This window comes from Pectinophora gossypiella, chromosome 12, assembly GCF_024362695.1.
Source record: "Pectinophora gossypiella chromosome 12, ilPecGoss1.1, whole genome shotgun sequence".
Taxonomy (NCBI): Eukaryota; Metazoa; Arthropoda; class Insecta; order Lepidoptera; family Gelechiidae; genus Pectinophora; species Pectinophora gossypiella.
The window spans coordinates 8,952,780-9,096,958 of NC_065415.1; the positions used below are offsets into that span (position 1 = coordinate 8,952,780).

At 36.6% G+C, this 144,179-nt stretch overlaps 2 protein-coding genes and 2 non-coding genes across 4 annotated transcripts; all 4 read right to left on the reverse strand.

The window, feature by feature from the left end:
• Positions 1-14,214: 14,214 nt before the first annotated feature.
• On the reverse strand, positions 14,215-14,286 carry Trnaa-cgc (transfer RNA alanine (anticodon CGC)). Its single transcript has one exon. It is a non-coding gene; the product is annotated as a tRNA-Ala (tRNA).
• Positions 14,287-17,728: 3,442 nt separating this feature from the next.
• Positions 17,729-17,800, reverse strand: Trnaa-cgc (transfer RNA alanine (anticodon CGC)). Its single transcript has one exon. It is a non-coding gene; the product is annotated as a tRNA-Ala (tRNA).
• A 1,861-nt stretch (positions 17,801-19,661) lies between these two features.
• Positions 19,662-20,303, reverse strand: LOC126371615 (piggyBac transposable element-derived protein 4-like). Its single transcript, XM_050016931.1, has one exon. The coding sequence runs from the start codon at positions 20,301-20,303 to the stop codon at positions 19,662-19,664; it is 642 nt and encodes a 213-aa protein (XP_049872888.1).
• A 20,704-nt stretch (positions 20,304-41,007) lies between these two features.
• On the reverse strand, positions 41,008-94,852 carry LOC126371338 (uncharacterized). The gene is made up of 5 exons (XM_050016645.1): positions 94,519-94,852; positions 70,921-71,050; positions 63,579-63,724; positions 59,595-59,736; positions 41,008-41,306 (listed from the first exon to the last, which is right to left on the reverse strand). The coding sequence occupies exons 1-5, from the start codon at positions 94,553-94,555 to the stop codon at positions 41,090-41,092; spliced, it is 672 nt and encodes a 223-aa protein (XP_049872602.1). The 5' UTR covers positions 94,556-94,852; the 3' UTR covers positions 41,008-41,089.
• Positions 94,853-144,179: the final 49,327 nt, after the last annotated feature.

Sequence of the window (144,179 nt, forward strand, 5' to 3'; positions counted from 1 at the left end):
AACTTGATAATGCCATACTGTGACTTTCCACAAAATATACCTAGTAACAAGTATGATAAATCTAACAAGGTGTACGTCCAAAACCCTACAATTTTACGTGAAGAAACATTTATGTGATGCACTCTAAATTCCGCTCTCAAAATTGCGCTAAATCCCATGTTAAGTAGCCCTTTGGGAATGCATGATTTACGACGCATTCTGCTCTAACTGAACAAGTCGTCATAAGAGAGAAATGTTACATACTTATCATATGAAACTTGAATTATTTGCGTTGAAGGGATCAGCTGATATCTAGCTAAGGCAAACTGTATCACGTGATCAGCACAACTCAGAACTTGACTTAATTAACACTTTCAAGGATAGAACGTCTAATGACGTTCCGATTCCAAGTTGTCATACTCTCATACTACCTATTATGAACCATCAATGACCCATGGTCTCTGTCCGTGAAAGGGTTAAAAAGCACTGAACTAACAAATTGCATATTTTACTTAAGTACATTATTTTCACATTGAGCACTTAGCCTTGGTTCAATTTTATTGCAAATTATTAACATGTTTTGATGAATAATCACCATAAAAAAGAAATTTTTATAGGCGCCGTGAAGGCGAACCAGCGCAGCGTGGGAAATTATTGTGAGATCAAAATTCGAATCAAACGAATATTCCTAGCCCAGGCGCTGGTGCCATTTTATGTTAGGCAATAGAATAAGGAATAATAAGGAATGGCAGTGCCATTCTATATGTAATAAGTATTATTCCTTATTCTATTGCCTAACTTAAATTTTCTCTAGGTCTCGTTGGTAGTAGACATTTTCACCACTTTTGGTCAATTTCCTTCAAGACAAAAGATGTGACCGACGTTTCTCGGACACAAAGCTCGGAACATGAAAATGCTTCAGTGACAACAACGTTTTATCCCATTCCCATTACAGTCATCATCATCAGCCCATTAACGTCCCCACTGCTGGGGCACGGGCCTTCCCTATGGATGGATATGGAGATCGGGCCTTAAACCACCACGCGGGCCCAGTGCGGATTGGTGGTTATTAACGACTGCTAATGCAGCCGGGACCAACGGCTTACCGTGCCTTCCGAAGCACGGAGGAGCTCGAGATGAAAAAAATTTTTTTGTGGTCACCCATCCTATGACCGGCCTCTGCGAAAGTTGCTTTACGTCAACAATCGCAGACCGAGCGCGTTTACCGCTGCGCCACCGAGTTCCTCAGTAATTACAGTAATATTCTGTTATGTAAATAATAATCCAGTTTCCCAACGAAGCCGCTGAATTTTGTACGAAAATCGAATTTAATTTTGAATTCGTGAAAAATTTAACAGAATATTTTTGTGCGCATGATGAATGTCGGTCGAAGCTTATAGAAAATAAGAAAAAGAATAGGTATTTTTAGGAAGTCTATTTACTTTACAGCAATCCTCATCAGCTTTGAAATTCGACTTTTATTTAAAAGTAATCAAGTAATAGTTTTACCAAGAATCACCTGTAAATGAATTTGACAATAATAAATGATACCTAATCATTAGTACGTTAGCCGGCAGCCCTACTATTGTATCGACCTTTGAATACCTTCCTTCCTTTCCAAATTATCCCCAATATTAATTTTCATCAAAAGAAATAAATTCAATCTGATATAATCATTAATTACTTTCGTTATTTCGTGAAAATGATAACATCCTTTGCCTCACGCTAATATATTCCCAAATCCCCTGGTAGTTGCGGCTTCCGAATACATCCCGCTTAGGGACGGTACTGAAAAGTATCGGCGTCCGAAGGACGTAATATACGATCCCGACGACCCGATTACTCTAGCCATAGAGGCAGCCAATCAGCTCGCGACACCAAACACTTCAGGACCCCGATACCGACCCCGCCGGCGTGGTCGACGATTTCCCTCATTCAGCGCTTATCGCTATCGACCCACTAGGGTCGATTAATTCTTTCAAATATTTTTCCTCTCAGACGACGCGCCCTGAGCCGAGGTTCGCGCTCAACTGGGCACCCTCAGGCCTGTTGTCTTAAACGTTGTACCGGGTGAGAGCCTCCATCTGCGGCAAATCTACAATAAGTCACGTCAAAAAAAAAAAAAAAAAACTAATATATTAAAAATTCGACGAAAATGTATAAGTAGTTTTTATTATTTTTAACATAACCAAAGTACTTACATGTTTTGCAAAAAATCAAGCATTTATATAATATATTATAGGGTCCTGTTTTCCTTCACTTGTTGGACTTCACCATTCGCTAGAGGCGAAAATACCTGTGAAGAACTTATGCGTATAATCTGTCACCTTGCAGAGAACGAACGTACTTATGTGATTTTTCAAAAAGGCGCTTACATAGATTTCTTGGCGACGATATAGTAAAATTGGACCGGCCATTTTGGAGAAAATCAATCGGAATTTTATAATTTTTCAGAAAGGGGCATATTTTAAAAAAGGAAAAGTAAACTAGAGTACCTACTTACCTATCATGTTCCTTCTTCCTGATATTGAGGAAAGGTCTATTTCCAACAGTAGGATTTATTTCCATTGTTTATGGTTATGGTATTCACTAGAATAGAACTAACCTGACGTAACCTAAAACTTTGTTAATAGTTACGGGCTATTGAAGAGAAGTTACACAGAATTCAATAACTATTAGGTGCATAGCTTGTGGGCAGCAGTGCGATAGACTAGCCAATATCCTGTGTAACTTAGTAGGAATTAGTTCAGTCGATATGCGTCGGCGATGAACTGGAAAACCGATTATTATAGTCGTAATCCAGGGACCATTCCCGGAGTTCTTACGAAAATATCCAGCTTCAATACAATATCCATTATTTGCCATCCTCTTAAGATGACTTGCACTACATTATTATATTAGGGTGAATAAGTAACCGTACCGGCTTGTTCGTGTTAAGGGGTTTGGCAGCTCAACAATAACCCTGACACCAGGGTTGCTAAGGTTGGTAATCCACCTCTCAACCCATACGGAGAAGATCACTTCGGTATGTATGATGATCGATAGCTGTAGGTGCTTTTATAATGATTATCACTTTTAAGGATGGAACATCTATAGATGCCGGTTCCGAAGTATAATTATAAAAAAAATGTAAATACCACTATGAATGAAAGGTCAATAACCCGTGGTATACTCCTCTGAAATTATTAACCTTCTCTTCGTTATAACAAGTAAGATAACGTTATGACAGAAATGCGTAAGCTGGGCTTAGCTGATCAACCTGTCCCGAGTTGTCAGGCTACCCAAAGTTCCGACTTGACTATAAAACTGAAGATGAATGAACCTAATTGGGTCGAGTATTAGGTTTAAGACAAAAAATGAAATTCTGATTACTAAATAAATACAGATAAGTATATAACTATCCGTGGTCTAGTGGTTAGAGCGTTAGGCTCACGATCTGGAGGTCCGGGTTCGATTCCCGATGGGGACATTGTCGAAATCACTTTGTGAGACTGTCCTTTGTTTGGTAAGGACTTTTCAGGCTTGAATCACCTGATTGTCCGAAAAAGTAAGATGATTCCGTGCTTCGGAGGGCACGTTAAGCCGTTGGTCCCGGCTATTAGCCGTAAAAACACCTCCACCAATCCGCATTGGAGCAGCGTGGTGGAGTATGCTCCATACCCCCTCCGGTTGATTGAGGGGAGGCCTGTGCCCAGCAGTGGGACGTATATAGGCTGTTGATGATGATGATGAAGTATATAACTAGCGAGAAACATTTTCTTTTATCTATTTAACTTATGCGTGTGCGGTAGAGTTTGCCGCTCTAGGATTGGCTTGCACCGCCATGAAAGAAAGTGCATTTCTTCGAGGCAATGACGTCATAAATCGTCTGAAACAGACGTATAAGGCTAATGATGATGATGATGATTTAACTTATATATTTATTTTAATCATAAGAACGAAGCATGAAGCAATATTTTGTCACGTTTTTCTATGAGGTTATAGTGTGGTGTGGCATACAAATTCCATAGTCATTTCGTGTTTAGACGTTAAGTAAAAAATAACTAATTTAACTAGTTATCCATGGATGTGCTGAGTCGTGACTTGTCTGATTTTCAATTGACTAGTAATAGTAGACAAGAAACTTTTAAAATGAATGTAAGATACATTTTTCTGATAAAGAACGGCTTTTTCGACCAAGTAGTTAATGCAATATGAAGCAAACAATAAACCATGTCAAAAAGAAACCGACTTTATAGATAAGTATCAGATGAGCAAAGCGAAGCGCAAGGGCCTATGCCCTGCCCTGGCACTACCTACCTTTTCTCGAAACGTTTCGTTCTTTTTTGAACCCTCATAATTCAGGTTTGATTTACACCAGATAAACCAAATTCTCACGATATGTTGTCAGCAATGGACTTATTAATGATATAGAATTTCAAATGTAAAGCTGTTATACTTTCGATTTTATTGATATTTGTGTAAAATACTCCGATTTTGAGACTCATTGACTCATTAAGGATCTTCATAATTATAAGGTACTTCCAGATGTTTTTGAAGACTTGGGATGTATTCATATTCATATTCATATATTTATTTGTATTTATCATACATTGTCATTATTTATCTATCATACATTATTAACATTGTAAGCTAGTATTAGTGAAACTTGGAATTTTCACCCCCCAAACAGAGATATTTTTTTAATGCGCTCGAGTTGTATAGCGATTGTATTGAAGTCGGTGAAGTCGAACCCTAACTTACATTAAGTAGTAACCGGGACCAACGGCCTAACCTGCATTCCGAATCCGGGATTATTTTACTTTCGGACGATCAGGTGATTAGCCTGATAATGACCTGACCAAACTAGGAATCACAAAGTGATTTTTGTGATATGTTCCTCACTGGGATTCGAACTTGGGAGCTGAGTCGAACCTTTTTTTTGCAAATACGCGCCCAGGACGTTAAGAGCGGGTAAGCAGATGAGCAAAATTGCCTGTCGCACGCTCGCATCTGGCGCCTTAGGCATTTAGAGGGTACGCAGTTGAACATTTGCATGCTGACCGCTCGCGTTTTTCATTTAGGGTATTCGGTAAACTGTTTATTTAGCCTATTTTTTCAGTAGGTTTTTTTTTATGTAACTTTTTGACATTGCTTTTTTTGTTGGGCTGGGTCTTTCACAGAGTGTTTCAATATTAGGGAGAGGTGAGCCTAGCCTTCAATAAAGGGATGCTTCTGCTCAGTTTTGTTCAATACCTACACAATTTTTTACCCGTTAAAATATGATGTTACCCTTCTCATTGTAATTTAATAACACCTAACCTAATAAATGTTCTTTGTGAAACATCATCCTGTAATTTAGATGGATCCCAGCTCTATACACCGAACCTCTTTGTTTGATGCGAATAACAAGATGAATTCGTTTCGGGGCCCACACAGATGACCCACTACTCAATTTCCGATGACACAAAGTTTTTACCACCGAAAGAGGGTTACTAAGTTTCTATTTTTTGTGTTGCGAGGCTTGCGTGTGTCCACAATCAATCTGTTAACAGGATAAATGTGTTTTATGATATAGTTGTAAATCAAACTTCCCACTCTTCATCCTAGTAATTTATTTCTCAACAAAATGTTTGTAAATAATAATAAAACACACTTCCATTCCAAACCGTGATACTCATAGAATAATCTATTTACTTTACCTCCATTTTAAACTTTGGTCTATTTCAGGAAGAATCGTTCGTGCATTAGGTACTATTAGGTTTCCATATTCAAAATAGATAATATTTCTATTCGGTTTAGAATTATAATTACCTCACTCACATTGCGGATTTAACTCCAAATACCGGCATAATTAACTCGAGATTATACCGGATTTGCGACATCAGATGGCAACCCTCGAGGCTCAGAGGTGAGCGGGGGGCAATGTGTCACAAGCTCAGTGCAGATAGAGTGAGGTAATAATTCCCACCATCATTCATCACGACTAGCTGACAGCCCAGTGAGTATTAGACAAATGTTTTCCGTCCCACTTCGCACCCAGTTGGCACTTTGCCACTAATAGAAAAAGTCATCAACTATATCAAGTCGACCAAGATTACAAAATAACTCATAGCGTATCTTGATAGTAGATGTAAGTATGTATAGTACCTACTACAAATTTTTAAAAGCTTTCTCTTAAACCTGAAGCAATTTTTTTTAGTCGTTAAGTCAGTCTTTGAACAATACCTAAAGTATATTTTTACCTTAGTAAATGCCACCAACACGGGCTTTCCCAAATTAATTGAATTAAATTTTATCTTAATTAGGAGTTGTGAAACGAAATTTTCATTAAAACATGAAAAATTACCACCAGAATAGGCGTTTTCCTCGTGCGGAAAATCAAAGTTTGCTCAAATCGTTTATTATCAACTTTTGAAATCTTTTTGTGGTGAAAAAGAACAGACTTAGATGTAAATTGGTATTAAATGCCTTTGTTTGCAGTTTGAATTTTAATGAAAGTTGTAATCTCGGCGAAATCGTTTTTTGTACGGTTTCTACCGGGAAATCTGACTCCCGTTAATTGATTTGTGGTTTATAAAGTCTCCGAGTATTGGAGTAACAACGTGAAGGGATCATTGAGAAGTCTGCGACTGTTGGTTGGTGGTTTGCTATAGATACATTATTTTAATTTTCCCTGTTATTTTATTTACAAATGGATGTTTACATACGTTAACTCCCGTTAGTAAACAATAACGGACGCTACGAGTCGTCGGAAAAGTTTTTGGAGGTTTTATCTTACTTACAAAATATTTATATAAATGTTTTCCTATCGGGTAAACTACAAGTAATTGTGTTTCTAGAAAATATGACGTATAGTATAGAGCAAATCCTTTATTATCTTATTTGATTTGCATACCTAAAGCTTTAGAAATAAAGGTACAGCAAAGATAAAAACGCGGTTCTCTCTTAAAACAGTCTTTTCATTATTCTCTTTGTTATTCTTATACAAGTGTATAAACAGCGCATTCTGGTGTCAGCTGTTCGTATAATATTGGACCTGGCTAATAATAAACTTAAGTTAGAACAATAATGAAACTTAGGTTAACTACTTTAACTTCAAAGTAAGTATCTACTTACATGACAATGTGTTACCAAGAGCAAAACTTATATAATATCCTCCGGCGGTCCAGATTTCTAGACATGATAGTAGCAATAGAAATTTCAAAACAAGGGAGAAATAAAAAATATAGTAATGTATACGTAGGTACATTAGCGTTAAAAATGTAAGTATATTACTTTTATATTTCGAAGTTCTTTGTCTATCGAGCAACATTTAACATCTGAAATGAAGTGAGGAGGGCTTTTTATATGGAAGCTCATTAATATCATTAGTCGCTACTGGTGTCAAAATACAAATATAATATAATAATGGAGTATGTATGCCATGGAACGGACAGCGATCTAAGATTACCGGCCACATTACCAATGTTCTCCATAATTAAATGTTTTAGACCGCATATTTATAAGTCTTATGTTTATATTTCGAATGTCGTGATTGGTCGTTTGGAAGCGTTTAAAATGTGGTGTTGGCGAAGGATAGAGGGTATAAGCTGGACTGAAATGGTATCAAATGAAAAAGTGCTGGAAAGAGCTGTAGAAAAGAGAATCATATTGAAGACTATAGAGAACCGGAGAGGAAATATAATTGGCCACCTGATACGACACGATTCATTTATAACAAACATCATAGAAGGAAAAATTGAAGGGAAGAGAGGAAGGGGTAGACCTAGGAGAACATTTATGAAACAAATAAAATAGAAGGTGCAGGTCGTGTCGTATCAGAAGGTGAAGGTTTTGGCTGGAAGAAGAAAGGAATGGCGATTACTCCACCGACAAGAGCGCAGCTCTTAGATAAAGAGAGAGAGAGATTGGTCCTTGCTTGTAAGCCAGAACCCAAACGCATATACTCCTTTTCTTTGAGCTATTATGGCGTAACATAAAAAAGAAAGGCACACTTTTTAAATAAAATACGATACGTGATAAAGAGAGGGTTGTCTCAGTAAAACATTTTCTTACGTGATCGTTACGTAAATGATAAAGTAGTGTGTTGGTCGCAAATCTGTCAACAAGACAGGTCTATGAATAAATAATATTCACGAACATAGTGGGTATTACGCAAAAAACAATCTACATTCATAAGGAAACTGTTAAAATTAATGGGGTAGGTAGGGTAACAGGTCACTAGACCAAGACATCTTCTACCGGTAAGAGCTCTCATCGCTTCCCATTTGTCCGGCCAAGCAGTTAATGCCATATGCAGCAATTCTACAAGTCACGCCATAAAAAAGAGACGATCTTGTAATTACATTTGAAATTTAATTTCTAAGATGAATTTGATGAAACATAACGACGAGGAATAGGATTAAGGCTGAAAAAGCCACGATGATTTGTTCATCGTCTGTAATATGGTAAGTCATTCGCTTAGTACATAGGTACCCAATATGAACTTATTGTTGTGAAGTTGTGTTACGTATTATGTTAGTTATTGTGTTGTAATACAATAACTCTCAATTGCACAAAAAACACAAGGAAAATAACAATCACAAATAGGATAAAAGAAGTACAATAGGCGGCCTTATTGCTAAACAGCGATTTCTTCCAGGCAATCTTAAGGTGAAAGTAACTGTGTTGCCTTTACTACGAGGCCTCGATTCTCCTGGCGATGAGGCCTATTTAAAATAATTTATAGACGTCGCAACCTTCTGAGACCTCAAATTAGCTATTCACAAAGAAAACTAAAGAAGCTTAACGTAAAAGGGCTGATAGTACATTATTGACTAATTCGTTTTTTCTTCAGTATCTGTAAAGGTCTATTGTTGTCTAGGTTTTATTGTACAGTCAAGACAACCTTAGCAATGTCGTCGTCCGCTCAACTTGCTATTTATAATTTTGTGTCATTTTGCTTACGATACTTTGTTTCTCTGATATAAAGAATGCCTTACCTGTAAATTCTCTTCATACTGTAAACACTATAAGGTAGAGTATTGCTCGTAAAATTTTGCAAGAATATTCATATTTATATTCGTTTGAAGAATGTGCGCTTTGTAGTCTTTGCAAATATATATATTATTAATACGTTGAAGTTTACTAAAGTTGTATACCGGCTGAACTATCGCCGCCACCACAGCGCTGCAACTTTAATAACCTAGTTAACAAAGTACACCAATGCTCTAAAAATTATAACACTTGCCTCGTAAAGGCATTTTATCAACAAAAGAACAATATTTTAAAAGAACTACGAGTTACTTATCTCAAAAAGAGTTCTGATGCGAAAAGCAAATATCACAGAAAACCTTATCGAACGCGGAAATTACATTTTGCACGTTGAAAAGCAAATTTATAACACACTGGAGCAGACATGTGAAGACACATCGGGATCGCAAAGTCATGAGCTCATATTTTTTATCTACCCTCAACATGTTCGTGTTACTTTCAGCTGGAAAATTACGTTTTTTACGGGCAGTTGCGCGCTCGACGTCCCCTTGCGTTATTTGTTTGGTTGAAACTCTGAGCGAAATCTGCAACAGTCGTAAACAAAGTACCTCCACCTGAGACTCGATACAGTCTTAAGAAACTACGGGGTCTCGAGAGAATGCGGAAGAAGGTTAACAGGTAGTTGTTTGTTACATCCGTAATAGATACACATCGGCAAAGTTAATTGATATCCCGTCGTGAATACACACGTCATCAATTTCCTAATTTCTCTAAAGACACGACAAGGCCACCAATTCATTGTTTCAGAAGGACGAATGTATTAATTTAGGCGATGACAGCGCGACACGCTAATTCAAAATAAACGCGAAAATCGCACGATAAATCAAGTTCGTTACAAAACAAGAATCTCTCCAAAACCAATCACAATAAATTTACTGGTACAGCAACAAAACAACGCTTTGTTTTGTCTCTGACATTTTGGCTCTCTCGTGGTGCGCTATGCAAATTACAGAAACTCCTGATAATTTATACCATGCACTCCTTTTTAGAGTACCTATCTACCCAACCGACTAGAATAAACGAATTTATCTTCTGATAGCAAATTCGCTGTGATTCTTAGGTTTATTGGAACTTGATATTATAATAATAATATACATGTGACACTAAATACCATAAGGATACTTTGAACAGCGAAATAAAAACAGTTTTGTAAGTTGCGGTTCCAGCAACCTAAATCTGCTGCTATAAAAAATATCTAAATGTTTGAAACTGGAGATATTCTAACTGCAGGTAAAATGTGAAATACATAAAATTAAACCGTTGTTTCCGAAAACAGGATAGCCGGTTTCTGTTGAGACGTTAATTAAAACTGTGAAAATACAAGTACTTGCTACAAGTTAAATAAGTCATTAAGAAGTCAAGGGCAAAGTTTCACGTTCACTCGGCTTAATGGATAGGTGTACCTACTGCCTACCTACATGAAAACTTTACTTAAAGCATGTATGCGAAGAACCCTAACGCAATATCTTAATTATACGTTAAATATTAATTTTAAGTACAGGTGTATCTAGACGTGTATTAAAACAATTTTCCATCTAAGTATACTTTTTTAATTACGGTCACTGTTATTGTGTTAGTACCCAAAATCTGTTCTAAGGTGGAAATACGTTACATATGAATGAAAAACACAAGCGAATAAAGGAATTCTGTTAGAAATATATTATTGCTTTGAGATATCTGGTAAAGCATCGTTTACAGACGGGTAATATTTATGTCACGCTTTAAAAATGGCTTTGACACCACATCCAGTATATCTGAAATTGAAATCTTGACGTCTGTTACTCTACAAAAATGGGGGTACGCGTAAACGTCACTCTAGATTTTAGTTGTCATTGCTGTAGAGTAGACATATTCAACTCGAATACTTGTCATTATTTGTCTTCTACAGGACAGTTCTATACATTAGTGACATCGTAACTATTACTGAGGGTGATGATTCAGACCATGATTCTAGTTTAATATAAAGTATTTTTTTTTTTGTGTTTTAATTTAATTACTTTCTATTCTATACTTTTGCGATGAATAATTGCACTTGATATTAAGTCAGAATAGTGAGTTGAATCACCCCCTCTGTATTCGTTACGATGTCATTTACACCCCGCACAAGTACGTATTGGTAGCCTAGCCATACGTGTAATAGTGGAATTTCCTGTCGGTAAATTCATGAAAATTAAAGTGTCTTTTTTAACTATTTTTAGTTCCTTTTGCGACGATATCAACTCAGAATCATGGTCTGAATCATCCCTCAAAGTTTTCTTTACGATGTCACTAACACCCTGTATTGCCTGAACGTTTTATGTTTTACGTTGCTCCACTATCCTGCAGGGGTACTGCGTGGTGGAGTATACTCCATATTCCCCCCGGTTGATGAAGGAGAGATCATCATCAGCCCATTAACGTCCCCACTGTTGGGGCACGGGCCATTCCTATGGATGGGTAGGGAGATCGGGCCATAAACCATCACGCGGGCCCAGTGCGGATTGATGGTTATTAACGACTGCTAATGCACCCGGGCCCAACGGTTTAACATGCCTTCCGAAGCACGGAGGAGCTCGAGATGAAAACTTTTTTTTGTGGTCACCCGTCCTATGACCGGAAGTTGCTTAACTTCAACAATCGCAGATCGAGCGCGTTTACCGCTGCGCCACCGAGCTCCAGTAGTGGAAAATATATTCATGCTGGTTAGCTGTTTATGTCATGTTATGTTGTATTTACCTGACTTATTTTTTTAATACTGAATTATATTATCATTGCGCTCAGTGAGAAGACAAATCCTCTTGATAATGAATACGTTTTGGTTAATTAGGCTAATATTACTGTTAGCTATATTATACCTAATGATTAACTGACGTAATGGCATTAGGTGGTTTGTGGCGTGTTACGTTATCTATTATTGAAGGAGACGGTAGTTCGGGTGGGATTCAGGAGCTATGGGCAATTTGATTAACCGGGTATTATTATCATCGGTCATTGTTTATAATAAATGACGGCCTCTGTGGTCCAGTGGTTGAGCGATGAACTCACGATCCGCAGGTCCCAGGTCCGAATCTCGGTGGGGACATATCACAAAAATCACTTTGTGATCCCTAGTTTGGAGGACATTACAGGCTGATCACGTGATTCTCCGAAAGTAAGATGATCCGTGCTTCGGAAGGCACGTTATGCCGTTGGTCCCGGTTACTATTTACTAATGTAAGTGAGTATTCGTTATATGAGCCATGCCTTTGGCGGCTCAATCATAACCCAGACATTAGGGTTATTGAGGCTGGTATTCCACCTCACAACCCACACGATAAGAAGAAGATTGTTTATAATGCTTGGATTTCTGAAATTGCCCATTAACGTCCCCACTGTTGGGGCACGGGCCATTCCTATGGATGGGTAGGGAGATGGGGCCATAAACCATCACCATAGTGATGAGAACTCAATGGTCAAAGAAATCTTTTACAAACCACTTTTCTTGGTTACCATATGAAAAATATTTGTCTGTACAAAACAAAACGACATAATAGAACTTCTTCAATGCAAACTTAGGATGGCAACAATAGTTTATTTTATTTGATTCATCATCATTAATTTAAGAGCCATGCTCCTGTCGGTGTAGCATTCTCCATTCCTGTCTATCAAAGGCAAATTCTTTCACTTCCTTGTAAGACACTACATTCGCCTTCTCTTTTATTTGTTCGATGTAAACTCTTCTTGGTCTTCTCTGTCTTATTTAATGTTCAACTCATCTTGCCTCTTCTATCCTCAACTACTTTTATTAGCACTTCCTGAACTAGTAGCCCTTTCTAACCAACTTATTCTTTCCGTCCTCCAACACCACATTTTAAAGGATTCGAATCCCTCCCGGTCTTTCTGTGTCAGTGTCCAAGTTTCACATCCTTAGAGGGCTATACTCCATATGAAAGTTTTGATGTAAAAATACAAATACAAAATGATTTATTTGTGAAACACAAGTAGAATAGGGTGTTATGTATTGTTTTCTGACTGCTTTGCATTGTAGTATTTACCTCAATATTTTCCTATAGTAAGCGACGATGTTTGGCGATGGTACTCGATAGCCAATAAGCCAGACACATTTCTTAAAAGAAGTTGGTTAATACGAAACTTTGAAAATTACTATCCCCACAAAATGTCAAAGAGGTCAAAAAACGTGGAACCCGTTGATGTTATGAAACGGTTGGGAACATGATATAAGCCTCTCACGGAAAACTTACGTGTCGGATTTTGCCGGGACTTTCAGTAATGAATGAACGGGATAAAAAATAAAAATAACTTTACTTCGCTTCACAATTGTAGGTAATCCGGGATAGAAATTTCGAATAATAAATGGCAATACTTTTTATCCCATTGAATAAGTTCCTTCCTGTTTGGGAAGAAAATCTCCGCCGTCCGGGTTGTAGGCGTATCTAAAAAAGATATCTACTGAAAGCCCAATTTCGAATTGAAAAAAAGGATATCGGGCTATTTAAAGAATGTAAGATAAGAATCCAATTATTTTTATTACCTACAGTTATCAACAAAAATCCTAAAAAAAAGAAAATTCCACTTGATATCAGCTCAAAATCATTGTCTGAATCATCACCCTCAGTATTCGTAATGGTGTCACTAGCACTCTGTATATTTATTACTTTTTAGTAAGATGCTTTCAAGCTAGGCTATGTCACACCTCAGACGTCCAATTATTACCGTATGCCGCCTTGCCGCGTAAGTGCGAGTGAGACAGACAGTCGCGCTGTCCCTTACTCCTTAGCGGCTTACGGCCATTTAGACTACAGTAAACGCGAGAGGGGGTGAAGTAAATCTAGTTTGGCGCCCGATACAAATTGGTGCAGGGCGGACAGTTACCGGTCTAGATGCAGTATTTAGTGTATCTTTCGGCCAAGTAGTCACATCAAAACAAATGAAAAACTTTATTGCCTTCCATGTGATTACAAGTCTACAGTAAGTTTAAAAAAGTGTTCTTCTTCTTCTATCGTGTGGGTTGCGAGGTGGAATACCAACCTCATCAACCCTGTTGTCAGGGTTATTATTGAGTCGCCAAAGGCCCCTGACACGGCTCATGTAACGATTACTCACTTACATCAGTAAGAAGTAACCGGGACCATCGACTTGACGTGCCTTCCGAAGCACGGATAATCTTACTTTCAGACAATCAGGTGATCAGCCTGTAATGTCCTAACTAAACTAGGGATCACAAAGATGATTTTTGTGATATATCCCCACCGGGATTCGAACCCGGGGCCTCCGGATCGCGAGTCCAACGCTCAACCACTGGACCACAGAGGCCGTTAAAAAAGTGTTATTCTTTATTTTATGATCATGTTGTAATAACGGCAATTTTACAAAATACTAAAGCGCTTGTCGAGACAGAAGGCAACCTAACAGTTTATACGACATACCTGAGTTACGCCTAGACGAAAAAATTGCTCGTCAAAAAACCGCTTACGCCTTAACAAGATAAGAACTTGTTTCATTTCAAAGTACTTAGGGGACGTATTAACCTGAATTTATGGCATTAGCCATAATATCTCTTTCAACATAAACTATGGCTTAGTTACATCACACCCCGGACACTTCATACAAAACACCTCGTTTTACACAGACACTACACATTAACTGAGACGGTAGCGGAGAGTTGCCGTTCTAATCCTAATATTATTCCTTATTCTGTGGTCACATGCCAAATGCTAATGAATGCATCTGATCGCACACATACTAAAGCAAAACGTAAGTAGAACCAGATGGTACTGTGTTTGCAATATTAATCAATATTTAACGCTAACTATAAATTCATTACGGTAATCGTTTAACAATTTCTATAAGTCATGTGAAGTATGTTGTCGGCCGGTACACACATGTATTTTGTCGACGTATTGTAAGTTGAAATGGTGCTCAATAATTGCTGCCCTCTTAATGCCGCCTAGAGCCTATCACCAGACATTTGCTCCCAACGTAGTTTAGAAATGTATGCACATTGTTTTAAGTTTACGCGGTTATTATCATAATTAAAGCACATAGTAACGGGTTCTTACCGCGTTTAATCCAGTAGTAGGTGTTGTAAAAAGCTTGGAACGGCCTAATGTGGTGAAAAAATGTGAGGACACAGTGAGTGCGGTTTGTCGTAGTGAGTTTCGTGCGAGTTCAGATGGTTCCGAACATTCCGATATCAACAACATAAACAAGCGGCAAAGAAAGAGGGTAGACAGATATGTCTGCCCGTAGAAAATTATGGATCGACCTACTCCACTCCAATCTCATCAGTCATCCCGTGATCATGGCACTTGCAACAGTGTCGAAATATCGGGAGTCTCATATCCCCATTTAAACGCGGTAAGAACCCGTTATTATGTGCTTTAATGTATGCACATACTTATCGTATTAGATAGACTTATATTCTGAATATTAAACTTTGCAAAAAAGGTTATTATAAGGTTAGTGAGTATTTAGAAGATATGACTGCATGGGATTAACTGTCTGAGAATTGATATTAGGCAGCTAAATTAATCAATTGTACAACAATATGTTATGTTTATATTTTTTTTAAATAACGTCTAGGGCCCTGTGCCGAGGTTTTTCTTGCAGTTTCTTTTCCCCTGCTATACAGATTGTGAGAAGCTGTAGTAGTTTTAGGCGGATGAGACGTTCGTTATGTAAAAATTGACGATTCAAAGTGTATGTATGTTACCTACTGAATAAAGATATTTGCATTAAATCCTAACCTATATTATATCCAGTAATAAGAATGTACGTAAATTACAGTTTTATGCCTTTATCTCGAAAGTTACATTGATGGAGTTAATTCTCTTTGAACTGTTACTCCTGATATAAGTACTGGTTCCTACGGGTTCCTGTCTTCTGCAGACGGTCCCAATTTGAATATTATTTTTGTTCGTATGGTAGTTTACAAGAATGTTTATAGACGAACAAATAAACATTTCTATTTATTATTTTTATTTATATTAGTTTCCTTTCCCGCAAAACTCTTATGATAATAGATAATACCCGTGAAAGAGATTTGAAACGTAATAATATTCACACGATATAGGCACTATACTTAGATATACTTTATTTACATAGCATTCGTCAAAGACGGGTTTTGGCATAGAGGCACGTATACCAATCTGATATTTTTGTCACTGTTTGTTTGCAATATTTTTGCCTCACACTATGTAACACGTGTGGCAATTCGTGTTATGTATTCAATGCCGCAGCGAAAACTAGACACTCTTTACAGGTATAAAGTTTTCGTTAGAATGGGAATCAATCCCATTCACGTGGTTTCCAGCATTTGTGCCCGCTTAATAACAATGGAGGAGCTCGGTGGCGCAGCGATAAACGCGCTCGGTCTGCGATTGTTGAAGTTAAGTAACTTTCGCAAAGGCCGGTCATAGGATGGGTGACCACAAAAACAAAATCATCTCGAGCTCCTCCGTGCTTCGGAAGGCACGTTAAGCCGTTGGTCCCGGCTGCATTAGCAGTCGTTAATAACCACCAATCCGCACTGGGCCCGCGTGGTGGTTTAAGGCCCGATCTCCCTATCCATCCATAGGGAAGGCCCGTGCCCCAGCAGTGGGGACGTTAATGGGCTGGTGATGATGATGATGAATAACAATGGTACTTAAACATAGCTGGCGAGGAGCGGGCATGTATACTCTACACCTCTGCCTACCCTTTCGGGGATACAGGCGTGGTGCTATGTTATGTTTTTGATATTATTGTACAGGAAACAAATCACAAATTGTAACATTATTATACTTACATCAATGTTATGATCGCACGTAATTATGAACTCGGTTTAAAATGCGACGCTAAAATAGCAGTGACGCTTTCGTTTGCGAACTCCTTTTTACAAATACAAGCACAAAATCAGCTGCCGTACAGCAGCCAAAAACCATACCTACTGGATGGTGACACGCCGCATATCTAATTAGTAACAATGTTAGTCTGTTTTTGTGCCCCAGTAACGTCTAAACTGAACATTGCTGCGGAAACTAAACCATGCGGTAATTCGCCATTTAATGTTTGCATTCTAGTTCTTTGTGGGAGTGAGTAATGCTATGGGAATAATAATTCGCGTGCTGTGCTCTGGAGGCGCATTAGGTGCGCACGTGAGCTTGTGAATCTATCCACTATACCACTTGCATGCGTTAGTATTCCAGCCCAGCACCCGGGCTTAAACGACCTAGCCTAGCCTGCTTCAAGATTTATACTCCTCTTATTACTTTCATGAGAACATTTCAATAAATCCGTGCCAAGTTCCTTTCTATCTCTACTGGCGACTGCTATACGACTTCCAGATCAGAAAGTAGTTGAAAGTTCCCTGTTGAATAATTATGAGGCGCGCTCGAATGAGATTTAAATTGAACCGAGAAGTAAATGGCCACGATTGTCTTCCATTGGTGATAAATGACGATTTTTTACCCGACTGCGGCGAAGCAACTAGAAGGGTTATTGTTTTTGACTGCTATGTATGTATGTGTATATATGTGTGCATGTGCGTGTCGTGTCTTCTTCTTCTTATCGTGTGGGCCGCGAGGTGGATCACCAACCTCACCAACCCTGGTGTCAGGGTTACTATTGAGCCGCCAAAGGCCCCTGACATGGCTCATGTAACGACCAACGGCTTAACGTGCCTTCCGAAGCACGGATCATCTAACTTTCGGACAATCAGGTGATCAGCCTGTAACGTCCTAACCAAACTAGAGATCACAAAGTGATTTTTGTAATGTGTCCCCGCCGGGATTCGAACCCGGGACCTCCGGAACGCGAGTCCAACACTCAACCACTGGACCACAGAGGCCGTTCGTGTGCGTGTGATAACATAGCTGCACAGACATTTTCCGGATCAGAAGAACGTTACCTTAATAAAGAAGACCCCAAAATAATATAAATAAAAATATAGGCAAGTTTAAAATCCATTTCAAATAGTCTAATAATAACCCTGACACCACACGATAGAAGAAGAAGAAATAGTCTAAAAGTGGAAGTAAAAGTATATATATTTTTTAATTTAGTTTTTGTCTCTTTTCAGTAAATGTTTGCAATAATTTATTTCCATTCGTTAATTTAGTATCGATTAAAGTCTCGTTAAACTCAATTTAATTTTACGACGTCGTCGACTAGAAGACTGAATAGAATTCGAAAGTTATAGAAGTTGATAATTGCTTCTGTTATCGCCTGTAAAAAGGCTATCACGATGCATACTTGTTCATTTACTTACCTTTTCATTTCTCATCCCTGTTATTTAAAGTTGAAGAGAAACAAACAAGATTTAACGGAATAATATACATTTGAATCAATAATATTCTGATAGAGTCTATAAATATTATTAATTATATTTAATGTGTTGCTTGTAATAATACTTCAACCGCAAATAAATTGTTATGAATTTTGTCTTTTTCTTCAGTAACAGACCTCATTAGGTAAGTATCGTTTTTATTTTTGCCTAAAAGTATCTATTTACCTACTACTTCTCGTTTCCAGCTTTTGCCTCGATATAAAAGTTTTCAGAAAGACCTTTAAGTACGTGTGATTTCTGAGATTGGGACTGTTTATGGGGCGTTGAGAGTGAAAATAGCTAGCATAGTAGGTGGTGAAGTTCTTGATATAAATGTGTTTATTAATTCTCATATTACGTTCTTCATGTATGACTATTGGTTCTATAACTTACGAACACTTACCAATATCAATAGCGCTTATGAATTTAGAACAGAAAAGTGCATCTATACTTTATCAAGCTTACGATTTTATAATTAAGAATTCTATCTCCTTCATGTTAAAATTATTACCTAATAAAATTAAAAGTGTGATGCCCTGTCGCGGGGCCACCGACTCCAATTCAGTTGAAGACGATATAGTTAATGTTCGTACCTCGTACATAGTGTACGTGAAAAGATTTTATGCGTACGTGCTATAATAGTAAGAAAGAAAACAACTAATTAAAGTGGCTTCGCTGCAGAGCATACTTCCCAGCGGAGCCACTCAGTTTGCATACTTTGAGGTTGTTTTCTTCCTGTATATTGAAGTATAGATCGACGTACGTATTACTCACATGGTGTATGTACGTGAAAAGATTTTATGCGTACGTACTATAGTAAGAAAGAAAACTACGAGTTTAAGTAGCGCCGGTGCAGAGCATCATACAAAAAGGTATAAAGACCATCACAATCCCGCGCTTCGATAATACATTTTCTATTACTATGTCTACTTATCCTCCTGCCTACCAGAAGCACTTTTTTTGGAGTATGTTTCTGAAATTTTAGTATGTTGTTCGGAATAGGTTGACATGCAAGGGAAAAATAGATAAAAAAATCCTGCTTTCGGAAAAACGATTTTTCGCTATGTCCTATGTAGAGAACAAAGTGACGATATTACTATGTGATTTATGTAGTACATAGGATAATTCTGGGATGATATCTGGAATAAAAATAAGTAAAGGTACTGAAAAGCAAACAAAAAAACTTATATTTTAAGCCTCCTATCAGAAAATTGAGAAACAAAACAAAAATAAATCAGTCTTCTTCAAAAATTATCAAAATTAAACAATTCTTCCTTATAATTATAACATAACAGAACAATAATCAACATTTTGTACTTTTAAGTCATTAATGAGGAACATAATCATGAGATCAACTAGGTATAAGTAAAGCTTCAATTAAAAACTACTCAGCATCCTTGTGGAAGTCGGAAAAACAATTCCTATTTGGTGTAAAACAGAGATAAATATCACATTTTATGCAGTAAACTGTGGTCTTTTTGGAGCATCCTCTATTCCTACAGCGCGATTGTTTAGTGTTATATTCGGGTAAGTGTGCAGCAGACTTCATACGGCGTTCTCTGGAAGGTATTGGTTTGATAAGGATCTTACGTTTCTTGTGTTTGGGTTCGAGCTCTTCATACTCTTCACCTCCACTTTCACCATCACTTTGTTCTTCATTGTCTCCAATAAGTTTTGTACCCAAATCGAGTTTGTACTGACGCATTTGTATTATGTTTCTCTTTATGGCACCTTTCTCTATTTGAACAGCTCTATATTGCAGCCAAGCATTTACCACCGCCAAATCAAAGAGATGTGATATAACACGAATTGTCCACTTTTTTGTTCGGTTACGCGATGGGCAGACTGAAAGCATGCGATCTGTAAGGTCGACTCCACCTATGTTTTGGTTGTAAGTTTTAATAACTTCGGGCCTTCTAACTCTTTCATATCGCTTATCTTTTTTAGACCAACGTTCGCATTCGTCGTGGTTTTGATCACAGTAACAAGTGGACATCATTAATACTGGTTTGTTGTCGAGCCACATTGTAACAGCGATTTTTCCATCCTCTCTTACCTTCACTTCACTACTTCCTCTCGCCTTTTTTGGAATACTTTTTCTTCTGTCAAGACACAGCTTTTAGGAACTCTGTTTTTCATAATGGTACCTGTACCATGAAATCCACGTCTCAATAGTTCATCGCACAGTTTTGTAGAAGTGAAAAAACGATCGAAAAATAATAAATGACCAGGGACCAATGTGCGAGTTAAAGTTAAAACGGCTGCTTCGCCTAAACCAAAACCTTGGCCGATCAAATCCGGGAACGTAGTGTCTCCCTGATACACCACCATATCGCAAACAACGCCTTGAGGAGTTGCGAGGACAAACACTTTCAACCCAACGGGATTAGGTTTGTTGGGGCAGTATTGACGCATTGGACATTTTCCGGTGAAAGGGATAATCATTTCATCAATGCTCATTTCTTTAGGCCTGTTTTGTTCATGACAACCATTTAATATTCTTTGAAAAAGTGGTTGTATTTTCCAAGTTTTTTGTATTTTTTGTTCTGCAGATACTTCACTGTCGTAAACACACTTTAGGCGAAGTCTAATAAAAAAGAATCTGTTTCTTGTCATAGCCATTGCAATGATGGGAACCTTCCATTTTTCTGACCAGTACATATCAATTTGAGGATACTGTAACGCAGACATTATCATTGTGATACCAATATATATTTTAAGTTCTCTCAAAGTAAGCCCCATTGATTTACCTGTCTCTAAAATATGTGTTCTATTTGTACAATTAACGATCGTTGTTAGTATTTCATCATCGATATATTGATCATAGAACTGATTCCACTCCCAATTTTTAGTTTCTTTATGTATATACGCTGGTTGCATCAAATCATTCATTTCTGGTTCTATAGTAGCTTTGGTCCACGTATCTTGAATACCATCGATTGTTTGGCGATTTCTGATTGCTATCTGTCGAGTAGACAAAGATGGTGGTTCTGACTGCTGAAAATCATCTCCAACTCGTGTTCCACGTCCACGCCCACGACCGCGAGAACGTCCACGCGAAACGCTTCTCCCACGACCTCGTGATCGAGACTGTGATGTCGAAGATACATAAACTGAATCGCTAGATAACGCTGGAGAAGCAGAAGGAGTGATTAACGTAGCGTCTTCTTCGTCTGAACTGCTAGACTCACTGATTTGATGGTCATTGCCTCTTTGGCTGATCTCTGATGGAATGAACTCTGGATCGTCATCCGAATCTTCTCCGGAATAGTCAAACTCGGAGTCATTTAAAGCTTCAGATATGTCATTATCCGTTATAACTGCAAAAACACAAAATATCGGTCAATACCTTCCAATGTCCTTCTAACAGTACACTTAGAGTCGAACTATCAAAACTTTAGTTACCTACATTTGTTTTTTGCAAAGGACATAAAACAAGAAAGTAAGGTTATGTGGACTCATTTTACTGAAATGCAAAAATACCACCGGATATTACCTATTTATACATTTATTTGATTATTAACTACATCAACATAATGAATTGTAAATATTTATATAAGATTATCATTGATTAACTTACCTCTGCGCGAGCGCACTGCCACACGTCTGCTTTCAGTCGCCATTTTGCAAAAAATGGCAGATGTCAAATGTCAACTTTTTATGTCTATCTTACGCAAACAAACAATAGATGTCGTTAGTCTCAAATTCTCAGTGTTACCATTAATAAAACCGATAATAGATTTTTTTTATTGTTATGTTCTATGTACAGTACATATGTAGGCAGGAGGTTATGAAATAAATGTTCCACTTCAAATGTAATCTATTGTGTCCGTTCATCCGAAAGGGAAGCCAGTAGATATACGAACAAATAACCCGACGAATGACATTCCAATGTTTAATAACGTGTAAAATTGCTTTTTCTTCACAACAATTGCATACTCAACCTTCGGAAACCAGAGCAAGTGGAAAGTAACAAGAGTTAGGAAGAAACGTGGTAAGTCGTGGTAAGTACCTCTATAAGTTCACATTACTTAGTACCTAGTCACACTCCCAATGGACTTTTTTATACGAGTGTGAAGCTGACCTGTAACCACGAACATCTTAGGACTTGGTCTAACCGGGTTTAACCGGACGCATTAATGCATAAATGGTGTTAGTGACATCGTAACGAATACTGATAGAGATGATTCCGCTCATGATTCTAAGTTAACATCAAAAGGATTGCGATAAAAATATCGCAAAACTAAGACCCATACAAGTACGCACAGGTAGCCATACTTAGTATAGTACGTATGGGTGTTAGTAACATCGTAACTAAAACTGAGGGGGATGATTCAGACCTGACTTGATTAAAATTTCTGAGTTGATGTCAAGTGAAAATTTATGAAAATGATAATGATTTTTATTTAAAAAATTATTTTCAGTTATTTTCAGTTCCATACGCTTGCCGCTTGCTGATCGAATCCAGCATAGGCCTAAACCTAAATTCATGTTTGGATCATAAATGATTATCACGTGCTCAGTAGTGAAGGAAAACATCGTGAGGAAACCCACATTCTCGAGAAATGCATTTGCGGAGGTATGTGACCTAACATGTATTGGGCTGCTTTTCCCTTCGCGGGTTGGAAGGTCAGACAGGCAGTCGCTTTTGTAGAAAACCGGACCTGTCAAATCTTCAGGTTAGGTAAGCGGACCTTGTGAATATATATGGGATAATGCTAGGGAGATGATGATAATTTTGCGACAGAGAATCTAGATATCAACTTTGAATGATGGTCTGAATCATGCTACAAAGTTTTCGTTACGATGTCACTAACGGCCTGTGTTAATTTGAACCAATAGCATAGAGTAAATACTAAAGTACGCGCACTAACAGATCTGAAAGACCAATCAAAAGGCAAATGTAAATTTGTACTTAGAATAACAACTGACATTGTAGTTAACATGATACTAAGTTACAACAATACACTCAGACGTAAACTTGGCCAGTTGGTATTCTATTACAATTAATAGGAAATGGAATCTTCGAAGGGAATCACTATAAATACCAAGGCTACGGGTTATTTCATGGACAGGTCAACTTGATTGTTAATTACATAAGATAAACGGCTATTTCCCGTTGAGCCAGAGACTACAGAATTCCACTTACTACGATCCTGACACACCACTTTCACTTCTTCCACTCTCAACAAAGACTTCATGCATGCGCGCTTGTTAAGTGTACTCTTTACCGGGCCATTCTTTAAAACATCATGGATCAGGGTGATCAAAATGGCCACATTGAAGCAATTCATCTAATAAAGCAATATTGCTATTCGAAATTTGTTTGCATTGCGCACTTACTTTTATATGCGCAAATGTCAAATTGCAACATTGCTTTCTTAGATGAATAGCTTCGATGTGGACATTTTAACCCCCCTGATCACGGTATGTACGCCTTAGCCTTTCTTCTTGTCTACTTATATCCAAATCATCAGAGCATCCCTTTCTCAATTCTCGTCATTATATATTCTTTTACAGCATAATACTCCCTTATCACACTATTATTATATTAAGTTGTTTTAATTTCGTTTGCCGTTTCAGACTGAAGTTCCGTTTTGCTCTAAATTTTGGAGCCTGTGGCTGCTCAGCATTACAATTTGCAGTACAAAGATCTAAAAGAAAGACCCAGATACCTACACGTCTGTCTGAGCATGATTATCTCGGCAACTATGCATGAAGGATTTTACAAAAAATACAAAGATAAACTCCCGCCTAATATCCCCAACACAATAGGGATTTATGCATCACATTGCACAGTGCCGCAAAAGACGAGTTTCATATTCAAGTCTAAAATTATAATGTACTTACATAATTATTACAAGGATGTCCTTCATGTAAGTTTGTGATTTTAGTGTTGTTATCATTCAAGACCGAAGCAGTTTCGTTCGCTGAGAACAACCTTTAGTCCAGGGGGGCTAAAATGACCACATCGAAGCAATTCATCTAAGACTACTCCACTTACTTTTATATGCGCAAATGTCAAATTGCAATATTGTTTTCTTAGATGAATAGCTTCGATGTGGCCATTATAACCCCCCAGTAAGGTTTTGCGTCTCAGTATACGCCCACTCGTTTCGAAATAGAACATATGTCTCAATCATTCTCCGTTTAATCGAATACCAGAGACAATTTTGTTAGCTTCTAGTCTCAGAGAGCACAGTATTTATCTATCAAAACCATAAAAAACCCAGTTGTCTCGTCTATGTCTTGTTGTATAGTTAGTGTTTGTAAAAGTGAGTGATATAAAGACACTGTTACTATAGTAACAAAGATCAATATTCAGTCCCATCTGATGAGGATGCGATGAAATAAACTCATCATTCTTAAATATATACGATACTAAGCTAAGGAAAGTTGACCATTTATCTCAACGTTGTTCTTTTATTTTCGTATGTCTTTTCCATACTTTTTTAAAAATATTTCTGTCCTAGTAGGTACATACATGTAAAATATTTTATTTCACAATTTCAAATAATTTAAATTGATTTGAATAATTAAATTGTCAAGAATTAATTCTCAAGGCTAACTCAAATCCAGGAGACAAAAATAAAATATAATTATTTAAACACTGATGACAAAATGTTATTTCGACCAGCGCAGGCGGCAGAATATAATTCAGGCAGAGACTGGAATTCTGCCAGTAATGTCAGAAATAAATAAAAAAGGCAACGGCGGCGCCATGCGAAGATTGTATTATTCGCCCGTACCTATCAAAAGACGAATAAAATAAGCTAAGGTGGCAGATGTATTCGGGCAGAAAGACGGTGATTGCTCATATCGGATGTCGAGTCACTTCCCTCCGTTCAATTCAACGCCAATTTGCTGTTTTCATTGTGCTTTATACACCATTTTATTTGGTTGTAAACGTTTATTCTCAACGCCAACGGCGCGGCGGCGTGTCGTAACCAAGTGATATCGACGATTTAAAAACTGCGAACAATTTCAATGAATGTTTCAAGAAAACACTGTAATGGGTGACTTTATCGACTATTTATTAATTTCCATCGTAATTCTTTCCACAACCAACGTCTCCTAGAAAAGTCGGGGAAACCAATCCAACCCCGTTCTTCATTTGTTTTTCTCGCCGCGTAATTCTCACTTCCGTTCCCGCCTTTTCTGTTTACTTACTTTTTAAATTAATTAATTAGTTGTTTAACATTTACAATTATAAATAATTTATATTAATTCTATTTAATAATATTTTAAATCATTAAATACTTTTAAATTATATGCCCATTTGCTTGAACGATAACAGTGCAGGTAAATTAATAGTCCATATAAATTCCATCGTTTCGCAACTTTTAACTTTAATCTAGTTAATATTCATGTTAGATAATTCAACTTCTTTTAAAATATGAGTGATCATGACACTCGGCCATCCGACTTCGTGCTCTCTCCGGAGCACGCTAGGTATCTACCTACTCCAAATACTAACAACAAAAAGTTTATGAATTAGTCAGTATAAACATAAAATCTTAAAAACATTACTTTAATGAGTATTAAGACTCTTATACCCCAATGGGTATTAACTCAAACAATAATCATGACACTCGACACGAGTTTAGGTAATTATTACGGCAAATACACCAGTTATAATATATCCAAATAATCGGAATTCAAATCCTCAATCAATCAAATATTTTCATATTATTTATATCAAGTATTTACTTAATTATTTTTCAAATCATTATTTTCTTTCAGATAGGTACTTACTTATCCAATACGTATCTACTTATTTAACTACCTGGCTAGATATTTTATAGCACTAATTAAAAGAAACCCATAATTTTGTAGTATTTCTTTTCTTTTTCGTCATTTGCAACTTATCTTGCGATTTCATCAAATTACAATACCTACATTACAACAACCGCTTCATTGTCCACAAACATGGATTTAAGAGTCATCGATAGGCTTATTGCTAAATAGTAACTTCCTCCTGGCAGTCTTTGGCAATTCGTCTTCTTTATATTATAGCTATTCTTGAGCCCTTACTTATTCGTTTAAATGTTTTAACTATAATATGTAACTTCTCTGCGCATCATTTTCACTTTTAATCACTATATAAAATATAATATTCCTAACTATTCTTCTTTACAAATGCATTAATTCTGTCTAAATCGTTAGGGCTGACATCTGTATGCAATTTTGTCCCATTCAAAGCTAAATGTTTAGTATACAACATGTATTTTTCTTCAAACTGCTAAATACTACTCCTTGTAACTAACCAAACTTGATTATTCCGTTGCATTACGATTTACATTCAAGTGGGAGGTCTCTACCCAGCAGTGAAAACCTTTAACTATGAACAAATCTCTTTCAACAGCAAAAGCAATCTTAGCTCGTTTGTGACATATTATAAATCATAATTTGCCCATTTATGTAATAAGTAATAAACGAATAAATGGTCTGTTCCCTTAAAGCAAGTCTGTATTACTCTCGATAAAAATGATACTTCTGATCCGAAATAAGTCCGGTATATAATAATACCTCTGACATACTATGCACTTCAAAATCCCTCTTATGCCAGCTTTTATTTTTAGCTTCTTTGAGAATAAAATGATAAACTTAATTACGCTACCATTTTTGATAGAAGAATTACTCAGATGTATACCAAAGATTATCTTTGTCTTTTAAAACAGTTAATTAAAGGCATAATGGACCACATTTTCGGTCAAATTTAAACAGGAGCAATCAATAATCCTTGTAGCTGCAGTTGTCTTGGAACAACTATCGAACCATCTTGATGATTGATTAGCACAGTACATTTGGGTTTCTAACATCAATAACTGAAGCACGTAGTACCGCTTAAAGGAAGACCGCAATCACTAAAAATTTCACATATAAATATTTCAAACTTTTATAACTTCCGTCTCATATCGAATGGAATGACTCTCATCATAAGGATTCCTTTTCATCATTTTATTACGGAACCGCTAAAAAAAATTATAATGAATCTTTCTTATCAATACCAAAGCCTTTTTATTTTTATTAGATAGTTTATTTTGTAACGTTATAAACTTTCCTGTTGGTTTCAGAAACATTTTGTAGATCATTTTCTTGGCTGTATTATTTTGATTACTATTGTTTCTCTGATTTATACTTGCTATATAAGTAATGTGAGTATCTATTAGCAATTTCGGCGCTATCTTCTGTGGATTAAGCCCATCCCAAATCGTTACGTACAAAAGGAGCAATGACGTGCGCTCATCTTGGAATTTTGTCTAAGTAAATGTACAAAATTGTCAAACGTGTAAACTTCTATCTCAGCATTGCCATATGCCAATGCATGAGAAAATCACACTCCAGTTTTAGTTCTATCCACAGTAAAAGTATGTAATAAAAGGTTTGCACACACGATTTATACATATTATGTCGTTTTCTCCGCATCAAAAATACATTAATTCGGAACATTGAAGCTGGTATAGCCATTCACAAAATGAGTACCTATATGGATCATAATAATCTCTCCTTTTCATTTAACACTCAGGCTATTTGTGACAATATTTCTTTTGTCTTCTGTGAAACGATTTATGACAGCAAATCCTCTTTAGATCATAACGCCTATACTACATCTAGTTACATGTTTGAGTAAACAATACTACTTCTCTTCGATGCCTTTATAATTTCATTAGAACAACACAACGTGCCGATGTCCCCTGTAATAACTTGGTATAGTTTTCATCGATTGATCAATCCACCACATCTACCAAGTGATTGTTACTAAGTAGGTATACAGTAATGTGCCTCGTACTTCTAATATATTGTAAATCCTGACTATTTTTAGGTACAGAAACTGATCGTGGTTTCAAGCTATTATCTTTTTTTTTTTCTTCAGAGTCAAGATTATACCATCATCAGTCTTCGTCAAATAAAACTTTACGTATCGCACCAAACGAAATCAGGGCCTTTTTAGCCTAAAACTTAAAACAAAAAGAAAAATAGTTGCATTTTAAGACTAATATCGTTTCTTTGTACGTACTTCATTAACTAATTCATTATTTAGGTATGCCAAAATCTCTTAAAGAACTCATTCCATGATAATTACATATTATTATATGCAGGGGTTATTTGTATTCTTACTGGCAAAAGTTCCTTTTACGGTCCTATCTATTCATAGTATTTCCACAAAAACTCTACTTGTCGCTTGTTCCCTTTTCAAAAATTAACACTATATTAGGATCATAACAAGTATTAATTAAAATCATTACTTATATTATTCACTCAAATTCTAATGTCTCATATGCATGTACTAAACATATTATGAATACAACTATTCTAAACACAATGCAATTCATAATACAGTTTCTACAAACTGTATTTACTTAATCGCTTATATAATTGCATCAAACACAATTTGATAACAATAAGAAATACAAAACACACCACTTATTCTGAAATAAGAAACCGGTTTTGGATTAAGGTATAATTTATCACATCATCATCAATTCAAGAGCCACGCTCTTGTCGGTGCAGCATTTTCCATTCCAGTCTATCAAAGGCTAATTCCTTGACTTCCCTATAAGACACGACGTTAACCTTTTCTTTAATCTGTTCCATGTAAGCTCTTCTTGGTCTTCCCCTTCCTCTCTTTCCTTCTATGATGTTTTTAATAATAATAATTTATCACACTGGTAAATAATGTTTACACATCAGAAACCCATACAAGGTTTTATGTTTGTCCCATTTAACTTGCTATAAACTCTATTTTATATTATCATGTTGAAATACATCTGTTTAGGAAAACAAAATATGAAAACTTCACTAAATAGGTAAGTATGAGAAGTTACTATTCATACAAACAAAATATCTGGAATATCAAAATAATATGTATTAAGTCTTCTTTATTTTTGGGTCTTTCATACTTTAGGTGGGGTCAGCTCTCCTAATATTTTTGCGCCACTTCAGTTTGTCTTGGGTTGTCGGGTCGGGAAAATTTTCGCTTTCATAAAGTTACTACTGGTCTATCATGTCACAGTGCGCCTTGTGCGTCTTTTCGTTTGTGGGAAGCACAGCGTCTTTTGACTACATGGTTACCTGTTCCGAGCATCACATTACCGTACCACCATGGACGGCTTTCAGTTACCTTGTCGCTTACATTCGTTTCTGATTCTGTTTTTTTTTACCTTAGCATCTTCATTGGGTAATTTTATTTAAGTATGTATAAGAGTTCTCACAAACTCAATTTATCTTGCACGAGCTCATTGTTATTGAATAACTCCATACAAAGGTAACATGCATACTTACTTAGTTCATCTTGCGATGGATGTACCTCTGACTACCCCAGTTCGAACATAGTCCTAATCTCGTGTTGTTACAATGCAAAGTTATATTTATTTTGTACATATCACTCTATTTCAATCAAAATTTATAAATATTATATTCACTTAAGAGAATCTACAAACTTTCCTCTATTCTATTATTTCATCACGTTATTCTTTATTCAAATAAAATATTTAATAGCCCCATACAACGTTATATTTACTTACATTAGATCTCCTACAAATCTAATTCTGACATAACCTTACTATTCATTTAAATTAGAGTTACTGCAAACTCTACTCTATTCTGTCATATACGTTAAATTGTTATTCGTTTCCATTAGAGTTAATACAGACTCTATTCTGTCACTCATATGTCAGTGCTATGTATTGTCATTAGAGATCCTACAAACTCTACTCTGTTCTATCATTCATATCCTTATTTTTCAATGACATTAGAGTTCTTACGGACTCTACTCTGTCACATACATAAGAGTGCTATTTATCTACATTAGAGTTCCAACAAACTATTCTATTTTGTCACCTACATGACATTTCTAACCATTAACATATGAGTTCCTACAAACTCTATTCTCCTCTGTCACCTACATGACATTGCTATCCACTAACATTAGAGTTCCTACAAACTCTATTCTGCTCTGTCACCTACGTGACATTGCTATCTACTAACATTAAAGTTTGTGCAAAGTCTATTCTGTTCTGTCACCTATATGACATTGCTATCTATATTCTATTGGCATTAGAGTTCCTACAAACTCTATTCTGTTCTGTCACCTACATGACATTGCTATCCATTAACATTACAGTTTCTACAAAGTCTATTATCACCTGTCACCTACATGACATTGAAATACATTGATATTGGAGTTCCTTCAAACTCTATTCAATTCTGTCACATATGTCACATTAATATTCATTGACTTTAGAGTTACCACTAACTCTATTCTGTCCTGTCACCTACATGACATTGCTATCCATTGACATTAGAGTTCCTACAAACTCTATTCCATTATGTCACCTAAATGACCTTGCTATCTATTGGCATTGGAGTTCCTACAAACTCTACTCTAATCTGTCACCTACATGACACTATTATCTGTAGGCATTAGAGTTCCTACAAACTCTATTCCATTATGTCACCTACATGACATTTAATCGAAACATTATAATTTAATTGCATAAACAATCAATGCTATAATCGTATGAGAGTTCCTACAAACTCTGTCCTACTGTGTCACATACATTTCAGATACGTTCGTTCATCGTACGACTTTCGTTTGAGTGCTTACAAACTCTATTATATCATATCTAAAAACGGTGGTAAGTTTCTTAAAACCACATAATATTTCATAAAACATCACCACAACACATTGTACTTAATTGGTGTCATTGTTAAATCAAATACCCATAAGTAAGTAGGTACTATACCTACTTATTATCCGTCATTGAACATTTCAATCACTAATATGGTAATAAACAGTGTAAATCCATGTAATTCGAAATAAACAACTCATTATTATAAATGACCAACAAATTCAAAATGTCTCTCTTCATCCGACATCTACACGGCACTAAGAAAATTAAAACAAATATTCTTCATCTTTAGGTAAAAATAACTCGAAATTAATACACTTTATAAAATATTATAAAGTATCATTCACTCGCCATAGGTATGTTCTTTCCGATGAAAATTGCTTTAAAAATCGTAAAATTCCATTCCCTTGTTAAAAATAATATTAAATCAAATACTTAAAAAAATATAGACATTATAAAACATCATACATTCATTATAAATATTTAAAAGTAAATTGAGAATATTTAAGAAAGGATTGTAAGTGGCATTCACTCACATAAATATCGCTCAGCTGAAAATTATCTATATTTATTTTAAAAATAAATCGGAAATTTTGTAAAATTCCACTCACTCCTTAAAAATATTCATTTTCGAAATCACGACAAAATAGCAAAATAGTATTCACTCGCCATAAAAAATATCTTCTTTATTGTAAAATCCATACACTACCAAAAAATATTTTTGGCCAAATATTCTTCCGAAACATTCCAAAATTATGATAACGAGAATGTGAAAATCACGACACCCAAACTACTTTGAGTACTGTTAACATTTTATTGTCAATCTGATCAAAAACATAATTCGTTCAGTTATAATTCCACTTCATTAAACAAACACTTCGCAGTCGTATTTCTTTATCTTTGATTTCACTATCATCATCATCATCATAACCAGCACATTGATTTCACTATCATTAAAGTTTTAATAAGACTTTAAGACTCACGCCCACAATCCCTAACGGAGTAGGCTAAACATTCTTTTACGATAATGAATGCAAATATTTTGCTAAGTAATAATGGCGCCATGCCAACTTTCAATAATACGTCATAATAGTACACACTGGTACTTACATTTAAATCAATCCTTGTCCACTTTTGTGGGTGACATAGGCTCACTTATTAACACTTCTGAATTTTCAAGAAAACACTGTAATGGGTGACTTTATCGACTATTTATTAATTTCCATCGTAATTCTTTCCACAACCAACGTCTCCTAGAAAAGTCGGGGAAACCAATCCAACCCCGTTCTTCATTTGTTTTTCTCGCCGCGTAATTCTCACTTCCGTTCCCGCCTTTTCTGTTTACTTACTTTTTAAATTAATTAATTAGTTGTTTAACATTTACAATTATAAATAATTTATATTAATTCTATTTAATAATATTTTAAATCATTAAATACTTTTAAATTATATGCCCATTTGCTTGAACGATAACAGTGCAGGTAAATTAATAGTCCATATAAATTCCATCGTTTCGCAACTTTTAACTTTAATCTAGTTAATATTCATGTTAGATAATTCAACTTCTTTTAAAATATGAGTGATCATAACAAATGTTTCCATGTTCCGTCCAAAATTATGTCGGCGAGACGCAACTACACTTCATTTCTATCTGTCAATCGTGATGTAATCAATTACTTACCAAACATTTCACAAGTCATAAAAAGTTTTGCAGACGTAAGAAGTTATAGTAAAAATCAAAGTTTATTGACTTCATAAATTAATAAGTGAAATAAAAAATAAATTAAAAATTTAAAATAAATTTCAATCGGTACTTGTGCCGACAATAAAGTTTATTAAGTAATTTAAAGTTTTAACTCCGTCAGTTACTCAGTAGAATATATTAGAACAATATGAATGAAATTGAATGAAATTAAAAACTTATTCCTACAAAGAGAAAATATCAAAAACATCTGACTCTTTTCACTTTGTGAGTTTCCTCCATGTTAAGTACTATGGAAATAAAAAAAATGTTAGATACTTATGGACGGGGTTGGTGAAGTTTTGCATTTATTTATTGTTAACTTACAAGACATCCTTCTATCATCAGCTGCCGTATCAAGCCAACCTCATGCAACACAGAAGCGCTTTTTTTTAAAGAATATCGACTTAATGATTTTTAAGGGCATTTTCTTTTACAAAACGTAATAAATTACATACTAAGCGCCCGTTGGACGGTACACTGCACCTTAGGTTCATGTGATTTGTTTTCATTACAAATTCGTACTTAAAGATATAAAATAAACAATTTAAACACCCGGAACATAACTTGATTTTATTTTTTTGACGTGACTTAGATTTGCCGCAGATGGCATGAACTACTTGGCCTGACAAATGGGGAGCGTTGAAGGATCTCACCCGGTACAACGTTAAGACAACAGGCCTGAGGGTGTTCAGTTAGGCGCGAACCTCGGCTCAGGGCGTCGTCTGAGAGGAAAAAAATTGAAAGAATTAATCGTTCCTAGTGGGTCGATAGCGATAAGCGCTGATTGAGGGACATCGTCGACCACGCTGGCGGGGTCGGTATCGGGGTCCTTAATCTTATCCGAACATAATTTGACACACGTATATAAAACACCATCTGGACTAACGTATAGGAATATTGTGCAATTCCAACACTATTAAATATATACGGATCAACTTGATAACCTATGCTATGATATAGAATAAGGAATAATAACTACGTGCGTGCGTCGATGGTACCATAAGTATAACTCCTAACGAATGTCTTAAGTAAAGCCTCTTACAGACCCTTGATGTCAACCCTAGTAAAGTGCACGGTTAAACCCACTCTACCGTTCTCTAATTGGCTGGATTACCTTTAAAATAGTCACTTTGCGTTCTCAATGTAACAAACTTTGGAGGGGAAAGTACAAAATTGCAAACAAATTTCTAAGAAGATTCAGATTAAATGCGGAATATAAATTAGTTAGAACAATTTATATCTATTTCCTCACTTAATCCTTCCATCAGGATGGCGCCGTTCAGCTGAATAAACGTAATAAGATTAGCCGAGTTTTATTTGTTAAATTTTTAATCTGTGAAGGCAGTTCAACAAACGGGACTTGACTAATTTGTAAGTACTTATTCGGAAGTTATTTAAAGGTAATTTCGGTACGTACGATGTCACATCTGTGACTACTATAAAATCCAGCAAAGTACCTATTTTATAAAATATTGCTTCTATTCTCTCTGCTATCAAAAGTCGTCACGTTTCTTCACTATTAATTATGTAATTGAAAGCAATTACTTAAATCAATTAATAATCCGTAAGTCTCTTCGTGCCATTTCGCCGTTTTCATTTTGCAATGTCGTCTGAATTGATAAATTTTACTTAAATCTTTGTTTCGGGTAGAACAGATGTCGTTTCTTTCATGATGGATAGAGACGATATATTTTTTTTCTTTTTACTACGTACTTACTGTGAAATATTTTGACAAACTTTTCAGAACCCCGATACCAACCCCGCCGGCGGGGACGACGATTTCCCTCATTCAGCGCTCTATTCTATGGACCCGCTAGGGTCGATTATTTCTTTGAAATATTTTCATCTCAGACGACGCCTTGAGCCGAGGTGCGCGTCTAACTGGGCACCCTTAAGCCTGTTGTCTCAAATTTTGTACCGGGTGAGAGCCCTCAGCGCTCCTCATTTGTCCAGCCAAGTAGTTAATACCATTTGCAGCAAATCTACAATAAGTCACGTCAATAAAAGTGAAATATTTAATAAATAAATATTTAAATATTTTTATGTGTAAGTAGATAATTAAAATCATTGTATCCCTAATATAGGTACTGTAAATATAGCAATAGGACTATGTTTTTGTTTGGAACGTTTATCATGTTTACACACTCTTGGTTGTTATTTTAAACTCACGAATAATAATTGTTGTGTTTGTTCTTTGATCCCTGTAGCCTTATTAGTAGAAATACGACTCTATTAGTCAGTTTAAGTACTTTATGCAATTATACCGTTCTGAACAAAGGAAGTCCCATTTGTACACAATCTCAAGAGCTTTCGGGTCTTACCCACAATTACGACGTAGGTGTAGGCAAGACAAGCCTCGATTAGTCCCTTATAACTTTGCGAATAGGTACAAAATAGAAGGAGTGTATAGCTTACACTTTTGACCTCCAAACAGGTGACGAACAAAACAATGAAAGACTTAGTACGTCGTTGTGGTTTCTTTAAAAATCTCTTAACGAAGAACCAACAATTAGGTGTTTACCATGAAGGGTTAGAGTTAATTTAAAATTTGCTTAAAAATGCATTAGCACAATATTGGTGAAAATGGGTTTTAGTCGAGTACCTACTAAGGTGCTAATACGGCAATGATAAGTAATACGGAAGTCCGTATTTTAGTAAAACGGTGCATCCTATCCATTGACCTTGCAACTTCGTGTTGGCCAATACTTATCAACAACAAAACAGCTCGCATTTTTTATTCCTGAAAATGATTTTCTTTTTCTTTTTTTGACGTGACTTATTGTAGATGCAAATCTACATCTCCGGCAACGCAGATGGCATTAACTACTTGGCCTGAAAAATGGGGAGCGCTGAAGGCTGTCACCCGGTACTAAGTTTAAGACAACAGGCCTGAGAGTGCCCAGTTGTGCGCGAACCTCGGCTCAGGGCGTCGTCTGAGAGGAAAAATATTTGAAAGAATTAATCGACCCTAGTGGATTGATAGCGATAAGCGCTGAATGAGGGAAATCGTCGACCACGCCGGCGGGGTCGGTATCGGGGTCCTGAAGTGTTTGGTGTCGCGAGCTGATTGGCTGCTTCTATGGCTAGAGTAATCGGGTCAATGATTTTCTTACTTCAGTAAGTAGGTACCTTTATTATCAAAAGAACACGCCAGTGTAACTTTCACTGTTTGCATATTCAAGGAGATTGAAGATTAACCACGCTGTAGCTAAGTATACGCCATTTTCCTTAACCGATTAGCAATAAATATAGTATTTTGTAGTTTTTCTGCAGTTTATCATGATAATAGAAAACCGAAGTAATATACGTATTATAATGAATTACACCTCGTTGCTAGTAAGTAGGATTCGTAGGGATAATATTATTTAAGTAATCAAATGATTATAGTGTTTAATTAAAACAATGTGTGTTCGAAATTTATATTTTCTTGGTAAAACACTTAACGACGTACTATGTACAAAAAAAAGTATGCCATAATAATACATTAATTTACTTTAAAATACAATTTTAGTAATGCTATGTTAAAATCTATTTTACTTTAGAACGCATCACACATTTCAAATTAAAAATAATGTTATATACTAATTTCAATTTTGATGTTTGTATTATTATGCTAGCTATTTGATCAACATATTTTAAACTTTATATTTATTTCATTGTTTAGGTAATACTAATACCCATCAAAAATATAAATGTGAAATGAAAGCCAAGTTGAATATTATTGTATACCTATTCCTTGGTTGTTGACTTCAACGACAAGTCAGACCTTAGGCTACAATATCACTTCTTTTGTCGTTGAAGTCAACAACCAAGGCATAAGTATATCATAATAATTATTGAACTTGACTCTCATTTCACATTTATGTTTTTGATGGGATATCATTACTTTTTGTGCATAAATTATTAGTACCTACTAATTTATACCATATAAGTATTTCTTAAGAAACCTATGAATTTCGTAGCATAAATCGCATAAATTATAGGAAATAATTATTTATTTGATTCGGATTCATTGGATTTGGATCCACACACCACATAAAGACCGGCTGTCATGAGTTTTGATTGCTAATTCTTACATGTACTTATAGAACTTACAGGCTCTGAGTAAGTATATAAGTTAAGCGTTCCTAATATAATCAATTAAGTGAAAAATTATAAAAAAATACCAGTTTCTGATTGTTTCCTTTGTATTCACCTGATTACTTATATGCATACCAAATTTTAACTTCCTAGGTCATCTGGAACTGAGTTAGAATTTTGATCTATCTATAAGTCAGACAGTGATAAAAATGACGATTTTTGGACGTTAATATCTAAATAACCGCTTGAGATGTGTTTATGAAAATTAAAGCACATTATGTATCTCGCAAGTCTCAATATATGAGCCGAATTTGATACGTGTAGGTGAAATAGTTTTTGAATTATGAGGAGGTCGAAAGTGGCTCCAAATGGTTCGTGTAATATTACGCACGGTGCGGCTCACCAGTTCTGTTACTTGCTGAACTTGGCTTGAGACGCTCCCGCGTGTCTAGATTAGTAGATAAGAAAATGTACGCATAGTCTTCTATGTATTGATACAGAAATTGTCATTCATTCAGATTTTTAAATACGTGTAGATATAATGTTAATTAATTAGCTACCTACAGGTAATAAATTATATTTTTGGCTACATAATAATTTACTATGCAACAATGATTTCTGTGATTAAAATATTTAGTTATGACATAATTTAGGCATTCCGCAGTTATTTTTAACAGTTTGTTCATTAGTTTCATATTTTCCTCAGTTTACGACCATTCATATTACTCATGTCCAAACGGTTGCCTTCCATTAGCATCGAAATTGATATTTATAAATATAAAAGAATAACAAAGTAACTTGTGTAACATTGAACTTGTTGTTTCAGACGTATATTATTATCTAATACTTATTTATTTTATTGGTAAAACGTATATAATATGTTACAATTTATACAAAATATGATTATTCGATTCTCTACATAAAAATTCAATAAATTCTCTTTTATCGACATAACAATATCCGAGAATATTTCAAAAATGATTTATATTTCAGTTTTTTACTAAATTAAAATACACTTCAACTGTCCGTGCTTCTGGTTGTAAATAACATAAGCCAATACTCTATAGTTACCTCTCTATACGACAACATGTGTGTTCTACAGAAAGATATTTCGACCACAGAAAATATAAGAATGATTCCATTTCTACCTTTTTCTTCTTTTTTATTGTATAATTAGTTGTTAAATGGAACGAAAATGCGAATACATTTATATTCCCTTTGTCAATGTCAGGTTGATAAATCAATTCTTTCTTCGTTTCCGTTTATACAAATCATTTCTATTATTCTGTTTCATTACTTACAACGTCTTAATTCAATGAAGTCTATCTATATTTACGCCTGTATTATGAATGTACTACGTAATCAATCGTGATTATTCAGATTCTATTACGAATAATTCCGAATAATACACTACATAATATATTTGAGCTTTAAAGATATAACGGAAATATTATTACGGATTATATTGCTAGAGATTACCTCCTCATACCATTGTATTTTCTCTACATAATCAGATTACAAGGACTCTTGATTTCTATGTCCCCTATTCTAGTTTTTCAGCACTTTCATTCGCTAAGTCCATTTTTACTGCTTATAATAGGTATCCTGTGATAAAAATGACTCACTTGTTTGGAACTGCGTGAGGTGTTTACTTAATTCGCACGGGATGTGATATAACAGGCGAGTAACACACGATGTCGTTCATACGAGGCGGATTTTGTAGCGGTTAACCGCGCGGCGAGGCAGCAAGCTCATTAGTCCACGCGGATTACCGCCTCGCCGCTCGAATGGAATTCTATCAATATACACGAGTATTATACCGTACCTACAGATATGCTGTTCCCACTTTGCGAACATTACGGCAGTCAAAATGCGCAAAATTTCTGAAAAGAAGAGCTTTATTACCTAAACTTTAGTCAGATAGGATCAGAGTACAAGAAACAACAATTTGAACAATATAGTCCGGCATACTTATAGTCAGGACTATAAAGAGTTTTTACAACAGAAATATTCCACCATTTTGGCAACGTTCTCGGAAACGGAACTGATCGTATACCACGCGCAACTTGTCCATGCGGCCACGCGGTATGAATCCATGTGGTAGGAATCAAAGGATTAAATACAAGTCAATGCAACCACAAAACCGCTTCACCGCCAACCGCGTCGGTTCGTTGTGTCGTGTGAGAGTCGCCTTAAACGAACGGATATTGCAGAACACAAATTTGTAATTTGAATTTCGAATACATGGAGGGTTCATAATTCAGATATCGCGTGCCTTCTGGCGAAGAAAAGCATCGTTTGAAAAGCATTAATGATCGCGGTGTCACATAACTTCAACGGCATGTGAAATTCCCGCAATTAAATAATTAGATGTTGTTGCTCGAAGGTAGGCCTGTATTCTGTGGAAGGTATAAAGCTGTTTATTATAATTACAATCGACCTTAATCTTTTAGGTATAGAGTTATGTTTACAAAGAAGAGGTAATTAGTTTAAAATTACAAAAATACAGTCCAAAATTTCGCTCTCTTTCTGGTCAAATACATTTTTAAACGACATTAAAAATAGATTTACTTAGTGTTAATGTTATATCGATGTTGCTTCCCTGTTTTCAACCCGCAGTATCCAGTAATTGTTTCTTCGCTTTTCTTACTTATTGTATAGAAACAAGTTACTTACAAACCCAGTACCTAAGTAATTATTTAGCAATCTGTGAAGTTACATAACATAACAAATGATGCAGGTACCTAATACAGAAGTACAACACAAAAGAGAAATGGAAAGAGTACAATAGTAAGCCTTATTGCTAAGTAGCAAGATTTTCCAGGCAACTTCTTCGGGTATAGGAGATATTGATTATTATATGATAGTGCAGCATAGGAATATTACGTCATAGGACAATAGTCCATCGCTTATGGTACCTAAGTTGATATCTTTTGTCTTTAACACGATATGGCCCTATATTTGACTTAACGATATGCCCGGGATAATAATTAGAATTTTTTTCTATTGAAATATCAAAAATTCAATGAATAACTTTCACGGTAACGATCGTTAAAGGATGCCTCCATACAAAATGCATAAAATTTTACTAGAGTTTGATAGTTCGGTGAAGCGAATGATGAGTTGTGAACTGATTCCGACTAAGCTTCGAGGGTTTCAAATTCTCATCTCCATACTAAGAGTACCTTATCTTCGTTTCTCTGCAGTCAGCTTCTGGTAGTCTCGAGTAAAACTCTTTAATAGTAAGAACACTGGCTGCTTTTTTAAATTGTTATTTCTTGTACAGTCAGAAGCACATAGTGACAGGATTTTGGCGGGAATGGGAACGGGACTGTTGCTTTCTTCATTGAATAATCTAAATAATTAATACGAAGTGGTGTTTTGTGGTTAATGATCGCATTAAGTTAGTCAGAAAACATTCGCGACAGTGTTGTTATATCGGAATATTCAATAAACAAAGTGTATCTAAGTATCTACTTTCGCTTCGTGCCAACAAGCCGCTTCATAACTCGAACGAAAGTATTTGCGGACTTTTGAGTTAATTCGTTTGAGGTTCGGAGTAGGAGTCTGCTCCGAGGGTGGGGGCTTAGATTCCATCATTCATCGGCACAAGCTGCTTATTCAAAAAGTTGGCAACAACCTAATTGTCCACAAATTTTTGACATTGTAAACGTCTCGCGAATCTGGACGATTAGGTTGTTACCCACTTTTTGAACACGCAAATTGTGCCAATGTTTTTGGTCACTTAGAGTGTTACTATCTATACGGCCACCTTGAACCCTTAATTGTCGGACATTCTGGGTGTTGCCAACTATATGTATACCTTGACTGTCACTAACTATTTGATTCTGACTGTACTACAATCCCATCTGCCCAACGGCTAGGTAATAACGTTCCTTATGCGTTACTTTATGCATTTTTGCTGCAGGGAATGTTGCCAAAATGGGACCGTTCACGGGATAGGCAGAACACTGGAAGATACTTAAATTATGTGAGTATGCTTTCTATATATTCGTCCAATCCAAATCCAATACACGCGCGGATACAAAATAGTTTCCATTTACATATGATATACCAATCGAATTTATATTTTCATTTAAATATTTCCTTTGCATTTTTCGTTCCAGCTCATTTACATTTCCCTCTCTTATATCAATAAACTAAGGATAAATTAATCCTCCTCATTTCTTTCCTAGGCGATGTACACAATACGTGGTACCGTACAGTACAGATAATATCCGCAAGATCACATGATTGACACACTCACACCAATTTAGAACAGACCCTAAAATTTTAATCTACCTAAATACCTCGTCTCACTTAATATAACGCATTCATCAACCCACATTGAAATTACAGACGCGGAGGGTAGAGTATGATGCCAGAGATGGCGGTGAGCAGCGGCGCGGTGAGCGGCGGGGGCGAAGCGGCGCAGAACGCGCGCGGCTGCTGCGTACACGCAGCCACGTCCTGCGCTAACACCCACGCCATGCGCCGGAGCAGCGTGCTAGCGGCGCTCGAGCATGTTCGTCCCGCGTGCACCACACAGGACATGAACTCATCACGAGCGCTGCCAACAAAAAACCTTCTAAAGAGAGGAACTTTTAATTTGAATATTGAAGTAACACGGAAAGTCGTTTCACTTTAAAAGTCACCTTTAAATCGCTTTTGACACACACAATATGACACATAATACATTATATTACAGGCACAGATAGAGTGTACTCGTATTGATGTTAAAGAACCTTGAAACCTATTTGAAATCTATTTATAACGAGATGTTCGAGCGACACAAACAATGTGATAAATGATATAGGTACTTATTAGGGGATCCGCCAGTGCATAGTTGAGCATCGTTTTTTTAAGCTAATATCATCATAATAGGTCAATGTGCAGGTTTTCATTGCGAAGAAGCTCCTCGTGGCTTTATGAAACGATTTTGTATCACATGGAGACGATGGCTTTGAGAGGGACTCGCGAAGGACGAATGAAAACGACCCATTGCAAACACGGCGCGATCACGCACAAGTTTGATATGGACCTTGAAAGTTAGACGTCTATCTAAAACTACGCGGAGATATTTGACTTGCAGTTGAACATCGAAATTTGTGAAATAATATACGTATATATATGAGAAATACTTGATGACAATAGATTTTAGAGACCTATCGTTAAATGAAAATGAAAGCTGAGGAGAAATAGCTTTCATTAGATCTTGATAACAAGTTCCACGTCCTGTTCCGAGAGCAGTAATTCTTGAACAAAAGAGAACAATTCTTCAACACATTCCCTAGCGCTAAACATCTTCCTTTACTTGATTAACAAAGAAAATACGTAATTTAGACGTACTTCTACGCCCTCTTTATTTTTGTTCCACTATGTAATCTCAACTCTGGCAGAAGTAGTATCTATATGATTTGCGCAGATTTAAAGAGCAAGGGCGTGTACCATTAATTAAGTTTATTTTTCATTCTATTATATAATAATAATAATAATAATAATCTTTATTGAACATAGGCTTACAATTTTACATTAATAAAAATATAGACAACTATAATAAGACCAATTACTCTAGATATGCGGCGGTCCCTGCACTAAGCTCAGCTTGTATCGCAGGGGCCAGAGTACGATTTCCTGTCAGGATTTACAAAATGGACACACGGACAGAATACAGAGCACTAAGAAAAATTATAACTGCTTATATCAAAATACACAATAATGAAACATAATAAAAATATTTAAAAATTAACAAAAATAAAACTTCTAGGTATGGAGTAATGTGTGTGTGTGTGTGTGTGTGTGTGTGTGTGTGTGTGTGTGTGTGTGTGTGTGTGTGTGTGTGAGTGTGTGTGTGTGTGTGTGTGTGTGTGTGTGTGTGTGTGTGTGTGTGTGTGTGTGTGTGTGTATGTATGTATGAGTGTGTGTGTGTGTGTGTGTGTGTGTGTGTGTGTGTGTGTGTGTGTGTGTGTGTGTGTGTGTGTGTGTGTGTGTGTGTGTGTGTGCATGTGTGTGTGGGAGGTTCAAAGGGAGCAGTAGCTGTATTTCGGCATTAGAGCCTCTGTTTCGTCATAGTTTAGCTCTTGTAACCAAATTTCGATCGCTTTCTTAGCCTTGGACGTGGAAAGTGTTTTACGACCTGCAGAGCTCTGCAAACCTTATTGTAAAGATATGGATGTAAAAAGAAAGGATGGCGTTTTGAAAAGCTGGTACTAACAAAGGGAACGTAAACACTGAAAACTCTACGTTTTATCAGTTCATCATATTCCTGAGACCGGATGGTAAGCGAGGGTGTTCTAATAGTTGCTCTAAGTATAAATAGCTGTCGGACTCGCAGTACCTTAACTTCACTATACAAGTCATCCGTAGGATACCTAAAAGGTTTTCTGACCATTACTTTAAGGACGGCTCTTTGGGCTCTTTCTAGCTCCAGCATCCAAGATTTGTCCGCACCACACCAAACACGAATGCAGTACAAGAGAATGGATTGGCATATTGCTTTGTACACCAATACCAGAGTCTTTTTGTGAGCTGCGTTTCGTAGACGTTTCATTATAAATATGACTTTCCTTATTCTTCCCGATAATACCGCGATGTGTGTCTTAAAAGTAAGATTTTCATCTAACACAATGCCTAAGTACCTAATATTATTTGTGCGTTCAATCGATAGTGTAGTAAAATTAGAATTATTTTGAAGTAATTTTATGGGCTTAGAAAGCGGGGGTTTGGAAGCACGTGTTTTGTAGAACGCTACATGTTTTGTTTTGGAGACATTTAAGGAAAGTAAGTTTTTATCTAGCCAATTTAAAATCATCTTCATGCCTTCCTCCGCTGTTTTGTAAACCTTGTCCCAAGATGAACCTCTGAAGATAATGACAGTGTCGTCCGCATAGCAAAAGATGTCAGCGCTGTTAAGAGTAAGTTCAAGAATATCACTCATGTAAATAATAAAAAGTGTTGGATCTAAGATGCTTCCCTGGGGTACTCCGAAATCAAGCGGTAGCTGGTCGCTCACTGCTCCACCCACTCTAACACACTGTCTGCGATTTGAAAGGTAGCTACGGAACCAATCATGGGCTACACCTCTGATACCGACATTGTGTAATTTTTGCAAGAGAATCGGGATTGATACTGTGTCGAAAGCCTTTGCAAGATCCATGAAGACACCAAGGCAGCAAAATTTTTGATCTAAAGCCGATGAAACCACATCAGTGAGCTCCAAAACTGCATCTTCCGTCGATTTACCTTGTCTAAAGCCAAATTGTCTGTTAGGGATTAGACTGTTCTTTTCAAGATAACCTAGTCTTTTGTTTACCAATTTTTCCAGTAGTTTTGAGAAAACACTAAGTAAGGAGATTGGACGGTAATTACTTGGGGTACACTTATCGCCAGCCTTAACAATAGGTGTGACTATAGCAGATTTCCAGTTCTCTGGAAAAATCCCGGATGAAAGACTTAGGTTGCAGATATGAGTAAGAGGCGTCAGGATAGCAGGTTTGATTTGTTTTATGAGGAAGGGGGTACATCCATCTAATCCAGGGGCACTGTCGGGTTTGAGATCACTAATGAGCTTGCTAAGTTCACTTTCGTTAGTAGGCGTCATGAAAAAGGAGTGTACTGTTGAGGTTTGGGATGCTACTTCAGCTGCTAAAGATTCTTGGGTGCTACCGAGTCTAGTCAGGGTTTCATTGGCTAATGTTTTACCTATGTTAGTAAAGTAACTATTACATAGATTCAAAGAAGAATGGGGGTCGCTATCTGTTTGACACAATTCATCATCATCATCATTCATCATTGAGGGATCATTATTCTTTTTGTTCATGTGACACATCTCTTTGATAGTGTGCCAAAGCTTTTTAGGGTTATCTTTATTTACTGTGAGCTCTTGTCTATCATAGTCCGTTTTTAATTTGTGAAGAAGATTATTTAGGAAGTTACGGTATCTTTTATAAGTACGCTGATAAATTTTATTGGAAGGGTTTTGTTTTGCTACCAGGTGTAGTCTGTCACGATTCTTCTGGCATTTCATTAAGCCTGGGGTAATCCAGGGCTTAAGGTTAAATTTAGAGCGACTTATGACTACTTCTTTAGTGTTAGTAGTAATTGCATTATCTATAGTATAACAAAATGCAGATACAGCCTCGTGAATATCGGATGCTACGGAAACATTAGACCAATCTGCAGAGGAAAGAGCACTCACCACAGCAGGTATATTAGTTTTAAGACGGGTACGTTTGCGTTGATTATGTGTCTTTTGGAGTGCCATTCCCAATACACAGATGTTGTGATCTGTAATGCTTGTATTACAAGTATATCCTACTGCTAGCTCCGAGTGTTTTACAAAAAAGTGGTCTAAACATCCACTTCCTCTAGTGGGTTTTGTAATTGCTGGCAGCATCTGATGTTCAGTCAACAAACTTATGTAGTCAGTACATTGTTCGTTAAGAGGTGAAGAACATAAATCTAAGTTTAGGTCTCCTGTAAGTATAACTGTCTTTCTATTACATGCGCCTTGTAACAACTCCTCAAGAGAATCGAGGAATCCTCTAGCATTAGCAAAAGATGGAGAGCGATAGATGCCAAACATTAATAAGTCAGGACTTATTTCGATTTCGAGGCAGTTGCAATCAGTACAGGAAGATTCCTTAACTACAGGACTCCAGGAGTCCCTCACGTAAGCAGTTACTCCACCAGCTTTGTTTATGAATGTGTGCGTGCGGAAAGAGTTATAACCAGGTAAATTTGGGATAATGGAATATTCAGTCAACCAACATTCAGTAAGTATTATGACATCAAAATCTATGCCAAGGCGTTTTAAAGCCACCACAAAAGAGTCAAAATTTAATTAAATGCTTCTTATATTAAAACAAAGTGCTTTAAAGTTTAAATTGGCAGCCAGACAGCTACTGCATGCTTCCAAGGTCTCGAGTGAATGACAGTTTAACACTAGTGAGTTGTCAAAATCTTTTATTAAATTATCCACTTAATATGTTTAATTGTAATGAAATGATGTGGAATATTATTTGAGTGACTTCACCCGAGATCAAGAAGTAGCGCAGATTGTTCCCTCCGTGATTGAAATAAAGCGTGTATGTGTATATGTGTGAGTGGGTGAGTATATAGTGGGTTGTAGAGTGTAATACATTAGGGGATCTTGTTTGGATTGTTAAAAATGTTAAAAATAAGTAGTGGCAGATAACACAAAAACTACAATTAGTTCGTGCTTGTGTAAGCACCGCCTCACCAGTACATCTAAGTTGATGCATCACCCTCCGTTTCTGGTGGGATTGGAGGTCCGACATACTCGTCGAGGTCGGTTGAGGACGATATACGGATGGCGGGTTTACCGTCCGCTTGTCGGACAAGAATAGCTCCATTTCGCACCCAACAGAAAACGATATTTTTCAGCACGTTTTCGGGCGTCACGATATTAGGCTCGTGTCTTTACTGTACTCTTGAAGTTTTGACTTTATTCATGAATGTTTATGTTTGTTTTGTTATTGTGTGTGTGTTTATAGCTGTTGCATGAGTAGGTACTTTAAATCAGATATTGGCCCCGATTCCTGCAGACACCGCCTAATTTTATTTTAAGTTATATCCGTCATTTTCATATCCGTCGAAAAGGAAAGGGACGGATGATTCACAGCTCTTAATTTTAGGAAGAATGAGTAAATAAATGAATAACCCGGGCGAATCAAAAGGTACGTCGCTGGTATGCAATCCGTTTGACGTGCTGTCTACTTAACTGTGTCGGGTTATTGACGGATGTAAAATTTTTAGACGGTTGGTTTAGATTTGTGCTTAAAATTGACGTGTGTTCCATAAATTTTATGCTTGTCGATTACCCGTCCTTTTCCTTTTCGGCGGATAAGAAAATGACAGATATAACTTAAAATAAAATTAGATGGTATTTACAGGAATTAGCACCATTATAGTTACTTGATAATTAATATTGTTACTTATAAATTGATCTATCTGTGAAAGTAAAATCTAGAAAGACTAAGATAGATGGATAGATAGATAGATAGATAGAATACTTTATTGAGCACAATGGACACAAAATACAGAGATAAGGACAACATATACAGAAAAGCACAACAGGCGGCCTTATTGCTCATGCAGCAATTTCTTCCAGGCAACCTTTGGGTACAGGAAAATTTTGTACAAGTATAATAATAGCGGGTTAGTGCATTCTAACAAAATAAATAATTAAAAGAACAGCCTACATAAAATAAGTACATTTAACTACATATATATGTTGTACATAAATATAAATATAATATATATATATATATATTATAATATGACTATTATACATAACTAAATAATTATACATACATATAATAACACTATGGAAAAGGAAGGATGGTTTACATAAAAGAGGAGGAGCCAGAGTTCACAAAGTGCGCCTTTACTTGTCCTTTAAAGGACTTCAGCGATGGTGCCCGCCTGATACACTCAGGTAGCAGATTCCATAGCCGGATAGCTCGCACCGTAAACGATTTATCATAGAAATTTGAGGAGTGGGACGGGAGTTGAAGGGAAAGGTTGTTAGAGGACCGTAGGTTGCGGTCGAGTGTTGAGGAGTGGAGAACGAATCGGTCCTTAAGGTAGGAAGGAGTATTGGGAAGAGAGAGGACTGAGTACAAAAGGGAGAGGATGTGACAGTCTCGCCGACGGTGTATAGGCAGCCATTTAAGTTGAGAGCGGTAGTCAGAAACATGGTCAAACTTACGCAGGCCGAAAATAAACCTAATACAAAGATTCTGCAGTCGCTCAAGCTTGTTCAAGAGTTCCACTGACAAATCGGGATAAGAGACGTCTGCATAATTCAATATAGGTAGTAGCAGAGTCTGTGCCAAACTGATTTTGGTTCTGGTAGGCAAAAAGTTTTTTAGCCGTTTCAGTGAACTGTACGCAGCAAACACCCTCCTACTGACCTCGGCCACCTGTGGTTTCCACGACAAGCACCCATCAAACACAACCCCCAGATTCTTCACTGTGTCACTGTTGGGAACATGGATCCCGTCGAAGAGTATAGGAGGAAGTGCAGCAAAGTCAATTCGCGATATATACCAGTGGCTACCGACGATTATTGTCTGGGTCTTAGTTGGATTGACTTTTAGCCCATGACAGCGACTCCATTCAGAAATGCACTTGAGGTCCCTGTTGGTTCTCTCAATTGCATCCGGGAGATTATTTATAGGAGACTGTGTGTATATTTGTAAATCGTCTGCATACAAATGATAGGAAGAAGAGAGTGAAAGAGTGATAGAGTTAATGAAAATAGAAAATAGGAGTGGAGACAACACGCCACCCTGCGGAACACCAGCAGAAGTGTCACACCACGTAGAGAAGGTTTCTTCAACACGTATGCGCTGCCGGCGCCCACACAGGTAACTACGAAGCCAATCAACAACTGCCGGAGATATGTTAAGAGAATACAGCATCGCCAGTAGGATATCATGGTCAACCGTATTAAACGCGTTGCTGAAATCCAGCAGCGTCAACACAGTCAGCTGCTGATTCTCCATTCCTAGCCGAATATCATCGGAAATCTTAACCAGTGCAGTAGTCGTGCTATGACCGGGGCGGAAACCAGATTGGAGTGGGTTTAAAAGGTTGTTCAAGGTAAGAAAACGGGTAAGTTGATTATGAACCAGCCTTTCAAGGACCTTGGAGAGGAATGGTAGGATGGATATTGGGCGATAGTCGGAGAAGGAATTAGGATTATTTTTTTTAGGGAGCGGGATAATCTGTGCTTCCTTCCATGCGGTTGGAAACACACCCGAGGAGATGGACTTATTTAGGATTTTGGATATAACCGGAGAGAGGATGTCAATGAGGGGAACGATCATATTACGACCAATGCAGCCACTTCCTGTCGCATTCGAGCTAATGGCGAGTATATTCCTCTTAACATCACTAGCAGCAAATTGAGTAATGAAAAAAGGTGGAAAATTGGGAGTTGGCAGTGACGAAAGGTGATTAAGGGTACAAGTCTTTGTGCCACTGTCAATGAAGGAAGAAGATGAGAAGTGTGCATTTAGGGAATTAATGTCAATATTGGTGGGAGGTGAGTTATTACGTGACTTGCCAACCCCCAGTTTCTTAAGATACGACCAGACTTTAGCTGGTTCTCCGTTCTCAACTGATTTGTGAATATGGCGTCGCTGTATGTCCCGTATCTTTGTATTGCAGCGGTTTCTTACTTCTCGGTATGCCTCACGGTTCTTTTCTGAAGCATTATTTTTGAACTTAGTTTTAGCTCGAGTCTTCCTCTCCATATACTTACGCATATCGTCGGTAAGCCAAGGAGCAGGGAGGTGCTTGACACGAACAAGTCGGATAGGCGCGTGAGTATCATATAATTGCGTCAATTTGGCATTGAAAAGCTCAACCTGGTCATCAACACTGTCAAGTCTATCTATTGCCGACCAATCTACCTTACCAGCATCCTCACTCAGCCGATCAACATTCATCCCAGCAAAGTTGCGTAACAAAAGTGTCCTAGCCTTAACTTTCGGAGTGCGGATCCTATATGACAGGTATATAAGGTCGTGGTAAGAAAAGGCGTCAGCGGAGATCTGACCATGCTTGACCACATAATCTCGGGAGGAGACCATTATGAGATCCAGAAGGGAGGGGACGCAATTTGGAAAATGATGAGTTGCCGCAAGAGGAAGAATGTGCATGCCAGAGGACTTCACTAACGATGTGAGTTTATTGGAGCGAGACTTAGACTGCATATCTGTCTTTACAAGACAGGTATTAAAATCTCCTAAAACAATAGAGTGACTGTAGGCAGGCGACAGGTCCTCGAGAAGCAACTCAAATGAATTAAAATAATCAACCGTAAGGGAAGGGCTATAAAAAACGCCTAGAAGGACTTTACAATGGGAAAGAGATAATTCTAAAAATAAATGTTCAGCTGTGTTGGGAGGTGGTGGTTGAGGCGATCTACTAACGATTGTGAAAGAAATGTGGGAACGAAGATAAATGGCCACCCCGCCGTGTGAGGAGCTAACACGGTCATTACGGATGAGCTGGAAGCCGGGAAGCGAGTATGAGGTGGAGGGGAGTGAAGGGTGCAGCCAGGTCTCAGAGACCAGGATGGCGTGGATATTTCTATCGTTGAACGATGCAAGCATATCCGGATAATGAGCTGGAATACTCTGCGCGTTAATGTGCACGACATTAAAATTTTTAGGCACATCGACAAAGGTGGTTTGCAACAAGTCGTGGAGAGGAGGAGACGAGCTGTGAAAACTGTCATCATTAGAGTCAGAAGAACAAGATATATATGATAATGTTTGGTTATTTAATGATAAATCCATAGTACATACTTATTATCAAATAAATATAATAATATAAATTATATAATAAATGTATAAATATAGTTTAAAAAAAAATACAATAATATTAAAATCTATATAAATAATTATAATTTAACAAATAATCCAAATACCCGCTAGCAGCCTGAAAGGTGAATAAAAACAGAAATTTACAGCGTACAACGGAACGTTTACACGAAAAATAAAAACAAATAAAAAAGTAGACATAAAAATAGAGTACATAAAATCAATCACAAATAATAAAAAGGAAAGAAGTAAAAACAAAAAACTTAAAAAGCCCTTACACAATAAAAAGCGCAAGCGCGTTACAAAAAGCGCACCACTGACAACGGGAAGCACACAAAAAAAAAAACGAGAACAATATTTTTGACAGCTACAGGTGACACACAATAGTATTTTATGCAACAGTTGTATAAGAAGGGTCAAAAAATGCGAGTGGCGTGAGTTGCGATGTGAGCCTTGGCGAACATCGCAATAAGAGACGCCACGAGCATTTTTTGACCTAGTTATACAACGTTGCATACAATACTTTTTCTACGACGACGTAATTTTAAATGAAACAAAAATTATACAAAGAAAAATTTTATTTATAAAAATTATTTTCCAACGCGCGGGAAAATGGCGGCAAATGTATACTTTTTTTTATAGTATATCTATGGCACCAAACAAAGTAAAGGTGCCAGTTTCCAGGTCAAAAAAAAAAAACAACAACAATGCTTTTTTGGCGACATTATAGTACAGTTACACTTTGTAAACAATGCTTTTATAGGCCATAGAGTGTACACTTTTTCAAAGAGTTTAATTATGTATGTACTTATATTAGACTTTTTGGTTATTTAAATGCCAGATTAAAGTAGAGGAGTAGAAAATAATTATTATAACCTAACATGCTATTCATCACCAATGTTAATAATTTATGAAATGGAGTTATCTACCTACTTAATAAGTGAGGATTGTTTGCGAAAATGAATGCCAAAAACAAAAAGAAAGTAAACAAGTTACGCAACACAAGATACAATAAGGTAAGAATAACAAACAGCCCACAAAGATTATTACACAAAAATAAAAAGTAATGTGTTGTTGTGGCTGCATGTTTGGTAAATAAATTATATTAAGAATATAAAATAAAAATAAGCTAAGCTACTTATTTCGTCGTAAAATTATTACTAGTTACCTACATTACTAAATTTTAATTGTTTTCTTGTTGTCTATTGGTCTTAGCATTGGTTAGGAAATAAAGTCGATTTTATATATTTGTGATTTATTTTTTATAAATTACCTACATATAAGTGCAGTGACACTTGATTAACTCACTTGGATTTGGTTTGATGGGAATCCGGTTGTATCCGGCCGGACTGAAAATGACGCCGGATTGCAATCACTAGTGTGAAAGCAGTCTTACACATAAAGTTGACGAGTATTTATGTGAGATAATCAATACCGCGTTTGAACATAATGAATAAAGTCAAAACTTGAAACAAATAGGTATACACTGAAATATAATGTACTTTTGCACGTTGCGGCCAAAAATAAAAAAACCAGGCACGTTTCATAAGTTATGAAAGATAACGTTTGCCATATAAATAAAATTATAAAAGTACGTACTTTAATAAGTTTATTTAAAAAAGCGGTAAGTAATTACTCGTATGAAACACCACGTACTTAATTACCCGTAGTGGTCACAACAACATTATTATCCGTTTGTGTTTTTAATTTATTTATTTTGCATATTTTTCAAAATCTTCTTCGTTATTATTATGAACGTCAGTGTGGTCACTCATAAATTATTATTTTGTGTGTACTATTTATATAAGTAGGTATATATGTTAGGTTATGTATATAGGTTAAGTATATATTAGGTATAGTCCGTTCAAGAATGATCTTCATAAAAGGTAAACAAATATGGCTGCCGATATTTTTTATCTGTGTCAAACTGCATATTAGTGAAGTGCTGAATTGATTTTAGCTCAAGTTATTTTATTAAAATGAACTGACTCTCTTGGGTTGTTTGAATATTTTGTATGATAATATTAAAATATATATTGTATGTTTCTTTGTGGTTACACTAATTCACTTTGAAAGTCATTTTTTCTGCGCATTTCGGCTTATTAAGTACAGTACACTCACTTAAGTTATTCACGGAACTGATTCGTTTTCCTGACCTGAATGAAATGTCTCATCACTAATCGTCAAATTGACAGCTAGCCACAGATTAACAAGAATTTATGATGTCAACTTTTTTGTGTGAGGTTTTGTTTGATTTTTGTTTTTACATGAAAAAATGTGTTTTTAATAATTATTTTACGTTAATTTCACATTGAGCTAAGAAATCATACATCTATTGAGTGCTACGGATGTTATTAGAAGAATACTTTGCGTAGTTTAGGTGAAATTCGAACATTCTTTGTAGTAACAGGTTTGTTTACCTTTTATGAAGATCATTTTTGAACGGACTATATATTTGTAAGTATGTTAAATATATTTATTTGCATGTATTTTATCGGTAAAATTGTACTTTATTGGTAATAAGTTGTACTTATAGTTTGTACCCGCAATCTTTCAATTATTATTTTTTACATTTTACCTCACCTTATGGTTGCCTGGAAGAAATCGCTTTAAGCGATAAGGCCGCCTTTTGCCATGTACTTAATTAAGAGACTTTTTGTAATTATTTATTTTTAGTTTGGTGCAATAAAGTGTATATGTATTGTATTGTATTGTAATTTAAAAAAAGAACACATTATTTGCGTCTGAAAAAAATGAAACTGAATTTTTAGAGAAATGTATTCATATTCCGTTGTGTTTTCCCATTTAAACTGTAAGATACTACATTTGTCGTCTCAGGGATTAATAGTATTATTAATAGTATTATACTTAATATAGATGACCTATCTTCGCACATGAAACATCTCCAGAATGAAGTAGCTTTTGCGTGAAAAAATATTGGGGAAGGAAATATATCTCGGAATTGAAACCTGTCAGTATTTTATAATATTTTGCAAATTACACAATACTCCCGTGGAAATATTGCACCTGCCGTAATAAATCTCTTTTCATGATTATAATAGGTATTAATCACTCTACCAACATTATGGATTCATAATAAACCATTAAAAGGAAAGAAAACATTATGACGTTCAATATATGCTCAACTACGCGTTTATTATTACATACATCCATACATAAACTCACGCCTATTTCCCACCGGGGTAAGCAGAGACTATAGAATCTAAATTTTTTATTATTAAAAACATAAAATAACATGGCATCACGCTTGTATCCCCCGAGGTGTGGGCAGAGGTTTATGGTATGTACACCCACTACTCGCCAGCTATTACATAACATAAACAGCCTATACACGTCCCACTGCAGGGCACAGGCCTCCCCTCAATCAACCGGAGGGGTTATGGAGCATACTCCACCACGCTGCTCCACTGCGGGTTGGTGGAAGTGTTTGGGCTAGTAACCCGGGACCAAAGGCTTATCGTGCCTTTCAAAGCACGGAATTATCTTACTTTTTCGGACAATCAGGTGATTCAAGCCTGCAATGTCCTTACCAAACAAAGGACAGTTTCACAAAGTGATTTCGAAAATGTCGCCATCGGGAATCGAACCCGGACCTCCAGATCGTGAGCCCAACGCTCTAACCACTAGACCACGGAGGCTGTTAAACAAGTGAAATAAGACAATACCTACTCAATAACTTTATTGCCATTACACAATGTAGATACAGGTGACATTGCGTATAAAATAAGAATCATTATTGCACCCTGGAGGGCGCAGCAAAAGGTGAGAGAATAACACAGCGCAAAATAAGCCAAGTTACATTAAATATTCAAATGTTGGTAACAAAAAATGTTTAGACAGGTTTGCATATTCCTTTTTTTTATTTTTTTTTACATTTGATGGTTTTGCTCTTGGCCCCAGACTTGCCCGAAGAAAATAAATAATAATCTACAGCCGTACGACGCCCACTGCTGGGCACAGGCCTCCCCCAAGGATCTCCATGACGATGTGAGTCCTATATGACGTCAAATAATAATAATAATTGATAAATAATTTTTCGTTTAAGTACTCTTGAACGAGGAGCTCGGTGGCGCAGCGGTAAACGCGCTCGGTCTGCGATTGTTGAAGTTAAGCAACTTTCGCAAAGGCCGGTCATAGGATGGGTGACCACAAAAAGGTTTTCATCTCGAGCTCCTCCGTGCTTCGGAAGGCACGTTAAGCCGTTGGTCCCGGCTGCATTAGCAGTCGTTAATAACCATCAATCCGCACTGGGCCCGCGTGATGGTTTAAGGCCTGATCTCCCTATCCATCCATAGGGAAGGCCCGTGCCCCAGCAGTGGGGACGTTAATGGGCTGATGATGATGACTCTTAAATAGTGTAGTAGGCCTTCATAATTAGTTAACCAAAAAGTATTTACCTTACCATTAGATATTCTTAATAACTAAATATACTGTTGTTTAGTAACGTAATAAACTGAAACACAAACATTACAAGAAAATAAAGTTAAATGATTTTTGGTTTTACCCGTGCTTTGGGAAATTCACAAAGAGAAAATTTATTACGAGAAATCCCCTGGCGTCGGATTAAAGACGATACATCATCATCACTAATTTAGGCGCCACGCAACATAGGCCCCGGCTTGACAAGCGCTGTGGGTTGAAGTCCCGTACGAGTCAGAAATGTTTTCGATTTTTTCTCTTTGTGAAAAGAAAGTTGATGATAAGTAAATATTTACGATTCCTTTACTGGACTGGGAGCAAATGGAAAACAAAATACGGGTTGAGCTGCTTGTCTGACCAGTCATATCGTAAAAACGTTAGAGCGCAATCTTCTTTATAACATGTTGGACCTTAACTTTGTAAAACTACAATGTGGTTAAGTGACACATGCCTCGTAAAGTGGAAATGTACGAGCATGACAGGCAAATGCTCTCAGTGACACAGTTTTGTACTTGCAGAGAATGAATTGCACTCTCTCAGGCGAGACGCCCTGAACCGAGGTTCGCGCCCAACGGGGCACCCTTTTTGTATCGGGCCCTCATCGCTCCCCATTTGTCGGGCCAAGTAGTTAACGCTATTTGCAGCAAATCCACAATAAGTCACGTCAAAAAAAGCAGAGAATGGAGACCACTCACAATAATAGATTTTTAGCTTCAAAACTACTGGGTCGTTTTAATATAAATACATACATACTCACGCCTATTTTCCACCGGGGTAAGCAGAGACTATAAAATTCCATTTGCTTCGATCCTGACACACTTCTCTTGCTTCCTCCACATTCATCATTTTGTTTCGGTTCTTTCCTTTCATCGTGTGGGTTTTGAGGTGGATGATCGACCTTATTAACCCTGGTGTTAGGGTTATTATTGAGCCGCCAAAGGCCCCTGATATGACTCACGTAACGACTACGTACATCAGTAAGTAGTAACCAGGACCAAAACGGTATAGAATAAGGAATAATAAGTAGAATCAGTAAATAGTAACCGGGACCAACGGTTTAACGTGCCTTTCGAAACACGGATTCATTTTACTGTAGGACAATCAGGAGATCAGCTTGTAATGTAATTTTTGTAATGTAGTTCTCTATTGACGATTTCATTATTTTAACATTGACAAAAGTACGCAATTTTCTGATAATAACATTCATTAGTGTTTAATATCAAATGAAATACCAAGTATTACGACCAAACGTTTGGAATTACACTAAATCTGATGAATCTATTTGTTTGTATCGTCACGTCGAATTAAACCGAATAATTCATTATTATTGTTCATTGCCTGTGCACATGCATTGATTTATGATATATTAACATCATTGTTTGAGAAGTTGCAACTTTATTATTTTTTTATTTGGATAGAAATTGGAACAACTACATCTTTCTTTCTGGCTTATTCTCATAATTAGAAAAATAGTCAAGGAGGGTTTACAAGTTTTAATTCCTTACAAATGTTGCTCAGCTTGGCCTAATGCCTAATGCTTGCTAACCTCACCTAAGCTGCAGTTTTGGCCATGGATTCAATGAAGTTTTTTTTTACTACATTGAATCCATGGCCAAAACTGCAGCTTAGGTGACGTTAGCAGGCATTAGGCATTAGGCCAAGCTGAGCAATTCAATGTAGTGTCTAAATTTAAGATTAAACGGAATCTTCATATCAAGGTAGCTGAAGACGGTCAGTGATCGGTATGGATGCCGGTTGATCGGTATATTATTAGATATTTCATTCATCTAACTATGGCAGTCGCTTCTGTAAAAAACCGGACCTGTCAAATCTTCAGGTTAGGTAAGCGGCGTAAAACGGGGTAATGCTAGCGGGATGATAATTCATGTAACAGTGTGTTTCGCTAACAGGCGAGTGCTGCGTTTTTCTTCGTTAGTTACAACGCCAAGCGATTGCGTGGGCGACTACACTGGAGAAACTTCAAAAGGACGCTTAAACTCGACGGACTTCTAGCATTCGTATTCACATTCGTATATTATTGGATAAATCGCCGTCTCCCTCACTCATTGCAAAAATCGTGCAAAACCAGAAGCTCTCCATTGTTACATTAAATACTACATAGCATCACGTCTGCATCCCCCAAAGGGGTAGGCAGAGCTATATAGTTACGTGTTACACCCACTCTTCGCCAGGTATGCTTCCCATATAATACGGGGCGAGCGTATTGCCATTTACCGGACACAAGTTCTAAAAACCACGTGATATCAATTATCTATGATGTTAAAATTAATTCAAACTCACAAAGTCACTTTCTGTCTAAACAAAAAGTAAATAATTAAAAACCTCGACCTCCAGGTTACGTGCCTACCTACTTACTGATGGCTATGTCTCCTTAAAAATGTATAATTAGATTTTTTTCTTTTTTTTTTCTCCTTATTTTAATTCTAGTGTATGTATTTTGTTACCACGATAATTATTCCATATTTTGATGTTACAAACCTAATAATAAAACAACAGAGTGCCCTTAGAGATGTATGTACTTTTTTTCCGCATGTACTGGTATTATTATTGGTTTTTTGGTTGCTTTTTATTATTTAGTCGTCGTTTATTGTACTTTATCAGTATCCTATAGATTATCGGCCTTCACCAACACAGGTGCAGGCTGAAAACCAGCGTCGAGATATTTCATCTCGGCATACGCTGAGCTTGTTACCTTTTGTGATGGAAAACTTTATTTTATAATTGTGTTATGTAAACCTGTGTATCACAATAAACATTATTTATTTTATTTTTTCAAGCTGGAATTCGAATCCATTACCTGTAACCTAGGATTTTTACATTGGATACGTCGATAAATGCACGTAGAGTCACTCAGCTGTTCCACCGAATTCCGTTACCTTTACAGTGGCACTAAGTACATATATATAGTCTTAGTACTACATCATCATCATTCACATTACATTACATTACACTGTAAATACATGTTTTGTTCCCGGAACTCTTTTACCGTACCGTCATGCTACGCTGGAAATATATAGAGCTAAGTACAAACTACAACGGTCAAACTTTGTCTTCACATTGGGTGCAGCATTAAATTGAATTCTTTACAATGAAGAATGATGTGTTGTGCAACTTTTACTGGACTGTAACGCGCAAAGGAGAACAACATAACATAAGCTCATGACTATATTTCAATTGGGGTAGTCAGAGGTATATCCAGCCCAAGATGAACTAAGTACCCACTCTTCACCGAGCTTTCTGTTAGGCCAATGTTATAGCACCGAAAATATTTTACATGTTATACAAAAAGTGAAATTAAAAGCCTCCCCAACTCAAGAAATCAAATTAGTTCCGAGCTCAAATTAGTCCCAACTTCATGACTGATTAACTTTACTTGTATTCCTTTGAATAAATGAACTTTACTTTCAAAATTTTCCTTTACAAGAACTTATAAAGGTAAATATAAAGGTAAATTACTTCTTCTGGTAACTTGTCGACGTTGTAACTAGTGACGTACCGTTCCACCCACTTTGAAAACGTTTCCAGCAGTAAAAAGGCGTAACAGTTATGTAAATAAAGCTATGTTGGGTACCTAACCTTAAGGCAGATGTCCAGAGTTCAAAAAAGAACAATTTGAAAATGAAAAGCAGCCCGTGTCCTCACCACCAAAGAGTTTTTACAACGGGAAACATCCTGAGACGACACATCACTGTTGGTATCCGTATCTTGAGTCGAGATGTATGTAAACAAGTTTTCAGACACATGTCATTGCAAGAACACAAGGGCAACGCCTAATACAATTTCTAACTTTCTTGGCACATCTTACGTCATTTTTCCTATCTAGTCGGATAAAATACATTCTTTGTTAAATGCATTGTTGTCGTTACTTTTGCTTTGCCTTTTAATCGCGGTTTTGTATTTTTAAATTCTATTGTGTGTTCCATTGTACGCGTTGTGTAGAAAAATATTATCGATTTAGCTTTCTCATAATAAAAACCACTGATAAATACTTACTTTTTTATTGCCTATAGGTATACATAACCGATGTAGGCTATTAATTCTATATCAAGGGGGTTAAAACATCGAGGCAATTCATCTAAAAAAGCAATATTGTAATTCGACATTTGCGTATATAAAAGTGCACAATGCAAACAAATGTCAAATAGCAATATTGCTTTTTTAGATTAATTGCTTCGATATGGCCTTTTTAACCCCCCAGATAGATCTCATTAATTAGAATTAATGTGTACTTACATTCATTGAACGAATAAGATCAAAAAGAAAAGGGTAATCAGCGATATACTTTTTTAATACGTACTTACTAAGTATACAAAATCAGTGTCGGCGATTAGATCAATTAATAAATAAAATTAATGGAACTTATAATTAATTGCAAAAAATGAAAAAAATGTAGTGTAAAGAGTACCAATATTAAAATATTGAAAGAAGATTTTACTTATTACCGTTACCTAACTTTAGTATTGAGATTCAAAATTGGAACTTCCCTAACGAGAAAAGTTGGTAAATTCTTGCCAAAGAAATCCTAAACTCCATATTCGCAGCTGTAATTGCAAGCTACATTTTCGACGTGACATATTGTTGATTTGCACCAAGGCAAATGAGGAGTTGAGGGCTCTCATCCGGTATACTTCAAGCAAGTAAGTAGTTCATTATTATACAACAGGGAAAGCAAGCGCGGTAGATTCATCATCTGACCTCATTATCGTTACTACTAGGTGAGACGAACCTTATATACCTGCTATGCCAGACAATACCTACCTACGCTATAATAAAACTGTAAATTAATATTCTTCCGGGTCTAAAGATGAGTAAAGACTTTACAGTATCTTCCAAAACATTGATAATTACTTCAAAATAAATCCGCCTTTCAGAGATACGACTTCAGTTTTGAGTGTAGGTACAGATTTACTGACAAAGGTGGCATCAGGAGAGCTCTGGGAAGAAACAAGAATTTGTGAAGAACCTGTCTGGATTCTGGATTTCTGCAATTCAACAACGACATATACTTAGTATTAGCATAATGGAGTATGGACGTTTACCAGCAAAGCTCTGCGTTCCTATTGAAGTAGGCGAGCTGCTGCGACCGCTCGGCGATGTCGTGGACTGCAGCTTGCAGCTCGTTGACACAGCTTGACCAGTCCGGGGATACCCGCGCCCAGCAGGTGGGCTCCTTAAGAAACTCTGCAACAAACATAAGTATTATCATCATCTCCGTCATCTTCATAACGTATTCCGTCATTATTCCGGACTTCGTCTAAGCGATCTTTAAGTTGAGTAACCTGAACCAGCACACCTACACAACCACAGCACAGCTGACCTATTGCAGCAGCTCCCCATGTCAATCTAACCTTCCACCCGAATGGAAACTTCACTTTTCGGACAATCAGCTATGATTAAGTCTGCAATGCTCTACCCAAATATGGGGCAGCCTCAGGAAGTGGTTTTGTGAATGTTACTTCAGCCATCGGTAAACCATACATACACACATAAACATCCTATATTCGTCCCACTGCTGGGCACAGGCCTCCCCTCAATCAACCGGAGGGGGTATGGAGCATACTCCACCACGCTGCTACACTGCGGGTTGGTGGAGGTGTTTTTACGGCTAATAGCCGGGACCAACGGCTTAACGTGCCCTCCGAAGCACGGAATCATCTTACCTTTTCGGACAATCAGGTGATTCAAGCCTGAAAAGTCCTTACCAAACAAAGGACAGTCTCACAAAGTGATTTCGACAATGTCCCCATCGGGAATCGAACCCGGACCTCCAGATCGTGAGCCTAACGCTCTAACCACTAGACCACGGAGGCATCGGTAAACCATCGTACACTAATTGCCATGTCCGTCTCATGTAAAGGAAATTAAACTTTAAGTTAACATACATTGTGACGAACTAAAGTGAAGAATGATCGATAAGAACAATAAACATTTGTTTACTATTTACTTATTCAATACTAAGAACCAAAATACAATAAAAGAAACAATTTTGGCTCCTTCAAAACCAATATGTCACAATATAATAATACTTGTGTTCTAGAAGAAACTGGGTCGAAAACGACGTTATCCAGTCATAACATTTCGATATTATTCTGGCATTACTTGTCGGTTCGTCTTACACTAAGTAATAAATAATACGATTTGTTTTATTACGACATATGAGGCAAAAACATTGTGAGAGAGCAAAATAATAAAACCCTTACGCAGGAAACAATCAAGAGAAAAGGTGTGCTCTGTCAGCGAGGTTTGTAATATATTGTACTCGTAAGACTAAGGAAATAGTTGGAATACAAATCGGCTCTCAACATTCACTCGCTTACATACATCCACAGCGCTTTTAAGTACTATTAGTGCTTTCACACGATGATAGTAAGATGGCCGAATAGTGAGTTTCCGAGGCAAATCTACAATATGCTATCACGAAAAAATGATGCAATGAGTAATAAACACGTCCACATACGATACGGGCGCGATATAGCAACTACTGCTATGTCTTAGATCGCAAGACAGAGTTAGAAGCTTCTTTTTAAATTCAGTTGTAAGATTGCATATAACCGAACATAATTATGTAGCTGTTGCAGTTTCTTGTCATTTCTTCTCCTCAAACATAACTTTGCGAAATGACGTAGATTTAAAAATGTTGAACTGTCCTTTAATAAGTTTATCCATGATAATTACGTTCGATAAATGATTCCGAATTCTGATGTCTGCCCGCTTTACTAGATTTTATATTACTTGCTCCAGTTACTTGAATCGTGTGGAAGCTCTGTAACGTACGAGATGCTTGCCAATGCACTCAGCAATCTCTCGGCAGATTTAAGCAGCGTAAAACAAAGGCTTGGCAAGTGCTTTGTAGGCATTTTCTCTGCAATTCCTTTAGGAATTGTCTGCAGTCAGAATTTCAGCCGTTCTCTCGCTGGATGGAAGCTAAAGGTTAAATATGAAAAGTTCAAGGTTCATTACATATGCATCCGATTATTAAGTTTAACATTGTCACACCCCGGACACTTCATACAAAAAACCTCGTTTTATACAGACACTACACATTGGCATAATCGTACACGCGTATCTATGTGTGTCATGTCTGACGCCCATAATATATCCATATCCTTTCCCAGCCGTATTCGGCCATGGCGACAAGTCTCCAATCTAGGAACGCCTAAGATGCGCTCTTATATGGCTGACGTAACCGATCTTAGCAGTGAATGTACGGCCACATTCACTGCACGTCAGCACACCTCCGGTATAATTATATGTTATGGCCGCAGATGGTCGGGCCTTCAGCTCGTCGCGTTTTAAATCAAGCTCTTCCCGACGTTTCTTTTCAAAGTTCACAGTATGCCTCCATTGCGGCCAATCCTGGGCCAGTATCTCCCACCGCGATGGGGCCACGCCGCCCATAATATTGAAGAATAAAGTAAGACCGAGGGGGTGAAGTAGACCTAGCTCAGACGCTGGTGGGGGCAGAGAGTTGCCGTTCTATACGTAGTATTATTCCTTATTCTAAGACATGGATGGTGTAGCATTATTCTCGAAACACCTATTTTTCTTGTAATATATATTTGGGTTAAATTGAGAATTGTAATTATTCTCACTAAATGATTCTCACTGCACTATTTTTGTTTGTTGAAGAAAGTATTCTTTAGTAGTTAGTTACGTAGAATGTAAAGTTACAAGATACTTCTTTCCCTAAGTATGTAATAATATTTGCCAGATGTGATGAATTAAAATTTGGTATATTTAATGCTAAAGCTACTGCGCAATATTTTATTAGTAGGAGATGCCGGGACTGTATCCTGTTACTATGCAGTTTATTATATTTATTTTCAGACACTGTGTTTTTAGTCACTGTGGTTCTGTGGCACACCGGCTAGCTTTTCAAATGGGGAGCGCCGGTTTGAAGCCTGGTAAGTCTCAACTTGCACCAATGAGTTATTAATTTACTAACACAGTTGGCTCGAGCATCTATCACGTTGGCCACAGAAAGCTCGAGGTGTGGGTTTCTGTTAGATCAATGTTATATAGGACCGAAAATATTTTACATGTTATACAAAAAGTGAAATAAAAGCCTTCTTAGGGTACTTAGTTCATCTTGCGATGGATGTGCCTCTGATCCCTGATCCCGAAAATAAAAATAAATAAATAAATCCCAATTAAGATATAGTCGTGAGATTTGTGAGGGATATAGATGTTGTGTTATTTTCGTTAAAAATACCAGAAGAGGCTAAAGGTTTATACTCTGTCTCTGTCTATATCAATGCATCATTTGTATAGTAGCTAGCTGGGTAATGATGCCAACGCAATGCAAAGTTATCGGTCTAAACATTATGCGTCAATGATTGGTGGACAAACAACCTTTGAGCGCATTTTGCAAACAGCTTCCATGACAACGAGCACACATGGCGATTGTCAAGGTACCGCACCAGAGTACTGATACCTAACGGTATCCAGGTCAAACGTAACGTCAACTTAATTAAAGTAGAAGAAGGTTTGTGAGGTGGATGACCGATCTCGTCAACCCTGGTGCCAGGGTCGTCATTGAGCCGCCAAAGGCTCCTGAAGCAGTACCTAGTGAATACTTTAGAATAGCTTTACATACATACATAAACTTACACCTATTTCCTACCAGGGTAGGCAGAGACAATGGAATTGCATTTACCATTCCATTTCATTCATTCCATTGTTTTAGAATACGAGTAGCATAATTACTTAATATTATGTCCCAGATCCGGAGTAAAGAAATTATAGTTTGTATCATAAGGGCGCACGATTTTTAATTTGTTAACTAACTACATTCAACGCAAGATGAAGTAAGTACCCACACCTCGTAAAGCTTTCTGTAAGACTGACGAAAACAATGAGAACTTAAAAATAAAACCACTTTTAGTAGCAAGTTTTCTATGCTTAAGTTCATAAAAAAATATTAAAAATATATTGATATAGAATATTCGTAGATATATTGATTGATTGATTATTCAATAAAGAATTATTGATTGATTGAATGATTGATTATTGTTATGTCTTACCTCTCCTCATCGCGGTTTCATTGGTGCAGAGGAAGCGCATGAGAACGCGTGCGCCGCCTATCTGTTGTTGCACCAGCTTCTGTCCGTCGGTCGGCAGACAGCGCTTGATCCATAAGTCCATACACGCCATGCCTGTCTGGTATGCCCTGGATAAGTATAAATACGTATATATGTATATAGGGGGGCCCAGAGGTTCACTTTCAAAATGAAAAATTAAATAGAGGTACTCATTGGCTACCAGAAACACCTCCAATGACCCCCATATATGTTCAGTGATTATTTACGGTTTAGGAGACATGACCCATTTTGTACCTTACTTCAGAAATCGTAATAATAATGATCACAAACTCTTGCAAAAGGCACAAAATGGGTCATATTCAATTCAATTCAATTCAAATTATTTATTTTCAGACACAGGTCCATAGATATTAGTAACAATGCAAACTTAAAGCTAGGGTTAGTATAAAACAGAGCAAATGAAAACTTAAGAGAGGTGGAGCTTCACCCATCGGCGCAGCAATGGGGAGTCCTACTTATCAGCGAACACACTCAGAATGGTGTTGGTAGCGCCGCGGAGCCGCGACAGCAAGGAGGCGCTGCGCTTCCGCATAATGGCATATATTATCTCCTAAACCGTATATAATCGCTGAACATACATGGGGGTGATTCCGGTAGAGAATGGGCCCCTCTATCTAATTTTTCATTATGAACGTGGATCTGTGGGCCGCCCTGTATATAGATAAGTATGTGCATGAATATGTAAGTATGTAGAGGACGATTAATTAGTTTGGACAGGATGCGGACCCAGTGATGTTAGGAATAACACACTCATCCCGCTTGACAAGATTGATTCTCGCTTGATTACATCCTAGTCAGAATGTTTTTTTCTTTTTCTCTACCTACTCTATCCTACCTTTAAACTTCCGCATAACATAATTTTTTGAGACAACCTGTACACATGTTGTCAAAGTAACGTGGTAAAACTAAGCATGAATCGAACACAAGCTATCTCATTTCCTCAAAATTTAACAGCAGTAGGTTACTATGATTTATTAATGTACCAGAGTGATTTATTAATGTATCGGCCTCCGTGGTCGTGATCCCTAGTTTGGTTAGAACATTACAGGCTGTCATTGATCACCTGGTTGTCCAAAAAGAAAGATGATTCGTGCTTCGGAAGACACGTTCAGCCGTTGGTCCCGGTTAATGCTTACTGATGTAAGTACGTAGTTGTTATATGAGTCATGTCAAGGGCCTATGGCGGCTCAATAATAACCGATGTGAGTCGATGGGGTTGGTAATCCACCTCAAAACCCACACAAAAGAAGAAGAAAAAGAAGGTACCAGAAAAATAATAGTACATGTACTTCGATATTCCACAGCTCATTACCGGGTGAGAGCCTTCAGCGCTCCCCATTTGTCCGGCCAAGTAGTTAATGCCATCTGCGGCAAATCTACAACAAGTAAAAAAAAAAAAAACCACAGCTCATTTAATCACATAAAGAACGTCACTTTGTCACTAAACTCCGCTGAGCATTTAAGGTTTAAATTTTTTCAGGACGGAATAAGTTCAAAAGATGCTGATGCTGGAAAGTCAATGAAGGACTTCCCAGGCTACGTTCCTCGATATTCAATATTCTTTATTTGCATACTATGATGGTGTACAAGTTTGTAAGTTACATATGAGTTTCACATCATAGACCCTTTCGGGCACAACAAAATAGAAGTTTAAAAGAGATAAAAATAATATAGATGGCGTTATCGAAATTTAACGTTAAGGGTACATCATTGTTCCAAAATACAATGTAATGGAAGAAGCTATATATAAAAATAATTGTAGCGTGATATTTGGATCACATTATGTATAGAATTAGGTTGCTATCTATATTATTTCTCTTATTTTAAGCAGAATAATAATAAATCAGAATAGTAATTTATGAATCGGTATATTACCTTTGTATGCAATTATTATGGCGCAATGCTGTGTTAATTGCGTGTTAATTGTAGTATCGTTAATTTAAACAATAAATAAATTACAAAAATCCATTGTGAGTATTCACTTTGTATTGTATTCGAGATACTGATTGGCCTATTTTGTATAAATGTAGGTAAAGTACTTAATATTACCGAATTATGCCTATTATAGTAATCGCCTGGGAATCTATATTATCAGCTACTTTTCTTTGGCTATACAGGTTGTGAAAAACTGCAATTTTAGGCAGATAAAACGTTCGACAAAAAATATATATTTTAAGTATGTAAACTTTGACGATTCAAAGTGTTACTATGTTACCGAATGAATAAATTATGGGCATAATTATGTTAACATATAGTTATGGAATCATACTGATGTAAAAGTACGTACTCCTGAATTCAGTATAAATAGTATGAACTTGTATTTTCTTCAAGTCAATATTTGTAAGAATACTGCTTAAAATATACCTGAAGTAAAAGAAAAATATTTCCATATCTAAATAAAATAATGGGAGCTTCGTCGCAATGTTGTTGCTCTGAAGTAATAAACTGTAATGTAAACCTTAATAAGGTGCAAAACGGGATCTCCATATTAAAAGTCTTTACAGTTCTCGTGAATTATGTGTTAGGAAATGTTTAATATCCAGGTTTACGACCAGTAAGCGGATTAAATTCGTTCAAAAGATAAGGTCGTCGGAATACAGGATCTTAGTCTATAACCTAAGCTAGATCGTAACTCTTTTTACCCAACTGCGGCGAAGCAAAAAGGAGGGTTATGTGTTTAACCGCTTTGTATGTATGTATGTGTGTATGCGCGTCTGTTCCAACCTTTTTCAGAATTTAACAAATGAGATGTCACTGGAGGTGGTTACAGGCTATGTGACGTCAGACTAAATTCTACGTAAAAATCAGGACAGATTGGCATTCCACCACGGCTATCTCCTATACATCACTATTCAAAATAATTTCAAAGGATATGTATACCTATTTTCTTGTTTGATACTTATATTTTTATTCCAGAATCGTTTTCAGCGACCCTTTCACGCTATTACCCGTTTTAATAAGTGCCATAATTCAGAATGAAGTAACAACGGCCTAAATAATTATCTTTAGGAAGTGTCGGCCTTCCTGGTAGCATTTTGATGTAAATTCTGAACGCTCTCTGAATACGACAACAATCGGAAACTATTTATCACATCATAGTTACTCGCCTTTTAAATCATTTACATCACTTTTACATTCTTCAACAGATAATGTGAGTAGAAACAAAGATAGCATGTTGTAATTTACGAATTACATTAAATACAGCACTTTTACCCCGCCAATATATTGAGGGCTATATAAATATATCAATCTCATTGGTTTATGTCTCATAACAAGCGATAAAGCGAAAAGTAAACATTTTCAGACCGAAAACCATTGCGAGGCCTTTGCATTTATCTCGTTTGTATTCATATTTGAAAGTCGTAGGTACTTGGCTTTTATTAGTTGATTAGCACAAATACTGTACGACCTTTCTGCACAGATGCAGTCTTTATTGTTTCCCAAACAGTGGCCCGAGTAGGCCGACCCATAAGTTCACGTTCAAAATTAAAAAAAAATACATAGAGAGACGTACTATATTATATGGTCAGTGATTATTTACGGTACGAGATATGACCCATTTTGTACATTTTTCTAGATTTTCTACCTTACCTCAGAACTCATTATTTTGTCGCTATCTCTTTCTTAATCATTCTTTTATTTTACTTCATACATATTCTTAAGGAAGTGGAGTTCTCAATGAAGTCGGTAAAAACTGAAAATAAATAAGTCAGATTCGTTAGAAGTCAAAGTGAGACTCGACCGAAATTGTTACAGTTGTTAAAACATCGCCGAAGAAAAATAAACATATGAGGTTGTCATGGACCATGAAAGTATTCTAAAACTGCTACATTTAATATTCTTTTAGAAACATCATGAACCACCCTATATAAACTTAGGCTTCCTTTTATCCTGCGTACTTATTGATATTGAATGACGATGTTGGTGGGCCAGAAGGCCAAATCAGGCCTTGTTCATGCCATCCCCCCCCCCCCTCTCCAGTTTATTGAGGGGAGGCCTGTACCTAATACAGTCATTAGCAATATAATGTAGGTACCCACTTTAGGACTCTGTCGCACTAACATATTTGACATATAGTGAGATTTACAGTTCAATTTTCAAAAAAGTTAATGTGACATGGTACCAAAGTGTATACATATTAATGCTCGTGACCGTACATTGGGACGTGTTTATGCCATGCCATACAAATCGAGTTAGCATCGATCAGCCCATCTTGAAACAAAACAATATCAACCACGCTGTTCGCTATTCGTCGACGTAGGCCTGAATGCCTTATTTTATTTGCCATCCGTGGATCAACAATATTGACTTTTATGAAGGTAAAGTAAGAATATTTACATCAATAGTAATAGGCCTCCATATCCTCAGGATATTTGGTGAAATCGGATAGGTGATCCAATCATTATTACCTATATTAAGGTGAATATATTACATCATTCCCTTAGCCATCGTAATGCAATGACACCTGACAATAACCTAATATTGAAATTGAATGTTACGTTATGTTAAAGCATGATGTTAACGCCATTACAATTTATCTTAGGTATAATGATATACCTTACACAGCTCTTTGCCTGCCCGAGAACAAAAGAGGCAGAGGACGCCGTCCTTATACTTGGTGGACCAGCATGTCCCGATTACTGAAAAATGAAAATTTACCCGACCCGACAACCCTAGACAGAATGTCATGGCGCCGCAAAATTAGGAGAGCCGACTACACCTAAAGTGGGATAAGAAGGGATAGCGCAAGGAAGAAGAAGATAATGATATCTCTTATGACACTTTCACTTCTCAAATCAAAATTGCTTGCTCACAAGTAAAATACACAATTTTGATTTTGGAACCAAAAGTGATGTGTCAGGATCGTAGACAGTGAAATTCCGTGGTCTCTACCTACCCTTACATAATATAGGTGTGATCTTATGATTTGGCACGTGTATTTTAAATGTAATCTAGCTAATCTGAGCTATACGGTTCTTGTAAATAGTGTACCTAAGGCGTGGTGTGTGGTTTGAGGACTTGTCCTCGTTGCTACGGTGCGCTTAGATTTCCTATTTGATACACCCGCTATCCGGAGTGAATTATTACATGACTACTTGTATAAAACCTTTGTTTGTTTTGGTGGAGTGTATGAATGACGAATAACGAGAACTTACGCCTAGACAGTTCAATAAACCTACATACATGTTAAAAGAAAATCTTTTAACAAATACAAAATTAATTTTGTACAAGAAACAGCGGAACATTTCTTATAATTAAAAAGAATGATTGCTGTCCCAAAAAGTAACAATGAATAAAAGTTTCGTAAAGCAAAATTGCTTAGCGGTCAAATTTATAAAGTCTGGGGGCGGTTTCCTCATTGCGTCTTTTTAACTGACTTCAAAAAAGGAGGATTTTTTAATGTATGTTCCCTGATTACTCGAAAACCACTGGAGTGATTTGGAAAATATTTTTTTTTCAAATGAGCATGAGTCCCATGTCCCACTGTCTACATGTCATAATTATGATGATGGGAACCAGAGAAATAGAGGGTAACCCTCAAATTTTATAGGCACAGGTAATGTTTTAGTGTATTTTTCAAAGCTACACCAGTATACGTCTATCTATTTATATATCTACTCGGCTTGTACCCACCCACTGCTGGGTATACCCAGGCCTATAGGCCTCCTCTCTTTCACGCCATCCTTTCCGGTCCTGTGCATCACCAGTATACAGGGTGTTAGTGACATCGTAACGAATACTCAGAGGGATGATTTAGACCATGATTCTGAGTTAATATCAAGTGGAATTTTCCGTCGCAAAATGTATGTTATTTTATTAGTTTTTTTTAAATTATTTTCAATTCTATAGTTTTGCGATGGAAAATTCCACTTGATATTAACTCAGAATAATCAGCTGAATCATCCCTCTCAGTATTCGTTACGATGTCACTTACACCCCATACAAGTACATACAGTAGCCATACAAGTAGATATGGGTGTTAGTGACACCGTAACGAATACTGAAGGAGATGATTCAGACCATGATTCTGAGTCGATATCAAGTGGAATTTCCTGTCGGAGAAGTCATGAAATTTTTAGAGCTTATTTAAATTATTTTCCGTTCCATACTTTTGCGACGGAAAATTCCACTTGATATCAAATCAGAATCATGGCCTGAATCATCCCTCAAAGTTTTCGTTACGATGTCACTAACACCCTGTATGTCTGATTGTAAAAAATATGTGGCTGAGCTGATGATGGAAGGTCAACTCCTCAATAGTTAGAAGTTAAATGATAATTGTTTCACTACTGTACGCATATTCAGACTGCTAGTTGTAATATCAAGTGAGCTGAAGATGAAAGGTCGTAACCCTCAAAAGTTAGGAGTTAGGATTTAATTCTTTATTAAAACTATAGGATAGACCGTGGCGATTTGGTGTTCATATAGCCTACCTTCGTATAATTTTTTTATATATTTAAGTACGATCCACTAAAAAGCAAAAAATATTTTTAAATTTTCATCATAATAACATGATACAACAAAACACAAATTTTAATTAATTAAATATGTGCAACAAATTTCAGAAAAGTAATGTTTTTTATTCAAATAAAAATTCGTTCCGTAATAATTAATAATAGTTGGGCTGGCACCAACTCCAAAATAATTGATTATTCTAAATATAAATCAGTTTTTAGTGTTATTTTTTTGGGAAGGGAACAGAAAGTACGGCATTACATATAAAATCTCGTGATAACAGAGTATAATTATTTTTCATCATGCCCTTGTGACATAGTGAATTCCTAAAAAGGCAGGGAGCAATCAGTGGTCAGGGCTAGGTCGAAGCTAGCACCAACTTAAGTCGATCACTGGCCTTTTTCGGTTTGCCCTTGAGCGCCTTGTGGCAGAAAACACCAAGAGTAAAGAAGTTAAGTTTCATATAATCCGCGCTCGAGCAACTCATATAGACATCGCTCCAGGATATGTAATCTCGCAAGACTTGCAACCCGTTGGAATAGTTCGGGGGAGTGTGCCACCGACATGTTTTTGTGAATGAGGTCGTCCAGAAATGGAGCAACAAAAAAGTTATATTACTTCCCAGTCATTCTATACGGAGATGCGGTGCCTCAACCACGACAGCTTTTATTTTATCGCACCATTTTGCATAAGCCAGAGTTGGCAGCCCTAACGCGACTTACAAGCGTGAAATGAATATTTGTAACATACCTTTACTTCTGTACTGTTGGTGTTTCGTAGTTTTGGCTATTGAGGTGGGTTTACTCACGCGCAGTGTGCGTCGAGCTCCTCCCTATTCTTGGGCAGGCCCACTGGCTTGCGCGGGATCAGCTCGACGCATATGTTCAACTCGCTGGGGTCACAGTTGTCTGCCTCCCCCAGCTGCGCCCCACCACCACCTGGAACAAACGTTGCATTTTACACACATACACATTTTTACATACATAACATAAACGTCCCTCTACTGAGCACTAACACCCCCTCCAAGAACCGGAGGTAGTAAAAAGCATACATCACCACGCTTATCTATTGCGACTTATTAGGAGTTATTGTTTAGACTAGTAGCCAACCCATTTAACAGAGTTAAACTTATCTTATCTTATTTGGCCTATTCGATCCCACTGCTGGGCAAAGGCCTTCACTTGATTTTTCCACTCCTCTCGACTTTCGTCGTCGTGACGTCGTCACACCATCTTTTACGCGGTTTTCCTCGACTTCTATGCTCGCCCTGAGGTATCTAGTGAGTAACGACGACGGATGCATCCGACAAACGTGTCCGGACCAGTTCCATTTCAGTTTACCAGAGTTAAACACATGTCTATTTTTATTTAGTAGAAAAAAAACTTGTTCAGAAGATTATCTTTATTCCCGAAATATAAAACAGACAATGAATACAATCGATCTCGTTCATATGTCTACTAGAACTTATGACCTATTACTACACATAAAAGTATTTTATTATTAGGTTTGTACGTTAACATCAATAAATATTAAACGCTCGAGGCTAATGTCAACTATAACAGAATGTATATTACCCCTTTATATTGGCTACCGACCTCTGTGGTCCAGTGGTTGAGCGTACGGCTCACGATCCGAAGGTCGCGGGTTCGATTCCCGGTGGGGACATATCACAAAAATTACTTTGTGGTTTGGCTAGGACATTACTGGCTGATCACCAGATTGTCCGAAAATAAGATGATGCGTGCTTCGGATGGCACGTTAAGCCGTTGGTCCCGGTTACTACTTAATGATGTAAGTAAGTAGTCGTTACGTGAGCCATGTCAGGGGCCTTTGGCGGCTCAATAGTGACCCTGACACCAGGGTATATGAAATTGGTAATCCACCTCACAACCCACACGATAGAAAAAGATTGGCTACCTTTTTGAGGAAGTCATACATGGATTGTAGAATTTTCCGTACCGTGTTATCTCTAATTCTGTTAACTTTGTTTAATATTCAGCTACGTAACGGATATCATTTTTCCTTTAAATATTTTTGGCTTTGAAACGTAAGTAATGTTATATTTAATTACTGACACCAACAATACACATGTTTTAAAACTTGAAACTTTATTTAAACTGACAAAGAGGACAGAACTATACTGATTTTTGCTAGATTTGCGATAAAGCGGCCGAGGTGGGAAGAAAAAGAAGTGTAAAATTTCATTAAAATCGTCGAGGAAAACGAGATTAAAAAGGATAAATCTTTGACGGATTTACTTCTGTACAAAATTGAAATGTCGATTCGACATTTTCAGCTGCACGTTCTATTAAAAGAAATCATGGAATAAAATCAAATCAAATCAAATATACTTTATTGCACAAAACTAAAATTTCAGCAAATAAACACGTTGCGGTAGGTTATCGTATACGTTTTTGATAATTAATCTGCAAAATGTGAGTTGTGCGAAGTAATTATAATTCATACGATTAAACAGTTCATTTCCCATTACCAAGAAATGGTAGAGTTAAGTCAGTGAAAATGAAATAATATTTTTTGTTTCGTGGTCGAGTGTCTGTAGTGCCTACTCTGACACACATAATATCAGCGTCGTGGTTCACGCCGCGACTTGTGCTGAGTGAGGCCTTTCTATCTCAGAACGTCCACGACCACCTTATGATCATTTCGACGAACATCCGTCTTACTTTTTTGTAATTGTTTTGGGGAAATTGTATATGATGTTATTGTCCTTTTGTGTGCGTGGCGCCCTTTAATAATAAACTATTTCTATTCTATTATACACATTGAACGCATCAAAAACGATAAAAACATCAAAACCGCGTTGTTAAAATTACAACACCAACCGAGGCTATGCTACTGTTTGCTTAATATGCTGATTTAAGTCTATTAACATTAGAAAAGGTCTATAAGAAAAGATTCAGTACGATCTACTCTGAACCGGCGGCGTGCGTGTATGAAACTCACTACAGAACCATTTAATAGACACTCCTGTTCTAAACCTCTTAACTTCGAAATGAAAATGTGAAGAGAATATTTAGAATTTGTTCGACAACAGTGTATAGTTGGTAGAAACTGTTATCAATTAATTTCTATAATATAATTTTATGGTAAGCGAACCCCATGCAAATAGGATAACGCGAGGGCGATGATGACTATATAAATTTATAGCAACTTATCATACCTAATTGTTATTACAGTTAACTAAGTATCTATGTTGCCATAACCCCAATAATTATTACCAGTTTTCAGTGCTATTCTTCTTCTATCGTATGGTGTCAGGGTTACTATTGACGCCAAAGACCCCTGGCATGGGTCATGTAACGACCACTAACTTACATCAGTAAGTAGTAACTGGGACCAACGGCTTAACGTGCCTTCCGAAACACGGATTATCTTACTTACGGACAATCAAGCGATCAGCCTGTAATGTCTTAATTAAACTAAGGATCGCAAAGTTGTTTTTGTGATATGTCTCCACTGGGAATCGACAGTAAGATGATCCGTGCTTCGGAAGGCACGTCATCTGTTGGTCCCGTAGTAAGTATGTAGTCGTTACATGAGCCATGTCAGGGGCCTTTGGCGGCTCAATAATAACCCTGACACCAGGGTTGATGAGGTTGGTAATCCACCTCATAACCCGCACGATGAAAAGAAGACTGGGATTCAAATCCGAGACCTTCGTATCGTGAGCCCAACGCTCAACCACTGCACCACAGTGGCCGATAGCGCTATTAAAAAATCTTAAACAAGCATCCTAAATATTTTATACAACCTTAATCAACATCAAGCAGGCTATAAATGAAACCGACCTCTATTTTAGGAAATAATCTCGGACGCGACTGTATGAAACGTATAATGTCTGTGTTCAAGCCTGAGGTGGGCAGAGCCACAAGTAAGCGGGAGACAGTTTATAGCTACATTTAATAAGAAGTCCTGAGATGATGATGAACCGTTACCGGGTGAGAGCCTTCAGCGCTCCCCATTTGTTCGGCCAAGTAGTTAATGCCATCTGCGGCAAATCTACAATAAGTCACGTCAAAAAAAAAAAAAAAAAATGATGAACCGTTAATGACACGGTTTAAAACGGCCACATTGAAAGCAATTCATCTAAAAAAGCAGACTTACTTTATATGCGCAAATGTCAAATCGCAACATTTTTTAGATGAATTGTTTTAAAGTGGCCTTTTTCAACCTCCAGGGGGGTTCGAAGCAATTCAAGTAAAAAGCAATATTGCAATTTGACATTTGCGCATGTTTTTACAAATGCAAACATTATGTCAAATAGCAATATTGCTTTTTTTAGATGAATTGCTTCGATGTGGCCCTTTGAACCCCCTAGTGACCATCATATCTCCCTTGTAATGATCCATCGTGTTAAAAAGGACACAATCACTCTGTCAGTTCTTACATCAGGCCCTAGAAGATAAGCAGGCGAATCTAAATATATGAAAGGAAAAACTGACTGACTCACTGACTGACATACCACGCACAGCCTAAACGGCTAAACGAGGGCACTTGAAATTTGGAAGGGACGTAGCTTAGGTACCGTAAAGGTGCACTAAGAAAGGAATTCCCGAAATTCCCACGGAAACAGGAGTTAGCGGGAAAAAAACATTTATATGAAAAAATCTAAACCGCGTAAGATACGAGTAGATGTTTTCAATTTAGCATGCATGCATGCATAAGTACCTTAGTAAATATAAAGTTTAGTTATGGCTGCATTTTGAAAAATAGGAGTTAGCGGGAAAAAATGTTGTATGAAAAATTCTAAACTGCATAAGTTAGATGCTTGAAATTTGACATGCACATACAAAGATCTTTTTTTTTTATAACACGCCACGAGGACGAAGTCGCGGGCAAAAGATAGTAAATTATATGTGTTATAATTGCGTTCAGTCCAACACAGAAGAATTTACATCTTTTTTTTTAAATAAGCAATTTATTATATTATTATTTTAATAAGGGTTTATTTTTTGTGTGACAAAAGCGCCTTAGACGAGATTAGGTGCCGATGCTCTACCACATCAACTGTAAGTGTTAAGCCGAGCTGTATATATATTTGGGGATTAGTGCGACCGTTCTTATACTTATGGCAAACTGTACATTTGTGTAACTTTTAATCCCAGTTAGGGATAGGTAGGAACATTTTTCGGCTTGTTCAACTCTGCCATTCCTTTGCTTGACACATGCTGGTAGAGGATGAGAAATGTGCCTAAACTTACCAACCCTCTTAAAACACATGTCTATAGGGTCACTTAGTCACTTAAGAACTTTTACCACTTCCTACTATAATATGAAATAGCTTATCTGACAGAGAAATGGACCATTTTGTACTAAGATTCTTTTGTATTTACTGACCACGTACAAATAAGACATCGTTTTTACATAACATACATAAACATAAATAGCTTATATACGTCCCACTGCTGGGCACATGCGTCCTCTTAATCAATCATACTCCGTCATGCAGCTCCACCGCGGGTTGGTGGACGCATTTGGGCTAGAGCAAGGAATTGCTGGAACGGGTCTTGCTTTTGCGGACAACCAGGTGATTCAGCCTGCAATGTCCTAGCCAAACAAAGGACAGTCACATAAAGCAGCATCGTTTTTTTTTTTTTAATAATTAGGACATCATCCATACAGTTTACTCACCAGCTATGCTGATAATATAATACAGGTATAGGTGACATCAAAAAACAAATACTATACATATACAAAATCATGATTTGTAAGCATACAAATAACATTTGTTTAAGTAATCATAGTAAGTTATTAGGTTATACATTAATTCCTGTTTGAGCTCACATACTTATCAATACACGTACTTATCGTGTTATATTCTTAAGATTATTATTGAAACATAACGATTATAATACCTTTTATAATCATATTTACTCTGGGCGCCATCCCACTCGCTCGCGTCAGACAGAGTACTGCGGAGCGGAAGGCAAGAGGGAAACCACTGCCCTATTTTTCCATAAAACGTAGCATGGAAAATGCTACACGGACAAGAGAGTGGCTCTTAAATTAGTGATGATAATCATATTTAGGCAAAAGTAACTTTTAAACAACATTATTATTCTTAATAGGTGCCTAATTCCAAGATTAATTAAAAAGTTTTAACCCACCCACTTATAACGTTAACCTTTCGTTGTTATAACTTTGTGCGTTCATATGAGTTCAAAACAAGTTATAATAAAGGGTGTTAGTATCACCGTACAAGTACGTATAGGCAACCGTACAAGTACGTGCATACGTACGGTCACGAGTAAACCATGTCACATTAATTTTTATGACAAATTAAACCGTAACTCCCATTAAATGTCAAATACGATAGTGCGACAGTGACACCGTAATTATAATCGTTACGGTGTCACTAATGGGTATTGGTGACAAGGGAAAATTTCACTTGATATCAACTCAACTGGTCTTCATCATCCCTCAAAGTTTTCGTTACGATGTCACTAACACCCTGTATAGAACATGTATATAGAAAATTAAGTACACTCTAGCAACTTTTGTTATGGTAATTATCGTATGGAAATCTTCATACCCGAGTGAAACGAGCTCTGGTTTACCCTTCGGGTCGGAAGGTCCGACAAGTAGTTGCTTCTGTCAAATCATCAGGTTAGGTTATCGGAGCCTGTGAAAAACGGGATAAGGCTATGATTGTTATGTAGCTCTTAGAAGTTTTATTTCTTCTATGCTAAACAGGGAGTGAATGGAAGACATGAGTCGCGTTCAGCTGCTTAGATGCTTCTGATCATGATTCTGAGTTGATACCAAGTGGAATTTCCTGTCGGAAAATTCATTTTTTTTTAGTTTTTTAATTGTTAGTGTGTTTTTTTTAGTTTTTTTTAGTGAGTTGAATAAGCAAGCCCCTTCAGTGTTCGTTACGATGTCACTTACACCACGTACCAGTAGATACAGATAGCCATACAAGTAGGTATGGGTGTTAGTGACACTGTAACGAGTACTGAGGGGGATGATTCAGACCATGATTCTGAGTTGATATCAAGTGGAATTACCTGTCGGAAAAATCATGTTTTTTTTTTGTATTTTTTATAATTATTTTCCGTTCTATACTTTTGCCACGGAGAATTCCACTTGATATCAACTCAGAATCATCCCTCAAAGTTTTCGTTACGATATCACTAACACCGTGTACATCATTGTAAGCTCCGAATTTTCAAACACAGTTTTTTGTATTATAAAGGCCAAACAAGCGATGGGCTAAGAGCTGGTTATACTGTGACTATACTATTAGGTAATATTGTTTTTTTGCGATATTTGTTACTAGTGGGTAGATAGTGACAAGCGCTGATTGAGAGAAAACGTCGACCACGCCGGCGGGATCGGTATCGGAGTTTTGAAGTGTTCGTTGTCGCGTGCTGATTGGTCGCTTCTAGCTATAGAACTAATAGAGTAATAGGGTCGTCAGGGTCGTATTTTACATCTGTCGGGCGCCGATAATTTTCAGTGCCGTCTCTAAGGCTTCGGAAGCTGCAACTACGATTGACCTTGTCCACCGACTTCGTATCAAAACTGGCCGCAAGTTGTCTACTGATTACTTAGGGCTCTACCCCCCTTGTTTAACTCCCCCCCCTCCATTAAGGATTATGGACGTGATTCAATGTGGTACGTTAACCAAATTATTCCTCTATTAGGTACATTATTATTCCTAGTTCATTACTACTTGTAATAACTTAGAGAAAATTGGTCTTTATTTTTAGCTATTAGTAATAATTTAGACCTATTTCTTACTAATATAATGAAGGTAACATTTATAATAATATAAAACAAACCTCTTTTACCCGACTGACGACGAAGCAATAAAAAGGAGAGTTGTGTTTGACTTTGAATGTATGTATGTACGTCTGTTCCAACCTAACTTATAAATCGCTTATCATAGAATAAAGAATAATACTACCTGCGTATAGAACGGCAACTCTCCGCTCCCCACGAGCGTCCGAGCTAAGTTTAGTCTTGAATCGTATGGCGTCCTACGTCACACACCGAAAGACGTAATATACGATCCCGACGACCCGATTACTCTAGCCATAGAGGCAGCCAATCAGCTCGCGACACCAAACACTTCAGGACCCCGATACCGACCCCGCCGGCGTGGTCGACGATTTCCCTCATTCAGCGCTTATCGCTATCGACCCACTAGGGTCGATTAATTCTTTCAAATATTTTTCCTCTCAGACGACGCCCTGAGCCGAGGTTCGCGCCCAACTGGGCACCCTCTGCAATGCATCTACAATAAGTCAAAAAAAACGTCTCACACACACAGATGATGCGTGTACGATAACGTCAATGTGTGGTGTCTGTGTAAAACTAGGTTGTTTGTATGAAGTGCCCGGGGTGTGCGCTTATCCAAACAAATAATGTATCACTATAGGCGTCTTGATTGTCCGCTGGTGTGACGCCACACTACAACCAACGTGGCGCCCTATTGAAGATAAACTGTGATATAAATTAATGAAGTAAATAAATAAAATTCCAAAAATATCAAATTATATGGCTTAATTAGCATTTCAAATAACGCCCTCTGTGGTCCGGTGGCGTTGGGCTCACGATCCGGATGCCCCGGGTTCGAATCCCGGTGTTAACATATCACAAAAAACATTTTGTGATCCCTAGTTTGGTTAGGACATTACAGGCTGATCACCTGATTGTCCGAAAGTAAGATGATCCAAGCTTCGGAAGTCACGTTAAGCCGTTGGTCCCGGTTACTATTTACTGATGAAAGTTAGTAATCGTTACATGAGCCAAGTCAGAGGCCTTTGGCGGCTCAGTCATAATGATACCAGGGTTGATGAGGCTGGTATTCCACCTCACAACCCACACAATTAGAAGAAGCATTTCAAATTATAGTATATATAGCTATATAGTATATATACCTACTTACTATTAGGTTTTGCTTGTATTTACTCGATAGTAACGTGTCACTTGTAATAATAAGACATAAAAAAATACGAATTCCGGTACTAACTCTAACTGCTTCGAATAGACGATTTCACTAGCATAGTAATCCTTTAAATTCCTTTCACAAATATGATTTTTCAGTACTTACTTTTTGTAAGAGCGCTACAAGACTTGGATATGAAAACGGATTGAGCTTTGCGCCCACGTCGTCTAAAATACAATTGTCCCGAATATCAAATACAAACCGACATAAGGAAAAAGTAGATAAATACAACATTATTTTAGAATTAAATAAAATAAGCACGCCTAATGGTTACCTATTTATAATTTACTTAGTGAATATTCATATTTTAATAAATGATGTATATAACACATTAATTTCCTTTAACGCGGCTGTAAATGAGACAGAAGCTCCCGAGAAAAAAAATGGTAAATGAGAATCAATTAATTATTTTATACTCACAATTTTCCCGGAATCTGAATGTCAACACCGCGAGATTTGATAGAGCAGAGTGTTTTAATAAGAATAATTTATTAATAATGTTTTAATAATAATAAATTAATAATAATAGTCCTACACGAACCGGGGATTGTCTTTGAGTGCACTCCAATAGTTCATACAGGGATAATCGCCGGTTGGTGTCACACAACATTAAGATTAAATTGTCTTAAGGGGCCTCGTGTTGGCTTCGGCCCCACGCACGGCTTCTAAAAATCCGGGACTCCATAGTCTCGAGATATGGAAACGACATACTCGTACAATAATAATTTATTCTATGTGCAATTTTCACATACACAGTCGCTCGACCATTATACTTAGACAGCGATACGACTTACCACCTATCACGTTGATCTAACAGAAAGCTCGGTAAGGTGGGTAATTAAGTTCCCCTTGCGATAGATCTACTCTAACTACCCCAATTCGGATATAAGTCGTGAACTTATATGACGTTGTTATGTTAATAATAATAATAAGCATACTTAGGTACTTCTAACTTAATCACAAAGTGTATATTGTATTTAATTATTAATTATTTACTTTCGAATAAGTGTTAGGACATACGCTACTTGTTTCTATACTTATATAATTACCTTCTTTAGGTAAGTATATTACATGAAATATCAAAGCACGCGCGACGCGAATTCATGTGAATTAGACATTACTTTAAGATTTCCTCATTCGTCAAGACGAGACCGGATATAAGTATTTCATCCACGAACACAGTTTCAATATAAGTACTAAAGCCGATGTGTGTTAGAAGGTTATCATTTCAAAACGAAATTTCTCGCAGCATACATCGAAGTAAAACGATAAAAATACTATGAAGCCGGTCATTATATTTGCGTTGGTATTCGCCATCCTCGCCGTGTTGAGTGGAACTGCTCAAGCGGCTCCGAACGACGGTGTCGGCTTTCCCTTAAAAAATGGGGCCCTTAATTGAACTTGCCAGGAACAAAACTCGTCATTCCTAAAACATAAATTGTTAAAATCTTCAAAGCGTAATTTTATTGAAAAAATGTAATTTACAATTGAAAATGTATTGTAAATTATTCTCTTCGTTCAACAGAAACATGGCATTTCTGCGATCGGTGCGATTGGCACCGGATCCGAGATCTACAACCACATCAAGAACAAGAGGCAACAAAGATCTTTAACCAACCCGTCTTGGCGGTCGGTCGAAACACTTCCTATGGCTTAATACCAAACGGTCACGAGTACTAATATGTGTATACTTTGAAACCATGTCACATTAACTTTTTTTACAAATTGAACAGTAAGTCTCCTTAAATATCAAATATGATACTGCGACAGGGTTCTAAAGTGGGTACATGATATTGCTCATGACTGTACCTCAATAGTTGAGCACTATTTATTGTGAATATACAAAAACTTATAAATACTCGATTGATTTATTTAATTCAAATTCATTTTAAAACCTAGCAAACACAATGTTAAAAAGAAGACAAAAGATTTTTATATAAAACACGTGAAAGAGATTAATAATGGTTTTGTATACACTCGTATCACCGTAGTAGGTACAGCGTTACGTAGCAGGCGAGACATTGTCGCTACGGTGTAGCGCGTCTAGTTTCACGCTACGATGAGCAAAGTTGATTACTGTAATTATACATATTACCAAGCTTCCAAAAAACGCTCTATAATAATACAACACAATACAAAAACTCTTTATAATAATATTTATTCTTTGATCTTGAAACTCAATCGAAAGTGACTACCTATACAAGTTTCCTGTTCTTGAACTGTTTACAGTTCATTTAACCTTTTGTGCAGCTCCACAGATTAATTTTCGCAACATGCGGAACTTCGAAAGATATCTCTGTAAGCTAGCTTAACTTGGACCAAAAGTTATAAATTTGCTGTTTTGCAAGGATATTTGCGGAACAATGTTTCGTAGGCAGAAATACATTGAGCAGAAATAACAGTTCGTTATTGAAAATTAGGAACAATAAAGAACTTTAAATTTGTATGATTGAAGATATACAAATTGGAAAAAATGTGTATATTCATATGAGTTAAAAAAAAGTCGTATTTGTTTTAGAATTTAAGTTTGGATCATAAATGATTATCACTTGCTCAGCGGTGAAGGAAAACATCGTGAGGAAACCCACATTCCCGAGAAATTCATCTTCGAACCTGTATTGGGCTGGTTTTCCCTTTGCGGGTTGGAATGTCAGACAGGCAGACGCTTTTGTAACAACCTGGACTTGTCAAATCTTCAGGTTACGGAAGCGGATCGTGTGAGAAACGGGGATGTAGCGGACCCAACTAGTTGGCCACCTAGTTCCGCTCACATGCAACAGATGGCGCCACATTCAATAATGCAGTCTTCAAGCGGTCGTGAAACGCGGTATCGAAGTTTACACAGCAAGACGCATATATACAACTTCCAATACAACACTGTTAGATCGTCGATCCCTAGTGACACTACCAACTTGTGGCTAGCGGGGTATTATGCTCTGTTTGGTACCCCGAAAACATCCTTTGGCGGCAGCACATCCCTCGCCGCTAAAGGATAATGCTAGGGAGATGATAATGATATGAGTTAAAATGGATAGGTATGTACGAATGGACACAGTAGACGTGCCACCGGATTGAAACCATTGCATATCAATTGTGGAGAGAAAAATGCAAAGCGAATTTCCTACATTCAGGTACCGAGTTGCTTTAGACTCATTTGTTTAGGATTTTCCACGGAATTGTATTTCAGGAATCAATATTAGTGAAGCATAAACCGATGTTTATGTTTCCAATATGCATATTTCTTCTTACAACACTATCACCACGAAACTCGTTTTTTATTTTACTTAATTGTAAACTAAACTACTGGCATTAAAATACGTTTTCTTATCATTATTACAGGCAGTATACATAGTGTTAGTGACATCGTAATGAAAACTTTTAGGGATGATTCAGGACATGATTCTGAGTTGATACTAAGTGGAACTTTCCGTCACACAGTGTGAAATTAAGAATAATTAAAAAAATACTAAATTTTTCATGAATTTTCCGACAGGAACATTTCGTTGCTACAAGAACTATACCGGGTGTTTTTTTATCACATTAATAAAGAAAACTAGGCTACTGTACTGTCATTTACTGATTCCATTTCTGTCAAAAAAAAACAACAAATTTACGTATTTTGTCCAAGCAAAGATGTATAGAAATTGTGGTCACCGATTTTCAATTCGTGGTCGTCGGCATTTATCAAAGGATAAGAAAGATCAACCGCGAGGTCGCTGACCGCGTCACAGCGTCAGTCGCTATTATATTTTGCCTAATAAGTATATAGAGTTTGTAAGCTTAGTTTTTGTATAGTTAGGGTGCGTAGAGTTAGTACATGATATCTGATAACTTTTTGACATTGCGATGGATATGATCTCGTCTTGGCACCATTTTACATGAAAACAAATACATTTGTTGGGATTTCACTTTTTTTTGTCAGATGCTTAGGCATAGCCACAGCACCATGCGGTAGCACAATCCAAATCAAGGGTAATCACTAATAGATAAAACGTATGCTAGCTACGCACCTAAACGTCGTACGTACTTAATGTGAATAGGCAGGAACTATCTCCCGGCGTATGAACACACGATGACGGTGTGGCCCTAACTCTACTTCAAGTGAAACTATTTTACAATCCATATTCACTCAGTAGGAATTAGTAAGTACTGCTAAAATAAGCTAAACAGACGGTTTCCCTAATACCATAAATTAAAAATGCGACCGGTCATCAAGCAAATGTTTAACTGCGTACCTCCTAAACGCCTAAGGCGTATAAAAGCGTACAACTAATAATTTTGCTCCACTACGCACCCTTTTATTGTCCTGAAAGACTTCACCATTTTACTCAGCGACATCTAGTAGCTATGTCACAGTCAACTAAGCTACTGCGCAACAAACTTATCTTTTTACTTCGTTTAATACAAATGCTATTCAACTTGACCGCAGTAATAAAATTGTCTCTGTTTGGGGGGTGAAATTCCAAATTTTTAGAATTTTCGAATTGTTTATGTACTAAAACTAGCTAACATCCGAAATTTCAACCTTTTACGACGTCTGGAAGTACTTTATAATTATGATGATTGTTAGTGAGTCAGTATGTCAGTGAGTTAGGTACCGAGTGTGAAAATCGGGGATTTTACATATCAATAAAATCTAAATTATAATAGCTATGCATTTGAAACTTTATCTGTTTAATAAGTCCACTGCTGACACACATGCTGAGAATCTGAGTTATAAGGGTTCAAAAAATCTACGAAAAGTTTCGAGAAAAGGTATGTAACGCATCGCTTTGCTCGTCTTGGCGCGGGCACTCCCGTGCCCCCAGATATGTCTTTTTCCGGACAAAACTCGCAAAAAGAGAAACGAAGCAATTTAAATGTTTTGGGGAAAATACGAATCATAAGTATTTTAGTTTATTTTTTATGTGTTCTTTACAAAAAAAGTTGAAGACGCCGCAATACGAATATACTCGAGTCAAGAAGGGGCCATCCTTACAGCGTGATGGGACATCGCATGGACACGCGATTTTCAACTAAGGTTTCAGTATTAAACGTGGACATTTGCCCACGTTTTAACGACATCATAACTCATTATTTATAGGTAAGTATCTCAGTTGTCATCTACCCTATATCGAGTCGTCACTTGTTTCAATATCTCACGAATTGAAATGGCGTCGTGAGGAAGTTCGCAAATTTACATAGAATACTGAATACTCCGTCGAGCAAATGTCTGGTTCAGAGAGTCTGCTGTCTCTCTCTCTCTCTCTCGTTGTTTTGACACTTGTCATGTCAATGTACGTAGTAACATAATTATGTACAACTGGGTGAGTCGGGTATTTGCCCCGTCAGTTTGAATTACAATTTTATATGCCGCCCTGGTTTTAGTAGTTTCATTTTCGCATTTAAGCCTGAAAATTTCATCATGTCCATCTGCGTCCGTCAAAAGCAGGTTTTTAAAGTTTTCCATACAAAAGAGGAGTTTAAACGATATTTTATCGAAGGGCGCAATAATAATAATATCGTTTATTTCAGATTTAAAATCCATACATTAAAATAGACACCACAAACAATTAAAATAGTAAAAATCAGATACAAATTCAAATTACAAATTAAACAATTTAAATTAAAAATCAATATAATAATAATAATAAAGTAATAATATAATAATATGACCTTGACGACCCGATTACTCTAGCTATAGAGGCGGCCAATTAGCTCGCGACAACTATAACTTCAAATCCCCGATACCGATCCCGCCGGCGTGGTCGACGATATCTCTCCTCCACCGCTTATCCCTATCGACCCACTAGAGTGGATTAACTCTTCCAAATATAATCCTCTCAAACGTCGCCCTGAGCCGAGGTTCGCACCCAACTGGGCATCGTCAGGCCTGTTGTCATGAATTTTGTACCGGGTGAGAGCCTTCAGCGTTCGCCATTTGTCCAGACGCCAAACAAATGCGTGCGTTGCGTGATGCGTTCGCAATTTATCGAGAGTGTTAATGCGCCAAATCTACAATAAGACACGTCCAAAAAACTAGTTGTAATTTGACCATATGCTCGCCGGCTATTACATGGGACCTAAATATAGCTGGCGAGGACCCACCGAATACCGAGTACCGAAAGGGTAAGAATATGTGTATAGTAAGTAAATACCTACTACATACTATTATGTAGTACTATGTAGGTATTTGCCTAATGTATACCCTTCAGGGATACAGGCGCCACCGTTCTGTGCTATGTTATATTTGCGACTACAGCATTCCCTTCTGATCGGTCAAATTGAACGTCAATCTACCGCAAGGCTCTAGACAGACGGACCGCATTTCAACTGCAATCCGACTGTCAAATTGCAGTTCCGATGCAGTTTGAATGAAATTGACAAACTGCAAACCAAACGGGCAGTCCGATTTCAGTTCAATTGCAGTCGGCGTGCAGTCGTGCTACACAGTTGGTTTGCAGTTCTATTGCAGTCGTGTCAACTGCATTCAAACTGCACCTGAACTGCAATTTGCGGTTGGATTGCAGTTGAAATGCGGTCCGTCTGTCTAGAGCCTTACGTAATCTATCTACAGTAACGTCGAAAATTAAAAATAAAAAAACAACTGTATTTAAATCATAGAGGCGTAATAAAAGTTAATGTAAACAAATACAACTTTAGGCAAGGGACAGACAAATAAGCTTTATTTTCCTCGTCCTTAGTACAAGCAAAGTGACATTTTGAAATACGGAAGGTTTAATATTATGTATAGAATAGAAATAGTTTATTATAAAAGGACGCTACACACACAAAAAGACAATAACATCATATCCAATATCAAATGTATATTATGTAATCAAATGTATGCAATGTTTAAGTTAACTATATAAATATTTAATTATGTAGTATTGAACAGAACAACCAGTTCAGTACAATTCGTGATTTATATATGTCAATAAAGATAACATTTTACAAATCCTCAACGCGTGGTATAAATTAGATCTGTTAAAGTACTGTTAACTATTGTTCGGACTTTCATTATAGCATGTATCAATATTAGTATACTATAGTACAGTAGTGTAGTGTGTGTGTAGTTTTGTATTAGTAGTAGTAGTAGTGTTGTTGTTATGTATCAGTCGATATTAGGTCGATCGATTCTTTTCTATCTAACAGTAGATATACATGGAAAGGATTGACAAGGATTTTTGACGAGGATATTGATTGAAATGATTCCGTTCACCGATTGTTATATTTACTCAATACCAATTTGGTGCAGTTCATTAATTTTGAATGATTGATTCAAATGTAAGTCAAATTGTGTAAAAAGTTGACTATGACAGTGATCGATGCCTGTATTATCTACATTGTTACTTAGGTCCAATTTCTTTGGACAAGGATATCAAATATAGACTTAAATCTAAACAGGCAATCCTAGTTAAGTTTTACGACTCCCACTACAACTTTGAAACTTCCAAAACTAGAGTGAAAGGGCATATAAAAGAAGAGAGAGAGAGGGTAAGAGTGTACCTTTTTAGACATCTTCACTTATCATCAAGTTATATTCCAACGACATCGTAACGAAAACTTTGAGGGATGATTCAGGCTATGATTCTGAGTTGATATCAAGTGGAATTTTCCTTCGCATGAGTATGGAACGGAAAATAATTTAAAAATACACTAAAATTTTCATGAATTTTTCGACAGGAAATTACACTTGATATTTACTCAGAATCATGGTCTGAATCATCCCCCTCAGTATTCGTTATGATGTCACAAACACCCTGTATTAATAAGCAGCTGAACGTGTTCTATGCTTACTCATAACTCAGCACAGAAGTGAACTAGTTTAAGTGCACCGATTCCATCGTATTAGTTGAAGTGGGTAAAGTACGAGAGGTTGATAACTACATATATATGTCACCTTAATTTAATTTTCACTTCAAGAAACTGAATCCAAGCCAAAAAACGCATTAGCATCTAAATACTGAAGTATTTTTTTTTGTACATTTAAATTTTATTGTAACAGCCGGCGTATCGGGCTAGTTTATTACCTACTTATGTGCATCGACCTTTAAGATAATTCCAGTTTGGATCAAGTTATGAAGTAATGAATACAAAGTTTTGCCGCAAACAAAAGAACTGAAACAAAAGCAACTAACCTGCCAAAGACTACACTGTAGTTTTGGAGTTTTGCTTTATTTCTTAAATAAATAGGTACCTATGCGCAACTTTCCTTGTTTCGTAATTAAATTTCTTCTCTCCCTTCTCATTAAATACTTCTGACATCGGAATGTGAAATAAAATAAAACTATATATTTAATGAAAATTGCTAAATACCTGCTTACATACATCTTTGCGATGAGCGCAATTTTTTGTTTTAACTATGTATATTCGTTTTAAAATTTAACATAATGAATATGATTAGACATATAAAAAGGTACTTAAAATATATACATACGTACAAGGCGATGAAGATCATTTTTTATAGCTTTAGTATCATAGAGTCATCCTAACGCGCTGCAAAAAGTGACATTATAAACGCGAAAGTATGTTATTATGTGCATGTATGTGTGTATGTTATTGTGTGTATTGTTATGTTTACATAAACAGCCTATATACGTCCCACTGCTGGGCACAGGCCTCCCCTCAATCAACCGGAGGGGGTATGGAGCATACTCCAGCACGCTGCTCCAATGCGGGTTGGTGGAGGTGTTTTTACGGCTAATAGCCGGGACCAACGGCTTAACGTGCCCTCCGAAGCACGGAATCATCTTACTTTATCGGACAATCAGGTGATTCAAGCCTGAAAAGTCCTTACCAAACAAAGGACAGTCTCACAAAGTGATTTCGACAATGTCCCCATCGGGAATCGAACCCGGACCTCCAGATCGTGAGCCTAACGCTCTAACCACTAGACCACGGAGGCTGTTATATTTATTTGGGGTTTATTGATGTGATTTATTGTTTTTAGTTTATAAGTTTGTATAAGTTTATAATAAATAAAAAATAATAATAATGAGTTTGTAACTATTCCTGTTTATTTTGTAACTCGGTGGACAACTAAGATCTGTGAAAGTATCAAAAAATCAAATTATTCTTTTATAGAGTTTTACATTGTTATTTCATTATATACTTTGTCTTTTGACTCTATTGAACTATAATATCAAATGTTGACCGAAACTCTATTATCAGGAAACATTTTTATGATCCTTACGGTTGCAAAGTGTGTAGTAAAAAAGCCTTTGAAAAGACAACGCATTGATAGACTTATAAAATCCCAGCCTAAAAAATCCAATTTTTATGACATCCGATGGACGATGTACTCAAAAAAGTAAGATGTCGGTTTATTTTATTGTAATATTTGTAATGCTAAAAATGAAATATTTGTGTTAATTTCCGAGCTTTTGTTTTAATACAAAAATTTGGGAAAATATTCAAGAAAATATTTCTTTACTTATTTTTATTTCTCGAATTCCCCTCCGGCTTTTGTTAGTTAAAAATGTTTTTCTCTCGATGAAATCGGACTTGTGTGTATCAGGAACATGTATTTTGATGACGTAGGCGGTAAAAAAATAAAAGTAGAAGAAATACCTACGTCGTAAACATATGTGTAGTAGGTAAGTACGAGTATTACTTTCTTAATAGAATGGAATAATTTCGAATAGGTGACAAACTGGAAATCGCCCACAATATAATGTGGATCACAATATTTTTTTGTATACTTACTTACATAGAATTTGTAGCTCATAATAGTTTTACGGAAGACGTTAACGAATGTTTTATTGATTATTTATAGATTTTTTATTTAGTCTGCTCCAGTATGCACATTTGTGCATTTCTAAAGATGAATAATGTATGCTTGCAGCATACAGAGCCCAGTTGGAAGAACGCTTGACCCCTATTGTGAAGTTGCAGCTTCGAATCCTAGCACCGGCCTAAGTCAATGATTTTCGAAATTGATTATCACGTGCTCAACGGTGAAGGAAAACATCGTGAGGAATCGTGAGGAAACCCACATTTTCGAGAAGTGAGGAATGTGACCTAACCTGTATTGGACTGGTTTCTCCTTCGCGGGTTGGAAAACGCGGGTCGAATGTTCAGGTTAGGTAAGCGGACCCCGTGGTAACGGAATAACGCTAAGGAAAACGCCAGGGCAAAGAATTTTGTGTGAAACCGCAAACTAACTTATGTCCTTATGTCTAGAATGGATTATTTGTAGCAAAACTAAAGGTACAAGACAAGCAGCAGACTGCGTGGGCGTCGGTAGGATGTGACGCAATTAGCAATGTCAAGGTAAACTGATCACAGCACTAAGAAGGAATGTGATAAGGAGACCTTCGCTGTTGTGGTTTCGCCGGTAAGTACTAAGGGACCTTAAGAGCGGTACAAAGGTATACACTTCGGATAGGTAACCCGGTCCGGAAGGCTGATTCAACTATAGCAACGCATTTGTTCCATATAAGTATGTAAATATATTTGAACAAACGAACGCATTTCATAATCGTTTCAATATATAGTGTGTTCCTGTTGTCAATCGTCGCCATTGGTAGGTTCGAACTAGTTTAAAGGTACTTAACATACTTGTTCGTAAATTAGTTCAAAAACCTTGAATCTGTTTAGTATGTAATATGATCTGAACCGAGCCACGGGCCGGGTTTATCTGTGATAAGATCCATGTCAAGAGCTTTGACAGCTTCAGGGATATCGTCCACCAACCCTTCGTAATTATAACAACCCTTTTTTCACCACTTATGTGTGTAACCTTATAATATATTCAGTTTCTTTTGATATGCAACCTCTTATACGAATATTTTATTCAGCAGCGGCGTTTTAAATCTCTCTTTGTGAGAGGAAGAACGGATTTCCTGCACTTTTTCATAGAAGAAGTTGAAACCATTTCGCTTTAGCATTTTAAAACTGCTCGTTAAATAGCCGTATGAATACATTTTGCTCGTTGATTTCTGACGATATCACAGTATTTTCTAAATATATAACAAATCGTTATACCTGAAGCAGACTGGATTCAATATAATATTGCCATACTATTACTAACATTAATGGTGAGCAATGGTTGTCTTTCTCTAATACACACACGTGTGTACGGATTTATTTTTGACAGAACCGTTTTGCTTCACAATGATTTGTGTTCAAAGATATATCACGCAAAGAAACCTTTTTTGCAATCCTTTAATAGTATACGCATTTAGATTACATAAAAAACATGGTTTCAGGTATCTTGGGTTCAAAGAAACAGTCTTTCACGTCGACCTGTAGCAAGTTCTTAAGAGCTTTTAAAAAGATTTTAGGTAGAACCTTTAAGATGGTTTTCGTGGTTTCTGACATTAAAATACTTAGTTATTCATTCGTAATAAATCTTGTCTCCACTGAGACTGAAATTAAATACATGAATTATATATCGTTCATCTGTTGCCAATGTAAGTACAATATTGGCTTAATACACTTAAGGGCGACCTCATAATTTATTCAGATGAGGTAAACTGTTCGAGCAAGACTTGTTGCAGGCCTCATCAGCCTTATGAAGACAGGAGCATACTTAACTAATAAATCCCATCTCACATTATTGTGTCGTACCACATTATTATAACGGACTATAATAGATAGTAACTTTTCGGATGACACTGAAACAAAGGCAAAAGGTGTTGCGGGTACAATTATCGTTAGTTCTAACAATTGTAGTTTAACAATTATAATAAGAGCACAATATGCCAACGGACACAAAGAGGCGCTAATAAAAGTTAATCCACGTATTCGTCGCGTTTATGTAGAACTGTAGTACTTCTAGTAATCTGAAAATCGCAGAATCAAGTCCCGGTTTGTATATTCATCTGCATTTAGTTTCATGTTCATGATTTCAAAATCGATATTAACTTGATTAACGATCAAAGTAAAACTTGTGAGGAAACTGAACCATTGAGGTAGCTCGAGAATATTTATAATGAGTTGCAAATATATAGATTTAAACCGACTTTCTGGATCCGCCTTTATGCAAACAGCAGTGGTTACTGCATTGGAAATCGACTCTTTGCGTGGTTTATAAATGTCGTCGCAAATGGGCCACCCGCCGTAGGCACCTACAGATGACAAGCAAACGTGTAGCCGGTTTCGGCCATTCACTATAGCAGTGTTCGCGAATCGCCGCTTGCGGTCGCTGTAGGCCACACAAGACGTGATATTTGCCACTGGATATCGCAAGACCCCACAGCAAAGAGCGGGTTATAAAATGCGGCCGAACACACGGGTGCCTGTCGCGCGCTTCTGCCACTTCATTTTTGTTGAAGATCGACTTTGAGCGGGTTGTCGAGGGACGTTGCGCGGATAATTCAAAGATATGGTGACGTATAAGAGCGTTCACGCAGTGGCGTTGTTCACGCGCGGTTTATATGTTATTCAGTGATAAGCCGCGGGACACGCCGCAAATAGGACCTTAATCTTCTTTTGTAACGACGAAGCTTGTTGATTGACATCCTTTTTCTTCTTGTAAATTACCTCTAGGTCTAGCTCTAGCTGATTATAATTGGTTCAAATCATAAAAACATATACTTACTTAAATTCTCTTTGGCTTCCCTCATCAGTCTTAAAGCCACTCATGTCATTTGATACATTGCTTTATTTACGGTACGTCGTATTGTCATGTTTCATCATCATCATCAGCCCATTAACGTCCCCACTGCTGGGGCACGGACCTTCCCTATGGATGGATAGGAAGATCGGGCCTTAAACCATCACGCGGGCCCAGTAATTGATGGTTATTAACGACTGCTAATGCAGCCGGGACCAACAGCTTAACGTGCCTTCCGAAGCACGGAAGATCTGATGAAACGTTCGAATGTACCGTGGTATCACATCATCAGCCCATTAACGTCCCCACTGCTGGGGCACGGGCTTTCCCTATGGATGGATAGGGAGATCGGGCCTTAAACCATCACGCGGGCCCAGTGCGGATTGATGGTTATTAACAACTGCTAATGCAACCGGGACCAACGGCTTAGCGTGCCTTCCGAAGCACGGAGGAGCTCGAGATAAAAACTTTTTTTTTGTTGTAACTCATCCTATGACCGGCCTTTGCGAAAGATGCTTAACTTCAACAATCGCAGACCGAGCGCGTTTACCGCTGCGCCACCGAGCTCCTCACCGTGGTATATTGTAAGGCTATTTCCTCGGTTTTCCAAAGACCAATTCCGTAGTCCAGTTTTGACATAATTTATATTCCTTAGTCAATCTTAATTAGGCTTTGGAAAACCGACGGGTTATCTTATTATGTGATACAGCAAGGCAATATTTTGTACCGTTTGCTGCCACGTCAGTACAGGTTATGGCGTATAAGAATGAACGCAAATTACTTCATTACAAAACGGGTTTGTTTAAATAACTTTATTTTGGCCCAAACTTTCAGGAGACGACAACTAGTTAAATGAGATACTTACATACCTACTTGTTTAAACGTCACTACGGTACATTTTTATGGGAATTGTATAGAAATAAATACACACGTATGACGTCATTATGTCCAACGACCATGTCGCACCCACTCCAGTTCAGGTTGGGAACGTGACACTCGAAGTTGTAGACGAGTACATTTACCTAGGACAAATAATCCAGTTAGGTAAGTCCAACTTCGAGAAAGAGATCTCTCGCCGGATCCAACTCGGATGGGCAGCGTTCGGGAAGCTGCAGAATATCTTCTCGTCCAAAATACCTCAGTGTCTCAAGACGAAGTCTTTGACCAGTGCGTGTTGCCAGTGATGACCTACGGCAGTGAAACGTGGCCGCTTACTATGGGTCTCGTGAGGAGGCTCGGTGTCGTTCAGCGGGCAATGGAGAGAGCTATGCTCGGTATTTCCCTGCTCGATCGAATTAGAAATGAGGAGATCCGCAGGAGAACTAAAGTCACCGACATAGCTCGGAGAATTGTCAAGCTGAAGTGGCAGTGGGCAGGACACATAGCGAGGAGAACCGATGGCCGCTGGGGCGGAAAGGTTCTCGAATGGCGACCACGTGTCGGACGGCGCTCAGTGGGTAAGCCCGCTACAAGATGGACTGACGATCTGGTGAAGATCGCGGGAAGCCGCTGGATGCGGGCAGCGCAGGACCAATCGTCGTGGAGATCCTTGGGGGAGGCCTATGCCCAGCAGTGGGCGTCCTACGGCTGATAATGATGATGATGACGTCATTAATAAACGTAATAAAACGTCGTTCTCTTTGCTGTAATCCATAATAAAACATGTTAAATCAATGATGAAATCTCATTTTTCATAAAAACGATAAGAAATTAAAATCAATCGATTTTAAGATCTTAGACGCGCTTTTATACCTAGATTATCGTTTTGTAATTTACCTTTCACCCAGACATACGCTATTACCTAGTCATATTAAATATGTAAAAAGAAACATGTTGAATCCAAACATAATTTAAATCCTTAATAAATCCTTTTATATTCCACTAATCGGATTTAACTGAGAAGGAAAATACTGAATGAAAACACGTTTCAGCTAAACGTGGACAAGCCCGCTGTTTGTTACCTGTGTACAAATTAATTAAGAACACCTTCCTCATAAAACATTATATACACCTTCACTAAGCCATAATTAAATGAGGGGCGAAAATGCAAGACAGTTGCGGGAAAACGTAATTTATAAAGCAATTTCAATTCGTACATTACTTGTTTTAGTAAAGATGTCTCTCAATATATTGGTCTACAAAAGCGTTGGTTGTAGGTACAAGTAGATATATTTATAATACATATTTTATTCTTGTATTTTTTATACATATATTTTTTTGGTGAAGGTAAACTGTACTTATGGTTTTCGGGTGTTGTTGAGTTCAATCAAAATTTATATTTGAATGCTTGATTGTTTTTATTAAAATAAAAATCATTTAACAGTTAAAAGTTGAGTATACTTATAAGTTGTTTTAATCGAAAATCATTTTTTTATACCCAGGTGAAACTACTATATTTATTTATGTTTTTATGACGTCGTTTTGGCTACTTTTGTAAACATCGCGCACTGTAAAGTTGCAATACGTTAAGTAGATTTTAGAACGTTCATATAAGATTACCTATACACAGTTTCTAATTTATAGGTTTAGCCATTATGTACTTGAACTACTATTATTTTACCACTGTGCGCGGGAGTCACCGTGATGATAGGCTACATAAACCATTTTCGGGCGCATCAGCATCGTGCCGAAGGTGGCGAAGTGGTCGTCATGGCCGAAATAGGTTGGAGATCATCGTTTTATAAAAAAATATGAACAAGGAAATATTTTTTTTCCCCTCGCGTTATTATTGTAATCGTTAATTTTAATATTTTCTTAAATAAGGAAGTATTAAAATTGATGCAAACCGTTGTGACGCGAAATTATAATTTTCCTGTGATCGTCACGGAGAAATGGAAATGGTTCGCTCGAATGCATTAATATTCCACTGAATAATAATACAAAATACATACTTGCAATAAACATGACACTCAGTAGGAACACCAACATCGTCGACACTTCAAACGTCGTCCACACTCAACCAAAGTCTCGGCTATCAGAGACAAAACGCTCGAAAGAGTTACAAATTAAAAGCAACTTCTGCTAGACATTGTCCAAAACTGCTTTTGATCAAATAAATTTAGTTTACACACATATCTGTACTTTTTCCACAACAAAGTTTATTTCTTTAAAAGTTTTCCATCGGCATCGATAGAACATCGATAATATAATTTCATGAACGTACACCACGAGCGGTATCCCGCGCCGAACTGAAGTGGCGAGTGGACAGGAGCCGTCTAGTGCGATCCTGCCCCAGCCTCCTGACTTTAGAGTAGCGACTGATTTCACAAACTGTATCGAAACGCCTCCTCTCTCGCCGGCGCGCTCGATACATCGAATCAAACTTTCTTGCAACAATAGTAATCCTTTGTACTCCACACAATCGTTTCGTAATGACGCTTGTTCCACTTCGTCACATAAAGAAGCGAAAATAATTCGAGAGAACTGAGAAAAACAAAGCGTTTCATCCCTTTTCAGTTGAGTAAATTTGATCAAAATACTTATTTACTTACTTATATTTTTAGAAGTTTGCGTAATAGGAAGTAGTGTTACTATAAAGCCTACGAAGTTAATAAACTGTTTTTACTAACATTACTAACACTGCTGCTTGCCAGCCGTGGCAGCGAATTGGAAGAACGCTTGACTCTCACTGTAAACCTATGATTTTTGAAATCGTTTTTCGAATAAATTCATGTTTGGATCATAGATGATTATTACGTACTCAGCGGTATAGGAAAACATCGTGAGGAAACCCACATTCCCGTGACCTAACCTGTATTGGGCTGGTTTTCCCTGCGCGGGTTGATAGGTCAGAGGCAGTCACTTAAAAAACTGAACCTGTCAAATCTTCAGGTTACGTAAGCGGACCCTATGAAAACTGGATAACGCTATGGAGATGATGATTACACTGCTGCTTGCCGAAGTTTTAGAACAATTGGATTCGCAAGGACGTCGGGGTTACGTACTCGAATATCTTAGACAATTTTTCACCTTAGTTAATTTTCTTTTGCCAACATGATTTATATCTAGCGATTTCCATCATTCAAACATAATGCGAGAACCTCTCCTCCGGACGCTTTATACGACGTTATTGAGTGAACATTTGGATGTTAGCAATTTAATTTTCTTTATAGAAAGTTTTGTGGCGGGTAATTTATCAAGACAACCTCTGATGACAACGGCGCATTGTACTCATTGTAACAATGATAAAGGGAATACGATGGTTGGTTGACATTCAGTTTATTAGAACATCAGTCATCTTCCAATTACTTCTAACATTTAGCCTTCCGTTTGTGATTAAAATTAATGACTCTAGCTTTCACATTAATTACTGCAGTTAGTGCAGATACTGACTGACATGAACGTTCTATTGAATTTCGTTTGTTTTGCGTTCGTGGTGGAAATAAATCAAGTCAACGTGAGCGTTGTCTGCGTTCAACGATCGACGAGCTGCCAATGCCAACAATCAGGGATGTTATGGATATGAAATTTCCGATGCGGATTGGATACGGATTTAAGAATGATTATTTTATCGAATACGGATACAGATAATAAATTATTTCGGATTATCCGTTAGTTTCGTATAACTTCGGTTACGGATTATATATTTTTTTAAGGAATTTTAAAAGTAAAATACAAATAGGTAACAAAGCGGTTTTATTTATAACGCGAAGTTATATGTGTTATGACGAGAAACGAAGGAAAAACAAACAATGCGCGCGAACAATTATTACAATTATAACAATTATTAAAACAAACAATTATTTTCAGACACAGGTCCATAGATAATGCACCGATATCGCGTTATTGAGGGTCCAGGGGTTGTTCCAATATTTGAACGAAGCTTAATGTAATTCTATTGAAGTGCTCGGGACTCACGTACTATGACCGACGCGGGAAACTAGATCGAATTGGTTGCAATGAAATTATATCGCAATGAGAGACTATCCAGATGGCGCTGTCGAGATTTAACGTAATAATTACCTATTTTTGTCATTACTCGGGTACATTATTATTCAAAAATACAAAGTGATGGCAGAAGCGTAAGTACATATAAATAACTGTTGCTTCATATTTGGATTACTTACATTATGTACAGATTATGTTGCTACTTATATTGCTTCTCTTTACCAGAATAATAAAGGGCGAAAGAGGTAATTATGCTTGCGTATAATAAAAAGGGTCATCGTTTATTCAAAGATAAAAGATGCATATATCTACGTATTATCCATGAAATTAGAAGGTTAAACAAAATTGATTTTAATGGACGTAACCTGGAAAGTCCTTCCTTCTGGCTTAATTTATATCGATTTAGTCCAAACTAATTTATCTCCTGGCGTTTTATCCTAGTTATGGAGTAGCTAAATATAATACGTAAAATCCTAACTAATATAGTAACGCGATAGTGAATTTGTTTGTAATGCTTTCACACATCAAGCCCTCAAATGGTCATCATGAAATTTTGCATAACTCTCCAGACATAGGGCTCCAGCTGCTTTCATACAGAATGAATGTTAAAACTTACATCAACGTAAGCGAATCCACGAGCAGAAGCTAGCTTATTTTTTGTCACTTAGGCTTCATTAGCCGACAGGCTTAATACCTTACACAATTTTTGGGGCTAAATAAATGACAACTCAAGGTTTAATTTTTTGTGTATCTTACCATACATTTTGGGCGATTTTTTCTCTTATTACCACAAAAGCTGAAGAATAGCAGCAATTTACTTTAAGGAGATGTTGATCTTTCTACTTTCTGTAGTCGTGAAGTAGGTACCTATTTAGGTACCTATTTATTATGTAATTAATACCATTTGGAGGTTTTACTGGGATCTGATACTCATACTAATGTTGTAAACACATTTTACGAATACGCCACAATGTTACGGACCTATTAAAGACAGCCATTTCCCTAGCATTATCCCGTTTTCACAGCGTCCACTTACCTAATCTGAAGATTTGACAGGTCCGTTTTTTTAAAGCGATTGAATGTCTGATTCTTCCAATCTGCGAAGGGAAACCAGCCCAATACAAGTTAGGTCACATACCACTGAAACGCATTTCTCAGGTGGGTTAAAGATATTATGAGTAATAGTTTGTTTAAAGCAAGATAATTCCGTGCTTCGGATGGCACGTTAAGCCGTTGCGTCGTTCCCGATCACTAGCCGTAAAACACCTCCACCAACTAGTTACTAGCTAGTGAAGCAGCAGTGGCTAGTGGGACGTCTACAAGTTGTTTATGTATGTATTCGCTCCTTAGGTTATTTGATTTTGGTTTTAAATTATTTTATAATTATTATATTAGACAGCGTATTAACAGTTTCCGTGTTTAAGTGGTTAGAGCGTTAGGCTCACGATCTGGAGGTCCGGGTTCGATTCTCGATGGGGACATTGTCGAAATCACTTTGTGAGACTGTCCTTTGTTTGGTAAGGACTTTTCAGGCTTGAATCACTTGATTTCCCAAAAAAGTAAGATTCACGTTAAGCCGTTGGTCCCGGCTATTAGTCGTAAAAACACCTCCACCAACCCGCGTTGGAGCAGCGTGGTGGAGTATGCTCCATACCCCCTCCGGTTGATTGAGGGGAGGCATGTGCCCAGCAGAGGGACGTATATAGGCTGTGTTTGCTTATGTTTATGTATTACACAGCGTGACGCATATATACTTAGAACTTGTAACATGACACCTTTAGATCGTCGATACCTAGTCACACACTACCAACTTGTGGCTCGCGGGGTACTATGCTCTGTTCGGCAACCCAAAAATCTTTGGCGGCAGCACATTCTCGCAGCTAAATATATAATCAGGACTTTTTAAAGCAATTATAATATTTATAAGTTGAATAGGTAGATACAGTCTAAAAACTCTGGCACGAGTAATAAAATAAAAGCGTCAGCATGTCTAAAAAGAAATTCACTTCTAATAAATTAATAAAAACTTGTCGTTCTGACGCTTTCCTCCTACTTCTGTTATTCACGCACATTGTTCAAGTAATAACCAATTATTTATTTTAAGTATTTCTAAAAACACAAATCAGAAATATGCTACGTTTTCCGTTTTCTGTTTTTAAAAATAAAATAAATAATTGGCTAAGGAAATAGCGAAAAATATTGAAAATAATTTTCTTGCTGTCCTACAGACATTTTTTTTGACAATATAATTTATAACATAACATAAGTTCACGACTTTATACCAATGTGGTAGTTAGAGGTACATCCAACGCAAGATGAACTAAGTACCCACACGTCACCGAGCTTTCTGTTAGACCAACGTGATGGGTGGTGAGCCGTATCGTCGTCTTTAACGGTCAAGCCTGTGTAAGTGAAAACTGCACTTAAAACATAAACACTATGTATTATATACCAAGAAATTGAGAGGAACGTACTCGTTAGGTGAGTTACTCAAACTTTATTAGCCCGTATTTGAATACGTTCCATGGTTGGGCACGAGCTCCCCTCAGTTCGCCGGTTGATTGAGGAAAAATCATAATATGCTACTCATAACTCTAAAATGGAAAAAAGTGCTATTATTTTCCATAAAGGAAATTAGTAACAGATGATGAAATGAGCATTATAACCCACTGTTTGTCTAAGTATGTAAGTACATATATGGTATGTAAAGACATAGTATTTTTTGTAATTGAATTATATTTTTTTATTAGTATTTTACCGTAAGGTTAGGTACTTATCTATGATAATTAAGAATAACAATAACAATATAATTGTTTTCATTACTAACATAATTAAAGTTGCGGGACGGGGCATGATGGTTTATATTTTCAGGTTCTATTAATTATACATGTTGGACTTAAAAAAAATGATTCACCGCCATTCCTGTCATACGGCAATCCTGTTTTTTCTTCAGCTCATTACACAATGTCTTCTTCGGTTCGGTTTGGGTTCGGTCCTGTATGTCTTCTTTAAATGCCTTCTTTTCTTCTTCTTTTTTTATATTCATAGGCCTGTAGTTGTCAGTTACTTCTCGTATTACTGCGACTTCGGTAACCTGTTTCTCATCTCTGGTAGGTAAATACTGTAAACTCAACTTATAATCATGTGGCTTATTACTAACGTAGTTCATAACTTATCTACTAACAATTATGGATGTTAAAAAAATACCGAAATAAAAGATTGAATTTGCATTTGAATCAAGATTATGCCTATATCATCCTAACAAATGTGGAGGCGATAATTTTTTAACATAAACCCGTTGACAGGTTGCTGCCACTTTCTTGAGAATCAACCATAACTTGTATTTAAAAAATGTGTTGCTATTGCAGTTTCTTGTCATATTCTCTCCTCAGCCATAAAACCTTGCGAAATGACGTAGATTTAAACATGTTAAATTGACCTTCAACAAGTTATCTATATAAATAAAAATGAATTGCTGTTCGTTAGTCTCGCTAAAACTCGAGAACGGCTGAACGGATCTACCTTATCTTGGTATTGAAATGTTTGTGGAGGTCTAGGGAAGGTTTAAAAGGTCTATATAAATAAAAATGAATTGCTGTTCGTTAGTCTCGCTAAAACTCGAGAACGGCTGAACGGATCTACCTTATCTTGGTATTGAAATGTTTGTGGAGGTCTAGGGAAGGTTTAAAAGGTCTATATAAATAAAAATGAATTGCTGTTCGTTAGTCTCGCTAAAACTCGAGAACGGCTGAACGGATCTACCTTATCTTGGTATTGAAATGTTTGTGGAGGTCTAGGGAAGGTTTAAAAGGTCTATCAAGGGTTATCATTAATCTGACAGATTAAATTAACAACTGAAGTTAGTTATTTACGCACCACAAAACAAGAAAAATAGCATGATAGGTTTTATGCACACGTTTTAAGTGACGTTTCAATACATTTTCGCCCTATGCTAGGTGCTCTGATAATGCCTTTATCATCATCTACTCTATAATAATTACGTTGAATAAATGATTCTGATTTCTGAATAAATGGGATAGAGAATCTTGTATTATTTGCAAACTACAGCTGCTACTGATTACTTGCGTCATCTTAAGTGTCCACCTCTTTAGGGAGCCTGGGCGTGAGTCTAAGTCTATTATAGCGGATAGCCTAACAAAAAATCCTTATGAAGTAAAAATTGTTTGTATTTTTATTTACCTAGTTATATCGCAAATGATAGGAACAGGCGTAACTAAACTTAAGATGAGCTATATTGGGTACTTTTATTTATGAATTACACAACCCTCATAAGTACCATACGAGTATATCATAAAATATTATATTCAGCGTGTTGGCAACCCTTTTCTCCCAGACGATATATGGAACCCAATTTTGTAACTAAACCTTCTCCGAACATGGCTCTTCAGTTCTTAGAATAATAGGTAAATAATATCTATTAATAATTTTATGTAAAAATTATTAATAGATAATAGATACCCATGTGGGTATTCTCCGTTTTGCGGTCACGAAATCCGTTCAGAGCCCTCTCACGTGTAAAGGGATATTACTTACTGAAACTCCAAACTTTTTTCATTACGGGCCAAAGGTAACATTTATTTGGCAGTGCAAACTGGGTCAAAAACTTCTGCCCATTTTCTTTTTATATTAATCCCTTGTTCTTATTCATTACCTAACATTTGTTTTTTTCTAACGTCTGCCCTTAAAAGGAAAAAGAAATCACCCATTCTTATTCACTTATTCACTGATGCGCAAAACTCAACAGCATTTCGTTATAATTGTTTTTATTTTAATTCTTATGTTTACATGTCCTAATTGTGTAACCGAAACAAATAATACCTCTATTTTTGATATTCATTAGGAGATACGACGAGAAATCTGTTTTAAACTTACACATAAATCCAACAGATTTCTGAAAATAATATGAGAATATGCAGCGAATATGTTTTGTAAGATATATCGAATTATCATCGTTTCATAATATATTATACATTGCATGAGGATACGTACAATTGGCTAATTGGGTGGACAGTTTTCGGATAACTATTTCAAAAATTACAAACTCATATATTATACATTTTAAAATATTTTATTTTCTTGATAAAGTTTTATATAATAGAAAAAAGCATATTTTTCCTCATTCATTTCAAATTTCGCGCGAAAACGTTTGGTCACGTGATATTTTTCCCAGTGACGTCACATTTCAATAAACAAAGAAACTGCTAAACTACGCGTCACTTCAAGTGACTTGAAACCTGACAGATAGTTTTTGCTTATTTTGTGATATGTGACGTCACACGAAGCTCAATCATGGCCGGCCGTGTTTCGGGTCTTGTAATACACAGATAAAAAAACACATTTTTATCTCAATATGTAAAAAAATATATAAATATGTAAAAATAAAATGTTTTAAATATGTAAAAAAAAAAATATAGGATAATTATCATTATCGGACATACTTCACAGTTTTAAAGTTACAACTGTCAAGTAGCCAATTCAAATTATCGAATGTGTGAATACAATACTTGTCGATGGTAACATTCTTTAAAATTTGAAAAGTACTCGGCCAGGATTATGGGAACATTTGCACGTAGATTTGCACCAGGTACGATTCGATGTGGGCTTTTTAATTAAGGTTAAGTTTAAGTGTTATTCGTACATAATTTATTTTATTTTAAGTTTTGTTTATTTGTTTTAGTTTTATTTAATTTAATTTTTGTTTTTGTTTCATATTTTTGTTATGTAACTTAAGAACTAAAATGAAGACTAAAGGCAAATGGTATCGCAGATTGCCTCATACACATACGTTTTAGTTGATTTTTTTGTCAAGGGGGAAATTGTCATATTAAATGTGAAGTAACTTATTGCTTCTCTTCCAACATACGTTGTCACTCACCGTACCTATCAACTCTTCACCGAGGACGGAAATGAGAGCTTTAAATCCTGTTTTCCACGTTACTCGTACACTAGAACTTTCTATCTCTAAATCAAAATATCTGAGGCCACATTTTGTAGATTTCTTAAATTTTTTAAAATATTTTAAACTAGTAAAATAACTCTAAAGTTTAAATTGGAGTACTTGTGTCGTATCAACTCTACATCGACTCAAGAGTCGAGTCAGCATAGAGTTTTGACTTTTGAATTTTATTTTCTATTACTTACTTAAAACTACTTGTTAAAATATAGTACGTAGAGCATGTATATTAATTATGACACTGTACTTAGTATGCATAATCAAAGCAGTTGTATATGCAAAAATGAAGGCACGAAACTATTGATGTGCATTAAATTGATTTCTCAGCTTCTTATTAGACTGCATTTTTATTAAAAGGAAAATCTGCTCCACGATTAATTTCATATTTTAGGGTTCTATGTTAAAATGGTAAAAATTAAAAAGCGAAACTTTACTCAATTCTATCTGTTCTTTCAGGAATTATACCCACTAGAGCTATTGTCTGGCTGTTTGAAGTAATATAGAAAATAATGGTTGCCCATCTTTATCACCTAATAATAAGAAAAATATATAATTGGGAAATAGCGCATTTAGTGAAGATGAAACGAAGAAACCATATGTTTTGGTGAAGGTATAACATTTTGTTTACTGAACCCTGGCTATGCGAAAGCGACTAGCACTTGACCGAGTTTCTAAATAAAGACAATATTACGACTTATGCCTTCTGACATTTGCGTCTACACAGAACAACTCTTCCACAACATGATGTTATTACGTTTGCAACTATTTTTAGTCCAAATGACTCCAACACAGAGTAGCATACAATGTAAAAAGACACACATATCATGTTCTACTGTCTGCGCCGCGACAGGAAGGTAATAAAAAACGAACCTTTTTATTATTTTGCGCAATGAATGTGAAAATAGAATAAATAGAGTATAACAAAAAGAACCGCAATGCAGCCTATACCGTACTATTGCGAGAAAAACAATAGGTACACAGATACCAGTTACACATAGAATACATAGGGCAATATATTACTACCTTCAATGCAGGTGTAAAACCCCTGTATCGAGTTTCACATTTGAATGTAGAAGTGTTTTACATAGTGTTCCAAAGAAATGATTTTCACTTTTTGGTCCGTTAATTTTGCGACGGAAAATTCCACTTGATACTAACTCAGAATCATGAGCTAAATCATTCCCCTCAGTATTCGGTATAAATATAACTTAGCTGCACCTCAAAAGTTGTGAGTATCAAATGCAACGGAAACAGTAGGAGCGAGAATGAGTTCCGCTCTACAGTACATTCAGGAAATGGCCTTTCAACTGTGAGACGCAGTTCCAACGGGCTCTCAAGTTGCTCTCACTTTATATACGTGAATTGATGAACGCGCCACTTGCATTATAATAAAATATATCCGACCAAGTAAAGATGGATCCACACGGCATAGGTAATGTATCCATGTGGCGCATGATGTATCATATCCCCGTATCATTTCTTAGTTTCGTATCGAGCTCTCACTTTAAATGAGTCGATTTCACATATCCTTACAGAAAACCTGGCGAAGATGTGAATGTCTATATTTCTGCACTTGTTAACATAGCACCTGTCCCGCCGCGCCACGGCCCACGAATAACCTGGTCGAATTAAATAAACAACATAATGGTGCTAATTCCTGTAAAAACCGTCTAATTTTATTTTAAGTTGTATCTGTCATTTTCTTATCCGCCGAAAAGGAAAGGGACGGGTAATCGACAAGCATAAAATTTATGGAACACACGTCAATTTTAAGCACAAATCTAAACCAACCGTCTAAAAATTTTACATCAGTCAATAACCCGGCGCATTCATTTACTCATTCTTCCTAAAATTAAGAGCTGTGAGTCATCCGTCCCTTTCCTTTTCGACGGATATGAAAATGACGGATATAACTTAAAATAAAATTAGGCGGTGTCTCCAGGAATCGGGGCCAATGTGCAACGAAAATGCCCATTAGAGGCGTCTCAGTTCGCACGACTTGTACCTACCTACGTCAGTGAGTGTTAGAAATAGGAAAATTGTACAACTTGACTGCTTAGCCTTAGACGTATATTGACCAAATTGGAGATGTTCTTAGAAAAGGTTTAGTACGATCTACACTGAACCGGCGTGTATGTATGAAACGATTAATGAATGTGTAGGAAGCTAGAGAAGTGTGTCAGGATCGAAGCGAATTCCATAGTCTCTGTTTGCTCCGGTGGAAAATAGGCATGAGTTTATGTATGTATGACTGCTTCGTAAGGCGTTCCTCAGGACAACGTATTAAGACCGCGTATCGTGATCACATCCACAGTAAGCGTACGGATAATAAGTGATAGAAATAATGATCGGATCCTTGTGGATTCAGCTTAAGAATAAACCGACTAAGCCAGCAAGATAAAAGAGCGCCATCTGTTCGCACAGCAAAACGAACATGAATAGGGAAGCCAACTAGTGTCGTGAGTCAAGGAAATTGTAAATTAAAATGACTTTTGCATCTGTACAAATACGAATACGTAGTAATTTATAAGCTGGTGGGTTTCTTCGTGACATTTGATTTTTGAGTTATAAAAAGACAAAAATAAAATGTATATACTAATTAACATTCTATCTAACTGTATATTCCTACAATCATTTGGTATGTAGTCGTTTGTGATAGTGAATGTATAAACCTCTTCTCAAAAATCCTCTAAGAGCCTTAATTGCGTAGATATGTTACTCACTGATTCATCATCATCTCCTTATCATTATCCCGTTTTCACAGGGCTTACCTAACCTGAAGATTTGACAGGTCCGGTTTTTTACAGTAACGACTGCCTGTCTGGCCTTCCAACTCACGAAGGAAAAACCAGTCCAATACAGGTTAAGTCGCATACCTCCGAAAATGCATTTTACGGGAATGTGAGTTTTCTCACGATGTTTTCCTTCACCGCTGAGCACGTGATAATCATTTATGACCCAAACATGAATTTGAAAACAAATTCGACAATCATTGGTTTAGGCCTGTGCTGGAACCTGCGACCTTAAATTGAGAGGCAAGCGTTCTACCAATTGAGCAACCACGGCTCTCATAATGTATTACTCACTGATACTCTTCGATTTTTACCTTTATGTCCTACATAGTGATTGAATAACTTCATAAATGTACTATTTACACTAAACCTACTTTTAGGAAAATAAATCTTGGTGTGTTTGTTACACGTCAACTAGGTACTCGTATGATTCAAGAGCCAGATGGTGCGCATGTGATTCATAAAATGTCCCAACATCTATCATCTCTAATGGGTATATTATACATTTTATCAGTAAAACACATTATTACCTTATTACAATTCTCAGCGAGGTTTTATCTCATTTTATACTACAAAAAGGTGTAGGATTTTATATTAGCTTTTCACATATCGCGCACAGCACTCCAAATCCAACCTAAAGAAGTACTTTAAGCTCGGCCGCCTAAAACTACTGCAGCGTCTCATTACCTGTAAAGCCGAGGAAAAGAAGCTGCGAGAAAAACCTTGGCACAGGGCTCGTAATTTTTATATATTATCTATGTGGCAATTTTTATCGTCTCAAATCGATGAAGATATTTCAGAAAAAAGTTTAGGTACACAGTCACTTTCGTATTAAAATCTAAACTTAAGTTTTTTTATGCGATTACAAGGAAATTGTAACAATATTTATTTACTTAACCTTTTTTAAATAAAGGGATTTTTTACACCAAAGAAAAAAGTATAAACGAAATGAGGTAACATCATTCTCCCGTTTTCCGACTGGAATATTAAAGGTAGGCACTTACCTATTTTCATAAGGGTGTTAGAAAAATCCGAGACTGGGTTGTAGGTGTCGTAGGTGAGCTTTAAGTTAGGTTCACCTTTTTGGCGCTTTATAGACCTGCCCTTTTAAGCCTACTTTTAGGATTAAGGTCAGCAAAAACCAAAGGGAAATTTCTAAATAGATAATCAATCGTAGGCGCAGTGGTTTCTTGTACTTTGATCGTACCAGTCCGTCTGTAAACCTTCCTCCAATCTTACTAGTAATTAATAATCTGGGAAAAAGCAAGTGGGAAACGAATTATTCATCAAAGAGAAGTCATTGGTAATTATTTACTCAACAAATTGCCTATTAATACAACTTCCTCAATGGTTGGTAGGAAATAGGAGGAATCGGCCCTTAACTAAGTACTTAGTAGGTATTTATTTCTGACGGATATTACAACGTACTATGTGAATAGGTTAGTAGGGTAGGGTGTTCAACATTTTGTGGAAAATATTTTTATGAGATAAATATGCACGCAATGCATTCTTAAGGTCCAAATCAGTTCCGCCAAAATTGCAGGTACGTTAATTAGCATCCAGCTTAGGACTTTAACACTCTTTAGCCGCTATGTATAAGATAATACATACATACTTACATTATATTTACAAGAAGTAGAAAGTGAAATGTATTCGCAAGTGACACAATTAGTTTGTCGGAATACCTACTATCCAATTACGAAAACATGAGCCATCCAATTAGGTATGATAAGACTATTTATATGCAGCTTTGTGCTATTACCAATAATACTTTGGATACATTGTTTGTTTACGTTCCTAGTCTATGTACTACAAAGGAACTTCTATTTGCTTTATTCGGTTTAATCCAGTTTAGGGTGTATTTATTCAGCACTACCAAAGATATGCAACTAGCATTTTAATGTCGATATTCAGCTCAACCAAGCAGGTTAGAAATCCCGATTACCAATGAGGGACTTTCCAGATTCCACGTTCACCAAGAACAATGTAGATGGCGTTGTACAGCTTTTACGTGATATTTACCTATTTTGTATACAATCTAGGTAATGGCAGAAGCATAATATATTTATAAAAATAATTGTGGCTTGATATTTGGATCACATTATATTATGTTGCTAATAGGTATACCTATTGCTTCCCTTTATTTTTAGCAGTGTCATAAAATCACGTAACGTGACATGTCACTTTCTTACATTTTATTCAACTATACTGTCGTTCTCGTCATCATCACTAATTTAAGAGCCACGTTCTTGTCTGTCTCCATGCTACTTTTTTAAGGAAAAATAGGGTGGTTTCCCTCTTACCTTCCACCCTGCAGTACTCTGTCCGACGCGAGTGGGATGGCGCCCAGAGTAGTCTATTTCAAATAGACAGAGTAGCCTATTTTATTGTCATTTCTTGTAAACAACTAAAAACCAACTCAATTAAAATTAAATTTGCAACTTTTTAAGGCCTTTTGGCTTATTGTAATAATCGACTGAGCTTGTGTCTACTCCAATAGACTATAATATGGGTTGCCGTCGTGAGTACGGTTCGTCATTATCATTTGAGAACTTCGTATCGGCAAAGCCAAAACACTTTAAAGCTGGTTGAAGCTGATTAGGTAGGTCTGTACCTTCCTAATCGAATTGCATCAACGATATTGTAATACGCCATTCAAACATTGATGCTATACTGTTCTTATATTATAGGTTAGTGTTTAAGCACAATAATCGATCAATTTATATTACTTACTTTGTCAGATAAATTGCAAGTCACTAGAACATCGTAGATCAAAATTATTTTTCACTTACTCCTAGCATCTTCAGAGGCATTACTTAGGTACTATGTGTTAAATATACGAAAATAGGAAACAAAAGACTAGTGGAGCGTCTTTATAAGGGCGCCCGCCCATGTCAGACTCTTTGTAGGACAGATATTCGGGCCTATTTTTCCTCCGATTCTATTGCCCGATTTTGTGACCGATTCATTTCCGAACGTTGCATTTTTCACCGATAATCAGATCGGTCGGAATGCACCGATTATATTTCTGACCGACTTTTTGTAGGATGTGGGCGTTGCCCTATTGCCAGTAGTATGTTCTATTTTTCTCCAACAAAAAGTCGGTCGCCGATTGTCTGACGCGGTCGGGCAGCCTTAAGGGTAGATTCACTCTTGTGGCTAACTTTAAATATTTCCACTGAAATACAAACATAGGAGGACCTATTTAATTAGAAAAGTTAATAAAGTCAAGGTTCGAAATAATCCTATTAGGTTCTAATATAAACGAAAGTTACTAAACAAACGGATGTTCTCTTATTAAAAACGGCGTGCAATAAAACATTATCAGAAATAGCCAGGCAACGTGCAGGCAATGTCAAGACTATTGCAAAGGATCTAGACTAGGCTCGCTCCCTCTTACATGGGACTGAAACGTACCTGGCGAGGAGTGGTTTGTACAGTCATGAGCAATATAATGTACCCACTTTAGGACTCTGTCGCACTAACATATTTGACATTTAGTGAGACTTACAGTTCAATTTGTCAAAAAAGTTAATGTGACATGGTACCAAAGTGTACACATATTAATGCTCGTGACCATACACCTCTGCCGACCTCTTCGGGGAGACAGACGTATTGCTATGTCATGTTATGATGTTCTTAATGTCAACGCGAAAACATTCTAGTCAAATATTTTAAAATATAGTTAGTGAGGACTGTGTCAGAATCATCATCATCTCCCTAGTATTATCCCGTTTACCGAACCTGAAGATTTGACAGATCCGGTTTTTTTCAAGAAGCCACTGTCTGACCTTCCAACTCGCGAAGGGAAAACCAATCCAATACAGGTTAGGTCACATACCTCCAAAAATGCATTTCTCAGGAATGTGGGTTTCCTCACGATGTTTTCATTCACCGCTGAGCACGTGATAATCATTTATAATCCAGACGCCTGTGCTGGATTTGAACCTGCGACCTCAAAGTGAGAGGCAAGCGTTCTACCAACTGGACCACCACGGCTTCCAGACTGTGTCAGAGTAAACCTGGTAGATCCCTTTATTCAATGAATGAAATGAAAAGCTATTAAAATAGAATAACTTACGCGAGTATTTACAGATCACATAAAGCGACTTTAATAGCCCACATTGGAGCACATTGATGAGTTTTACACTCCATTACTCCACTGAATATAGTGCTGTGCCGTTATACACTACGCATACCGCAAATACATGGCATGTAGCATCACTAACATACCACCTCGTTTGTTTATATACGTATTTCCATGTACGCCCATATATTTGGGTCGATTAAATCTTTCAGGGTCGATTAATTCTTTCAAATATTCTTCCTCTCAGACGACGCCCTGAGCCTAGGTTCTCGCCCAACTGGGCACCCTCAGGCCTGTTATCTTAAATTCTGTACCGCGTGAAAGCGCTCCCCATTTCTCCGGCCAAGTAGTTAATGCCATCTACGGCAAATGTACAATAAGTCTCGCCAAAAAATAAAGCCCATGTATTTGTAAATATCTTAACGTTGAAACTCTCCAATATAATTATGTCATTTAAATTATCATAATGTAATGCCTAATTAATAGAATTACACCCAGCTTATCTGACCTTCTGTAATCTAATTTGGGTTCCACTTTCCCGTAGTTACGCTAAAAGATGCGTTTATGTAGGGATTGGTAGTGAGAACACAGGGCATCAATTCAATTTCCTGTGGGTCCGCTGTAATTACTGTATTTAATCTGAATGCTTTAACACTGAACTGTACATTTTACTTTGGGTTTACATTCCATTCGGTATCCATTAATTTACCGCAAATACTAAGTTCGACCCTCGGTACGGTTACCTATACCGCAGGGTCAGTCCGATATTACCTATTAAGCATTATTGAGCCCTATTCAGGACTGAAAGTGAAAATTTAGATTTATGTTTGCGGTAACAGATACACAATAATGTAATATCTAGCACATGGCACACCACAGGGCTTTGATAACCGCGAAACATTAGCATTTTGTTATTGAATGACGATCATATCAGTAAGCAGAACGTAGATAACTCGATTGTTCCTAATATATCTCAAAGGTTGCCTGGAAGAAATTGCTGCATGAGCAGTAAGGCCGCCTGTTATGTTTTTCTGCATCTGTTGTCCTTATCTCTACATCTTGTGTCCATTGTGCTCAATAAAGTATTTAATCTATCTACCTATATATTGTTTGTGAAATATCGAACTTAGCAGATTCTTCCTTCATCATTTATTCTTCAAAATATGCAATACAATACAAATACACTTTATTGCACGAAAATAAAAAGAAATAATTACAAAAAGTCTCTTAACTAAGTACATGGCAAATGGCGGCCTTATCGCTTAAAGCTAAACTAGTTAATATGCTTTACGTGGGAATGGACTATTTTTTCGTCCATGCACCTATGTATTATTGGTTAATACTAAAACTATACCTTTAAAATATGCTACGTGTTTGACGCTCAAGTCAATTTGTGTGTACACTTAAACGTCCCACTGCTGGGCACAGACGTCCCCACAATCAACCGGAGGGGTTATGGAGCATACTCATACCACTCGTAACACGGTGCTCCTGCGGGTTGGTCGAGGTCTTTTTACGGCTAATAGCCGGGACCAACGGCTTAACGTCTTACTTTTTCAGACCATCAGGTGATTTATTATATAAAAGGTACACACAACAGGTAACAATCATGGCATGCGAAAATATAAGTAAAGTCCTTACCAAACAAAGGACAGTCTTACAAAGTGATTTCGACAATGTCCCCATCGGGAATCGAACTCATGTTAGTACGTATACATGGATAAAAACTCTTCTTTTGGCAGAACACGTATCTTTATTCGATTTCTACGAAACACCCTAACAACAATTAACGATACCTTTGTACCAATCTTTACCCGGCAAGTTTTAGTAGGGATGACGTAGTAGCTATTTTTAGTATAATTTCTAAGCCGATCAGGTAATCATTGTTGATTTCAGAAGCTATTACTCAATATCTACGCATTAAACGCCTCCTGTGTACTAAATCAGTAGCGTACTACGCACTAAATTAATAATTCTTTATAAGGTAACTCTTAATTTGTATCCTCTTTTATTTAAGAGAATTCATTTAATGAAATAAAACGCCAATTACAATTTAAATAAAACGTATTTATGACGTTATCTTTATGTTCTTTAATCCATATGTTTAGAATCACAAAGTTTGTATTTGCTTTGAACAAAATCCAGCGCATAATATAGAGAGGCTACTGTATTTACCACGCGTTGCAGCCAAACGCGCGTGCGCGTTGCGCGTTGTTGTTGAGCGTGATTTTGTATAAAACCACCGCCGTACCTCGGATTTCTGTATGCTCGCGAGCATATGACGTAAATAGCTCAAATATTACAAAAACTTTCCGGCCAGTATGTGCAACAAAGTTGAGTAAAAAAAAAGTGGCCAAGTGTGAGTCACACTCGTCTATAAGGGGTTCCGTAACAGCAAGTAACATATTATAAAAGTTCTTGAAGTTCGTTGTAACTTTGATTGATGTTTTAATGTAAATTGCAGTTTACGATTTATGACGTATAAAAAACTACTTAATTTTCGGTGGAAGTTTGCATGGTAACGAACGAACAATAAAACGAATATAATAACAGCCGAAACGAATATGAGAACAGCTATAAAACTAATATATATATATTGTTCTCTTATTTTATAAATTACAGTGGGGAGGACACACATTTTACCATTTTGGAAGAATTTTTCGCGCAAGGTATTCAGTTTAGAAAAATTGATATTAGAAACCTCAATATCATTTTTGAAGACCTATCAACCCCCCAATTTATTGTTTTTTTGATTTCTATTTTTGTATGAAAATATATTAACGCGGTTCACAGAATACATCTATTTACGTTCGGAAAAAAGTGGCTGTGACATACGGGCGGACAGACGGTTGAACGGACAGACAGACACATGACGAATCCATAAGGGTTCTGTTTTGCCATTTGGCTACGGAACCCTAAGAACCCATCAAGAATGTGACAGTAACACTCTCAGCGTGGTACAACATTTTTTGTTCCTGGTAGCCTGCAAACCCACTAATACTTTGACTCGTGTCATAGTACGACGCAAAAATATAACCTAAAGGGAAATTCAACCTTATTGCGGGTAAGATAACGTGCTGACGGAAAACCTTTTCTCTTTTTTTTCCTTCTACAGGAATACAGGATAAAACACACAAAAAATACAGCAAAATGAATGGAGTATAAATAGAATCTAAATGCCTTTTACAAATCTCCACCGCCCAATATGGTCAATATACTTCCGTGAAAAAATAATACAATACATTACTAACCAAAAGGAAAGACAACACAGAAATACTCCCTGTTTAATATGATACAAATATCTCTACATTTAACGGAAACCCCATTCAATTTCAATGATACAGAGCCCAACTCTAGATTCACTAATTGAAAGCGCTTTCTGGCCACTAGACAGCCCTACAAAGCCAGCTATGTTCATTAGGAAACGTTGTCAAAAAGGTAAAAAGCGGTGGCTGTGTTTTAATCAAGAGAATGCTAGTAGTGTCACGTAACTGGTGAAATTGAAACTTCTTGCTCGGCACAGCGCGGGCGCTACTACACGGTCGCAACAAAAGCAAAGCAAACGGTAACAAATCGCAGGGAACACTCCCACACAGGAACTTACTTAGTACGAGAACTGCGAGGCGAAATATTTCTTGAACGCTTCTCACTCGTTGATGCAAGACTCATTCAGCAAGTTATACAGAATACCAGTGCTCGTGGGTCACGAAGCCCTGATATTGACAACACCACTTTTTTGTATTTTGCGTTTTTTTTTGTTCAATTTTTATTGTGGCGTCCTAAAATAATAAAAGTTTCTTCCTTTTTTGTATGAAGGATATATTATTATTTATTATCCAGTTAGTCAATAGTTTTCTCTTTATTATTATAATAGATAGAAATAGATTGTTAGTGCGCAATTGAAGATTTTCTATAAAAAACCTATCTAACTACTGAATTATGCCTTATAGGTAAAACTAAAACTAAATTGAACAAAAACTTTGAATAAGCACTTAAAGTTGTTTATTTTGTAGTCGTTTATAGACTTTATAGAGGTTTCTCCATGTAGCACAGATTAATAAATAGTACCCTATTGGTAGGAACCTACTATACTTTTGTAGGTACTTATTTATCTGTCTGTAATACTGTACTGTCTGTGTGGATACCTTCCCAGTGGGAAATAGGCATGAGTTTATGTAGGCGTGAGTACTGTATAGCTGTGTTGAATTTAATGCGTTTGAAAATGCGAATGTCAAAAGATAAAAGTTTTCATCCGCTTCCGACAAGCCCCCTTAACCCTAGGTACGTACCATTTCCAGCCACCCATTTGGAAGTTTCTCACAGTTCACGCTTTGGCAGTAAAGTAAAGTCCAACCCTGTCTATTACTCTCCCTGTAACGAACACTTTTGGATTTATTGTCGCCTTGGAGTGATAAATGCTTGAATAACTTATTGTGTGTTGGAGCGGGAACTATCCTTTCTCCTCTAATGAAAAATATAGAGGCTTATAACTTTTCCGACAATTTAAATCTCGCATGCCGACTACTACTGAATACTATAAGTACAATAAAAACACATACAGCTACTAAGATTATGCTATTCTTGAAATAAAATAGTCCACATTATCATCACACATACACTGCATACCTACTTTAATAAGAACTGCAATTTGTGTTTTCCGTGTAAGCATGTCGTAAAAGCTAACTAAGTATCTTAAAGTGTCTTGTAGACAACAGACATTGTGACCATTTCCTTGCGGACGAGCTAATTAGAAGGGCCCTACGCCAAGTATTTCAAATATCAATTCCGACCAATATGATATGAGATATATTTTATTTACACGACACACTAGATCACGTTCGTTCAGACTGTCATACGAAAATAAAAATAGTATTATTTACAATCGCGCGGCAGCTCGCACGTACCGTCAATAAAATAAGCTTACGTGGGTTAACTAGGGTTAACGTCGCGTGTTTTTTAAACGTGCACAAAAATACGCCTACACAACTCGCAGCCGTAACGAAATTGACGTTTACACAACCCTGTGAAATTGACTTACCGTACATCAGTTAATAATCCTAAGAAATACCGCACAATAAAATTTAATAACCCTCTTTCAGGCGCATTCGGGAAAAAAAAATACTCCTTTTACCAGGTTTATTTTTCTCACGTGGTATCATGTAAAATAAATTATGTTTTTATTCTATTATGAAGTCAGTCGATTCTATGAAGCAATTTACGGGTTAGTTTTTGTTGAAAGCGGGCAAGCCAAGACCCTGTTTGCTTGGAAAATGGCCAAAAACTGTTTTTCATGATAAATTTCCTTTTTTCATTTTCCATATAAGTTATACTAGGGAATAAGTTATTGACAAGCGGTTCAGACTAAATTGTTTATCGATAAAACTTTTTACAGTGAAGTGATGTAAATGATTGCGGATAAACTCCTATTGATTTTCATATCTTCCTCTTTTACCTTTAATGAAACTTTCACGCTTCAATAGACCACAAAGAAATTCCCAACAATATATTGCTTAATGGATACAACAATAAAGAAAGCGATTTTGTTCAAAGTTGAGACTCACGGAAAATGTATAAATTAAAAAAATAGGTAAAATAGGGTACTGTTCGCTGAATTAAATTATCTACCTGAAGAACTGGGTTGAAAAATATAATCTAGCAACGGCTACCCTTGAAAAACCAAAAGCCTTATTACTCAATCGATCGCGGCCGATGCATCGGATGTAAATATAAAATGTATTGGCGAAATCGTATTCTCTCCCACCCGTTGGGCATTACATTACCTGATCGTGACGCGTCGGGTGCGATGGATTGGGTAATGTAATAAGGCCTTGGAGACAAAACGGCTTGTTTGGTGACAGTGATGATTAAGGACCGGAACTTCAGTGGCTCTATCGATACAATACGGTGACCGCCTTTCATAGCCCAGCCTGTGCAAACTTACTTATTATTCACGGACATAAAGAATTTCCACAACTGCCAATTTTAATCCAAGCACCCAGAAATAAAACCTCAAACACTCAGCAATTTGAATGTCGAATCAGTAAATCTGACCTTACTAAACATGTTTTCGATCCAATGAATAGAAATGGGATGTTACGCCTCGAAAGTTCTCTTGTTACTAACTTTATACTTTTAATAAGTATCTTGGAAACTAATTTTCGTTTCATTAATATTGTAATACCCCACGGATTTAGATTTACCTACTTTGTTTTCGTGTGGTTAGGTCACATAAAGTTGGAATTAGAGTTATCTACTGCTGACTGGTGACTGATAGCAAAAGTATTTGCTTTGTACAAATCTACCAGGACTGCTAGGATGGATTAGATGTGTCATGTCAGAGAGTTGTAAAGCGAGTTCGAGGCAAAGACGTTCCCATGAGAAGCCATTGTTTTACATCATACAATATGTTATTAACTGTAAATGAGCTTAAAGCTGTAATTGGAGAACAAAGCATAGTGCTTTCACTGACCAGCGATATAGCGTGGTAAAACATATGTGCGTAACTTTTTACGACGGAAAATTCCACTTGATAATACAGTATCATGGTCTGAATCATGCTTCAAAATTTTCGTTACGATGTCACAAACTAAATTATACAGGGTGAATATTCTGCTACTACGCGAAACACAAAGGTTTCACTAGCATAATAGTTAGCTCTCTAGTTTAATCATGACGGGCAGAATCTTCCACCAAGTTATAAATGCTTTACGTGGAACTCTGTCTAGTTATATTAATTTCTATTTTACAACCTTCAGAAATACCCAAAAATGAGTAACTTTTTCACCAGAAAATATTATCATATTTACAAGTTGTTGCAGTAACTGTGTACTATTCAGAGGCGGAGGACAGGAGTCCTAGTACGGCTTTAAAATAGACTACTCTGGGCGCCATCCCACTCGCGTCCGACAGGGTACTGCGTTGCAGAAGGCAAGAGGGAAACCACTGCTCTATAAAGTAGCAAAAGTAGCATGAAGGATGCTACACCTACAAGAACGTGGCTCTTAAATTAGTGATGATGATGTCAAGTTGTGAAGAACATAATTTTGAGTTACATAATTAATTACCAAAAGTCTTCATTAAAGGGTAAATCGCAAGAAACTCTTTATATGTCTCGACTATATAACTTAAACAGCCTACTCCCATTGTTAGGCACAGGCGACCCCTCAATCAAGCGGAGGGGGTACAGAGCATACACACTATTTATTAAATCCTTTAAGGTTATTTCGGGAAGAGACGTATTGTATTTAAAATGTTTCCAATGTCGCATTAGTACTCACCAAAGAAGTTATATTTTTGGCACATTCACCATCGGTTCTCTAATTGCAGTTTCTTCAAGGAATCATAAATTACTTGCAGATGTTTGGCTGAGGCCAACGCTTTGTCCGAGAAGAAATATTTCAATAAAACACTTCTTCCTTTGTAATACTGTCGGAACCTCGGAGGGAACCGTCTTGGAAAATATTTCCTTTTTATTAAGAAAGTTTACAGCTACATCCAAACCTGGTAATAATAATTTGAAATTACATAAGGACGAATACATTCTACAGACAATAATGGATTTTTCTGTGTCCGGGCGAAATAAATAGGCTTCTCGCTGGTACGCACCCCATTTGACGTGTGATGTCAACTTAATTCTGTCGGGTTATTGACCTATGTTAAATTTTGAGGGGGTTATTTTTTCACTCATCCGTCCCTTTCCTTTTCAGCGGATAAGAAAATGACAAATATTTCAAAAATAAAATTAGGTGGTGTTTACTGAAATCAGCACCATTGGCTGTTATTAATTTGGATCAAAAAGAGCTATTGTTAATTGAGCTTTAAGTGGGTACTTACAATTACAATACCAAGAACTCTATTCAGAAGCTATCTTTTATGTGCTGCTTTGTAATATAATTTTTGGAGTCTTATTTATTACAAATAAATCAACTTTTCATTTTGAATCAATCTTTTTATTTCGTAGAACATTTTACTCCCATTTTAACTTTATTTTCAATATTCGTTCACATGCCTCATCTATTGCTACGTAATTGGAATCCTTTTACCCCAAGGGATCCATTTACGGAGATGTGCAAATTGTAATAACACCTAAATCAATAGAATTACTCCTCAAAATAAAGATTTATATATATTTGCCGTACATTTCACCTCATTGGATATTAATGTCCACTTTATATTCTTAATCAAAGACTTAAAGGGATATAACTTGCTGACATTCCTAAAGCATACTTTATTAATTTCTTGTTCTTAGAAATCTCTAAGCTTTATACAAATAAAGGTAATTACATTGTACTAACGAAGGAAAGATACAATCCGGGACCGGATGAAGTAAAATATTGCGGACATTAACGAAATTGTTTTCTAAACGGCTTAAATGTGCTTTCACTAAGTACTTCTTGTACGTGCAAAGTATCAAATCCTCTTACAACTTTGTACTTTCGTTTCTTTAATAATATGGCCTGAAGTTGGTTATGTATATCGCGTGAAACGAATGTTGAAATGTCGTAAAGCTTTTGAAACAAAGTTTTCATTTTGACGTCCAGTTCGCTTTGCAATCTAAAGTATTTCGTTGTACCTAATAGGTACGTCTGCCTTATCGCTGAAAACTTGGAATTCGATTCTGATAAATCCTTTCTTATCTTCCTGTCGCAACCCGCGAGAGCTCTGTTTGCAATACCAGCTCGAGCTCTAAACTGCTGAATTCCACATAGATAATTAATATCACGTGATTTCCAACATGTTTGCCCGGTTATTAGCAACAGGCTCTACGAATGATGTAAGTTACTCTAGCCATAGAGGTGGACCATTAGCTCGCGACAAGAAACACTTCAGGACCCCACTACCAACCCCACCGCCGTGGTCGGCGATTTCCCTCCTTTAGCGCTTATCACTATCGACCCACTAGGGTCGATTAATTCTTTCAAAAAATATTATCCTCTCAGACAACGCCCTGAGCCGAGGTACACACCCAACTGAGCACGCTCAGGCTTGTTGTCTTACATTTTGTACCGGGTGAGGGCCGTCAGCGCTCCCCATTTCTCTGGCCAAGTAGTTAATGCCGTTTGCGGCAAATCTACAATAAAACACGTCAAAAAAAGCAATAGGCTCGCCCCATATTACATGAGATTTAAACATAGCTAACAAGGAGTGAATGTATGTATTATACACTTGTGCCTACTCCTTCGGAGATACAGGCGTGATACTATATTATCTTATGTTGTCATTTCTACTCTAAGCATAATCCTTATCGAGGTAAGCGGAGCCACAACACATCAGAAGACAATTTACAGCTAAATCCTAATACTAACTTATGAAAACCTTAATTTAGTTTGGATTTCTAAGCTTATCAAGTAGCGACAAATTTCAATTTCATTTAAGTGGCATTACCATCAACCACGAAGTAATATTTCGTAGAAACATTAAGTTTTTCAATTTGCATTATATTTTTTTTTCTCTAAATACATAAGTCGGATGCTTTATTAGAGCTGTAATAATTTATCTTCCATGAAATATTCATGTATAATAATCGATGGGTAAATAAAATCCAATGTTATCGAGATATATTTATTTGTAATGCGGTTTATTTTTTCAGTGGTCAACAAACATGTGCTTTATAAAAATACCCGATAGAAAATCCTACTGAGAAAGGTTTTTTTTAAAAATACGCGTTCTGTTTATTGTTTCTCAATCGGCACGGAGTGGGTATGAATTTTTGCCGGATCAGAAAGGCTTTTCCACGCTAAGCCTGGTAACACGCAAGTAAACATTATACCAGCAAGACAAAAATGATGTTTATTTGGTTCCAGTTTATTTGAATATATGTACGCTTGTATCCCGAAAGGGTAGGCAGAGGTGTATAGTGTACGTATAAACAAATCTTCCTGTTCAATATAAAGCTGTTTATTCAATACCGGTAAGTGTATTACGAACTAACCCCTAGACGCTTCTTCTTGTTATCCTTTATCCCCTGTTGGGATGTAAGGCTTGAATAACAGATTTCCACATACATACATAAACTCACGCCTATTTCCCATCAGAATAAGCAGAGATTATAGAATTCCATTTGCTTCGATCCTGACACACTTCTCCTGCTTCCTCCACATTCATCAATCGCTTCATACACGCACGCCGGTTCAGAGTAGATCGTATTAAACCTTCAGATTAACAGAACAGATTTCCACTTGTCGCGATATTTTGCAGCCTCTGTAGCTTGCTCCCATGATATAAATCTAACCTAACCTAACCCCTATATATTATACCGTTATACCTCTAGACATCGATAAATAAATAATGATGCTTATAAAAATACTCTAAAGTATTTATTACATATTGCGGTCAAACATTTGTTCGGACTGTTTAGTACTTTTTTTTTTTTTGATGTGACTTATTGTAGATTTGCCGCAGATGGCATTAACTACTTGGCCGGACAAATGGGGAGCGCTGAAGGCTCTCACTCGGTACAACGTTTAAGACAACATGCCTGAGGGTGCCCAGTTGGGCGCGAACCTCGGCTCAGGGCGTCGTCTGAGAGGAAAAATATTTGAAAGAATTAATCGACCCTAGTGGGTCGATAGCGATAAGCGCTGAATGAGGGAACTGTTTAGTACTAATTCAAATAAAATAATACGTAATGATTCTTCCGAATCGTACGTACGCGGTGACAGATGACATTTTCAGTTTTGTACGGAATTATAATGTCTAATTATAGAACAGATAAGGTCGCTTTTGGTTTTGTTAATTTGAAAAATTCTGATGACATCATTAGAAAAATGTAGCGCTTGATATCACTAGATGGTATCCCATTTTTTCCAAAATAAGCATAAGAAAAATCGACCTTACCTATTTTGTAATTGAGCGCTATAAGCGCGTACGATACCTAAGTCAGCTGAAACTACAGCTAACCATAATTATGAATAAATTATTAAAAAATAATCCAAAAAGTGTTTATTCCTAAGCAGTGTTAGCTTACAGCGTGGGCAAGCAAGACGCCTTAAAGCTAGAAACAATTAAGTATTACTTATTTATTATCATAGTATAATAATATGGTCTCGCTACTAATATTTAGATGCTTGACAAACCGTAATTCCCGTTGATTGAATCTGACGAGACATATTTTGATAGTCTGAGAAAATAGACGGTTAAATTATAAGAAAACCAGAAAATCTATATAGTCTTTTATCAAAAACTTCAAACATAATAGAGATGCATAAACCCAAATGCGAAAAAAATAAGTCAATCGCGCGATAACTTTAGGTTTAAGAACTTTGTGCTTTTTACACGCAATGCCGTAGAGATTTATATGGGAAAGTAAGATTTGACGTTTATTTGAAACATTATTTATAATAACATAATGTATACTTACCTATTAATATTACACATTACAATGTACGTAAGTTAGAAAATTGTTCCACAACACTGTCACAAGTTTGGAGACATAAGTGCTAAATGTTGTTCCCTTAAAGTTAAAAAAGCCATCTAAATTCGCTACCGAGGATCGTGTTTGATCCGACTTGACGGGGGTCGACGCGGCTCATGAGTTTATCAAATATTCAGACAGATCGGTTCAGCCATTATTGAAACCCCAAAACACGAGAATATTCCCTGATGGCTCGCCTTTACATAGCGAGATCGTTGGGAATCTTGTGAAGTTTAATAGAAAATGTTATAAAGTATGACAGCGACGGTAGATGATAAATTGACATTAATTAATAATGATTACCTATTGTTTTACAACTTATGCATACGGAAACTTACCACAGTCTAGAAAAGACCAGTCAGTTATTCTTTTTTTTTAAAGAAGCACTCTTTTTCTCCCAATAGTTTGAAATTTCCTGCCAGCATTTGTTTTTTCTGAACAATAAAAAAAGGTCCAACCCTACAAGTCAAGTTGTTTTAGAAATGCAATCTTTAGGCGCGTTCAAATATAAAACTTCATCAGGCGAGATCGCTATCAAACGCAAACTTATTACAATTTAAAAGAGCCGAAAGCTTCGAACGTTCATTGTGTCAATGGTCTGGTTAGACCGATTTATGTTTATGAGTGTTCATTTACAAGCCCTCTGAAGTAGGAAGCAGCTTATAATGTTTCTAAAAGGAATCCAATAAACTGATTTCACCGAAAATTCCTTATGTTTATTTGATAAACTGATTTCTCTGCGCTTATCCACTTTTCTTCAAAACTAGAGTGAATAGGCATTTACAAAATAAGCGTGTATGTAACACTCTAAGCCACATCACTTACTATCAGGTGAAATCCTTAAAAAATAAAGAGTGACGATTATGATTCACCCTTTATTTTATTTTTTAAGGCGACACGCATCTTTTGGCAAACTTCGATGGTCGCTTCCAGCAGTCAACAAACCTATGTTTCTATAGCACTGTTTAAATATGATACAAATCGAGAAACATCCTCTAGTATTACCAAACCCACAAGCCATCAGTGACATTCACAATACATTTACAGCCATATTTATATAAACTCATTAATCACGATTTTGAGCACTAATTGATGAATCAACTGTTTAACTCAGTTCTTATTTCTGATTGTTCCTAAATCACCGATTTTAAAGAATGAGTTACTATCAATCAATTCGTTATTATAGTCCAGGAAACTACATAGGCAAGACAATAACATAGGCAAGTGTATTTTGTAGTTTTGATTAATACCGGGACTGCAAAATGACGATAATTAACTATATTATGAGATTCATTTAATTACTTTTCCAAAAAAATAAGACGAAAAAGTATACTTAGTGAATATATCATTGAAAATAGTGAAGTAGTTTTTTTTCTATTTTAGTTTTTAAAAACTTTTTAGTAATATAACCTTGGAATTATGGCATTGACGATCCGTACAATGTGATAGGATGTGAAAATATAATATTTAAATAATGACAATTGAGGATTCTAAACGTAACTACGTTACCTACAGAATAAGGTTATTTCTGAGTTTGAGTACTGTTTTTGCTAATGAAAGAAAAAGTAAGTATTAATTATAAGATTTATCTATTCAAAACAAAATTTATTTTAATATTATTCAGTAACGGTATTTAAAAATAAACTTAAAAATAATTTTATGTTCAGTATTCTTTCAAACATCAATTACAAGTTTTTTAAAGCTGAATTTAACGCGGCCAGCCTGTATTTTACATGATAGATGTAACCTACCTACTTAAGTTTATTTTTTAAATATTCTACCTATGATTTATAAAGTGAAGGAAAACGGACTGTCTTTTTAATTCTCGTAATTTATTTCAAAATAATATCGAAATCGCTACCTTCTCTCGTTCAATAACACAAATTGAATCACAACTTTGAATATGAAATATATCTAATATCTAATCAAATTTTAGGAAATCTGTTTCAATGAGAACTAAGTTATTCCTATTTAAAGCAGGATGCACCATTTGCCAGTATTGGCTGCCACCCAAATAAGTTTTAGGCAATTACAAATCCAATTTCAAATGCGCAACGATAACTGTCAACTTTGGCAAATTTACACGGTTTTATGCACGATTTTGTGGAGTTAACATTTTGTGGAGTCACAAATGTAACTTCTAAAACTTTGTATTTCTTTTTCTTGTGATGCAAAGGCAATTTCACGTTTACGACATATTCAGCCTGCATATTTTAGCGCCTGAAACTTTTTTGCGGCAAGGTTTTATGTCAGTATGTTATTTTGAAAATTTGGCTACTATTTACTTAGTAAAGTATGTAGTCGTTACATGAGTAATGTCATTGGTCTTTGGCGGCCTGTAACCCTGTAGTAGTAATAGTAAACCTGACACCAGGGTTGATAAGGTTGGTTATTGACCTCACAACTCACACGAGAGAAGAAGAAAATTCATTTGATAATTCTGTACCGTCGGTGAAAAGTAATACAAGTCCAAAATTGAAGTTTTGAGAAAATCGAGTTTAAAGTTAAAAATATTCTAGCTCGTGACTTATAAGGAATAATGGAACAGAAGTTAGATGTGTCGATAGGTGATGATAGAAGGTTTCTTTTCTAATATTTAGTTATATTTAGAACCTAAACAGAAATGGTAGAGGATCAAAATAAATTACATGTATCAGTTGACACCAACTTTTATACTGTGTAAATTGATACAAGTCTACATATACCTTTTTACACACATAACTATACAAAAGTCATCGTTGATATATCATATTTTCAATTAATAATTTTACAGTCTTATTGTACATAAAACAAAATGTCTTGGAAGAAAGTTTATTTTATGAAGTTGTAGAAAGGCAAAATTCTATTTATTTTCTTTAAAAAGTAAAGAAACGTAACTTATATCAATTGACACAAACGATAAACTATAACGAATTTGTGTCAAGTGGTATAATTTGATTTATTTTTTCGGTTTTATTGTGTAAAATGATACATGTTTTTACGAATTTCTAATAATAAATACATATAAAGATGGTACACGTATATATAGTGTAAGGTGGCGATAATAAAATATTTTGTTATGATTTTACTCTCAAAACTCATAAATAACCGGTCAAAACCACCACTGCTGCCCGCTACAAACACATTTTGTCCACCACACTACGCCCCTAATCAAATCCATTGTTGGTTCATCTTACAAATTCAATTATGATAATATTTCCACCCCTAACAAATAAAGGTAAGAGGAATCATATTAAGACTGGTCATAAGGAATGTTTCGGGCTAGCCTGGCAGCACGGCCTGGAGATAAAAGTGATGTACCTACGTACTTTTAAACCAAAATCACACAAACTGGTTAGTGTTACTTCATTCCTGCTGAAACTATTTAAAAGATTACAACTCATTCCACAATCAAAATCCCCTAAAGTATACATGTATCACAAAGAAAATGAGCAAAGCTTGCCCGGCGATCGAAGGGCGCATTTCCACAGAGGTTTTGATAATTCAATACTTCGAATTATCAAAATTCCCGGTCTAATGGCAACCGCAACATTGACAGAACCATAAACGGAGTCGAATCAATGTTGACGATAAGAATAGGTAGAGAAAATGAAGATCATTGATTCACCTTCAAACCTATAGGTTACACAGGGCTATCCTCAGGGTAAGTCTTATCACCTTTACCATGGTCTGTTATGGTTAAGCTAAATGAGTTCGTTTCCACAAAACTTTAGACGTAAGCACACGTTCCGCGTATCCTCGCGTATGGACCACTATTGTGAAGTGGGCAACTTCCCACTATATCATCATCATCCTCCTGCCTTTATCCCACTCTAGTTGGGGTCGGCACAACATGTATGGACAAATGTCCCATATCTAATGTTACTTTACTTTAATGGGCTCAGTTTTCCGCATAAACGCAAGTGGTCCATTATGCGTGCTTTTGTTGACTATGTAAGCCAACCAGCTCCTTTCAGAAGCTCAAATACCTCCTGGGATGTCTACAAACTTTGTGACCTGGTTTAATTAAGGGGTTGTGCCCGTGGTGTTGCCAATTATTTATTCTAATCTAATTTATCCTACAAGATCCCACTGCTGGGCAAAGGCCTCCCCTTCCTCTTTCCATTTTTCACGGTCCTGTGCGTAATTCTCTCTTATATAATCAAAATACAGAAAAAACAATTTAACGGTGGTGGTGGTGGACGGAGTTCAGAGTAGTTGTTCCCTTTATAAAGACGAGAAAGCTCGACCAATTATTTACACCATTCAACGCGTTTGAGAAACTGGTAATCTTCTCTTGAGAAGATGTGGCAGATCCCGATGCTGCCGATGCCAAGCTGGATCCCAGTGGGACCTTAAACCCAAAAGTATGTACGATCATCTACAGCTGTGTAGGTTCAAAAATACCACTACCGGCGCTTGCATCAAAGATCTAACCAGCGTGTATTGAATGGCTTGCATATTAATTGGCGCTTGATAATATTTGGAGCTATTATTTCACGTCTACAACCTCCTTAGCAATGAAAGCAGCGTTCAATCTGCCACCGCTTAACCTGCATGTAATCAAGAAAACTATGTAAAACAGCTATGCTTCGAGCTAAGGGAAGGAGACTAATGACAGTTATGACAAATCTCAAATACCTCTTGACTAACCCTGCCATGGTGATATCGACGCCATGATCAGGACTCACAACTTATTGAGGTACTATTATTAAGTACTACAAGGCGGTTATAACAGAAAGAGAAAAAACACGGTTTGGTCTGAAGTACTAACGTAACCTATACCCATTCGCAATGCGGATCAGATATGGTTTGCTGTGGCTCTAGACAAAATGGCTTCCCATAGACAGGTTTATGCGGAGGTTACCCTAAGATACACACTGGTGGCGCATAGAATCGAACTTGTATGTATCATTATACACGACATGTTATTGATATCCAAGATCCTATTTTCTGAAATATTTTGATATATATTAATTTATATTACTTTTCACGAAAAAATAAATTTGGTGTTTGATGTTACAACTAAAATTATATCATTAAACACGGACCGTGAGAATTCAAGCATGGCGTGTATTTTAATATATCTTGAGTTGCATTTACTTACACCAAAATATTTAATGAAAATCTTCATTTCACTTTGATGCAAGTTAAGATGAATTATGTTACACGTGTTATAACAACATGAATCCTTCACAAATAGTACTTATATCACTTTACACAAAAATTATCTCCGTATTTATAATAGCTACAGTTACGAGAATTAGACAGAAAGAAAGAGAATTTTTCGAACATGAAGTGTGTGCTAATAACTCAAAAGTGATACAACTCGAGTTGTATTACTTTTCACCGACGGTACAGAATTTCTGGTTGCATACTAAGTACTTAAGTATTATAATATTAATATTGATTTGGAAAATTTCTCAAGTACCTACTTAGTAGCTGAAAGGAGCCAATATTTATGTATTTTTACCTAAAAAATGGACTTACATGGGTTCAAGCCGAGAGCTCTCTGTCTTTGGCGCTTTGTCTCCGAACCCACAAAGTGATAAAAATTATTTGTCTAAGTTGAATAATTTAAATAGCTTCGAGTAATATCTATAACCATATAAAAGTCTCTTTAGTGAATATAAAATAAATAATGGCCATATACTTACTTAACACGTTGAGTGCCATACTAGAAACCATGTTTAGTCCAGTGAGCCGCAGCGGACACCATGTGACCGCCAGTATGTCGGGTCCAGGAGGCCGCGTCGGCCACGGTGTGTCCGCATGCCCACGATCACTTCGAAAGCCTCTAGGCGGCCGTCGGCCAGCGTTTCGACTGTTTTTACTACGGCAAGTGACCCGCGTGGCCTCACGGTACAATCTGACCCCTTGGCACACAAAAAAACTAAGTGACTTAGAATTTATGGACATTTAAAGAAGATGTTTTCAAAAATGTTGTAGGTACATAAAGAAAGTATTTTATATCGTTCAATAGTATGAGGTTATAGTTAGTTAGACATTATTTTTTGGTCTTTACTCTGTTAAATGGATAATAAAACATTACTTATTTTATTTTAACTACTTGTAAATAGTATATCAGGGGGACCGACAGCGTTGTCCGCTCGGCGTCGGCGCAAGAACATACGGTTGGACGTTCGCGCAGGCCGCGACGGACACTGGTGTCTGCCATATGACATCTCGGAAAATAATAAGTAAATCGTCGTTTCTGTAAGGCGCCCGTAATTTTTGAGTTATTTCCTGACAATATTTGCGAAAAAACTCCTCAACGATTTTTGGATAATTCTCGATTTATTAGTGAAGCGTCAGGGGAAAGTATGCTGTCAGACACATGGTGTCCGTTATGGCACTCAACGTGCCTGTATCTGTTTTCAGATTTCGATTTAGTGTATTTTCAAGAATGTATTACACATATTGAACCTCCCACCAACCATCTACCAACCAACCTTACGATTTAAAGACTTCTGCAAGCGTAATATGAACGCCTTCAGTATTCAACCCGATGGTTATGAGCAGTGATGTGTTCCCGAAAATGTTCAAAAAGTGACAATGTTCCCGTAGTACACAGACTCTTTAATATTGATCACACTTGCTATTTTTCTTTTTCAAATTGTTCTTTCTTGTACACTGGAGTTATTTGCGTTAAGGTTAGGTGATAAAGTTCTTTTTACATAAGTTTTGCGTCGTTTTACTGCCACATCACTGGTTGGGAAAAGCGCGCCGAAATGAGACCTGAACGGTGCCATGACATTAAAGTCAAGACTTCCAAAACATGACGATAAGAGGCTGGAGATTTTGAAGCAATAAAGTCTTCGTTGTGCTTTACCACCTCCTGATGAGTCACATTTTGTGTGCGATCGATGTGGTAAGAAATGCCGCTATAAGACTCTATAGTCATCAGCGGCGCTGCGGGACCCCACAAATGCTGCAAGAATCATCTACTAGAGATGCTGTGGCCAATATACGATACGATTACACAGTAAATAAGGTTGTTACTGTCAAAGGAAATTTGCTTCTATAATGTCCTTATGTTAGTATGCAAACGAGCAGCATTAATCACGTGGTAAACACAATTCATGACTACGTACTTACTTAATAATTATGTTAACGGAGTTACAACGGTTCATATAAAATGAAATGTTTAGTATTTACTACCTCGTATTTGCATTACCGAACTTGAGAGGCTACATTAAAGCATGTATGCCACTGTTTCAACCAGGTCAGGCTTATATTATTATACTAGCTTCTAAAAATGGTTTTCTCTCTCCAATAAAACGCCCAACTGGGCACCCTCAGGCCTGTTGTCTTAAACGTTGTACCGGGTGAGAGCCTTCAGCGCTCCCCATTTGTCCGGCCAAGTAGTTTATACCATCTGCGGCAAATCTACAATAAGTCACTTCAAAAAAAATAAATACAAAAAATAACAGGAGTTCAGAAGAGTGATTTGAGAGACATAACATTATAAGGGTCGTTCTTCTTTTTTATCGACAATAAAAATACATTTTTCAATATATCGGATTTAACATCTTTAAAATTATAATGGCAATAAATATTTCGAAACATCATAATATATTAAGACACCTTTTGAACATACTTTTCTTTGCAGGGGCATCCCAAAAAATGTTGTGACAGAGTGGCCCTTTTCATCGGAGATAGCATTTCAATTTACCACTCTATCACAGAATTTTGTGAAAAACAATCAAGCTACGTTAATCACTAATCGAAGAAAGAATTAGTATTTTGCTAGTCTATTGAGTATAAAAAGATAACTATATTTTTGGACAACGGAAAGATTAAATCAAATTCTGAAATATATAACTTATCAGAACAAAGGACAGATCAATGTTGATAAAAAAGGAGAACGACCCTATAGTAAACGACTACATACAGATTTATGTCGAAATGCATTTAAACAATATTATCTCCGCTTATTTCTTCAGAGCGGAAATAAATGTGTCATCCTCACAGCACGCAAAAGTTCGAACAACCATATTCACAATCATAAGTTTTTAACTTCCATTGTGCTTTAAGAATGTGAAAAGTTGGTGCGAATAGAAGGCTTGGATAGCCCGTGGATGCCACCCATATTTCATGCTAGCCGCAATAAAATGTCGTTGTGATTTGTGTTGCCAAATGCATACGAGGAAGAGACATTTTTCGCACAAACTTTGTGGATTTTCGACATGAACCCCCCCCCCCCCCCCTCCCCCCAACCCCCCTCAATATAACTTGCCACATAAACAAGCTTTGACACTCCAAAGTTCTTGATATTACAGCGAATATAGCCGTTTCGTTATTGTTTTCTTCGGTTATCTTATGGTAAACATGTTTATTTGAAATATATACACAGTTACCAACAATTACTAATACAGGCCCAACTAAATAGTCCTCGTGTGATTTGAATAATCCTCACAACAAACTAACTAATCCTTCCAATAAAGTTTGTCTTTAATAACTTTCAATATGGCTATTATTCTATTAGAATTTCACCTTAAACCCCGATGGAACATCGTTACGTTTACCGGATCTATGTTAAGTGGAATTGAATTCTTCGATTCAATTTTCGTATATCGTTTGTTATGCGCTTTGTCTATAATTACTTACAGAACTGGTCAATTTGAATGTGCATTGTCATTTAGCGTCCAGGCACGCGCCGATCCGTGCCTGACACGGTGTAGTGGGCGCGGACCTTAAACCTAATTGGATATTTCATTTCGTTGTTGCCAATTTAAAATCTATTATGTGCAATCGGGTTCAATTTTACAGAAATAAAAAAAAACTTCCGTCTGATTTTTATTGATATTATTTACGTACATTAGAGTTTGTACTGAATGTTTTAGGAGCAAAATACTATTCGATCCTGACAAGAAAGAAATTTGGTGAGAGCGACACATAAGTGCTTTTAAATTGGCAACAACGCTTTGTAGAATTTAAGAGACGAAACGCTGACCTTAATACTAGTAGGTACATTTATATGAATAGATTGATATCGTCGCTAAGAGAGAAATGATTGTGAGCGTTCGGAATTAAACTCTACCTATTCACGAAGATATTCGGAACTCTCCAGCTTTAGATATTAAAAAAGTCCAGCAAACGTTTTAAGGTAATACCTACTCAGTGAGAACTTAGGAGGTATTCTAAAGTATTCAGTAAGGTATTGAAAACGGCGAGCGATAAACGTGCGCGAGAGAGGAATTTTAGTTATCAAGTAGAATTTTCTGTCACCATCAGATGGGAATAATAAATGCCCAGGAGGGAGGGAGACGAAAAATGACATGCATTTTGCGCCTGAAAATTCCACTTGACATTAAATCAGAATCACTCCCTGAATCTTATCCCTCGGTATTCGGTACGGTGTCCTTTATATTTTTATTCTATGATATAATTTATAAGTATACAAATAAAAATACTCTGCCATTCAAAAAAAAATCTCTCCCATTTATTATGTTATCAAGTGCAATTTTTATTATTAAATTTTCTTCTAAAGAGACAATCTAAAATACTATGTGATAATTTAATACTCCTAGTATTAGGTAATACGCAACCCGCAATGGAGCAGCGTGGTGGAGTATGCTGCATACCCCCTCCTGTTGATTGAGGGGGGGCCTGTGCCCAGCAGTGGGACGTAAGGCTATTATGTTACGTAGTAGGTAACACGCGCAAAAGGGTCGAAAAGTATGTCGGAATTAATTTATTGTCGATGAAGATTAACGATCAACACCCTGAACAAACAAATTACGTAAGTAATATGTGACGACAAGCTTTCGGTTCAGTATAAAAATGGAACAAGAAATAGATTTACGAAAACTGTCGTCAAAAGGATTTTGCCGTTAGCCAAGATGATAAATTGAATACTTACGATAGTCACCGTGAACGAATATGTTAAATAATCATATCGTACATAAATTCGGTATGTAAGGGCTAACAAAATAATAAGTAAAAAGTTACGCTAATTCTAAAACCATTCCGAAATTTCGTCTTAATTAGCTTTATTTCTTTATTTTTAACTCTCAACTCAGCCGGATGTTGCTTATTTTAGAAATAATCTTGTATTTATTTGACCTTCATGTGACGTCTAAAGGTACCTAGTCTATTTACCGAAATTGTCCTTGCCAAAAACGATTTATAATAAATAAAATTTAATATAATCTGTGGTTAACAAACAAATCATGTTTATTAGAAGCATAAACTATACAAACTTAATTAAAGAAATGAAAAAGTAACAAAATGTTATTGTATAGTCTATCCTATCGGGCCTGAGTACTTTTAGGAACCGCCCCCGCCCACAGTTTCATTCCTTATTCTATGACATTACCGTAACAAAATGTCAATATTAAAATTGTAATACCTACAAACTAAGCAAAGGCAAAGGTATAATCCTCATTCAGCCTACGTTGGGACAATTACAAAAAAATGTACAAAATTAAAACTTGCATGAAAAGCAAACATTTTCAAATTAGTTTCTTTTATAAGTAATAACGTTGTCCATCTTAGTATAATTTGTCCTGTAAATGTCTCTTAAAAGTGTTATATTATTATTAATAAATTCAGTACAATATTTACTACATTATTTTTGGGAAACGTAACCTGGAAAGTCCATCATGTTCAGAAAACCAGGCGCACTGCGGGATTTCATCCTTTTTATAAATCTTCTATAAACCCGGACAAAGCGACTCTCTTCTTTATTTATTGAAAGGACAAATAAGTTATGGAACTAACTATGGACAATTTTCTTTGAAAATGTCAACGTGAACATTTTCAATTTTATATTGGAAAAGCAATTTCTGGCCAATATTTTCCCATATTTGAATCCGCGACACTTTCGTTCGGGAATAATGTTAGTCAATTGCGAATTGAGAACGAAATGGTATGGACAAATACAGTAGTTTTTCTTAAACTTTCTTTGGCCGGTGAACATAACTTGTAATATTAATATAAATCGTAGCACTTTAGGCCGGGAGACCCTAAAAATGGGTTACAAATGGAGGCATGATGGATGGGTCTTCTTAATATTCATATTTCGGTAAGTGATGCTCTACTTAAGCCAGCGCTCTTAAGAAATAATTACAATGCTACACAATCACCATACATCACTCATGTCTGAACCTAGTCATTCTAGACTTGCGAATTAATGATTTTAATATCCTTGAGTAATACTTAATACATCTCATTTGAATTGAGTTCTATTAATCTTAAAAGAAAAATCAAACTTTATTAGAATCTTGTTCAATCTACGAAATAATTTTGTTTTTATTTCCAAAAGTTTATCCTCAAAGCACCGTTGTTATTAAGGGTTCAGTCGTGAAAAACAATATATGTGTACCTGTGTGAACGTGTTGCATATCCATTTATTATAATATTATGTTGAATAGCCGGCCGGGTTTACACTGACGCGGAGATGGGAGGAGAAAAGCGGAGAAGTGTGGATTTGACCAATCACAGCGTTCGAGAGAGCGAAAAACAAAGTCGCTGTGTCACTCTCTCCCTCACGGTGGTCGATACCTGCACATCTCCGCTCATCTCCGCACAGCTCCGCGTCAATGGAAACGCAGCCTAATGTACGGATGGATGTGTCATACGTATATTACATAACTTATGTTTTTTTTTCTATTGTATAATAGTTATTACCTAATTGTTCAAAGTATACTTAGTTATCTGAAAATGTACTGCACGTCTGTAATGGGTATAAACAGCCACACATTGTAAAATTTATTTTTTAGCTACCTGTGTATTAGGCTATTTGAAATAAATAAATATTATTATTATTATTAAATAAATATTATTATTATTAAACACTAGATCAAGTAATTACTTGATTTTTTAAAATGTATATGTCAGTTGCTTGTATTGTTATTGTTGATGTGCTTATAAATAAAATAAAAACATTAATGTAGAGCGGTTTTTGTAGAGTTCTTTCACCCTAAGGTTGCCTGGAAGAAATTGCTATTTAGCAATAAGGCCGCCGAATATGCTTCTCTTGACATTCTCTGGATTGATCTCACGGTCCCTTTTCAATATAATTCCTTGCAATTTCCTTAACCCTGAGTTAATTTACTAATTAAATCATAATTGGCACGTGTTATTTATTACCGAACAAAATTACCCATTCACCGGCAAAGTTTCATCCATGAGGGAAACAAGGACACGAACTCTGATTAGTGACTCAAAGTTGGTGACCATTGATGGGCCGCTCTCAGGAATATTCCACAAGTTGGGAATATCCCGGCAGTATAACGGCGCAACGGTTAAGAAAAAGAGCTTCATTACCTAGCCTTAAGGCAGATATGATCAGAGTATAAGAAAGAACTATTTAAATAAAAAATGCTGTTAAAGAGTTTTTCCAACAGGAACGTTCCCACATTGGCAACATTCTCGGGAAAACCACATAGTCACTGTTGGTGACTATTAGAAGTTACTATAACTTCTTAGTTTCGTTTTAATAAAGGTTCACGCACTGCGAAATATTAATTTAGCTTTTGTTAAAGAAAATATTGTAACAAACGCTAAATGGAGATCAATCTTTATTACTAAACGTTCTTAAACGTAACAAATACAAATAATTAAAACTAAAAAAATACATAACTACAGGATCAATTAAAAATGCTCTTCACCGCTTCTCGGCCGAATGTGCCCGTCACGCTGACAGCGTTACCCCGTTGCTTGGATGGCGAGGGAAAAATGCTGCGCTAGGTGATACTCGGACCTGACCACTTTGCTCTCTTAGCCGCTTGCCCACCTCGCTGATAAAGCGCTTCGCTTCAGAGCCCTAAGTCTCCGCCGTTTCGACGGCAAACGGCACAAAGTCATCTAAATTGAATTATGTTCTCGTAGTGATGTCTTTACTTGTTTCTAAAATTAAGTATGAACAAAAGAGGAATGTATTTTTGTAGAAAATGATTGTAGAAGACACTAATCCTTACCCTGTCGGTTCAAATGCCTTGCCTTTTCTCTTTCTTTGTAAGTTCATCATCATCATACCATATCCACGGGTAGAAATGAATCGGTGCTATTAGGCAAACCCATGCATCTACATGGGCACCTTCCCAGCACGGATGCACGACTTCCCAGGTTAATTTCGCTGATGAATTTGTGATGTGGTACGCCGGCTTCCTTGTCTTCTTGAGACCCATTTCGAACTCAGGTACCGGATTTACACCAAGGACATATTAATTTATTTTAAGTGAAGTTTTCACTAACACATTGGCGCGACCATTATACGAGCGATACGGCTCACCACCTATCACGTTGGTCCAACAGAAAACTTAATTCATATTGCGATGGATGTACCTAATGAAAATGGCTAACAAAATAATAAGTAAATAAATAGCTGCACCATGTATGTTATTCTTATGTTACTAATGCAATGTGTCATCTGTCAAAATTTAAAAAAATAAATAAAGTCTTATAAAACTACCTCAGTACCTCTGACTGCACCAATTGGGATATAGTCGTGAGTTTATAATTTGAATTTTGAAATTCGCTGCAGGTAGTTAACTTCATCAAGTAAGCATGTCACACGCGTAGGGTGCATTTAATGCTTTCATTCAAGTTCCCCCTTACATTCAGTAGTAGGTACTGAAAGCGTGGTATCAAAGAATAAACCACCCCGCCCCGCACCGATACGAACTTGACTACCTTACCCCCTTTACTGGTCACTTTAATCTGTTTAAGACGTAAGGAGAAAGGTATCACGCAATCTGTCTGTCTTACTCGCACGCATCAGTATATAGCCAAACGTTGATTAAATATCATTAAATGTTGACGTCTCAACGATATGGTCAACTTTAGTTGGCTGTATTATGAAATATGACCATTTCATGATGTAGTCGAACACATCATGAATTGATCAATTCTAAGATCTGGCCACGACATCTATAATAAGAACGAGATTTTAGTATGGAGTGTCTGAGCTGTGTCAAAACTACCCACATTTCACTTACCAGCTACAAACCACTTGACAAGGCTTTATTTCTCTCCAGTCCCACTCTACGAAGGAATCAGCCGGAACAAGAAAGACGAGAGGCATTGGGACCGATTAGTGCGGCCGACCCCACGTCAAACGTAATATTAATGTTACGTTGTTCGAATAAAATCGTTTTTTTAACCAGAAGATGACATTGAATGTACCTGTCTTTGTTTATTTCTAGATGACCTTTGGAAACTAAAACTTTATCCGATCTATTTAATTCCATACTCTTATGGACATAAAAAACAAAACTCCTCTATTATTACTTAACACATATTACATTTAAGTAACGTATTTACTCCTATATATAAGGTATTTCATTTGCTTTTATACTATACAGAATACTATAATAATAAATCATCAACAATTTTATCTTTTACAGGCGGTTTAAATGTAATGTTTTCCTCTTTGCACTATCTTCTTACTAATGTCTGCGAAAATAATACCAACAAAAACCCACAGAAAATGTTATGATAAGTATATTGCCTAATATATCTACCATAATATTGTAATTTGCAAACAAAATGTACATATTTTACAGCTACTCGCACTTTGGGGCGAAAACATGAGATTCGTCTTAACTCTCCGAGGGGTTGGAAATTCAAACAAACATTCGAAAAGAAAGAGGTAATTACGGATACATTTAAATTCATACGACACCGAACATACGTCATTCACACGTCTCGTGTGAATAATAATGCTAAATATTTACGTTTATGAATATAGATTATTACATTACATTTTGTCTTTTTGTTTTCGTTTTTTGTTAAGGTGTACAATAAATAATATAGTAAGTAAGTATTATGTACTTACTATAAAATTGTAATACTCTAATTGGAGTTCTACGAAGTTTTAAAGGAACAAGTAAGAGACTGTCTTAAAGACACTATTCAAACTGATGTTCCGAAGACATGTCGTGGAAGAGAGCCTCAACCGCTTCTAGACACGTTCCTAGTAAAACCAACGACGGCTAAAACTCCTTACTAAGAATAAAAATGTCAGGAAATCTCAACGGTCGAGAACACAAGAGCTATTGCACTACAGACAATTTATTTCCACTAAACTGGTAAGTTTCAACGGAAAATAAAACCAACAAGTTCACAAGTACTGGGCTTTCGGACCTTACATTTCAGCGCTGACCGTGAACTTTGTAAAGTAATTTAAAAACATTTAAAGTCGTTTTTGTTTTTGAAAATTCTTTATTTTAAATTAATATAACATACTGTGCGTACTTTATACCATACTTTATTAGGCTAAATTATCTCGCCTCTCAAAGTTTACAAAATCAAAAATTACACTCATCACTACACTGCGGTTTTGTTGTCAAGCCCTAAGTTGCTTAAAACTTATGTTTAAAGTATGCGATCTTTGTACGAGAACGCACTTAATAACAGGACTTAAAAAAAAAGAAAATACTGAGAGGTATGTATACATATATTTCAAAAGACGTGACTTACACCTTATACCTCGTATCCAATATTCAGCAGGTTTCCAATGAACGGCATCCACGTACAGTGTTTAAACTGAGCAAGATGTTTACACAACTAGTTGCCGTAGGCGGTGGTGTCTGTGTGTATTTATTTACCAGATGCTTTTCTCACTTCGAGAAAACACCTTTATCAATAATCAAATAGAAAATCGCCCCCAGCGTTTTTGTTGTCTAGTTTGTTGGGTTAATGTTTGATCTGTCTAGTTGAATGTTTAATTTATTTTGTTCTACCATTTTTAAATATTTTATGTTTACAAAATAAAAATGTGATTTTTTTACCTGTGTATTACGTATTACAAGACCCGAAACACGGGCGGCCATGATTGAGCTTCGTGTGACGTACATTTCACAAAATAAACAAAAACTGTCGGGTTTCAAGTTTATACTGATTGACAGTTTCTTCGCTTTTTGAAATGTGACGTCACTGGGCAAGATGTCACGTGACTGAAATTAATTAAGGAAAATCATGTGTGTGTTCATGTGTTATGTCTGATTGTGAAATTTAGTTCTGTGCAATAAAGTAAAAAATTTTGAAAATGTTTTTTTCTGTTATATTAAGAAGCTTTTTCGAGAAAATAAAATATTTTAAGAGGTATAAAATAAGCGTTTGTATTTTTTTAAATCTTAGTTCTCTTTTAAAGTAGCCAATTGTTTGCAGGTTAGCTAAGGCCGCAGATTAGGTAAGCGGACCCCATGTAAAACGGGATAAGGCTAGAGAGATGATGATAGATTATGTAATGAATCCATCAATAGTAATGAAGATAAACATCGTAAGTTTCAAAGATTTTCTGTGACAAAATAACAAACAATGCGACAAAATTCTACGAACTACGTTTTCCGTTACTGTACTTGATATTTTATGTCTCTTTAAAATGCAGTCAATTTCCTCTGGAACTTACTGATAGTCTCTAAAGCTTTTATCTTTTTAAACTTAGTCTAGAACGTTCTACTTTTACTATTATCGTCCTATGCATTCCAATGCATAGATGCAACTTAAGAGCCACAAATTGTATTAAACGAGAGATAGAATAAAATCCTGGGCTGGGGATAAAATAAAGAATGAACTCAGCTGCTTATCATAGAATAAGGAATAATACTAAGTGTAGAACGGCAACAGACTCTCTGCTCCCCGCCAGCGGCAGAGCTAGGTTTACGTCACCCCCCCTCCCTCGGCCTTACTTTAGTCTTGAATCATATGGCGTGTCTGACGCCATGACACACACAGATGCGAGTGTACGATAATGTCAATGTGTAGTGCCTGTGTGAGACGAGGTGTTTTTTATCAAGTGTCCGTGGTGTGCTAAAGTATTAAGTATTCTGAGATATAATTGGGGATTATCATAACGTCGCTGTCGCTGATGATGATTGAGATTCTAACATGGATATTATACTCACTAATCTTGCTAACTGATGTGCTTGCAGTTTTAATTTGTGTCTTATTGACTATGGCAAAACGTGCAGACAAGTTTCACAAAAAATTGCAGATACGATAGTTAGCAAAATCAGCAAGGTTTAATATCCATCTTAGATTATTAATACCAAGTGTGGGTGAAGTTCTCTTCTGGTACCTAACTCGACCCAGCTCGATAAAGATTGCGAATGTGAATTCAGTCTATCTATAAGATAAATATGAACTTACATGACTAATGTATATTTTAACAAAGAGAAAATTAAATCTGATTCGGACGGGACTTTCATTATTGTGGTCTTTGTGAATTCTCCTAAGCACTATCCATAAAAACTAAAATCCTTTAATGCACTTTCTTCTTGAAATAAAATAAATAATCTTTCTCAGCCTTAACGATGTAGTTTCGTCTCAAGTTAAAAGGTAGTGTAATTTGCGTTTGTAAAATGATCTGCATAATGTCGCAGTAAATTTTCTTATATTTACTCGACAACAAAAAAGGACCGTAATGTCAGATGTGATTTACGCTTTGAAGACACAATAGAAGTTAGGGTATTGTCCCTGACTGATATTTTGTGTCAAATGTAACTTTATTGTATCGATCTTCTTCTACCTCATCAACCCTTTTGTCAGGGCCATTATTGAGCCGCCAAAGGCCCCTGACATGACTCATGTTACGGCTACTTAGATCAGTAAGTAGTAACCGGGTCCAACGGCTTAACGTGCATTCCGAAGCACGGATCACCTTACTTTTTGAACAATCAGGTGATCAGCCTGTAATGTCCTAAGCAAACTAGGGATCACAAAGTGATTTTTGTGACATGTCCCCACCGGGATTCGAATTGTATCGATGATTATTTATATCAGCAAAATAACGCAATAAGTAAATTATGCTAATATTTGTTTTGTATTAATTTTCCACAAATAGAACTAATATTTGAAGATTGTTATTGTTTTACTTGTCGGTCCAAATAACGTTACAGTTTATTGTACTTAGTTAATTAAAAACAACAAAACTATTTTAACAAAATACCGAGAACGCTTTTCAATCAAATCTTGGCGAAGCCGTCTTGAGGATTATTTCTGAAGTTCAGATACCGTTGAGACTTTTAATTTAGTAATATTCAAAATTAACAAATAATAATCTATACTTATAATAAATCTGTAGAGAGGTCAATTCTGTACATTAAATATTTTTTCAAAATAACTATCAGGGGGTGATAAGTGATCGATACAGATGCCAAAAATGCAATCAGTAAAATTTTTGTCTGTCTGTCTGTCTGTCTGTCTGTCTGTCTGTCTGTCTGTCTGTATGTTCCTTATAGAAACAAAAACTACTGGACGGATTTTAATGAAACTTGGTACAATTATTCTTCACACTCCTGGACAGGTAATAGTATACTTTTCATCACGCTACAATCAATAGGAGCAGAGTAGTGAAGGGAAATCCTTTTGTATGAAAAATCTAAACCACTCAAGTTAGACGTTTGAAATTTGGCATGCAGGTACCTTAGATATCGTAGAGGTGCACTAAGAAAGGAATTCCCGAAATTCCTACGGGAACGGGAATTAGCGGGAAAATTCTTTTGTATGAAAAATCTAAACCACTCAAGTTAGACGTTTGAAATTTGGCATGCAGGTACCTTAGATACCGTAGAGGTGCACTAATAAAGGAATTCCCGAAATTCCCACGGGAACGGGAATTAGCGGAAAAATCCTTTTGTATGAAAAATCTAAACCACTCAAGTTAGATGTTTGAAATTTGTCATGCAAGTACCTTAGATACCGTAGAGGTGTACTAAGAAAGGAATTCCCGAAATTCCCACGGGAACGGGAATTAGCGGGAAAATCCTTTTGTATGAAAAATCTAAACCACTCAAGTTAGACGTTTGAAATTTGTCATGCAGGTACCTTAGGTACCGTGGAGGTGCACTAAGAAAGAAATTCCCAAAATTCTCACGGGAACGGGAATTAGCGGGAAAATCCTTTTGTATGAAAAATCTAAACCACTCAAGTTAGACGTTTGAAATTTGGCATGCAGGTACCTTAGATACCGTAGAGGTGCACTAAGAAAGGAATTCCCGAAATTCCCACAGGAACGGGAATTAGCGGAAAAATCCTTTTGTATGAAAAATCTAAACCATTCAAGTTAGATGTTTGAAATTTGTCATGCAAGTACCTTAGATACCGTAGAAGTGTACTAAGAAAGGAATTCCCGAAATTCCCACGGGAACGGGAATTAGCGGAAAAATCCTTTTGTAGGAAAAATCTAAACCACTCAAGTTAGACGTTTGAAATTTGGCATGCAGATACCTTAGGTACCGTAGAGGTGCACTAAGAAAGGAATTCCTGAAATTCCCACGGGAACGGGAATTAGCGGGAAAATCCTTTTGTATGAAAAATCTAAACCATTCAAGTTAGATGTTTGAAATTTGTCATGCAAGTACCTTAGATACCGTAGAGGTGTACTAAGAAAGGAATTCCCGAAATTCCCACGGGAACGGGAATTAGCGGGAAAATCCTTTTGTATGAAAAATCTAAACCATTCAAGTTAGATGTTTGAAATTTGTCATGCAAGTACCTTAGATACCGTAGAGGTGTACTAAGAAAGGAATTCCCGAAATTCCCACGGGAACGGGAATTAGCGGAAAAATGCTTTTGTATGAAAAATCTAAACCACTCAAGTTAGACGTTTGAAATTTGGCATGCAGATACCTTAGGTACCGTAGAGGTGCACTAAGACAGGAATTCCCGAAATTCCCACGGGAACGGGAATTAGCGGGAAAATCCTTTTGTATGAAAAATCTAAACCACTCAAGTTAGACGTTTGAAATTTGGCATGCAGGTACTTTAGTACACTTAAAGCTTAGTTGCAACAGGATATTACAAAATTCCCACGGGAACGGTAGTTAGCGGAAAAAAACATTTGTATGAAAAAATCAAATCTAAATAAAAGGAGAAACTGACAGACTCAGTGACTGACACATCAACGCATAGCCTGAACGGCTAAACGTAGGCATTTGAAATTTGGAAGGAACATAGCTTAGGTACCGTAGAGGTGCACTAAGAAAGGAATTCCCGGAATTCCCACGGGAACGGAAATTAGCGGGAAAATCCTTTTGTATGAAAAATCTAAACCGCTTAAGTTAGACGCTTGAAATTTGGCATGCAGGTACCTTAGTTAACTTAAAGCTTATTTGCAACAGGATATTGCAAAATTCCCACGGAAACGGGAGTTAGCGGGAAAAAAACATTTGTATGAAAAGATCGAAACCGCGTAAGATAGATGTTTTCAATTCAATTCAATTAAATTATTTATTGCATTCCATGTAGTACAATGGGGTGTTACATAGGCATAGGAACTAAAACATGGACCCTGTAGGGCACAGCAACGTTGAAGGGAAGAGAGGAAGTGTGTATTAAAATTAAAACCCAATGAACAATCAATTAAAAAAAAATCAATTCAATCAATTGATTGCATGCATGCATACCTTAGTAAAAATAAAGTTTATTTTTGGCTGTATTTTGAAAAATGGGAGTTATTGGGAAAACAATTGTATGAAAAAATCTAAACTGCATAAGTTAGATGCTTGAAATTTGATATGCACTCCCACACACACAATGATCTCTCTCTTATATAACACGCCACGCGGACGAAGTCGCGGGCAAAAGCTATCTTAAGTATAACAACAAAACACTTAAAATAATCAGCCGTTGCCTTGATGAAATTATACATAACTACTAGTTTTTTAGTTATTTCTAATAAAAGTATTAACACTTGTGTAACAATAACATAAACCCAAATATAATAAATATCGTGCAACTTTTGTGCAACCAATAAAACATTTTCCGTTACGTTTCTCCGTAGCTGTGCTACGCTGATACTGTGCTACGCCAGTCGTCCGTTCACTCGTGTACATACAAATGCATGACCATTACATTTCGCCACGTGTATTTACGAGACAGTGAAATGTCAACTACGGATGCCTAAAGGTAAGACAGTTTACACAATCGTTTGTGGACATTTCTGTACACCAGTGAGGAAGATATATGCAACAAACATTCTTTTCTAAACATTCAAATGTACTTACCTACTTTTGTCCTGTGTTTCCGTCTTTTCCTTATTAGTTTTAAGACAACCTAATTCGATGTGGCGAAATTAACAAGACGTTTTCAAATTACGAGACGGTCCTCTGATATTGGAACTCGAAGGCAAATTACAGATTAAGTCACATGCCTCTAAAAATATTTTTCTTGTGGCGGTTTCCGCTCGATATTTTCCTTGATCCATGTTATTGTACGTCCTACGACAGTCAGTACATTACAAAAATAAATGAAGCAGATGTTTTTTTTTCTGTAGCGTAATTGACGTCCCACTGCTGGGCAGAGGCTTGCCTCTTCTCTTTCCAACCATCTCTATCTTGGGCATCGTTCAGCCAGGTGTTCTGGAAGGCGTCTCGTCCTTCCTCGTGGTCGTGGTATACCTCCGCGTTGACGACCTTGTGGAGTCCAATCAGATGTAGGTAGGTAGACGTAGGTAAACACTTATAGATAGGTACAAATATAAGCAGTCAACACACTACACCCAGCGGCCAATATTATAGCGCAGGCGACAATATTTACATCACACTTACCGCGAACTAATATGCATAAGCGGAATTCACTCAAGTTTCTCGATCGATATGCAAATATTATGTCATAAGTTTAGCACGTGACATACTGATGAGCATTGATTGCATGCGGTTCAGAATCGACTAATGTATTCTATAAGTATTCCCTGTAGAGTGTCAGTGACACCGTAATGAAAACTTTGAGGGATGATTCAGCTCATATTTCTGAGTTGATATCACGTAGTCAAAACAAAAAAGATATGGGTTTTGCAACAGATTCCACTTGATATTAATTCAGAATGATGACCCGAATCACCCCTCTCAGTATTCGGAACGGTGTTCTGTATACTTATTATTAGGTACTTACAGCCAGGGTCACAAGTCAGCAAGAAGTTGAATAACAATAAAACAATTCTAAATAGGACCAAAAATACATTTATTTCCAAAAAATTAAGTTGTCAGTTAGGATTGGAATCTGATAGCCCTATGTGGAAAACGCGTGATCATCGTATTGTCATGGGTTCGGATCCCGACTTTACCACTAAATTTGACTTTATCAAATCAAATCAAATATACTTAAAATAATATATTTATGCTCAGCTCGCTTACTATTGAGACGGCAGCATAGCTGGCGAGGAGTGGGTGTACGGTCACGAGCATTAATATGTATACACTTTGGTACCATGTCACATTAACTTTTTTTGACAAATTGAACTGTAAGTCTCACTAAATGTCAATTATGTTAGTGCGACAGAGTCCTAAAGTGGGTACATTATATTGCTCATGACTGTACTATAATACACCTATGATTCCAATTAATGTCATTATAATTGACGACGGTTTTATTATATTTGTTATATGGATAGGGATCCACAAATTATGGATCCCTAAGTCTAACATGAACTTGACCCGTTTTAATTAAATTTCATACAAAAATGTGTAAATATATTATCTTGTATGGAAAGTCTAACTGGAATTAATTGAATCTGCGCGGGATAAGCCTTCCCTAATTCGGTTAATTACATAACTTGGCATAAGGGAAGATTAAACAGGGTGGAATACAGACTGACAAAGTTTTATCCGCTTCGTATATGTGAATATTTAAAGAAGTTCTATCTCATTATAGAGGTGAAATGTGAGCGGTGGAGTCCTAAAGGGGGGTTAGGTGAACAAACCCCACGCAGGTACTTCAAGTTTCCCTCTGAGTGTAGTATATAACACCCACAGGACAGAAAATGTCATTTTTCTGTTTTATGAAAACCGATTGCATTAATTCAAAATTCGAACACAAATTTGTGTATTCGAATTGTGTATTTATTTACTTATATTTACACGATTTTTTCGCTCTCGTCTCATAATTAAATCTCGAACACGATTGAATGTGGTGCACTCGAGAGGAATCTCAAACAATGAGCATTCATTTCATTTCATTTATTTAGTTCATTTCGTGTACCTACTGAATATTTTCAAACTCAAACAATTTGTCTGTAAAAATGTTTTATATAGGTTTATTAATACAAGTTCGAGAGGAAATATTTTAATAATAAATACAGAATACCTACTGTCTTTTGCGAACACTATTACAATGGAAAATATGTAAAACAGATTATTCCGTACCTATTACTTACTTATTACTTACGCTTACATAAATAAACATTGTCAACATTTTTTCCGCTACCTACAATCAACCCGAAACCGGTGTTAATCGTATTAGGTTTCCTGTAAGTAATTAAGATGGGGATTTTCCTCTAGGTAAATTGATTTCTAAAAATACTCTTACCTACCTATGTTTACTGAAACGTAGACACTCTAACAATGTGGAGACCTCAAGGCGTAGGCATAGGTTTACCTTAGTATTTTAGGGAATGATGTAAGAAATCGCTCACCAGGGCTAACATGCGCAACGTAATAAAATTATCGATTGATTCAATAAATTTCGTCAAA

Excerpts from the sequence above, each read along its gene's own strand:
- LOC126371338 (XM_050016645.1), bottom strand. The coding sequence starts at position 94,555 with ATGTTGGTGTTCCTACTGAGTGTCATGTTTATTGCAA. Across the intron at positions 59,737-63,578 it reads TGAAACCGCGATGAGGAGAG|AGTTTCTTAAGGAGCCCACC; the intron begins GTAAGACATAAC and ends TGTTTGTTGCAG. Across the intron at positions 41,307-59,594 it reads AGGAACGCAGAGCTTTGCTG|CGCTCGTGATGAGTTCATGT; the intron begins GTAAACGTCCAT and ends TTTTGTTGGCAG.
- LOC126371615 (XM_050016931.1), bottom strand. The coding sequence starts at position 20,303 with ATGTGGCTCGACAACAAACCAGTATTAATGATGTCCACTTGTTACTGT.